Genomic DNA, 121,896 nt, shown 5'->3' with positions numbered 1-121,896 from the left:
ATTAAATGGAGAACTTTAGTATCGGGTACTGGAAAGACTTCTCTTGAACTTCACCGAAGAGATCCAGGATCAAATACAGCTGCATCTACTGGACCAGACAATATATATACAGACATTAAATGACGTTCACCGGGAGACTCTTACCACCTTCCTAAACTACCAAGTGTCCCAAACTCCCAACTGTCGGAGTCCAACCACCACGAAGAGCTTCAGCTGCCTCGTGAGACCCGCGTAACTTTGTCTCAATTACAGTCTGGGTTTTGTAGCAGATTAAACTTGTACCTATCCAGAATCGACCCCGACATACGCAATATATGACTGGCGTGTGAAGATACACCGCACCACCTATTTACTTGCCCTCTTAAACCCACTCAGCTAACATCCCTCTCCCTCTGGCAGCCAGCCTGGCGAAACAGAACTCTTTCTGGGCCTACCATTAGCTGAGCTAGACGATGACAATCGGTGACTACACCGCACTGGCAGGGCCTAGTGAGCTGCTACAACAAGAACAGTTAAAAATAGATGCTTGAAAAAGTTTTGAATTTACTAAGACTTCCTAGTTCTCTCCTGCAAACTCAATCTAATCTTCAAATATCACTTAAAACCAAACCAACAGTTACATATCTTTAAAATTTAATAACAATTATTTTTATTACTTAAAATAAATGCACGCTTTAAGTTTTGTACAATGCATTTAAATTCGTCTAAAGGGGTGTCAACACTTCATATAAATATACTTAAAATACGCATATAATTTACTAATAACAAAATACACCGTTACTACCAAGTACAGTGGGTATTGACCTAGTTTTGTGAATCACATTTTTGTCTCTTATTCCTCCACTTATTATAAAATATTCACAGCGCGAATGCTCGTTTGACTTTTAAAACTAAACTTTCGTTCGTTGTCAATTCCTTATCCTGCTGGTGCAAGTTTTTTTGTTGTTGTAATGGCTGGGAATGCGCTTGCTGCAGCTCATCCACTTCATCTTCATGCATATTCTTTTCCTGAATGTAGGCCAAAAATGTGGTCCAAGCCAAACTACAAATACTAACAAACACCACACGATGCTGCTCAGGAACCATTGAGAAATTTATTGTCTGAATAATTGGCCATACGCAAATTCCAGTCTGCAATATAAAAATGTAGATTAGGAAAACAGTCAATGGAATTAGTTAATTTTGTGTTGTATACTTCAAATGCTTTTGGGAATTTATCTTTGACCTCCTGCACAGCCTCCGAGCGGGTACGGCCCTCTAGCAAACTCATAATGAAAAAGAAACTGGTGCCGGCGAATGGTCCATACGAGATTTGTTCAACGGCAGCCTGGAGGAAGGAAGAAAAAGAAGAATTAGATTTGAAAGCATTTTATCGGCAGTCTTAAAATATATGGGGAATAATATTCTGAAACGCATATTTCTTTAATATGATTTCCATATACCTTCCCGAGGCATCACGCCAGACACTGGAGGCATTTAAGAAAGTCAATTTTTAATTCCTCTAACCTAACCTTACTTAAATTATATTACGAGTTAAATAAAAATGCTTATATGTTTACGTACTTTCACAAGTCCAACCCTCAAATTCATTTGTGGCCACATAACAGAGCTGAGACGTACCCATCCATATAAAGTGGGTGCCACATAAAGAGCGCCAAACAGACTGTAGCGCAGACAACGTATCCAGTCATAGGTCTCTGTATAAAAAAATAAGAAAAAAACATTAGAATTAAATTTAAAATATAAACAAAGTTTAGACAATCAAAAACTTGTATACAGGGCTATCGGGAAAGTCATTATTTAGGGGCATTATTATTTATTTATATTTGAAATGTTAGTTCAAGAGTTCTATCTGTTTTGTTATTTTTTTTAGTTAAGAGGTATGTCAGTTTAAAAAAATTCTCAACAAAATTTGAGCCAACCCCGATGACAGTTAAAAAGCCACAACAGTCGGTTATACGCAACCGGAACGATCCGGATTTATATCCGGTCAAGGACTGTCACTTCAGGAGCATTCCTGTAAATGTATGGGGAATGTTTATTCTGTTACGACAACAACAGTTAAAACCATATAAGCCTCGAAGCTCCCTCAATTACCAGAGGGAGTTTCAATGGTCTCCTATGCTGAGCGTTATTCGATAATGGCGTCCGGCAATGCCATCGATGACTTGTGTTCCAAAGTAAACGTTTATCTCGCGAACCTTTTTCGCTTTATCACTGCGAGCAAACTCCAGCTTTCTCCCACTAAATTCATGGCGACCCTCTTTACCACCTAGACGAAGGAGGTTAAACTGCTGCTAAAGGTGAAAGTCGATGACACACCAATACCAACCGTTAAAAAACCACAAAATTTTGGGTGTCACGTTCGACAATTTGCTCACCTTCTTAGCGCATACAAACGCAATTGTCGCTAAGGTTCAAAACTGCAACAAGGACCTCAAATCGCTAGGCGGTAGCAATTTAAAGTACGTTGCTTCTGCTTTATGCTGCGCCCGTCTGGTCCCCTGGTACTAGTGGCTCGCAGTGGACAAAACTCCAGACCTGTAAAAATACTGTTACCGGGACAGCCACTAGTTGCGGGTGGGCCATATAGCTTTTTGAACCACGTATTTTTTTGAGAATGGTAACACAAATGGCATGTCAAATGTGTTCATAATTTACTTAAAGGTTTGACATTTACGAAATGGGACGCCAAACGTTTGAACAAAATTAGGAAATATTGAAAACCTATTTCCAAAGTGGTGAGTCTTTTACTCAAACTGTGAGAAGTTTGAAAACAAAACAAATCCAAAAAAAAGATTTGCCAACAAGACAGTTTGTGGATCAATTTGTTAATCGTGTTCGTGAAAGTGGATCGTTAATGGATAAAACAGCACGTGGAAGTGCTCCTACAGTGCGTACACCCGAAAACATTGTTGCTGTAGCCGAAAATGTGCGTGAGCATCCAACAACCTCAACTCGTCATCGTTCTCAAGAATTGAACATTTCACGCACTTCTTTGAGGAGAATTTTGCATAAAGACCTCGGTATGAAGGCTTACAAAGTTCAAGTGGTGCAAGAACTGAAGCCTAATGACCATCCAATGCGTTTTCGGTTCGCTCAATCTGCAGAAAATCGTTTGACCGAAGATGAGCATTTTTACCGGAAAATCATCTTTTCTGATTAAGCTCATTTTCACATCGATGGCTACGTCAATAAGCAAAATTGTCGGATTTGGGGCTCAGAAAATCCACACGTTACTGTAGAGAAGCAAAGGCATCCACAACGAGTCACTGTTTGGTGCGGTTTTTGGTCTGGCGGCATCATCTTTCAGTGGATCCTATAAAAAGTACCTTGGTACTTTTCAGTAGGAAACGCAATATGGAAGGTTTGTTACTACCCACCTTGAAAGGAGTAACACTGAAACTGCCTTCTGAGGTCAAATAATAACGTCGAGCAGAAGGTCTCTCGAACACTAAAAGTCTTCTGACAGTGTAAGAGAATCTATAGCAAGACATGGGCTCTAAGACCGGCGATAGTACACTGGTTGTACATCACCCTGATTAGATACATTATCACATACGCCTTCGTAGTCTGGTGGAAGTCTGCCATGGCTAATTCCAGGGTAAAACCCGTAACCAGGCTACAGAGAAGTGTGTGCTTGGGTATCGCAGCTGCTATGAGTACGACATCCGGCGATGCCCTTAATCGCATCCTGAACTGCCAACCTCTAGATCTTCAAATCCGAAAGGAAGCAATGAAGGCGGCGTACAGACTTTAGTCAAACGGAGTCTGGGGAAACGAAGAAAACGATGCCAGCAGAAAATCGGGTGCCTTACGATTGCTTCGGTATGAAATATGACGTTTTGATCCCAGATAGAGATCAATGGCTAAGTTAAGAAAGGAAGCAATGGTAGCTGCATTGAGAGCTCTTGCTATGCCACACTGCTCTTCTAAATTGGTCGGTGAATGTAAGACAAAACTGAACAGTGTTGCAAAACACAACAAAATTTGTCTTATTTGGATGCCTGAACAATGCGGAATTACAGGGAATGAGTTGGCTGATAAACTGGCTAATGAAGGTTCTGGCACACGACTGGGCCCTGAACCCTTCTAGGGGTTAATTCAGCATCGGTTAGATTATGGAACGACGACTTCAAGAGGCTCCAGCAGAGTAGCTAAGTGCTTTGTGAAAGAACCAAACAGGAACTGGCGACCTTTCTTTTAAAACTTAGTAGAAAGGACCTGAGAATACTGGTAGGTGTAATCACAGGGCACAACGCCTGTGGCCAGCATATGGCTACCATGGAAATGTCTGGGGCCCCAATATGCCTATCTTGTTTTGAAAATGAGGACACTGCAGAGCATTTTCTCTGTGGCTGTGCGTCGTTTTCTAGAATCAGACTTATACTGTTTTGGGGTGCGATGTTCTGAGTATGGATAAAGTTCATACTCTCCCTCTTCCGGATCATATAAGATTCACCAATGCATCCGAAAGATTCGCGGCAGAGTGACCTCCAACCAATTCGCCCGTCATACCATCCATACACCGTATCTATCCTGTCTCTCTCCTTCCACTGTACTAACTAAGTGTTTGGATTTGTCCAACCGCTCAAAAATCTAATATAATCTGAGATTTCTGCTTGGAGTTACTGTTGGAATCACCCATGCGGACATGCAGATAAAGTCTGGACCGCCCCCTAGGCTAGTCAGAAGTCTTATCTTCGATTACACCGACGAGATCCAGGAGCAAACACAACTAGAATTACTGGACCGGATAGTATATAGACCGACATTAAGTCACATTCATCGGGATACTCTTACTACCTTCCTAAAGTCCCAACCATCGAATGTCGTTGCCGGAGTCAAACCACCACGAAGAGCTTCAGCTTCCTCGTGAGACCTGCGCTACTTTGGCTAAATTACGGTCTAGGTTTTGTAGCAGGTTAAACTCGTACCTATCCAGAATCGACTCTGACATACTCAATATATGACTGGCTTGTGAAAATACACGGCACCACCTATTTACTTGCACTCTTAACCCCACTCACCTAACATCCCTCTCCCTCTGGCAGCCAGCCTGGCGAAACAGAACTCTTTCTGGGTCTACCGTTGTAAAGGCTAGACGATGACGATCGGTGTCTACACCGCAACGGTAGGGCCTAGTGAACTCCTACAACAGCAACAACAACAGTTAAAAATGTCTGCTTGACAATGTTTTGAATTTACGAAAATTATAAAAAATTTACAATAATGGAACGACATTCTGTGCTACAAATATTGCATAAAAATACAGTAAAGTTATGTGATTACTTACGAAAATTTCTACCCTCAATGGTTTGCTGTATCAAACTACTCGTGGGCCAAATTACAGCGTAGGAAATGCAACCTCTGGCCAGCGGGTGAGCCGTAGCAAAAAGGCGCCATTGTGCTTTTAGAAACTTTAAAGTTAAGGGGACCACCATTTTTTAGAGCTGAAAAGAGAAAATTAAAAAAAGATTAATAAAATTTCATGTAAAATACAAAAAATAATACAGTTTTTTTGAAGAAATTTGTAATTCACAAAAAATTTATCACAGCGACAATGAGTTTCTGTGCCTAAAGCCTCCTATACTGGGCACTAATGCTTTTTTGACTATTTGATATTTGATGATTTTTTCGAATGTTACTGTACCAACGTATTTGCTTGAATGAGGAATGATTTTTTTGCTATCCAAGCAATCACAAAGGCGAAGTGCGTGCATACATTTGAAATAATAACCTCCATTTTCGATTATTATTTCTATTATCCAGTAATTTTAAAGCTTTTAGTTAAAGAACATTAAGGGGTAACAAAGGCTTTCATAGATTTTTTTACTACATAGGTCAAATGAATAATAAAAAAGTCAGTCTTTCGAAACATCATAGATGTCAATGGTGAATAATTCTTCAACGGTACCTTTTTTGTGCTATCTTTGACATTTGTCAAGTAGACAGTTATGCAATTTTACACGAAAGAACAACAAGCTCAAATGATGGAAACTTATTATGAAATTAAATTAAATTTCCGTACAGATGGTTCCAAGCTAGACGATAGGGTTGGCTATAGAGTATTTTCGAAGTGATTAGGACTTGAACTAACCATTCGACTACCAGGCTACTGCAGCTTTTATCAGAAGTTCTAGTTATAACGGAAGTGGTTATGTATCTGAATACGCACTCCGTAACAAAAACTATCAACAATTTTCTATTCTCAGATAGCCAGGCGGCGATTAAATAAAAGGTTGCATAGGAATGCCGGACAGCCTTAAACGATATTAGTGACGTTTCCAAGGTCAGCCTTATTTGGGTTCAAGTGTACAAAGATAGTGAGAGAAATTGAAAAACCGATGAACCGATGAGCCAGGAAAGGTAGTACCCTTCAACTGTTTAGTGTTAGAATTACCATTGGGATACCTATGGCCACGAGCAAACTAATCAATTAAAAACAATTAATCAAAAAACAAGATTAACCAAGAGGCCAATAGGTCATAGAAAGATGAAGGCACATGCATAACAGCTAGGTTACTGTAGCCGTAAATAATTAAGAAAAATAAGAAGGAACTGCTTAGCCTTTCAAGAGAGGATACCTCGAAAGACGTGACCTGTATTGGCTATTTGGCAGACATTCCTTGAGATTAGGAGTTTTCTTCCTTGAATAGTATTGTAGAAGTTGGATGAGGAAGAGGAAAAAACAGTTGAGCACTTCCTTTGTAATTCTCCAGCCTAATCTAAAATCGGAGCAGGTCTTTTAGATAGATATGCACCGTCTATGTCAGAAGAAAATAACCGGTTTTTTTCTTGTAACTTCAAGATACATTTTGTTCTGCTTTTTGTGGCGTAATAGTCCCACTCAAGGGCTACGACGCCAGTGCTAACTCAGGTAAGTGTCCTTCGACACTTTCCCGTAAACGCAACCAAACAAAAATGAGTATGAAGTACGCGAACCGTTTCGAGGCGGTATTTTTATGGAAATAAGAAAATGGCGTCATAGTAATGGACTGGCCTTCCTAGTCCCCAGACGCCAACCCCATTGAAAATGTGTGGGAAATTATGAAAACACATCTTCCCGGAATGCCAGTCCAGGATTTAAAGCAACTCATGCGTCATGTTCGCAAAATCTGGTCCGCTTTGTCGACGAGTCACGTTTCGTCGTTCGATGATGTTGATACTCACATCTATTCCCTTTTTAGCAAGAACTGATCGTGCTTGGTGTAGTCACAAAGAAGGGTCCCGCTTAAAAAGGTGGACGATCTCTTTATGCTGCTTTTTTGTCGTCACTCGCTTCAAGCCGCGCTCGGAAAAGTCATCAACATGTTTGTACATTTTATACCGCAGATTCCACATCACAACAAACTTTTTTGATTTTTTACTTCACTTTTGCAGCTGCGGCGTAAGATAATTTCGGCCCATTTGAATGCGTGCATAAAGATACCGCCTCAAAACGCTTCGCGTACTTCTCACTCATTTTTGTTTGATTGCGTTTACGGGATAGTTTCGAACGACACTAACTTGAGTTAGCACTGGCGTCGTAGGCATTGAATGGGACTTTTACGCAGCAAAAAGCAGAACGAAATATATCTTGAAGTTACAAGCAAAAAACCGGTTCCTTTCTTCTGACACAGACTGTATTTGTGTTTATAATTTTGCAACGGCAGGGAATGAGAAGAAATCGTAGCGGTACGAATTAATAGTGCCTATACCTCAAGTACCTAGACCCTAAATTCGGTGTTTTTAACTTTTTTTTGGAAAACCCGATTCGAGCTATATAAGAAATGATGGAGATCTATTAACCAGTACTTCACAAGAAACACTTTCATGGTGTAGATGAAACAATTTCTGAAAGATGTTTTTTGGATAAAACTTTATTTAGAATAAATACAACTTAACCCCACATACTAGGTTGTTCAATAAGTTTTCGGTTCGATAAGAGAGAGCGTTGCTACTAGCCTAAATTTTTTTTTTTGTTATGTTGGTACACTTTTTATATGAACGTTTGTGAAGTTTCATTTCAATCTTTCAATTCACGTCTCAGTATTTTCTACAATGGAAGGAACGGAAATTTATGAACGAATGTTGAAAGTGTATGTGGACTTTTCGCCATCAATAAGTACAGTAGAAAAATGGGTTGCTGAATTTAAACGAGGTCGTACAAGAATTGAACGGACGTCAAGGACGTCCAAAAAAAAACGTCCGCAACAACACCATAAATCGTAGAATAAATGCATGAAATCGTATTGGAAAATCGTCGAGTGACTAGTAGAAGTTTTAGGCATCTCATTGGGCAGTGTAGGCAATATTTTGCCGGCAAAACTGGGTTTCAGAGGTGCAAAATGGGTGCCGCATTCACTAGCAATGGACCAAAAACTCATTCGAATGCGACTTTCTCGTCAAAATTTAGAGCGTTTTCGAAAGGTAAAAGTGAACTTTGTGCATCGATTTATCACAATGGATGATACGTGTGCCTATCACCATAATCCTAAATCAAAGCAAGAGGCTGAAGATGGGTGTAAACCTGGTTCTTCGGCTCCGCAATGAGTTCGAGCCCAGAAATCGGCCAAAAAGGTATTAGCATCAGTTTTTTGGTATGCGAAAGGAATTTCATTTGTGGAGTGCCTTCAAACTGGCAACACAATAAATTCTGAATAGTATTGTACCCTTTTCGAACAGCTGAAGGAAAAAATTCGTGGAAAAAAAACCCAGTTTGCAAAAGAAAAAAATTCTTTTTTATCATGACAATGCACCGATCGCAAGAGAATGGCTAAAATCCATGAACTAAGATTGAATTGTTGGAGCATCCACAGAATTCATCAGGTTTGGTTCCTAGAGACTTCCATCTGTTTTCAGACCTAAAAAAAATCGTGCGTCAAATGATGACGTCATAACAGCTGTGGAAGCGCATTTTGCAGCGCTTTCAGATTCCCATTTCAAATGTATTGATACTGAATAACGAAGTGTATTTCAAATCGTAAAATTATTTTTTCTTATCTAACCGACAAACTTTTTGAGCGACCTAGTATATACGTATATGACATAAAATTCACCCTCGTTCAACCAATCCAATGGAGCAACGTCATGTCAAATGTCTACATCTGGGTAAATGCCAAAAATAAAAATGGAACTACCTTAGGTTTTGTTCATTAGAACAAAAAGAACGGTTACTACATCAGCAAAATTATCAGCTTTGTTAAGATTTTCGCCACTGCAAATAGATTGTTAAATAATAAAGGGTTTTTCAATAAGGGCGGGTAGATGTTGAAATGGAATAAAATGGCGTTCGCTGTGTGGCACGTAGCGCCGTCCTGCTGGAGCCACATGTCGTCTAGGGCCATATGGTTCAATATGGGCCATAAGAAATTGGAAGGGCCACCACGTCTACCGGAAAAATGGGCGCAATGCGCGCAACGTTTGCGTTAATGAACACTCATTTTGATAATAAAGTTTTATCATTTGAACGTGCTGTTCAATCGTGTAACTTGCCATGATGATTTGGCATAAACAACTGAATAATAAACAAAAGATTTGACAGATGTCACCAAAACAAAATGGCTGCCACAGGGCGCCAAAATCGACCCGCGCCAATTGAAAAACCCTTTAGAAAAATTAGTGCCTCGTATGCTTGTATAATTGCAAAAGTTTGGCAAATCTTCATAAAGTTCTTATAAAAATAAATATATTTATTTAAAAAAGGTCAGTGCCGCCATTCTTTTTAGCGATGTTGTACTGTAAAAAATACCGTTATAAATATTTGGTTGTTTACTTCCTTTTTCGTTGCATTGAAACTTTTTTCATATTGTATTTTTTTGGTTGCGATTGGCAGCGGGAGAAATTTTTGTCTACAGTAAATTAAATTCTATTATTTATTTTTTTTAATAATGGGTGAACAAACTTCGACTGCTGTTAGAGAACTGGTACTAAAGCTTCGCAATGGAGGTAAAATCGGCCAGGTGCAGGCCGTCTAAAAGTTTTAAATGAGACTGAAGTAAGGTCTATAGTGCGTTGTGTGAAGAAAAATCCCTTTAAAAGTGCGGTCAAAATATCACAAGAGCTTTCAACTGCATCAGATACTGGGTTACTCCCACGAAAAAAGCCGCTAATATCGACAGCTAATAAAAAAAAAACGTCTTGATTATGCAAAAAAAATACGAAAATCGGGATATTTCTTTCTGGAATGCTGTCCTATTGAGCGATGAAAGTAAGTTCGAGGTATTTGGGCAGAAAAAACCGCGTAAAGTCTGGAGAACCAAAAATAAAGAGTATGCCGACCAAAATTTGATAACCACAGTTAAACACGGTGGGAGTTCGGTGATGGTGTGGGGATGTATGGCGGCAAACGGAGTTGGCAATTTGGTTTTTATTGAAAGTACCATGAACAAAACAGATTATCTGAATATTTTACAAAATAATTTGCTAACCAGTGTGCAGAAATTAGACTTGCAGGGATCTTGGATCTTTCAACAAGATAATAGTCCCAAGCACACAGCAAAAATAGTAAAAGAATGACTGCTTTATCGCACTCCTAAGACATTGGATCGTCCTCCACAGTCACCGGACTTAAACCCTATTGAACATTTGTGTGAGCATTTAGACCGCCAAATCCGGAAAAGGACAATCACCAATATGGATATGCTGAAACTCATTATAAAGGAAGAGTGGAATACAATTTCATCTGACGTGACAAAAGAACTAGTTGATTTGATGCCCCGAAGACTGTCTTCCGTTATCAAAGCAAAAGGAAAATCAACAAAATATGCACACAATTTTGTTTTTGTTTGAAAACTTTTATTGTTGTAATTTAAGTTTTGTTGTTTTATAGTATTAAGTAGAGAATCAAATACTAATTTAAAAAACATGAAATTAAAATATATTGTTTTGTTATAAAAGACTGAAATAAAATCCATATTATAACAAAATGCTTTGTAAACTTTATTTTGACGCTCACAGTATATATTTTTTCATCCCCGCCGTACCGAAAAAAGTCGTTTCGAGATAAATGAGTTTAAAGTTTGAGGTACAGAGGCGCGCATATCGCTCTCTACCTAGTTAAGGCCGGCGGGCCAATTAGATGTCCTAAATTCAGTAGTTTTCGCGAAGCGTTGTAGGATGAGAAAAAAAACAATTAGTCAAATGAAGGTTTGGGGATAGTTTAATATATATTTGAACTAAAAAAAAAAATGTGTACAATCTCCAACAATATATTGAAAGCCGAGTTATCAATAGATTCCCAGAGCGACTGTATCCAACTTCTGTACAAGATACAACTTTCATCTGAAAACAAAAAAAAAAAGATTATTAATTTTGATGTAATTATCTTCTATGCGAACTAAAAAACATCCAAAAACTTTTTTAAGCGACTTTTTTACCCAGTTGAAGAGTTTTTTTTTTCCTTGAAAAACCACTTTTTTTTCTACCTTCCCCAAAAATTCGAATTTTACGTGTTTCTCCCAATTTTCTTAGTTCACATCGAAGATAATTACATCAAAATTAATAATCTTTTTTTTTTGTTTTCAGATGAAAATTGCAAGTTGTATCTTGTACAGAAGTTGGATACAGGCGCTCTGGGAATCTATTGATAACTCGGCTTACAATATATTATTGGAGATTGTACAAATTTTTTTTTTTTTAGTTCAAATATATATTAAACTATCCCCAAAACTTCATTTGGCTAATTGTTTTTTTTCTCATCCTACAACGCTTCGCGAAAACTACTGAATTTAGGACATCTAATTGGCCCGCCGGCCTTAATGGCCTGTAAAAGCTATAATTTCTAGAATTTCCACCGTTGAAGAATCGTTCAACAAACAGAACGATAGCTCTATAATCACAACCATGCCTCTGAATGCATTTCATCAGCTTCTGTGGGTGCACCAATCGGCATATCTGCGAGAAATGCATCAAAACTTCAACCAGAGAATATCAGGGGGTCAATTCTCGTTCTGTGTAAACGCGAAATGAACAAAAAGTTTTCATTTTCGTTTACACAGATTCTCTGCGACAAGTGTTTTTATACTCGTATGTGTAAGTTTTAATAAGAATTCATTGGGGATTCCAACAGTTGGGGTTTTTATAGAGTATTGAATGCATTTCCCAGGTATTAGTGTGACAAATGTCTAGTTGTGCAATAGCCTTTAACATTCCTATATACTACAGGGTAAGAGCGATGTAGAGCTACTATTAATATACTAACGGCAATACCCCTCTAGTTTGGCAGTGGAGAGACTGTATTTTAGGCACGTGCAAATACATACATACACATCTACATGCGTACGCAAATATTTTTATACATGCAGGTGTGCGTAGGAATTTAAGTGAGAGCGGCATTGCATGAATGAGAGGCATTCAACTTGACATTGAAAGCTTTCGTATAGTAAATAAATAGTTTAAACAAAAACGGGTTGCCAAATGTACTTATTTACGACCTGAATCAGTAGTAGTAATAAAATATATTAATTTTCAGAAATTCAGATTTTTTTTTTGTTTTCACAATTAATTTTTTTTTCTAATGTAAATATATAAGTTTATAAGACATGTCAATTTGTAGTCTGTCATTTTCTTTTATATATGTAAATATAAATAAAATAACCCATTAGTTAAACTCTGCTATCAAATAATTTCCATCTTGAAAAGAAATTAAGCCGGCTCTCAGCGAATTTGACAGAATCAGTCGATGTGTTGACGTAGCAGGAGCTACGAATCAGTTTTTTTACGAATGAACTAAGAGTGTGTTAGTGGTATAGGAAAAAAATTAACACAATGTCACTTCGTTGAACAACTACTGATTGGACGAGTGAGTGAACTCATGTGAAATGATCGTGCAGAATTCGGCTGGCGAATCAGTCCCATGACGTGGCAGCCGAAGTTCCCATCGCAATTGTTTTTTCCATAGTTATTGGTCAAACTAAGTAAGCTATCATCCTTGATAACCAAACCTAATATTTCTGTCCAATTTTCTTTCAATTTCGCTGGCATAGACCTTATTACGCCAGCAAATCAGCTGATGCCTTTAAATTCCAACTAACGGTTTGATGTTGACCACATTTTAGTATTCTGAAAGTTTCCGGGTATTTCCTGTAGCTAAAAGTGGGCATATTTGAAGAGGAGAGGAATCCAACTTTTCAACAGTACAACTTTTTCTCCAAAATCGGAGGTCTGGCTCCATATAGTTTTGCACAACATCTCAAAATTTCAAATTTATATTTCGATGAAAAGTATTAAAAAATGCACCTATGGTTTAAAATTTTCTAATAGTTGGCCACTCTAATCAACAAAACCTATTGCCGGAAACTGTAAATGCGAAGAAAGGGGAATACTTTAAAATTGTTTACTTTTCAATAAAAGCAAATAAAAACTTCAATAAGCAAAAGTACACAGAACGTAATTTCGTATTCGTGCAAGTAATTTCACACTGTAATATACCAAATAACAGAATCACATAAATCAAATGCTTTATATAATTTTCGCATGACAAATGCACGCAAACACACCCACAAACACTTGTTTCGCCCAGTTGACGACGAGCGATGTACGCTACGCACGAGCTGACTGACGTACATATGTACTTTACACCCGGCAGCGCGTCATCATTTGGCGGGTTTGCCAATGCTAATCCACAACAACAAATTTTCCATTCACAAATACATTTGTATATATGTACGTATATAATTTTCACATTACTAACAAAATATGTGCTCAGTTTCTGACATATGACCACTACTCACACAATGATTTAACTGAAGAAAACAGCTGAGTCAGGTATTTAAAAGAACTATTTCGAGATTTATCACTTGACAGAGCATTTATAGGAGAGAAGTTATGAAATGTAAAACTATACCGTTCTTTACTTTCATTTGATTACGTTTCACACAATTTACTTATTTTCTATTTAATCATAATTTATTATCCATGCCAAACACATGTCACGCGTCTTAACAACACTCGCGCTGTTTTTGTACTGTGAGAATGATAAGCTGACTGGTGGTGCGTGGATTTAGCAGTTGTTGCAAATACTCGTCAATAAACGTGGGAGAGTGCACTCTATTCGCCTTGATGTGTATGTGTACTATTGTGAGCGGCTGAGAGAACTTTCTTGGTATAAAAATATACTCATCCACGTGTGTGTGTATGTCAATAAAGTAAAGAATGTTTGTGTGTCGTACAAGTCGTAAAGTCCAACTTGATTGTTTGTATTTAAGCCAAAGTGTAACAAAATCTGCTTTAATGAGTAAATTTAAGTATTTCTCTTATTAAATTAAATTTAAAATATAATACATAAATTGATGTTACTATTAAATTATTACCATTAAATATTGTGCAATAAAACTGATAAGTCAGCAAATATGTTTCCCATGACACACAACCCTACAGTTTGACAGCCAATGTATATTAAACCTACAAAACGTTTAACGGCCACTGCATTTCGAAAGTAAGCAACACAAAAATTTGAAGTTTCCACATAAAATTACTTTTATTTTAATTGAAAACAGTTAAAATCGTAAAATAAAAACTAATCAATATACGAAAATTCACATCGCTTTCGGTGCTGTTATATTTTTGATATTCTTCGCACTCAGAATCGCATTGAATTGTTGTTTGAACACAAAATTCTGATACTCCTTTGCTGTCTCCGCACAGCGTAGGGGCTCACGTGGATTATCGCCGTAACATTTCGTCAGTTTCTGCTTCAATTGCTTCAGATTTTCACCGTTGACATCAGCAAAACGTACTGGCTTGCCCAACTGCGCTTCTAATTTCTCCAAAGTGTTCACATATTGCCTCTCTTGCAGTTCATTCAATCGCATTGCCAACAAGCCGGCCTCTTTGTCTTTGCCCTTGAAGAAGCCACAAGTGCAGCAGCGCGCACAATGAATTTGCTCATCTTTAGTTGGTGACGGTATTGCCGTTTCGGATATCTCTTTTGTGCTGCTCTCCAGCCGACTCAGAACGCTTGGCGTAATATGAATGGAGCTCGCAGCGCGCACCGGATTGATGATGTGCGCCGTTTGTGGTGTGGAATTTCCGGCGCCCATTGGGAAATGGTGGAAATTGGATGGGAACTTAGTTGTTTTGGCTTTTACTTATTTGTTGTTGCTAAGCTTTTCACAGCCGCAAATACATAAAATAATGAACCTGCTTTTGATTTTTCAAGTTCTAAAAATGTAAATGACATAAAAAATGTTGACATCAAACAAAAGGTTCGTACACTGAAAGAATGATATGGGTTTTATTTTTTTTTTTAAATAAATTTTAATTTTAGTTGAATTTGTTTTTGAGAAAATATCAATTCAAAAGATGCACTTGGTAGCACAGCAGCAGCTTTAAACTAAATCCTTTCACAAGACCATAGTGAGTATCGGATGTACACTCGAGCTCACATAATTAACTCACTTTTTCTTTTTACAAAATAGGCAATATTTTTCATGCACAAATTTATTTGTTAGTTTTTTATAAAAATTTAACAAACCATTTTTTATTAAACTTTCAAAATTTTCTTTTGTTAAAAAAAAATATTTTGTTATAAAACTTTAACAAACATTTTTTTTGAAAATTTTATAATGCAATTTATATTTTTTGAAAACTCACCAAAATTTTATAAAAAAATCTTTAATTTACATAAATCTTAATAAATTTTTTTAATATTTAAATTTTTTAAAAATTTTATACAAATTTTTTTTTTTCAAATTTCATAACGCAATTTTTATTTCTTGCAAATTTTTGAATATTTTATAAAAAAAATTTAAATTTTCATAAATCTTTATAAAGTTTTCTTAAATTTTTTTTGAAAATTTGTTTTTAAATTTATAAAAATTAATGAACATTAAAATTTTTTTATAAAAAAAATTTAAAAAAAAAATTTTATAAAACTTTCAAAAAAATTATTTTGTTACAAACATTTTTTTGAAAATTTTTTAAACAAAAGATTTTTGAAAATTTTATAATGCAATTTGTATTTTTTTTAAATTTTACAAAAAAAATTTAAATGTTCATAAATCTTTATAATTTTTTTTTTAATTTAAATTTTTGTTTATAAAACTTTAATACAGTTTCAAAAAATAAAAATTGCATTACAAAATTTTCACACAAATTTTTTTTTATAAAATTTTCAAAGAAATTTTTTTTATAATATAAAATTTTGAAAAAAATTTTTTGTTAAATCTGTATAACAAAATAATTTTTTTTAACAAAAAAATTTTATAAAAAAAAATGTTATACAAATTTAAATTTTATAAAGCTTTCAAAAAAAAATTTTTGTTAAATTTATAAAAAAAAAATGTTATAAACATTTTAATTTTTTTTATAAAATTTTCAAAAAAACTTAAATTCTTACAAAAAGTTAAAAAAAAAATTATAAAAAAACCATAAAAATCACAGTTCCAAATTCTCTATACAATTCACATGAAATTCACTAGTTTTAAAAATTAGCATCAAAATTTTCCAATTTTTAATCAGAATTAGTAACATACTTCAGAACTTATCGGCATGCAGTTTTTTAGCTCATTAGATTTCAGTATAATGAAGATTGAGTTCAAGTTTTAAGTCCCTCAAAAATCACGCTGAGTTTTGATATTTTTTTTTTGCATGCAGTGTTGAGAGATTTTTTCTATATAAATCATATATTCAGAAGTTTTTACGATATATGCGAAATTAAGTTTTCAGCCTAGGGAATTCGCGTTAGAATATCCTTTAGTTCAGATTGGCTGAATTGTACAGATTCGAATCGAATTTATGGTCCGGGATATTTCTTAACTTCTTAACCCTAGATACTAATTTTAGAATCTTCTTGATGGGCGCGATAAACGAATTTGGCCGAATTTAACAAAGCGCGTCAATTGTTTCTTTCTCGTACTAACCGGCGTCAGTTGGACACACCAAGTGAAGCCAAGTCCTTCTCCACCTGATCTTTCCAACGCAGATGATGTCTTCCTCTTCCTCTGCTCTGGTACCAGCTGATACTACATCGAATACTTTCAGCGCTGGAGCTTTCGTATCCATTCGGACAACCTGACCTCGCCAGCGTAGCCGCTGCGCTATGCCTATGTCGTCGTAAAGCGCAGAGAGTTCATTGCTCTACTTGGTGTGGCGAGTAAGTGTGGTTGCTACGTCATAGGAGACTTAACAGCACAATTGTAATCGCTCATTTTATACGTATTCTTAAGGTCTGAATAAGAATTCTTCACCCAACTTCGCATACTTTTAAATAAAAAAATCAGATAAAATTTAATCGAATACATTTTGCATATGTTCATGGTGAGCTATCATCGAGGTATTTCGAAAAATTGTGTATAGGCGCCCAATTGTAATATGAAACAGAAAGCTTGAGAGCTCCTAAGACTCCGTCAATTATGGATTGTAGCAAACATAACAGACCACATTTGAGGTTGCCGTACTTTATGGTCCAATAAGAATCATAAAAATAATAGGGTAATTTGGGTCATCACCTTTTGGCTCTACAGCTCTTTGTAAGCTTTGGCCTGCTGCACGTGGGACCTCCATACGTCTCGAACGCTTGCGACTTTTTTCCAGTTCGTTATCCTAAGTTTCTTAAGGGCGTCGTCGATCCATCTTGTTCTCGGCCTTCCTCTTGCTCTAGTGTTGAATGCTCTGGCTTCTACGATTTTCTTCTGGGGCTTCGGTGGTTGTCACTCATCCACTTATTTTCTTCATACGTCCCGCCAGGTTAATAAGCCATCAAATGATTCGCATTAAGTATCTGTCCCCTCATAATCTTCTCGTATGTGTTCACTGAGGAATTTTCTCACTTGAAGGTGTGTTTAATAGTCATTATTTATAAATGTTTTCTTCAAAATTGGTACTCATACGTGACTGTGACTGACTTGTGGTGTGGCAGACTTCCACTTAGAAGTTGCTGACACATTCGCCGAATAAGACAGATGGCCCTAGAATTCTTTACTCGGCTAGAAATTGCTTGTCTTGCATTGCCTTGCCGAAAGATCTGCTCTAAGACTGAGGATGTTTGGAAAATTCTCAGAGAGGCTTTTTGGTCACAGCAAATATTTTTGATTCAAGCGGAAGTTCAGACTACGTCATTCCACGAGCTAAATCCTAACGTCATTTTAGAGTAAAATGGATGGCAGAAAGGTCTAGAATCCCAATACCATTTATAAGAGTTTTTTTACAGATGGGTTCAAAATGGCGGAAAGAGCTGGAGGGGCTGTCTTCTGTCCGCAATTAGATCTCCAAAAGCCAGACTCCCAAATTACTGTAGTATATTTCAAACTTAAATCTATGCTGCAACAAAAACAGCTGCATTGGCTCCTCTTAATACTGGGACAAATATTTTCAATGATAGCCAAGCGACTATTAAAGCAATTATGGCTCCTTGCACTAACTCAGAATGTGTTCAACAATGCAGATCCGAAATAGATGAACTATGGACACAGGACCAGGACTCAAAGGAATGCAAGGAAATGAAAGAGCTGATGAGCTCACTAAGGCGTTTGCGGAGATGGAGCACGCCAGACATATACCCACCACTCTCCTTTCTGAAAACGGATGTCAATGAGGAACTAGTTTTGGAAATACAGTCGATATGGGAACACGCAGCGTCGTACAAAACTGCCTAAATTATGTTAAGGACTTGGAATACGAGAGCTACAAACTTTATTTTATCACTCTCTAGTAGGAAAGACTGTAAAATATTGGTTGGAGTACTGACGGGACACTGTCTCACCTCACATCATGCAGCCAAAATGGGATTAGTCCAGACCGATGCGTGTAACAACTGAAACGAAGCGAATGCTAGGGGTACTGTGGAACACCTACTCTGCCAGTGCCCTGTTCTCTGTAGGACTCGCCAAATGTGCCTAAGATCAGCATATTTTCATCCTTGAAGGATATTGCTGATAAAAAGCTGAACGTCATATTAAACTTGCGAAAACGTGCATTAAGAACTACATAAAATAACAATTCGACTCGAAATACATAGCACTGGTAGCACAATGGACCCAATGATATCTTTTTACAGATCAGCCAGAAATGCCTAACCTAACACAATTAGTGGTGTTTTATCTGAAATTTCCTAGCAAATATTTGTAAAAAGCCCATATCTGAGCAGGAGTTGATTTGTATAAAATAATTTTTCAATGCCAAGGAACATTTCAGGATTGAAATTATTCCGTAATATCGATCGAATACAGATCTTCGGAATGTCTCGCGCATATACTGAACTCTCACAACTTTGAAAATAATTTAAATAAAAACGCTTCCAAGGAAATTTTTTTATATCATATTTTATATAATATTACAGTGTTTTAAAATTCCACCATCTTAAAGAAACATCTTATTTCATATAAATAATAAGAATAATAAAGGGTGGTTAAATTTCAAGGGCCGATGTTGAATGTAAACCACACCTAAACGTCAAGTTCCTTCTGCATTTCGTTTGACATTTTTGAATTTCAGACTAACTCAATTTGAACCATGGAAAGATACCCAATCGAGCAACGCGTTAAAGTTATTCAGGCTTATTATGAAAACGGGCGTTCAAATCAAAATGCATATCGCGCACTTCGTGAAGAAAATCATCTTCAGTGATGAGGCACATTTTCACCTCAGTGGATTCGTCAATACGCAGAATAGCCGCATTTGGGCGAATGATAATCCAAGAGTGATTGCCGAAAAACCAATGCACCCACAAAGAGTGACTGTTTGGCGCGGTTTATGGGGCGACGGCATCATTGGGCCGTATTTTTTCCAAAATGAGGCCGGCCAGGCAGTTACTGTGAATAGTGTTCGCTATCGTGAGATGATAACGAACTTTTTATGGCCCGAATTGGAAGATATGGGCGTGGACGATATGTGGCTTCAACAGGACGATGCCACTTGTCACACAGCTAACGAAACAATGGCTCTTTTGCGCGAAAAATTTGTTGGCCGAATGATCTCACGTAGCGGCGATGTCAATTGGCCGCCAAGATTATGCCTCAGCGTCATAGAAAATTTGAACCATCGGATGGAGGTGGGCCGCCGAGGCCGCGGCGGCCATTTGGCCGATATTTTATTCCATACGTAATTGAGCCATACCAATATTATCATAATAAAGAGAAATGACAATAATTTCTTAAAAGAATTGTATTTTATTCAAAATCAACACCGGCCCTTAAAACTTAACCACCCTTTATAATAGAATATAATAAGAAACATTTTATACAACAACACATTTCTATTTTGGTTTTTGGTTTGGTAAAATTTCAATAAAAATTAGAAACAATTTATAATTAACGTTTTTCTTTATAAGGATTTCTATTAGGAACTGATCGATGTTGACGGGCTATGACGACTGCGATAAAACTTTATTTTTTAAATGAATTTTTCTTGTGTGTTTTTCTGTGGTTGCAAGTCTATGCCAAAAAGCCCATTGTCATCAAAGCCTACATAACCTAGGCCATTGTTCAAATGCAGTGCTGCTGAGTTGTTGTTGTTGTAGCAGCATAAACATATTTATTTAATTTATTTATTTATTTATTTAATTCAATTAATAGTCTAAAAATACAGTGTTTCTTACAGACTATGAAAACAGATTAATGCTAAATTAATTAATCAAAGTAAACTAAACTTATAATTAACCAGCTTCAATTGTAATGAGTAAAAGAAAAAGATAAAATTTCTTATAACTTACAAAGAGGATTAATCCATGAAGAATAGCAAAAGAGTCTCGTTAATACTTTAAACACAGATTTTTCCATTTTCCATTTCTTATTCCATTTTATTCCATCTGTACACGCCCTCATCGGAAGCCCCTATATGACTACTCGCATATCCCAACTGTACCTCAAACGGTACAAACTCCACATTTCTTCCATCACTACCGCTGGATATTTACTTAATACAATTCTTGTTCACTCAAACATGTTGGATGCAACAAGCAACACGCAACTTGTGTAGCCGCACAATTCGACGCTAATAGCAAAACAAAAACTTGTGCATCAAACAGATCTAAATTTACCATTCGTCGTGAAGGGACTATCGCGCGCGTACGCGTCGTTTTTACACGTCGAATTAAAAAAGTCACACAAAAAATATTTAAAAACTTAAAACACAAAATTTAAGCGCCGTTGAAGGAAACTGTGTTTTTGTGTTTTAGCGTCGCGTGAAAACGAAACGAGTCCTAACAAAATTCGAATAAATTATGAAATAATTCTCTTAAATATTCGAAAATAATTTGCCTTTTTTAAAAGTGTGAAAAAAGTGTTCAATTTATTATGCAAATAAAAGCGAAAAATGTTTTAGTGAAAAAACCACAAGCGAATTAATTGTTTAAATTATTGAAATGTTTGAAATTATAGTAAAAATGCTTTGAAATAAAGCCGTCAGTATGTCATAGATTAAAATAAATTGTAAAAAAGAATTAAAAATACACAGGTGTAATCGCAGTTGAGTTGGTGTGCGTGTTATTATACAACAAGTGGTAAAAAACGATTATTTTATATTGCGGTGTGTTTTTGTTGTTCCATGAGTGTTTTGTTTACAATTGCTTGCAAGTGTGTGTGTGTGTGTGTACACGAAGTTTATAGAGCCCGAGTAGAGAGTATCAATGTCGACGGCGATAAGAGTTCAATAGTGTGAATATATGGAAAGCATGGAAATACACACACAAACCAAGGCACAGCCAATCTACTCATACGTGCATTAGCTTTCGTTTGCCTGCTAATTTTTAGTTGTTTTTTTTGTTTTGTTTTGCTTTGCTGTATGAAGATGGAGAAACGCGCTGACTTATCAGCTGCATCTGATAAGGGCGGCGACGGAGTCCAGGCAGTGTTAGCCAATTAGATTTAAAAGCAAAGACAAACATAATAATAAACAAAAACGAATAGGAGAACTTTAATGCTATTGGAATGTGACACCGGTAAGCCATGCAAATACAAAAACTATAGAATGGAGATAAATTAAATTGCATGAAATGCGATAATTTTAAGGAGTATAATTTAGATAAATTTATGTAAATAAAAAGCAAAATTAAATGTGATGTAATAAAATTCAAAACTAGCAAAGAAAACTAAATTAAATTAATTCAAATCAGAGAGAGAGAGAGAGAGAGAGAGAAGAAATTAATTAAACAAAAAAAATTACAATAAGTAAAACAAATTTTTATAAAAAAAAATAATTAATAGAAAAGAAGCGAAATTCAAGTAAAATAAAACTAAATTATTAAATAAAAATAAAATTTACTTAATAATTAAATAAAAGTACATCAGATTGCATTAAATTGGGGGAAAATTTAGTGGATTTATAATAAAATAAAATAAATAAAAGAAGAATAAAGTGTCATAAAAAATTTATGAAATCAATTCATTAAAATTAAATGAGATAAAATTGGAAAAAAAATATTATTCAATCAATTAATGAAAATTAAATAAAATTAAAAACTAAAAAAATTGGCAAAACTAAATCAGACTAATTAAATTAATTTTAATTATATCCACTCAAATAAGGCAAGGGAAAATAAATAAATAAAATAAAGCAAAATAAATTTAAATAAAACTATAATTGATAAATTATTATAAATTAAAATTAAAATAAAATAAAATATTAGAATGAAAAGTAAAATAGAATAAAATAAAGTAAAAAAAAGGCAGTAAAAAAAAAATAAAGTAAAGTAAAATGGAATAAATTTTAATAATGTAAAATAGAATAAAATTTGATTAGATTAAAAAACAACAAACAAATTAAATTAAATGAAACAATTTGATGGCATTTTAATTAAATAAAATTAGCTCAAATAAAGTAAAATTGAAATATTAAAAAAACAATTAAGTAGAGTTAAAAAAAATTTAAAAAACAATTAAATAAGGTGGGCCATGTAAAATTTGCTTTTTGAATCGGCTATAAAAAAAAACTAATTAATATTTTTGCAAACTTTTTTTTTATTTTGAAGATTGAATATTGTCATTTATGAATGAAAAATAATATCATTCAAATGACTGCCACGACTGGCTTTACAGTAGGCCATTCGATCAACCCAATTTTGAAGCACATTTTCGATTGTTTGGGCTCCAATCTCTTGAATGGCAACTTCGCTTTCGTGTTTTAAAGCATCAATCGTCTCTGGAGGGTTCGCATAGCATTTGTCCTTAACGGCTCCCCACATAAAATAGTTCAACGGGCTTCACCGAAGCTCCTCGCTCTTTTTCGAAAAAAAATGGTCCGATGATGTCGCCAGACCAAAAACCACACCAAACAGTGACTCGTTGTGGATGCATTTGCTTCTCTACAGTAACGTGTGGATTTCTGAGCCCCAAATCCGACAATTTTGCTTATTGACGTAGCCACCGATGTGAAAATCAGAAAAGAAGACTCACCACTTTGGAAATAGGTTTTCAATATTTCCCAATTTTGTTCAAGCGTATAGCGTCCCATTTCGTAAATGTCAAACCTTTAAGTAAATTATGAACACATTTGACATGACATTTGTGTTACCATTCTCAAAATTATCATTATAATTAAATTGACTAAATTAAAATAAAATAAATAAAAATTTTAAAAATTATTCAGTTCAATTAAACTGACATAAAATAAAGTATAATGAAACTAAATGAAATGAAGATTTAAATTAATGTGAAGTAAGAATAAATTAAACGCAATTCCATATATTATATAAGGGGTGGTTAAGTTTCAAGGGCCGGTGTTGATTTTGAATAAAATACAATTTTTTTAGGAAATTATTGTCATTTCTCTTTATTATGATAATATTGGTATGGCTCAATTACGCATGGAATAAAATATTGGCCAAATGGCCGCCGCGGCCTCGACGGCACACCTCCATCCGATGGTCCAAATTTTCGATGACGCTGAGGCATAATTGAGGTTCTATGCCGTTAATGTACCGAATTATCTCATACCTTAGCTCTTGAATTGTTGCTGGCTTCTCGACGTACACCTTTTCTTTCAAATAACCCCAAAGAAAGAAGTCCAACGGTGTCAAATCACATGATCTTGGCGGCCAATTGACATCGCCGCGACGTAAGATTATTCGGCCATCAAATTTTCCACGCAAAAGAGCCATTGTTTCGTTAGCTGTGTGACAAGTGGCACCGTTCACATCCATATCTTCCAATTCGGGTCATAAAAAGTTCGTTATCACCTCACGATAGCGAACACTATTCACAGTAACTGCCTGACCGGCCTCATTTTGAAAAAAATACGGCCCAATGATGCCGCCGGCCCATAAACCGCATCAAACAATCACTCTTTGTGGGTGTATTGGTTTTTCGGCAATCACTCTTGGATTATCATTCGCCCAAATGCGACAATTCTGCTTATTGACGAATCCACTGAGGTGAAAATGTGCCTCAACACTGAAGAGGATTTTCTTCACGAAGTGCGCGATATGCATTTTGATTTGATCGCCCGTTTTCATAATACGCGTGAATAACTTTAACACGTTGCTCGATTGTGTATCTTTCCATGGTTCAAATTGAGTTAGTCTGAAATTGAAATATGTCAAGTGAAATGCAAAAAAAAAACCTGACGTTTAAGTGTGGTTCACATTCAACATCGGCCCTTGAAATTTAACTACCCTTTATATGTTTGCCTTTTTTCGCATGTAATGTAATACAGTCTTATCTTAGAAAATATTTTTTATGTTTCAAATAACAACTGGTTGCTTTTCATTTGTGTGATATTTTTTTCTTATTTAAATAATATTTGCAAGAGTAAAAAGAAATAGCTTCACTAATAGATATCACTCCAATATGTTTTGTCCGACATTGTATGTAGAAATCTATGAAAATTAAGTTAAATAAGAATAAAATTAAATAAAATTGTATAAGCACATAAATAAATTTATAAATAAAATTGAAAAAAATAATTTGATTGTTTTATAAACAAACAAAATAAAACATAATAAAATCAAAAAAGTAAAATTAAATAATTTAGAAAAATTAAAAAATTTAGAAAAATTAAAAAATAAAGTAAAATTAAAAAATAAAATAAAATTAAAAAATAAAGTAAGAAAGAAAATAAATAAGTATTTAAATTTCTCTTTAAATTAGATTTAATTAAATAAACAAGCTCATGCAATAAACCAATTAAACCAAACTAATTAAAATAAGCTTAATTAAATAGAACTTCAAAAATTATAAAAGTTAAATTGAGTTCGTTTTTTTTGTTTGCGGATGAGATGTTTAAACTGGCTAATGCATCATAAAAACTGAAACCGCTTTCGCTTTGCTTCCGGGTGGCGTTCTATCTTCCTCAATACAAGGTCTATGCTTGTGTGCCCGCGTCCAGGTGCAGCTTTTTCATCCGGAGAATTTTTTCCACGAAACCACTGATGATTTCACACGTTTCCTCGCTACTTAGCGTCTTGTCGATTACATTGTCAGTGGTTATGTGAGAGACTGAATTCTCTAGAGCTCGACGTTCTCGTTCCCAACGCTTGCATTGGAAAAAAGTGTGTTCAACGTCATCTGCGGCTGCATCACTTGCATGTTGTTCGTATTTCCCTATTTTGGACATGTATTTCTGGAAATACTTGCGTCCCAAATGCATGTGGGTTGTGTAAAAATTTACTTCACCAAAGTTCCAGCTGCGCCATGTAGTGACGTCTTTGATTAGCCTGACCGTTCAGCTGCTCCGTGTTTCTCCACCGGTCTGGCCATAGCATTTGTGTTTCATCCTTTATTTCGCGCGCTGCAAGTTTGCTAATTCTTTCTTCCATCTTCTCGTTATTTAATGCCCACAAGTTTTATCTCTCAAAGGCTAGTAAATCCATCAACATTGAACCGCTTATCACTTGGATAGCTGGCCCTGATACTGTGCGGTAGGCAGACAAAACTCTCAGAGCTGCCGTTCGTTGTAAATGGTTAATTTTATTGACAATAATTAAATTGGTGTTAATGTAAACTACATTAAATGCAACAACAAAGACAGAAAATATTAACAACTTAATTAAACTGAATTAAATTAAGCTAAATGAAATGAAATGAAGGTTAATAAAATTTAATTAAAAAATCTATTAATTTAAATTACATGAATAATTCAATAAAATTTATATAAATTAAATTAAATTACAATAAGCAAATAATGAAATAAAATATATTGCAAAAAAATTGCCTCAAATTAAATTATCTGTACACTTGCGCAAAAAACTGCGAATAGTAAATATTTGCAAATTTATGAAAGTCTAAGCGAAAAACATGTGCGCAAACATAGAATTACAGGCACTAAACCGAAGCAAAGCAAATAATAATGTAGTAATTATAATCGGAATAAATAACACAACAAAATCATACAAGATTGCTAAGCAACGACACTACCTGTTGCTCAGAAACATGCTCAGAAGTATGTGTGTGTGTGTGTGCATGTATTCCATACATTTGCCAAGGTTAACTGTTCAGCATTGCTGCACATCCAAAGTCACTCATAAACGCATACATACATACATACATGCATAAATCTTTAGTACGAAAAATGGCTAGAGGTGTGCATGCAAGTGTATTTGAATGCTGTTGAGTAGCTCAGCAGAGCGCATTCAATGCGTAGCAGAGCGGTGGTGGTACCTACTCTGAGGATTCGTAGCTGTAAGTTACCACTGAGATTTCAACACCAGTACTGCTCACAAATGTGAACAGGTAGAATGCAAGTGCAAGTGATTGTAATGTACACACACACACACACAAACGCGCGCAATACATACGTATGTATGTATGTATGCAAATACGTAGCGTTCAGATGGTGCAAACTAAATATTCGACTCCGATTAGCGCAGTTATCTACCTTTTCCGATTTGCTTGCTTTGCTTTGTTGTTATAGTTTTTTTTTCCTCCTCTAAGCTGCTCTCTGTTCTACGGTACTACATACAAACTACATACTACGTATGTATGTAACTATGCATAAGAAGTAAAACATAAACAAAGCAAAACATTTCACGGCCAGTGTATTGCCTCTAATTCCAATTCGAAGTCAAATCAAAATCACACCAGCAAAAGTTATGCCATAAATGAGCGTACAAAACTTAAAAATTAAGAATGTACAAAAATTGCTGCCGGTGAAAAAACAAAACAACTTACGAACGTGTACGAATATATGTATGCATGTAGGAACCAAAGCGAATAAGAAAACAAGCGTAAATAAACTAAAAAAAGGTGGAAAACAAAAATAAAAGCGTAAAAAATGTTTCAAGCGGCAAAGCCTAGTAACGCAACGAAAGCAGCAGCAACAGCAGCACTAAACTTACAAAAAAGAAAAAAAACATACTAGAAATAAAGCATTTCAGTGAAAAAAGACCAAAAAAAAAAGGCACAAAAAGCGGAAAAAAGTCAAAAACGTTCACAACGTGACTGCTGACCGGTTTCTTTATCCATTTTGTTGTGTTTTTGTAAGTGCTTTGATGTGCATTGCTATTGCTTTTGTTGCTACATGCACTGCTGTTACTATTTTGATGGCCCTGTAGTGTTAGTGTTTATTGTTTATTTTCCCCGTTGCTCTTTCACTTTGTTTGTGCTTGAGAATTTTAGCTGTTTTGACTTTGAATGTTGGTTTTCGTGCAGTTTTTTGCACTTCGCTTGAGTTTCTAAACTTTTGTTAGTTGCTAATTTGTGTTTTGTTTTGCTTTGCTATTTAGCAATGATTTTGAACCAGAAAAGTAGTTTAATAATAGTTAAATAAAGAAGGAGAAAATTTATTTTATTAAATAATAAAATAAATACATCAAAATAAAATAAAATGAAAAGAAATAAAAGAAAAGAAAAGAAAATAGAATAAAATAAAATAAAATATTGTAAAATAAAATAAAATAAAATGAAATAAAATAAATGAAATGAAATGAAATTAAATGAAATAAAATAAAATAAAATAAAATAAAATAAAATGGAAGGCAAAAACAATACACGGTGCCCATCCCCATGATCTCGAAATGGAATGGATCGACGCACAATCATCCAATTTATGGTTGAAAAAAGGAAAACTATTTTCTGAAACAGAAGGTTTCGCAATCGCTATCCAATACCGAGTTATTCCAACAAGGAATTTCCGAAGGTCGATACATGGCGAGGCAATAGAAGATATGTAGATGCCGAAGGTGCGGCATTTACGGCGAAACAATCGACCATATAATTGCTGGATGTAGCGTACTTGCCCTCCGTGAATATGTCATGAGACATAACAATATAGCAAAGATCCTCCACCAACAACTTGCGATAAAACACGGTCTCTTACAAGCAGAAGTCTTGTATTTTAAATATGAACCAAAGGCAATAATCGAAAATGCAAATTTTAAACTGTACTGGGACAGATTTATATCCACAGATCAAACAGCAGCTGCCAACAAATCTGACATTATCTTGTTCGACAAGACAAATAAAACGATCGAAGTAATCGATATAGCGGTGCCCCTTAATCGCAACATCCAAAGCACATACTCCACCAAGGTATCGAAGTATGCAGCTTTGGCCATAGAGCTGAAACAGATGTACAAAGCGAGGGAAGTGAATATAATTCCAATAATTATATCGTCCACTGGATTAGTGCCTAAGCATTTAATAAAAAACTTGAAGAAGTATGACTGCCAACACCTCTTAGAAGACATGCAGAAGTCGTCCATACTGGACACATGTGCAATAGTTCGTAGATTTTTAAATATTTAAGCAATAGTAATCGCATGGGCGTAGAACTTGGACTACGCTCCACCATCCCTTGAAAATTTTATCCGGGATGTGTAAACTCCGGCAATAGCCGAGATGGATTAAGCTCAAATAAAATAAAATAAAATAAAATAAAATAAAATAAAATAAAATAAAATAAAATAAAATAAAATAAAATAAAATAAAATAAAATAAAATAAAATAAAATAAAATAAAATAAAATAAAATAAAATAAAATAAAATAAAATAAAATAAAATAAAATAAAATAAAATAAAATAAAATAAAATAAAATAAAATAAAATAAAATAAAATAAAAAAAAATAAAATAAAATAAAATAAATAAAATAAAATGAAAAAAAAAATAAATAAATGAATAAAAAAATAAATCTAAATGAAATTAAAAAAAATATATATTAATATACATAAAAACTTAATTCTATTTAAATAAAGCAGAAGAAAAAACAAAATAAAAAATATTATGAAAAACTTGCAAATAATAAGGAGATGAAGGAAAAAATAAATTTAAAAAAAATAAATAGTGAAAATTAAAAACCTAATTCCATTTAAATTAAAAAGAAAAATAAAAAAATAAAATAAAAAACTGCAAATAATTAGGAGTTTAAGGAAAATTTTTAAAATAAATAAAAAAAACTAATATAAATTAAATAGTGTAAACTAAACACTTAGTCCTATTTAAATAAAGAAGAAAAAAAAAATTAAAAAAATCAAAAAAAAAAACTTTCAAATATTTAGGAGCTGAAGGAAAAAATAAAATCTTAATTCTATTTAAATAAAAAAGAAGAAAAAATAAATTAAAATAAAAAATATCAAAAATATATAAAAGATTTGCAAATAACTAGGAGATGAAGGAAAAACTTGTAAAATAAATTTAAAAAAATTAAAAAAAAACAAATACACTCTAATATAATTATATTAAATATGTACGTACACAGTAAAAAATAAAATTATTAATTAAATGCGAATTAATATTTAAACTTATCAAAAAAAAAATATTCAAAATCAAAGCTAAAAAACAAAATTCACATCAAAAAGTTCACATCAGAAATTGGCTTTATAAATGTATCCTGCTTTCTATTAAACATAATTTGAGTGCACAATTTTTGTCCAACCTGAACTCTTCGCAAAAAATAAACACTTTTTTAAATCAAAGTTAAAAAAAAGTTCACATCAAAAACTGGCTTTATAAATGCATCCTGCATTCTATTGAATCATATTAAACATAATTTGGCTTTTCGAATTTATGAGTGCCCAATTTTTTTTCCAACTTTAACCCTAACCTACATTTACTCAGATTGATGCTTACGCTGTAGTCAGAGCTGGCAAAGAAGTGATTTTTCAGCTCGTTTTTCTGCCAAATATTTAAACTTTACTCTGTGAAAACACAAAATTTAAAAAAAGTGTGCTTAATTTTTTTTTAATATACATTTTTCGGCAATCGAGCTGCAGACTTCTATAATCGGTCTACAATTACCGGAAAACAAATCAGTTCAGAAAGTTACTTTCAACTTGCTTGCATTTTTCCACCGAAAAGTGCTACTAAGCCATTTAAAATTGGCATGGGATTTTAATGAAATGCCGAAAATATTTCTACCGGACTTTCTTCTGTAACAAAGTTATTAAATACACTGATTCTATACATTTTTATATGTGATTTGTGCATATTTGGGCAATAATTTTTATATACTCACATTGCTACATCGTCTTTTCTCACCCAGGCGCGGAGAGAGACTCCGATCAGACGCACGATCAGTTAATGTTTTAAATTTTGTATACGTTTTTTTTTGAATAGCAAATTAATGCTTTTCATAGCAGAAAGGCGTTCGATGGTACAATCTCAATTTAATTTCAAATATTACTACGTGATTTTCCTGCTTTCGCAGTATGAATCGCCCAAAAGTAGTTTCAGAAATGCAATTTTCAAGTTAGTTTAGAGAATAAAAATTTACTCTCCAAAAGCGCCTTACACCCATAGTTTTATTGTTTTTGTAATTACTTACACTTTCCAAAACTACTCAGTTTGAGAGGCCTGCTGAAAGCACTTTGCTTGTCACGTTTGACCACTATTTTAGTGCCCATGGAATTCGACCTATATAGAAGAAAATTCCAGAGGAAAAATTTTGCACTAAGAACTCAGAATACTGAAACTCGTTGTATTTGTAAATATTTTATACAAAATTAAAAATAAATAAATAAGTAATTGGCGCCTTCACTTCTGTTAGGTATTTGGCCGAGCTCCCCTTCCTATTTGCGGTGAGCATCTCGATGTTGTTCCACAAATGACGGGATCTACAGTTTTAAGCAGACTCCGAACGGGCAAATGGTTTTTTATAAGGAACTTTTTCATGGCAGGGTGTAAAAAATTTGTTATGCTCTTTTAATTGCTTTTAAATAATTAGTTTTCGTAGTTTTATTTCATGAGCTCAAATTAATTATTGCACTTATTTATTTATCAGCAACACTTGGCTGTGCCTGATCAACTAGGCAAAGTAGAAAAAAGACAATAGTGAAGTATTTCCAAGTTTTCTCTATATTCCATTTTACGTTCATTGAAGTTTCGCATTTTTGGACGAAATCTCGGTTTAACTCACATCCCAACTTTTTCATGGCTTTTTTACTAAAGGGTGGTTAAATTTCAAGGGCCGATGTTGAATGTGAATCACACCTAAACGTCAACGACACTGTTGGACTTCTTTTTTTGGGGTTATTTAAAGGAAAATGTGTACGTCGATAAGTCAGCAACAATTCAAGAGCTAAAGGATAAGATAATTCGGCCATTAACGGCATAGAACCTCAATTATGCCTTATCGTCATCGAAAATTTAGACCATCGGATGGAGGTGTGCCGCCGAGGCCGCGGCGGCTATTTGGCCAATATTTTATTCCATACGTAATTGAACCATACCAATATTATCATAATAAAGAGGAATGATAATAATTTTCTAAAAAAATTGTATTTTATTCAAAATCAACACCGGCCCTTGAAGCTTAACCACCCTTTGTAAAGTAAATCTTGATTTATTTATATAATACAGTTTCTCCTTTCCCAAAATAGTTTATTGAGGCTTCGAAAACATTGTGAATCTGTAATATTTATATAAATGAAATAACATAACTAAAATCGAAAAAATCGAACACGAAAACTGAAGTTCTAGCAAAAAAAAAAAAAAAATAATAATAATAAAACACTAACGGAATCAAACAACACAACTCTCATTCAGTATAATTTAAAGCAAATATAAATATTAAATAAATATCTGTATGGACAGGCAAAATAAGCGTAAAAATTATCCGCTGGACGCTGTTGATCTGAAGCGGAGTGCAGTTGATTTGAAAATTTTCCAACTTGCTTGAATGATAAAATAAGCAAGTCAGAGTTAGTATAAATACAAAAGTAAAATTTAAGTGAAAATAAAACGTCTAAAGTGGCTTTTAAAAGCAACCGTGAAAATTTTGCCTCATTGTGATATCCAGCAGTAACTCAACATGAGCGGCTATATTAAACAACCGCCAATTACATCCAGCAGCAGCACCTCTTCGCTGTCAGGCCTACATACCAAGAGAGCCAATAACACACAAAAGCCAATGGCAGCAGCAATAGCAGCAGAATGCAACACTGCAGTATGTCGCCTATTTTCACTTACAACAAGTCTGCTGCTGTTGTTGCTTAGCCTAAGCTTATCACACATTCCACAAAGTTGTGCCTTCAATCTGGAGAATCGTTTGCCGATTGTCAAATATGGACCACACGCGAACTCATATTTTGGCTATTCGATCGCAACGCATACGGTGGGCGAATACAATTGGCCGAATAATACTAAATGGTGAGTGGTAATGAGAGAAAATTGAAATGATGTAGATATAATAATTTTATTGTGGTATTGAATGGAAGGAAAATAGGCGATTAGTATTAGTGTATACGATATATGCGATATTTTAAAAAGAAAAAAATTGACATAAAAAAAAATTAAGAACAAAAAAAAAACTGTAAAAAGACTGTATGGAATTAAATAAGTGTACTTTTAGAATCATCATGCGGATTCTTGCAGGGCATTGAAGATTAATTCATCATTCACTTTGGCTAGCCTGAGGCTGAAGCGGAGTTTAAACTGCTGCTTTTCGAACGCCTCCAGGGAGTCGTTACTAATCAGCAGCAGAAAGACAGAGCTTTGTTGCTGAAGTTCCTCTACCCTGATGACAGATCCGTCATCCATCGCAACCTCAGGGTTTTGCAATTTAAGACACTGGACAATTTCCGAACGCCCCGCTTCATTTTCAGCAATAAAATTCGAGCTCGTGGTCGTTATGGAATCTCTGAGGCAGGGATGAGTTTGAGCGAAAGATCCTTCCAGGTGTTGCTAAACGTAGCAAGGCTTTTCTCTAGAATCGAAAACTGGCCGGCACATTTTATGACCCGACAACCTCGACATGTTTCACCCGAATCGAAAAGAGGTGCTGGTCCTTTGTTGGCTATGAGGTGTCTGACGACCATGCTAGAAGGCCGTCCCTCAATAGCTCCCCAAGGAGGTGCCACTTAACTTTCACTATTAAATTTAGCGTCCACGAGGACAACTCGGAGATGATCCCTGGCCACCTCGTTGTAAGCCACCCTCGTAACCGCATCTGCCGCACTGCCGCGCTCAACAGCCTAAGTTGAAAAGTTTTTGCTCTTCTTGGCTTCGCGCCTACTCGGGTCCTGTGAACGGATGCGTTTAGCTGAGCTATGTGCGGAACATTTAGGCCGTTGTTGCAGCTGGTTCAGCTTTGTTGCCATGGTGGCCTCGTACTCCTTGATCGTGGCCTCGCACTTAGGACAGTCCTCGATGTCTAGCTCGTGCGCTTTACCGGCTTATTCATTTTTGATAATCTTTGCCAGAATGAATTTGGCTCTTAGGTAAAGTGCCTTGAGCAGGGCGCCGGACAATTTTTTAAATTTCTTTTTGTCGGCCGCCGGGGCATCTTTGCCAGGAGGCCTTACCAGAAGCCGCCTTGGTAATCTTTTGAGGGGCCACCTTGATTACCTTACCAGAGTTCGTCTTGGAGGCTTTACTGAAGTCGGCTTGGTTTGGGAAAACGAGTGCTGTGACATGCATCGTTCGACGTACATGGCTTGACGATCGTGCCCTGGCTGGAAACTAGCAGATCGTCCTCAGTGAGCTTAGTGCTTAGTACACTTTTTTGTTTATTTTCATGTTTGTTATTTATTTCTTCCATCGCTTTTTGGTATCACGAGTAGGAACGGAAGAGGATGGTCTGTCAGGGTAGAGTCGGCATACCGTGGTAAGGCGCTTATTACATCTGATAACTAATCTTACCAGGATATCGGAGGGGACCCTTAGAGACTGGTTATTTAGGCACTACGAGCCATGCAACTCTCGGCACGGATACCTCAACACCTTAGCTTAAAGTGCTGGCAAGCAAAAACTTTGAATGATGAAAACCGGTCCCAATGTCATTAATGAAAACAGGATATTACAACAACAATGCTACTTTGACAACCTCCCGAGGTGGCTTCAGAGGCATTTGTTCACGAAAGATTGTAGTCTCTGTGTGATGGTATTAGAGACCAACCATGTTTCAGATCCGTACAACAACACTGACTTCACAAATGAGCTGAATATTCGCAGTTCAGTGCGCCTGGAGATTAGCGAACTCGTCCATACTATGTGCATTCGCCCGAACTCCGCCCTTGCATTATTTATTTGACTTCTTCATCTGCTCCGCCATTTGTGCAACTCAGTGATGGTGCAGCCAAGGTAGCAAAAGCTTTCGACAAATTCCACAGTGCAACCCTTTATTGTGGTTGACTCTCATAGCCTTCGTCTAGGCGATGTTGATCACCAGTCCGACAGTGTGTGCAGTGCGTGCCACTCTCTCCGCGGAAATGTCCAAAAAGGAATTACGTCACAGAGACGGTTAGCTCATAGGCTGCTAGTTATTTCGTCTGCGAACCTCCGCGCGTCTTAGATCATTGTGGATATATTTTGCATGCGCGCAGATTCGCTTCCAGTTATCGCTCGATTTTAGCATAAAATCTATAATATTTTCTCCGTTTAATAAACCACAAGTTTCGGGAGCATAGCGTGGGCATTGGAACAAGACGTAATCAGCGTCTTCTTCGGTATCCGTGCAGATTGGGCAGTTCGGGGAATTGTAATGGCCGAATCTATGGAGGTATTTTCGAAATACTCCGTGCCCTGAAAGAAATTGGGTTAGGTGGAAGTTTGTTTCCCCATGGCTCCTTTCTAACAACGTCCTAAGAATGGGTATTAGCCCATGCGTTCATCTACCTTTCGGTGATCTGTTCCACCGGTCTTGCCAGTGGGCGATCGAACGACGACTTTCTTCTTCTGCAATAGTTTTACGACTTGCTCTTCCGACGTGTTCAGATAGCCTCTCTTTGCATTTCTTTCGCCAAAATGTCTACGTGGACTAGTCCTGCTATAACGAAAGAAGCATCGTTCGAAATTGCAGATAGTTCGCAAAGCGCTTAGCCGATAGGCGGCTGTCAGTTTTTTGTGAAGCTATTTAAGTTCAGTGCATCAGCCCAGATCGGTGCGGCATACAAAAGAACCGAGCTGACTACCCTGCTATATAGTATACTTTTGCTGTGGCTAGGTCCGCCATTGTTTGGCATGATGCGTGACAGACAGGACTGCGCACTCGATGCCTTCTTCACAGCGTATTCCAAGTACGTTTTGAAGTTCAAATGGCTGTCAACCATCACTCCTAGGTGTAATAGCGGGTTTTGAACTAATGGTTACAGACCCAACATTTACATTTATAGTTTCTACTATCTTCCTGCTGCTTATTGGAACTGCTTCGGTCTTATATATAATATTATATATATATTATATATATATATATAATTGGCGCGTACACTCTTTTGGGTGTTTGGCCGAGCTCCTCCTCCTGTTTGTGGTGTGCATCTTGATGTTGTTCCACCGATGGAGGTACCTACAGTTTCAAGCCGACTCCGAACGGCAGATATTTTTATGAGGAGCTTTTTCATGGCAGAACTACACTCGGAGGTTTGACATTGCCTGCCGAGGAGCGACCGCTATTAGAAAAAACTTTTTATTAATTTTGATCTTCACCGAGAATGGAACCGACGTTCTCTCCCTGAATTCCGAATGGTAGTCACGCACCAACCCATTCGGCTACGGCGGCCGCCAACTAATTCCAGTTTCATAAACCTTAGCCCCAAGTCTTGATCCTGCTTACGGATTAGCGTGACTAGTCTGTCCACCTACGCTCGCTTGTCAGTGAGTTTGTGAGATAGAGGAGGGAGATGCCATCGGCGAAGTCCAAGTTGTCAAGATGTCTGGTGAAACTCCATACATACGATGGCTCTTTTGCGCCTGGTCAATTGGCTTATGACGTCGTCTAGGACCATGGCGAAGAAAAGCGGTAAATGGAGATAATCTTACCTTACGCCTGCGTTGGTGGTGAAGTAGTCGCTGATGTTCCCGTTGTGAAGCACTGCCAGTTCGCAGTTCTTATAAAGCGCCCTGATGAGGTGGATTATTTTAGCGGGAACTCCCGGGTATCTCAATTAATTCCACGCTTTCTTCCCTTCACTTTTTGATATTTTGTACTTAAGCTCCGCGACTGGCCATGAAATGCCGATTTTCAAGCAGCTGATTGTTATTTTGCCATGCTTGCCGCCTCGGCGTTTCGTTACTTGGTGCTTTCGTTGGATTTACAAAAATAAAATATAGGTACAGGGTTTGATTGAAAAGTAATGAGCCTTATTTTTTTTAAGCAGTTTTATTAAACCTTTTGGCTTATACAACTAAGCGTCAATACACCGCTGGTAGCGGTCCTTCCACTGCAGGAAACATTTTTTAAACTCATCCGCCGGAATTTCGTTCAATTCGGTTGTCACAGTTTTTTGGATCGCCTCGATGGAGTCGAAACGTCTCCCCTTCAGCTTTCTTTTCAGGCGCGGGAACAAGAAGAAGTCCGGAGGGGACAGGTCTGAGTTGTAGGGAGGGTGGGGAAGCACCGAAACCCCCATGCAGAGGTGCAGAGGAAGGCGGTGTGCGCCGGCGCATTGTCGTGATGAAGGGTCCAATTGTTGACGAGATCGGGCCGAACCCGGGCGACGCGATTTTTCAGCCGAAGGAGCACTTCTTTGTAAAATGCCGCGTTTACAGCGCTTCCTGGAGGTACAAACTCCTTGTGGACGATGCCTCGAGAGTCGAAAAAGATGATCAGCATGGTTTTGACCTTGGATTTCGACATGCGCGCCTTCTTGGGTCTTGGCGACTGGCTTGTGTGACACTGGGCACTGGACAGAGATTGGTCCTCGTAAGCCTCCCTGAGTAGCCCAATGGTGTCGGTACTCGTTTTGTTTAGCTTTACGCAAAATTTGATCGAGTAACGTTGTTCCAACGATCGCTGCATTTTCGCCACTGCAAAATCCTAACACACTTTTAAAACAGCTTTCACGCGCGGAGCGATGTTGACTGCACCGCTGTTGCCAGCGAACTGGGAGGGGAAGGGGAAGGTCCAACGATCATTTTCCCCCACCAGCTGATTCGGTTGATCGCTTGGCAGACGCTCCGCGCGGGAAGGCTCATTACTTTTCAATCAAACCCTGCAAGATTGCCAAGTAACGAAGCGACGAGCTCAGCGTGAAGACCCCTAATGAAATGTGAGATATTTTATTTGTAACGTACTACCGCCATTAGCTATCATTCAGCATTTTTACTACACTTCTTAGAGGAACCACAAAACTCATTCAAACTAAAAATATTTTCATATTCGACGCATAATTCTTTGATGAACATTTATCCATAGCCAATAACCGGTTTGCCATAGCAAAATACCGCCAACACTCAGTCATACTTACGCACACTACTTCATTCAACATCAATTTTCTCGAACAATTCAATTCATTTATGCAAATGAAGAAGTAAACAACTGATAATTTCATTCAAAATTAATTTCAATGATGCAACAGCAGTTACAGCTGAATAAATTCGTATGAATTCCCCAATTTTTAAAGCAGAAGCCGTGGAGCGAATTGTCTCCTCTAAAATACAAATATGCATTTGACTTTTACAGTTATGCACTCATACATACATAAATGCTTGTAAATATGAATGTGAAACAGCCGTCAGTCAGGCAAACAGCCAGTCATAAAGTCAACAAATCGTTTTGAAATACGCCGTGCAAAAATGCAGATTTCAACGAAAATTTGCTGATTTTTCATTTTATGATTCACCAAAAACAAGAGAAAAAAAGAGAGAAAAAGGGGAAGTGCAACTGTGTGTCTTCTTCCATCGGCTCATCGGCTATTTTTCAAAAGAAATCCGCAATTAACACCGCAGAGTTGCATGCAAACATGTTTCAAATTTGAGCAAATACACACACACATACAAACACATGCAAATACATCCACATTTAAGTCGCCAGAAGAGAAAATAAATGAGTTGAATATGCATTGGAAGATTTGATTTTTGTTGCGAATCGCGTAAAGTGGGAAGCCGATTGAGGAACAAGAATAAGAATAATGAAATGTGTGCGTTATCTGCGTTCTGCTTAACAACCGAAAATCATTTATTTGGCATAAAATCAAATAGTAAATTTGCGCAATATTTTAGCGATACTTTAAGTGCTGAGCAAACTGTAATGTGATCGTGCGAAAAACAAGAGGGGATTTAAGTGTACAAAAACAAAAACGTAAATTAAAAAAAAAATGGTAGTAGTTTATATTGCGCATTAAGGTGCACCCTTCAGTATTGAAGACAAAAAATGAAGTTCCTGCACTCTACATATAAACACTTGGTATTACTATGGATAAATTTCTGGGCTATGTGCGATCTACAGGGTCAACCAAGTCCAGCCTAAGCAGCATTTTAAAATTGTAGTTAAATTGTTGTTTATATAAAATTTTATTAAGGGATTCTATATGTCTCCATTCGCTTGTAAAAGTAAAAGTATGGTATACTAAAAAAATTTATTCAATGTTGAAAAATTTAGTATCGAGTTTTTCAAAGTCAAACCTCTTTGGTACTTTTTCAAGTTTTTATAATTTCTTTTATTTAAATATTAATAAATGAAATGTTATTTTAAAAATAAATTTTTTGGAAAAAAATTATTATAATTTTTTGAAAAAATTGTGTTTTTCTGTTCCAAATTTTTGGGAATTTTCCAATGGATAGATAAATGATCGATTCTATGTCAAGAGATCCAACCATTGGACATGTTTACAAATTTTTCTGAAAGTTAGTTTATTTTTAGGCTTGTAAAAAATAAAAGTCGACATACTAAAAAAATGTTGAAAAATATTTAATATAAATATTTATTGTAGTAATCTTGAAGTTTATTCAAGGTAGAAAATTTGAGTATTGAGGTTTTCAAAGTCAAATATATTTGGTACTCTTCCACGTTTTTATAATTTTTTGTTTACTTTTTACTTTATATACCTTATTTTCTAAATTCTAAAGAAATTGCTCGTTAGTTAATAAAATTTTTCTTTGTAACTAGTCGCAATGTAAAATAATAAAAAAAAAACTTTTTGGAATAAAATATATTTTTAATAGTAGATTTTTTGGACAAAAAAAAAATTATTTGTTGGAAAAATATTGTAAAAATTTTAATGTTTGGAGAAAAACTTGTATAAAAAGAAAAAAATTTAATATATTTTGAAATATAGATTTTTTGGAATAAAAAAATTTAAGATTTTGCAAAAAAATGGTAAAAATGTGTAATTTTTAGAAAAAAAAATTGGTTTTAAAATAAAAATCAAATTAAAATATATTTTTAAAAATAGATTTTTTAGAACCAAAAAAAATTTATTTTTTGGAAAAAAATTATAATTTTTGGATGAAAATTTTGGAAAAATATATTTAAATATGTTTATATTCCAATTAAAAAATTGAAAACATCTGTAATTTTTGGGAAAAAACTTAAAACAAAAAAAATTAAAAAATTTTTTTTTATTAATATTATAAAGATAAATTTTTTAAAAAATAGAAATATTTTTTGGGGAAAAAATTGTAAAATTTGTAAATTGATAAATTTGAAAAAAATAGTAAAATGTATTTATTTATTAGTTTTTTTTAAATGATTTTTTTTTTAAATCAAATATTTTGTTCCAAAAAAATTGATTTTCAAAAATATATTTTATCCCAAACAGTTTTTTTAAAATACGATGGTTTTTCAACAAATCAAATTTTTTTGTTCCAAAAAACCTTTTTTCTAAAATATATTTTATCCCAAATAGTAAACATAAATTTTTTTATATTATAGAATTTTTTTTTTCCAAAAATTACTAGAATTACTAAATTTTTCACAAATATAAATACATTTTTGTTTTTAAAAAAATTAAAAGTTTTCACAAAAAAATTTTTGTGCATGCAATTTTTCAGCTTACTTTAAACAAATTTCTTATTAAAATTTTCACCGCAGAATAAATCTCAAATTTAATAAACAAATTTTTTAGTATTTTTCAGCTAACTTTAAAAAAATTTCCTACTAAGATTTTCGCAATAGAATAAATCTCAAAATTATTAAATTTGTTTTTAATATTTTTCAGCTTACTTTGAAAAAAATTCCTACTAAGATTTTCGCAATAGAATAAATCTCAAAATTATTAAATTTTTTTTAAATATTTTGGAGTTTGCTTTAAAAAAATTTCTTATTAAAATTTTCACCACAGAATAAATCTCAAAATCATTAAATTTTTTTTTTAATATTTTTGGGCTTATTTTAAAAAAATTTCTTATTAAAATATTCATCACAGAATAAATCTCAAAATTATTAATTTTTTTTTAATACAATAGTTTTCAGTTTACTTAAAAAAAAATTCTTATTAAAATTTTCAAAATTATAAAATTTGTTCAATTTTTTTAAACTTACTTTAAAAGAATTTCTTGCGAAAATTTTCGCCATAGAATAAATTTCAAAACTATTAAATATTTTCAAGTTTTTTCCAGCTTCTTATTATACTCAATCTTACAAATAAACCAAGTTTTCAGAAAAATTTAAGACCGCCTCTAATATACTTGGATCACTTGATATGGAATCGCACAAATGCGACCCGGTCTCAGCTGTTTATTCCTCTTTCTTTTAAGGTTGCCACAATTCTGTAACTCGGGTGCCTCGTACTTTTGAACATTTTAGTATTGGATTTTTGCAAACAAAATTGTTTTCTGCAAAGCATAGGGAATCCCCCAAAGAAGGCGAATGTTTTTTCAGTTGCATGATATGGTTTGATAGTTGAGAATGGTAAAATGTGTTGATATTTCTGTTCAGTTAGGGTGGGCAAGTGATAATGAAATGCCATGAAATTATCTACCAAATTAGAATAAAGAAATGCATTCCAAAAATATTTCTGTTTTGTATTATCATTCTAAGTTTTCAAGCTCTTAAAAGAACACCCGACACATATATTGTGAGAAAGATTGCACCTTACGTTTTGCGAGACTGTCAGTACTCTCGTTTAAGGATGATAGATTACTAGGTTTAGCCAATAACTATGGTGAAACACAAAATTGTGAGGGTGATTCGCTAGCCGAAAACTGCACAATAATTTCACACACTCGTTCAATAAGTCGTCGTTCAGATGGCAAGAACGTCACATGAGCGAGACAGTGTCAATTTTTTCGTCTATCAGAGTGCCGGCTAACGGTCTGATATTGGCCATATTAGAAAACATTTTTTATCATGACTCCCGTTGCCTTCAAATCCATAACGCCGCAGAACCTACTACAACTTACTAGGGATTGAGGTTTTTCAATTAGTTTAGGAGAGTCGACTTGTAACTGAACCACATCTGCACAGCATCCTTTTAAATTTGCAATGAAATTTTCTGTACGAATATTTGCTAGTGTTGGGCTAGAAATTTAAGATATTCTGAGAGAAAGTCAAATTACTACTGAGGACTGAAAAATGTTGCTGAAAAATGATTTTTTGGATCTTATCATGAAATTTAATTCTAATTCATGGGCATAATTCTTTCGAATGGAACTCATGACAGTGTTGACTATTTTTGAGTGAAATTTCAAATGTGGCATCGCTGTAAAAATTTTTTTGAGATTAAAAACCATTTTTTATTAAACATTCTATCATTTGATTTTGGAATTGGATTATATTATTTGGAAAATTACTTTATATTAGTTATTCTATTATTTAATTTTGAAATTAAAAATTTATTTTGTGTTGGCTATTGTAGTGTAGTTATTCTATGGTAGAAAGTTTTTTACGCTTCTTAATTATTCTGCAATATTACCAAAAAACAAAGTTTCTCACTTAAGTACCACCCTAGTATATTCATCTTACGAAATCATGCATATTGCGAAAATAATGCATATCAACCCACAAATGTTCTCATTACCAAACTGAAGCGAAAATATTTACCTACTCTTCAAAATATTTATTACTTTGCTTCCAAGTAATTTGAATCTGTTTTCCGTTTTTCCACGAATACTTAAAACTCTTGATAAGACTACGGGCATAGCGATAATCTAATAGTAAATAATTTCGTAATAAATTTCAAATAATTTTTGTTAAATAAAATAAAAAAATAAATGACTTATCTTGAAGGAAAATAAAGATTTTTATCAACTTTTTTTTTCTTTAGCTGAGTTTTCGATGTTTGCTCGGGTGAGCCATTGCTTGTTTAGGTTTCGCCTTGGAATGAATGGAAGTCATTCTTGTGTGTTCAATTGCAACTTTATCAGAGTTGGGTTTCATTGTAAGGGAAAAGTATAAAAAATAAACCGGAAATTAATGATTTTGCGATTATCTTTTATATATTTAATTTAAAAAAAGGAAATAATACAATAATAATAAAAAAATAAGAAAGAAATAATGCAATAATAATAATAAAATAATAGTAATAAAGTGAATAATACTAATAAATATAGTAAATCTTAACATACAGTGAGCCATTTAAGTGAATACTATTGTAAAAAAATACTCTAAAATACTAGGAAATAAAACTATTTATGCATGATTTGACACAGTAACGCGTTTGCTTTGAGCAACACTTGATGAACGTACAGGGTTGCCCATATTCGACGGACCCAGGCAACAATCTTTGCGTCAATTGAATCTTATACGGGAACAAATGCAATGCATATAAATCGTTGTAAAGTGGTCCGAGCAATGCCCAACTGCTGAGAACGGCGGTTTTGGGATGTCCAACGGCGAATCCTTGGTCGGTTTTGATTTGGCCTCTTTGGATTAGAAGGAGCATTACCAGTCGAAAACCTTTCGTACAAACGTTTAATGGTGTTCTTAGAAGGCGCACTTTTCACGTTATTTACGTTGAGTTTTCACAAATGACTTCTTTTGTTGAATGTAAATTTCAACAATTTGGGAGCGCTCGCGTGGCGTGTACTGTTCCATGGTAAAAATCTGCTTGGACTGACGCTTCCAACGCGGTATGTCATTAAGCGATCTGACGTCTCTGTCAAAAGATACAGGGTTGCCAGATGGATCCGTCGAATATTGGCAACCCTGTAGAATATGGAACTTCTTGAGGTGCCACAAGGTGTTCCCATAGCAGTCGGTGTAACCTTTGCAGAATGACTCAGATTTAGATCCGGTCAAAGACCGTCACTTCAGCTGCAGTATTTAAGAGAATTTTTTTCGTTTCCACGGCAGTCGGTTTCACGTTACCGGAACGACTCGGATTTATATCCGATCAAAGACTTTCACTCCAGGTCATTTATGGGAAATGCTTATACTGCTACAACAATAACAACAACAACAAGAAAATCTTTGTTTTGCTGTAATAAAAACAATAATAAGCACGAAAAGGCGAAATTCTAATATTTCTCACGGAAATGCTACCGAAGCAATGGACATATGACCGCCAAATTCCAAGCCTCTTATAACTCTTTCTGTAGAAGCTGTTGGGGGGTGACTTGGGGGGTACACTTCCTGTGTAATTAGTGTCGTAAGATTTATGTGAAACTACTTTTTCGTTCCATCCTGGTTATCGTAAAATATCGGTATGATTTAAGTACTCGCAGGGATTGGAGAATAGGAGATGGAGAAATATTAAAGATTACATCAACCTAACCCAATAAATCGTAATATAGTTATAAGCTGTTAGTTTTTGGTATTTAACTAATTTTAAGGTGATTTTGAAATTTTTTACAAATTGATGTGCACCCCGACAAAATTGCGTTCATCAACATTTTAATCAAATTTTGACTATTTTCCTTTTTTTCAAATGCTTTTATTTTTGTTTAACCAAAACCGTATAAATTCAATTCAAAATTTAAGTCTGAAGTTGCTGAAAAACCCCGATATTTTTTTTTTTAATTTTTTTCCTTACAATCTTCACCATACAGTCTATTCGTTATACAAAAAATAAACAAGACTGAGCTAAAATAGAAACGGCAGGAGCTTTGTTCCGATACCTTCAAGTTTATTTATTCAACACACTGTTTTGCGCGACCAAAAGCTTTTCGAAAGAGTGTTTCAGGTCATTGACCGGAATCCGGAATGTCCTTCAGGATGTCGGTACAAACGTTTTCCATTCCTAAATGCAATTTTCCGAAAAGCTAGAAGTCACATACAGCCATATCAGGCGAATACGCTGAGGGATTGATGGTCAAAATGCGATTTCTAGTCAAAAAATCAGTCACAAGAGTGGATCGATGAGATGGTGCATTTCATGCAATAAGCGGCAGCTTCCTCCTTCCCGGCATTCAGGGCGGATTCGAGGAATGCGATGCAACAAACGTTTCAAAACGGCAAGATAGAAAATTGCATTGACGGTTTGGCTCTTCGTTGGATCGAACTCCTTGCGGACAATTCCCTTGGAATCGTAAAAACAAATGAGCATCGACTGGATTTTTGACTTCTGGATGGAATCTGGATTCTTTTGTTTTCAAATTCCTGGTCTTGCAGGCAGGAGCTTTGTGTGAGATTCTAAATTCTACTTGACACTAAGGCTAGAACTCCACAAAAGTCATTTCAGTCGTTGTGGTTTTCAAAATTGTTCAGGCCTTGCCGGTGTTACAGGAACTAGAAGTAGGCAAACACTATACGATAGGAATTTTCAAGCGTGACAGTTACTCGCAATGTTTACGTTTTGGAACGAACATTTGTGGGCGTTGCAGCAATTTGTTATTTATTGTGATAAATATCTGCACATTTGCCACTTTTTATCTATATTTAATAATAATATTAATTTCGTTTCCAGTCTTTGCGCTTAAATATCAAATAAAATACTGGAGCGTACAAATATCCAAAATGTATCTGTAAGACCACAATTCAAAAGTGTAGCAAATAATTTTCAAACGAGTAATAGATTAAAAAAATATGAATCCGATGAGAATAAAACTCCGTACTTCAAACAGTTGCTTATTGTATTGTAGACCTTCTTCAATTACATAATTTTTTTGCTCATTTGATTGTCTCTGAAAATTCGATTATTAATATGGGGCGGGCGCAAAACCTTCTGAATAATGCATGTATTAAAAACGTAAAGAAGATGTTCCCCATCTTCACTTTCCCAAGAACTATTGACGGTTTTTTCAAACCAATTTCCAATTTTTTCATACATCTAGAAAAATTTTATCATAGGCTTTCGGCTGGTATTGCATTGTGAAATTGGAAATTGGATAAAACTTGCTGCTTGCAGTGCGAGTTGTCGAGTTGATTGAAAATTCGACCACGGGTGGACATAAGCACCGCTCGCATACTTTCAGTTGCAAATTCATTTGGATATTTCGACATGCTTATACATTTTATAATTTCAAGTCTTTCGCCTATGTATGTATGTACCCACAATGTGAGCTTCTTCCATATGCCACTAATATACATACATACATAGAAAAATATCCATATGCTGGCTTAATATCAAACCAAAAATTTATGCACAATAATTTTCTAGACGCCACAATTATATTTCCGCTCAAAACTTGTACACTATTTTTAGCTGTTTTACATTTTCAAAATGTATACCCGCCCATGCCACACACACACACACACTCATACACACATTATTTCACGTGCTTGTGAGAAAATCGCTTAAATATGTAGGCCTTTTTACCCATCATAAAAGCGAATATAATGCGCACATTTCGGACTTTAGTTGCGCCTAATGAAATGAATCCATTTTCAGGCTTCTCCAACAATTTTCAGTTTGCCTCGGCCAGAGCATAATTATGTATGATTTTTGGTGCGAGTATCGACGCAAATTTGTGCGTTTTTAATGTTTGCATAAATTTTGTGTAACAAACGAGAAGCACAATTTTCATACACACACACATACATATGCAAGTAAATACAAGTACTTACCACAGCTAACTATAACATATGTTTGTAGGCTAGTGTGTGTATGTGGAGTAACCCCCCACAAGTCAAATGTATGGGTGCTGCTTTCGGGCTGTTGGAGGCGCCGCGTAGCTGCTGAATAAGCAACGCACTACGTAATTTTTAGGGCGTAGTAGAGTCGTCTGCCGTTTTTTTTTTTTTTTTGGTGCTTTTATCTTGTAGGCTGCGCTGCGCTTTTGTTTTTGGGCAAGTAGCTACGCACATGTGGTAAAAAATGTAAAGCATAAACAAAGCAAATTATATGAATACAAGTTGGTAATGTAGCTCACATCGCGCTATGATGTCATTAGAGCAATTCGATCATTTGCTGGCTTAGCTTGCAAGCTTTGGGTGGTTATGTTGATATTTTGAATTGAATGAATTTAGTAGCAAAAGTTACTTACATATTTACTTTAAAATATCTTCTATGAATTATAAGTACAGAAAGAATACAAAATAAACTTGAATGATAAATAAAAAAGTCAAGCAAAATTATTGGTCTGTTTTTGCCCTTTTTTTATTACATACATTTAAGGTATTTCTATTGGCAGGTGCCTGTTAAGTAAACCGCCTAAGAAAAGTGTTTGTTATGCTTGTGTTGTTGTTATAATTACTCCTTACTGTTCTATTATTTTCAATATGCACCATGGCCACTTAATTTATAGGCAACATGAACTTGAGTGATTGAAAAGTTTATGGTAGGTGTTGTGATAAAAATGTATGTTCTTTTTTGTATTTTTTTGTAATTTTACATTTTTTATTATTATTATTATCACACACCGTGCTGCAAAAATTAATTTTTGTTTAATAAAACTTTGAGTTCTTTCTTGTATTTTATTTTATTTTTTAATTTTTTCATTTTTACTTTTATTTTTGTTTTTTATTAGGTGGTAATAACACCGTGCTGAAAGAACCATGTTTTTTGTCGTTAAAAACTTAAATTCATTTTGTTTTTTAGTTTTTTTCTTATTATTTGATAATAATACCGTGCTGTAAAAATCAGTTTTTTTATAAAAATTAAAGTTCTTTTTTGTGTTTTTGTTATTTTTTACTATTATTATGTGATAATAACACCGTGCAGCAAAAATCGGTTTTTTTTCTTGATACAAATTTAAGTTCTTTTTTACGTTGTGTGTATTTGTTTTGTAATTTTTTATTATGTGATAATAACACCGTGCTACAAAATTTTTTGTTTATTATATACAATTTTTTGATTTTTTTTGTAACTTAATTTTTTTTGTATGATAATAACACCGTGCTGCAAAAATCAGGTTTTTTGTTTTTGATAAAAATTTAAGTTCTTTTTTGTGTTATTTTATTTTTTTTAATTTTTTATTTTTATTTTTTATTATGTGATAATAGCACCGTGCTGCAAAAATCAGGGTTTTTTATACAAATTAAAGTTCTTTTTTGTGTTTTTGCTATTTTTTCAATTTTTTAATTTCATTATGTGAAAATAACACCGTGCTGCAAAAATATTTTTTTCTTAGTTTTTGATATAAATATAAACCCTTGTTTTTTTTTCAATTTAAAAAAAAAAACAAATTATTTTTTATTATGTGATATTAGCACCGTGCTGCAAAACTCGGGTTTTCTTGATTGAGATAAAATTTTAAGTAATTTCTTTTTTTCAGTTTAAAAAAAATTTATTATGTGTTAATAACACCGTGCTTCAAAACTCAGGTTTTGTTTTTGATAAAAATTTAGTTTTTTGTTTGTGTTTTTTTATTTTCTTTTAATTTTTTATTTTTATTATGTATAATAACAACGTGCTGTTAAAATCATTTTTTTTTGTTTCAGATCAAAATTAAAGTCCTTTCTTTATTTTTCAATTTAAAAAAAATGTTTTTTACTTTGTGATAATTGCAATAAATTGTAGAAAAATTTAAGTTCTTTTTTGTATTTTGTTATTTTTTTATTTTTATTATCTGATAATAACACCGTGCTGCAAAAATAATATTTTTGTTTTTGATAAAAATGTTAGTCCTTGTTTTTTTTTTCTTTAATTAAAAACAAATATTTTTTATTGTGATAATAACACCGTGCTGCAAAAGTCAGCTATTTTTTTAATGAAAATTTAAGTTGGGTTTTGTGTATTTTATTGTTCTTAATTTTTATTTTTATTGTGCGATAATAACACCGTGCTTCAAAAATTAGGTTTTTTTTGATAAAAATTTAGGTACTTTTTTACGTTTTTTTTATTTGTTTTGTAATTTTTTATTATGTGATAATTACACCGTGCTGCAAACATTTTTTTTTATAAAAATTTAAGTTTATTGTTTTAATTAAAGTTCTTTTTTTAATTTTATATTTTTTATTATGCTGCAAAAATAATTTTTTTTTTATTAAAAACTAAGTTTTTTTTGTGCCCTTTTTTTAATTTTTTATTTTTTATTGGGTTATAAAAACACCGTGCTAACAAAAATCCATTTTTTTTTGTTATCCAGGAAAAAAATGTATATGCACGTGACACTATAAATTTTATATGGTAATGTTGCGTACACAATTTTTCATTTTCTCGTTTATAAAAGACTTCGAAACTTTGAAGAATTTTCCAATCATTTTTTCAAATATTTGCTATAAATATGCACAATGAGCTGTTGTGTGTGACATTTGTTCGCTTCATTTACATATTCTTCACCAAGTTTGTTCTTCTTATTCTCCTTTGTGCAGTCAAATCTCTCTCTCGCAATTGCACTGTTGCCTAGTTTTATATATGAAAAAGCACTAAAGTGCCCATTTAAAGAGAAGAAAATACCAAATATTTATTGCATTACTAAAAAACTTTGTATGCATGACAAATTCACTATGTGTCTGAACTGTCCAGCTGCAGTTTACAAACAGGCAGACAATGGAGCGCGGAGGGCAAAATAAAAACTTCCATCACTCAAAATAATTTTTTTTTTTATTTAACAAAGAAGTTATGCAAAGACAGAAATGAATGATTAATTTTACGCCACCTTGTATTAATGTCTAGAACATCACTGTGTACATAATTTTAGCTCTGATAGTTTCTAAGCCGACCGTCGTGGCAGAGTAGCTCTATTCGCGACTAAACTATGGATATGACACATCAAATGAGTGAGAAAAAGTTCCCTGTAAAAATACAGTAATCACTTACAACTCCATTAATCCCTTCATTACCTGCTTAACATAATTCGTAATTCAAGCATGATTTTACTGCAAAATCCTCATCAGCCTCTAAACCATGCAATTTAACTGATTCATCAGCCGTTATTATTATGGGTGAGTTAAGAGGTATTTAATTGACGAGTGTTCGTACAGGTTGGCGTTATTGTTGTTGCATTAATTCATCGATTCAATAATTAACCTTCAGCCGAACATCTATTACCCACTCAATTCACGCTCATCAAAATGCCATAAACGTTGCTGGTTTCGTATAATTTTTTTCTTCCTCTTATTTTTGTTTTCGTTTTCCTATAATTTCATCCTCTCAATTCGATTAAAAGTGTATGCAAATAAAATATTTTTATTGGCAGTGATTGCTGTTTGCAGCCAATGTCTGTGGGTATGTTTGTATGTCTGTATGGGCGCATAAAATATTACACACCCCGTAACAAGTAAATAATTTCATTTGCAAACAAATCGTTGTCATGTTGTTGTTTTTGTTGCGTAGAAAAAAATAATAATAAATTGGCAAATGAGATGAGGGAAACAATACAGAAATTAGCAATGCGGAGAGTGTCAGCGATTTATTTCTCATACAATATTAAATTCTGAAATAGAAGAAAAAAAAATTAAAAAATTAATGCTGTAAAAAATGACGCAATAAAAACGCAAAAAATAAAATATTTAAAAAAATGTACAAGCATTTGTTATTTATACTGCTGCTGCTACTACTTAATGATATTGGCACTATTGTTGTAGTTGGTTGGTATTTGTCATTTCTTGCCTTAAGCAATTAATTCCATCTCGAAAAGCGATTGCCAGTCGCACCGATAATCGAGCGCAAGCGTAGCTCTTTGCTTTGTTATTTAATATTTATTTATGTTTGTGTGTGTTAATTTGACTTCGTTAGGCCATGGAGGTCGGTTAAACATTTTTATTTATTTATAATTTTATATGCGTACAAATGTATGTAGATACATACATACGCACGCATGTCTGATTTTATTCATACAGGGTCTTTCCAGCTCGAACTTCTTTTTTAAATTTTAGTCAAACATATGCGTGTATTTGGAATCAGAAATCACTACGGTTTATTTACATACAGTGTTTCACAGAACTCTTCGCCCAACAATGCAAATAAACTTAAGGCATCGTGCAAGAAAAACTGTTCTAAACTGCAAAGCACTGCGCACGCATGACAGTTTGAAAGCGTTTGATATACGAGGTTGTTGTTGTAGCAGCATAAACATTTCCCATACATGGACGGGGAATGCTGCTGGAATGACAGTCCTTAGCCGGATATAAATCCGGGTCGTAGAACCGACTGTCATCGGGACGAGGTCTCGTATGTTAATGAAGCTGAAGTCGATTTATTGGAAGTTCAATTCCTTTCATTTTGATCGTATTTATGCCAGCGATGTATCTATTTTGAAAAGTATTCTTGAAAGCAGCAGCAGTGCTCGATTAAATTCTTTCTTAATTGAGCGCTTTTTGACAATACTATTTGCTGAATGAACTTACTATGGCACCTTGTATGTACATAGAAGAGGATCTACCACTTCTGAATGATATATCATATTTTTCATATATTCCCCGCAAGCTTCCAGCTTTGAATTTCTTTTGCTGGAATGTTATTTGACATTTAGGCATATCTCTATCTCTGTCTCTGCCTCTATGCCTATCTTTATTACTATATCTATCTCTATCTCTACCTCTCTATTTGCCTCTATTAATATCTCTATCTCTATCTCTATCTCTATCTCTATCTCTATCTCTATCTCTATCTCTATCTCTATCTCTATCTCTATCTCTATCTCTATATCTATCTCTATCTCCATCTCTATCTCTATCTCTTTCTCTATCTCTGTCTCTATCCCTATCTCTATCTCTATTTCATCTCTATCTCTATCTTAATCTTCATCTCTATCTCTATCCTTATCTCTATCTCTATCTCTATCTCCAGCTTTATCTCTCTCTCTCTCTCTGTCTCTCTCCATCTTTATCTTTATCTCTATCTCTTCTCAACCTCTATTTCTATTTCTATATCTCTATTTTTTTTTGTGGAGGAGGAAATCATTGAAAGCCTGTAACCATTGTGGCCGTTAATGTGGGACTTCACTCCGCACTAAAACCCACTCTTTTCAGACCAGTTGCTCCTGCCGGAACTTTCCCGTTAGGTAACGCCTCGGGAGGCCGTTATGGAGTATATTAGTCTCTCAGTTAGTCTCTGTCAGTACGAGAATCTGTCCGGTGTTTGTCTTCCAACGACCCTTCAGCATTTCAATCAGCCTGGAGATCAGCCTGTAGTTGGCGCTGATTAGCCTTTCGGACCCATTTTTCATCACGCAGCGTTTTCATTATACGCACTGCTACACCATTTAATGCTCGCCATTTTCCAGGTTTATCGCAAATTTTCATCTTAAGGTTTGCCTATGTGGGATGCTCGCCAAAAATCCTGAAACGGTCTTCTTTTTCGGTATCGAAACGCGGGCACTGAAATAGCATCTGCCTTGCACTTTCTGATTCGTCAGGACAGACCGGGCAAGAGAAGTTGTTTTTCAAATGAAAGCGATGTAGATACTTTTTAAACATCCGTGATCGCTCCGCAGTTGCGTCACGTAGAAGTCAACTTCCTGTGCTTGCTTCGATACCATTCCGCTATGTTTGGTTAAAGTTTGTTCGTCCAACGACTATCTTTATCTCTAGGGTTGCTGATGATCCTCTCCAGTTTACCTTCTGTTGTTTTTGCTGTATTAATTTTTTGCTGCGCGATCCTCACTCAGGATCGCTATCTTCATCCAAGCACCTATTAGCCCCGTAGTTATCTATGCAAAGCAGGGAGGCCAGGCTAGGGTTGATGCAGTACTTCATGAGTACACGCATTCAGAGCCAGACTGGTGTTAATCGAAACAAATTCAACCGAACTTGCACAACCGGATTAGTGACGATGAACGTGTGTTGAACGTATCCTGAGGCTCTGCCAGAGTTTTCTCAAGACGGAGGCAACTGAGGCAGTACCCGGCCAGCCAACGATATGTCATTTTCGCTTGCTAAGGCAGCCGAATACCACAGTTGTCAGTGCGGGATCATCATTGCCAAAAGATTATCGTTATTATCCATCATCGTAGAATACAGCCGGACCATACAAGAGAAACAGACGCTGACGAGGAAGCCTTCTACTATGAGTCCGTCGGGCCTTGGTTTTTGTGTAGTTCACCAAGCCCATGCATACTCGTATACTCGTACATGCTCACATCTACGTTCAGCCACTCATTCTAAGTTAGACACTGACCCAACAGCCGCTTACTATAAGACAGTCGCTGATGGAATTTCGAAACTAAATGCTTACACATTTTGCTTGGTTGGGATAAACCTTCAAGCGGGTATTTGGCTGTTTTGGTCCACGAGTGGTATTTTATTTCCCACCTACCCTACATATCTGCCGAACACTTTCTTATCCGCCACCTGGGGATGCATCCGATGAGAGACAGGCAACTCCACAGTGACAGACAACTCTCAAAATGCAATTTTCACAGTTTTTTTCTCGAGCGAAATCGGACTTATTTTTGCAAATTTTTTGTTTTCTACTTAACGGCTAACCCAAAATACTGCTCCGAAAGAAACTCGAACTCAAAAGACCCTGTATTTAATATTAAGTAGTTTGCATTTTTACTTGACATTAACGCTTTTGAGATATTATTGAACTTGACTTCCGCTATTGAAGTTTTCTATGCGTTTTTTTACTATTCTTGGCAGTTTTGCTTCAATATTCTCGTAATTCTCGTGCATGCCAACCACCTTGACTTTATTTGTTTGCTGACTTTGAGTGAACGGCCCATTTAGTTGCATTATTTAAATCTCAATTGCAAAATTACGTGCTTATTTAATAGAGGCGAGTATGAACAGCTGTAAGCAATGTGGAATGTTCACATTCCTGAAAGTCATTGGAATATTCAAATTTTATAGCCGTAGAAATCACTTAAAGTATGGTTAATGCACTACAGGAAAGCTTTACGGAAATTTTTAAGAGTAAATAGCAAAGTTTCTTTATGCAACCACTTTTTTCTGAGCAAAGATTTTTTAAATTTTGTGCAGGGAGGACTACAAAGGTTAGACTACAAAGGCAGCGAATGGATGAATAGATGATTGGATGAGTAGATGAATCAATAAAATCTATAGTCACCACCATTAGCTATAATGGCTTCATATCTTCGAGTCATATTTTGTGTTAATTTGTGCGCGAGTTGCGGAGATAACCAGCTCCAGATCAGCCTAATTGGCCTTGCTAACTTTTCGATATTTGTTTTCCTTTGAGGTTTTGCTTAACTATTGCTCAGCATTTTCAAGAGAGTTTACATCAGGCGCCTGTGAAAGCCAATCCAACATTTTAATCCCATTTAGCTGTTTCCACTTCGCACACCTTTGGCTTCGATGCTTGGGTTCGTTGCCTTCCTGTAAGTTCCTGGCTAGTTCTTCCAAACATCTGCGCAGCTGGCGATAAAAATTCATTTCGGTATATTGTTTAAGTATTTATTAAAACTGATGTGAATTTATGATTATAGAGCTTTTAAGGCTTTCATTAACTTATCCAATTTCTTCAGCCTTTCAGGCTTTCATTACTTAAGCTTTCATTAAAACCACAAAGGAGTCAAATCAAATAACCAAATCGAATAGTTGAATTTCAGCTAATCGAGAGACTTATTTCTTGGGTTGATTCATCTATAATTTTTAAGTTTTTAAAGCTTTTATTAACTTATTCAATTTCTGTAGCTTTTTACGCTTTCGTTTCTTAAGCCTGTCAGGCTTTCATTACTTAAGCTTTTTAAGCTTTCATTCAAATTACTTCAAAGGAGTCAAATCGCATACGTAAACTGCAGTCAATCCAGAGGTTCATTTCTTGAGTTGAAACATCTAGCATATGTAAGCTTTTAAAGCTTTCATTAACTTGTCCAATTTGTTAAGCTTTTCACGCTTTCATTTCTTAAGCTTGTAACACTTTCAGTTCATAAGCTTTTTAAGCATTTATTTCTTAAGCTTTTTAATGTTTGATTAGAAGTACTCCGAGGGAGTCAAATCACTTAACCAAATTGCAGCCAATCGGGAGGCTCATTTCTTGTGTTGATTCAACTATAATTTTGAAGCCTTTAAAACTTTCATTAACTTATCTAATTTCTTAATCTTTTTACACTTTCGTTTCTTAAGCTTTTCACGCTTTCATTACTTAAGCTTTTGAAGCTTTCATTAAAATTACTCCAAAGGAGTCAAATCACATAACCAAATCGCATAGTCAAATTGCAGCCAATCGAGAGGCCCATTTCTTGAGTTGAAGCATCTACAATTTTTAATTTATCCAATTTCTTAAGCTTTTCAGGCTTTCATTGCTTAAGCTTTTCACGCTTTTATGTCTTAAGCTTTTTAAGCTTTCATTAAAAGCAAGTTTCATGAGTTGAAACATCTATCATATGTAAGCTTTAAAAGCTTTCATTAACTTATCCAATTTCTTTTCAGGCTTTCATTGCTTAAGCTTTTCACGCTCTAATTTTTTAAGCTTTTTGAGTACTCCAAAGTAGTCAAATGACATAACTAAATCGTATAGTCAAATTGCACCCAATCGATAGGGTCATTTATTGAGTTGATTCATCTATCATTTTTAAGCTTTTGAAGCTTTCATTATCTTCTCCGATTTCTTAAGCTGTTCATGCTTTCATTTTTTGAGCTTTCTAAGCTTTCATATTTTAAGCTTTTTGAGCTTTCATTAAAAGTACTCCAAAGAAGACAAGCCACATATCCAAATCGCATAGGCAAATTGTAGCCAATCAGGAGGCTCATTTTTTGAATTCATTCAAACATTTGATTTATCTGCTGTAGTTTAGGTGAAACTGTCCTGTAGCAACCTTTCACCACTTTGACGTATGGAGTTGACGTACAGGAGCCAAAAAGCGATCAGAGCAAATAAAGGCATGTGCCAGCGAGGGTTTCTAGAGGCGTACTCTTACTCGTTATTTGTTAAGATACGCATGAAAGACAGAAATCAACCTCATCACAAACGATAACGATAAGTTGAAAAACCAGTGGTTGTTGCATGCCACAAATGGGTAATGAAAATTTTTCTAAACTAAATCAAAATTCAAACAAACTAAATAAGCAGAGCAAAAGTGTGAGCACTTCCAGGAAAAGTGTGAAGCAAATCAGTTGGTGCGCCTATATGAGAACTCGTAAAAAATTGCCAGCAGGGAATAAAAGACTATTTTAGTGGCGACACTTGACCGAAAAATGTTCTGTACAGGTATTTCAATAGACAGACAAACAGGCAAACAGACAATAAAAAATCACATAAAATAAATACTCACTAAAACGCGGCGTCTACACTAACGACACACAAAAAACAAAAAAAAGAACAATAAATGAGGGCACCTGCATTGTTTTTTTATATTCGCTTGTAATAGCAAAGGAGTGAGAAAGAGGGCGCATAAAAATACAACAACAAAGGGAACAAGTACATGTAAACCTGATGTTTGCGCCACAGATGGACCACTTCGAGTAGCAGCAACAGGCATTGAACTAAAACGTGAAGAACACGCAAACGAATTTCCAAAGTTACGCCAATTAACCCTCAAAACTGGCACTGGGTCGTTGAAACGTACGACTGCTAGATGCGTGTAGATGCATATGTTGCAGCACAGGAAGAGAGAAGAAAGAGAGAGAGATAGGGAGAGAGGGCAAAAAGTCATTAAAGAAATAATAAAATACACAAAAATCACGTGCATTTCCTAAGGCAGCTGCCTGAAGAAGGAAGTAAGCGCAAGAAGTTTCTGAAAGGAGTTTTTAAATAAAAGAATTTGAAAGAAAAGGAACAATCGAGTGCTGGCACATTGCACATCACGTGCAACACGTGCAACGTGGCTATGCAGCATTTGCACGTATTTGCAGTTGTTTATGTTTTTTCATACAAATTCGCTGCAGGCTCACGGAGCTGGGTTGATCTGATGGACTGACTGATTGACTGACTGCAAATGGTTTTTGGAGCCTTTTATGAGCGGCTGAAGAAATTATTTGAAAATTTTTAAGTTCAAAAACTTAGAGTTCATCCCTTTGTTTTTTTTTTGTTTTTGGCGGTGAGGTTGGGTTAAAAATGCCTTCGCACCATACAGTAACCATCGCTACTACTTGGATTTTTCCCTCCACCCCGGGACGGCTTCCGCATTGCTTCGAGGTAGAGGGCCAAGACGGCACTTACTTACTCATTCTGCGTCCAGGGTCGCCTGTTTTGAGAAACTTATGCTCAATGCTCTTCAGCATAACTTTCCATTTCACGCTTCTTTTTTCTTCGTCTATCATCATTTTCTCGATGATTTCTTCAGGTGTAAATACACTAATAGCTCGTTGCAGACCTGTTCCCTCCACGCTCCACCTCTCGCATTTAAAGAAGGTGTGCTCCGTATCATCATACTCAGTATCTTCATATGTATATGCAGTTTGGTAGGCTCACTTTTCCCATTTGCCACAAATACTTGCGAAAGGACACATGTCCGGACAAAAACTGTGTGAGGTAATAGTTAACCTCACCGTGCTTTCTTTCTATCCACTTTTTTAGATTGGGTATTAGTCTCGCTGTCCATATACCGTACCGTTCAGAGTTCTATCTTGCCTGCCAAAGTGTGAGCGTTTGAACTCTAATATCGGAGAGTGCTGGATCATTGTACGCCGACGCTAGGTCCGAGCGGGTCTTTTTCCATTCATATTCCTTCAAGGGAAGAGTGGGCGAGCTGTAACATTCGGAGGCAGGGCACGACAAACATGTTTATGGATAGCTCGAAGTTGTACGGAAGAGATGTTGGAGGAGTATTCTCCGGGGAGCTCCCTTTCAAGCTCACATTTAGACTTCCGGACCACTGTAGTGTTTTCCAAACGGAAGTAGCCACAATCAAAGAAGCAGTGGATTGGTTGCTCGCTTCTGTACTTATTGTAAAGGAGGTAAATATCTACTCCGACAGCCAAGCGGCTCCGAATGGAAAGATGGGCCTCGCCTGAATTCAGCGAGCGCTGGGATAGTGCGCAAACGTGCAAAGCCACGTGATCCTTCTGAAGACGGGTAGATCGGGGACGCTCGAGATAACTTCTAAGGCTAACAAGGTCACAGCTATCGAATTTGGTAGGTATCCTTACCGGACATTATCCGTTAGGTGTCCGTGCGGTGAGGCTTGGGATTGCTTCAAGCCCTTTCTGCAGAAGCTGTCTGGAGGACGAGGGCGGAATCATCTCAGCACCTTCTTCTCAGCTGTTCTGCTCTCGTCGGGCAAGGGCCTACACACCGGCGAATATTGCGTGTTATTTAAATCACACACCGCGGTTTATTTAATTCACACATTTAGTGAAATTCATCAGCAGCTTTAAGCGGCTAGTACGAACGTAAATCGCCAGTGTTGGTCGTCGTCCTCTCATCCAAAGCACCTTCTTGCTTTTTTCACCTCTCTGGTTTCTCCCGCTTCTCCTTTTCCTCTTCTCTCCCCCTGTATGGCATCACAACAGACAAAGTTTAAATTTTTGTACAAGCGGGTCCCTCGCAAGGGCAGCCATTTAACCTAACCCAGGCTCAATTCTACAAAATTTAATTTAATAAATTCTTCAAAATCTTCAAACTCTGAATGATTTACGCTGCTGGCCAATAAATTACATACTTATTCCAATTTGCTCAGCGCATTTCTCAATTTCTCAAATGCGCCGCAATGAAGTTATCGACAGGATGTCAAGATTATAGCTGTCAGATTGTCGCTGAGTGATAAACGAACCACCAGACAGTGGAAAGCGTAAATGGAAGACATTGAAAAAGTCGCTTTCTAATACCTTCGTCCTGTCTTATCGCACCTGACCACAGTGGACATCTGCAGCACGAGCGGCGGCGCTTGCTGCCTGAGTCCCTAATTTACGGCATAGCGCAAACAAAGAAATGAAATGAAATAAAATAAAAAATATGATAGCATAAATTGTATGTCGATACTACCCTCGCTGGCCGTCGCGCCACACTCATTTGCCGTGGCTCTGTGCAGCTCTTGCATTATGAATATGTATGCACACACACACATACATAAATAAATTTTAAAATTACAAAAAAACTGGACGCCGCCTTCAGTGTTGCATTTACTTCATGTTTTTTATCTCTTCCCCTCATCCTCTCCTCGCCTCTTCTCCTCTTCCCTCTTCCCATTTCTTGTTTTTCGCCTTCATGTCCGCTCGTCGTGTATTTTTTTGGTGTACCGGCCTACGTCAATTCGCTGTCAATTCGAAAGTGTTGCAACATTTGTCATTCTTTCACTTTTCCATTTCATTTGACATTTTTCAATGTCGCAACTCATTTGGTATTTGCAGTGCGTTGCTCGCTGCGCTAATGAGACTTTCTCAATTTCTCCTCAATTCGGCGATAAAAGCCTCTTATTGTAGGGAAGAGCGGAAATTCTTTATAATAAAACAACAACAAAAAATGTGAAAAATTAATCTGCCTTTCCGTAGATTATGAGTTATTTATGTGAAGTCAGAAACGATTTGTTTATGTTGACATTTGACATGGGCTCTTTAAATAAAATTGTAATGGCTCTAATGTAAATGTTTTACCGCTAACGGTTTTTCATTAACGTACAAAAGTAGGTAAAACAATGATTAATGATTTGGTGTCTTCAACAAAAAAGAAAAAGAAAGACGTTCGATCAGTCTGCGGATGCATTTGAACTGTAATTAGTATTGTCTTTAATGCATAACTGGTTCAAACAGCTGGAGCTAAAGCTAACGAATACTTAGGAAGGATATAAGGCAGTGCTAACAAGTTTATATTAAAAAACTGGGCTTAAGGGCTTGCATTACTCTCTTTTGGAAAAGTCTTCGGTTTTCATCTTTTGTGACTCACTCTACCACCATTTATCCATTTGGGCCAAGATCAGGAAACCTCGACAAGCAGTCGCTCTTTGTATCATCTACTATTCATAGTAAACGTGGAGTAGGTCTGGAGTCGGAGCACGGGTTTTCTCTAAATCAGTCTTCTTTAAACTGCCGAATCTATTTTCTTTAAACTGCCGAATACTGCTAGTGTTTTTCAAGCAGAAGTCTTTGCGATCCTGCAAGCATGCAAAATGCTTCGAGAGCAAGGGAGATATTAACATTTTCTCCGATAGTCAAGCCGCGATCAACGATCTGACGACGCTCTGGTGTAGATCCAAACTAGTGTCACAAAATCAAACACTTTATTTTCACGAACGGTGTCAGGATATCTTTTTATTAGTTAATTCATAGAATTCAAGTGTTTTTCTATTAACATTTCTTTAACTACAACATTTAGTACAGTTCTCTTAAATGAATATAATAATCCAGTAAAAATATTTCTATAAAGTCCGTTTATGATTCTAACGCGTCTACCCGGCGGAAACGTTGTGTACGAAGTGGCAGGTACTCGATAAGCGGTCCTGTAGTATGCTTTCACCGAATCATCAGTTACTATGGCTTTGCCACAGGAGTAAAATCATGTGACACTATGACGTTGCCACAGTAGTAAAATCATGTGACACTAGTCAACTCCTGTACAGTGTTGCCAATTTAGCGACTTTGTCGCTAGAATTGACGACTTTTGCTTAAGTCTTGGCGACAAAAAAAAAGTTTTGACGACAAAAATGATTTATCGACTTATCTGGCGACTTTTGGAGAGCAAATCAAACTCGTTTTAGGCAATAAATACTTTTCTGTCAACTTGATTACCCGTGAATGCTCTTTACCTTCCATACTCTAGAGTAACAATTTACTGACTATAGGTAAAATAACTACATATCGCTGATAAATTATCGATCTATAATTGAAATTTTAAATTTGTTTTTACTTTAAAATTTTTTATGAAATTAACAAAAATCATACGTTGTATTAAGAAATAATAAAATATATCCAATTCAATTACACCTTGTTTCACACAATTGTAATGAGTAACCAAATTATTTTGCCACTGATCACATAAGAGCAATGCGGTCGGGGAATCCCCGGATTTTACTATGTTCTGTACGTGAAACAATTGAATTGATATCGGCTCAGTTGATTGTTTACTATCCTCTAGCTTACTTACTTTTTAATTCATTTTAAGTAAATATAAAATATTTAAATCTATCTCTCAGAATGAAATTTAGGATCCGCCCCTGATGGAGTTAGCGACTTTTGATATTGGCCCTAGCGACTCAGATTTATTGGCGTTGGCAACACTGCTCCTGTAAGGCGGAGATCAAATCTCTTGGTAACATTTCTCTGATCTGGGTTCCAGGACATAGGAACGTAGAAAGAAATGAAATTGCTTATGAGCTTACCAGGAAGGGGACCGAATTGGCCTCAGAGACCTTCTACCCGGCCATCGGCATCCCCCTAAGAATTTTTAAGGGGGAACTGTACAAATTATATCCTGGGAGAGCACAGAAAAGATGGAGCTCCATATCTTCATGTGCTTTTTCGAAAACCCCTTGGTCCCAATACGATATACGAAGGACTCAGACTCCTTTGGACTCCTCGCCATTCAATTTCCAAACTCGATCGATGATCGGCTCACTCGCGGAAAAGCTAGGGTTACCATATAACTCCCATTTCAGAAGCTGTGGGGTCCTTTCTGAGAAGGAGACCATTGAGCACTTTCTTCGACAGCCTGGGGCAATGCGCCAACCTAAATCCCATCAATCTTCTCTATTATATGAACAGCTTTGGCTGGCAGTAGATATCTGCCTGTTGGAGGTCTAATAATGATGCCAAAACAGCGCTTCCGTGCTACTTGAGAAATACCAGACTGTGCTTAGTATTTTCATTGTGTTTTCAGGTACCCCTGATTCTATTGTACTCCCATGGGTGCCGAATCGAAGGATCTTTTCTTATACTAAGATTTACTTACATATATGGGCTGATCAAGGATTACAACCCGTTATCGGCTACAACAAGTCTCACCAGCCGTCTCTGCTTTGCGCAAACGCTATATGGCCCACCCTGTAGTTTTTCAGTAGTCACGAGTGATCTGTCAAAAAAACCCTGTTGGAAAAAGTACCTCAAATTGATCACCCTTTATATGTATTATTCATATGGCATAGCAGATAATATTTGAGGTTCATTTTAGGTCTCGAGCGAAATCCAGTGAAGCCTCTGTTTGCTATTTTTATAGTTAATTCATACCGTATGTGTGTATGTGTGTGCATACGAACAATAATCTCCCAAAATTATCAAAAAAAAACCCCAAAAATAGCAAATACTGCGTTCCACTTATTCGGTGGAATAACATATTTTTGTTAAAATTAGGATTGCTGATAATCAATTTATCAAAAAGCGATAACAAAAAGCATTTGTCATACCGATTATGTAATAATAAACGATGGCTTGAGTGCAGAACTAATTTATGATAGAGTGACAAAAATTACGTAACGGGGCTGCTAGATTCATATTTAAAGTACTACGGCAAAGTGAAACATTCGGTGATTGATAAAACTGGTGAATATAAAAGTGTTACTGAGGCCATATTGAAAAGCTGCTTACGTATTAAACTTTGCGACTATTTCGATGAGGGAAAATATTTTTTTTTGTATCACTGGTGGCTGTGTTAATAAGTTTATAATCCTTATCTCCATTGCTTTCATAGGTGCGGGACTAAAACAGAATTTGGCGATTTTTACTATGCTTGAATCGATTGGGCTAAAAAGTTGAAATACAATAAAATTTGGTGGCGAAATGAAATTTCTCTTGCAGAAAAATTGAGGATGTTGAAGACTGGCTTTAGTGAGAGACTTTATGGAGGGGGAAAAATCCTTATGAGTGGTCCAAACAATTAACAAAAAAAAAAACAAAAAACTGGCGAAAAATGGGATTTACAATTAGCGGACAACATCAATTATTGATCGCCAAGAAAATCAAGGATTTGGTACACAAGAATTAGAGGCCATATTACTATTTACAGGATCGCATTGCAGTGATTGCATTAGTAGAAGTGTAGTTGTAGTAAAAGTGTAGTTGTAGTAAAAGTGCAAGTAAGATTTACAAATTGCTGAAAAAACCCAACATTTCGAGAATATTTGTTTGTCGCATGATCAATCGTTTTCCCTAAACGTTTGAAGTGACAGACAGAAAAAGAAGTGATCGATCTCGCGTGGTTCGAATCAGAGCAGCCATAAAAGCGGTTCGAGAGAGAATTCGCAGAAATCCCCATAAAAAGCAGAAAATCAAGTCCCGGGAAATGAATTTATCGACATGGATATGGTCAAGACTAATTAGAGATGATCTCCTTCCATGAGATGATCTCCACATGAAAACCTTCCGTCGTCCAACTGGTCATCTTTTTGGCAATGCGCTTGAAGAAAATTAAACTCGATAGATGCAAGCAGCTTCTGCGGTGGCACGTGGTTAACGACACCATGAAAATATTTTTTTTGCAGAGGAGAAAATCTTCACTTTTGAAAAAGTTTTTAATAAGCAAAACGACAAAATCTATGCTAAAACATCTACAAACGCAAAAAATGTTTTTCTAAGAGTTCAGCGTGGTTACCATCCAGCCTCCGTAATGATTAGGTGGTGAGTGTCTGGAAAAGGCGTTACGTCTCTGCGTTTCCGCGAAGAAGAGGTTAAGATCGGGGCAAAAGGGTGACAGGAGGATGTCTTAGAAGGCGTTGTCAAACAGTACTCTCTTCAATGGAGTGCGTTGGATTTTCCACAAGGATTCCGCTTCAGCCCATAAGGCAAAAACCACCCAGCAGTTTCAAAAAAACAATATTCCTGGGTTCATAGCCGCAGAAGATTGCCCGTCTGGAAGTGCCGATCTGAATCCATTGGACTACAGTTGGTGGTTATTTGGAGAAAATGGTCTGTCGGACGCATCACAGAAATTTGGAGAGTCTCAAACAATCTTTGGTTCGAGCAGCGACGTCAAAACCCATGGAAACCGTACGTGCTGCAAGAGCTGAATGTCCTAATCGTTTTGAAGGTTTGTGTAAAAGGAAATGGTGACTATTTAGAATGAAAATCAATTTTTTTTTTAATATTTACATGATTAAATAAAACTAATTTCATTGCAAAAACTTTTATAATTTCTATATCTATAACGGAGCTCGCTCTGCCACTACTCCCTTCTGCAGCCATCAAAACCACGGTTAGCAAACAAGTTACTTTAACCCACAAGCGCGCCTGGCAGGCTGAGATAGACTGCAGATGGGCGAAACTGATATTATCTGTCGTGTGCGACCTACTGTCGCAAACGCTCCAGTCAATAAACAGAATGGACTGTCAATAAGCAGTTCGTTGGACTGATGACGTGCCACTTTCTATGGACGAAACACATGGAAAAGGTTGGTATCTCAGACAGTGCACTCTGCTCAGCATGTGGAGAGGAGGATCAGCCGGCGGACCACTTTTTGTGTGTCTGACCTGCCTGACCTCACTGATGTGTTAAGAAGCGACTATTTTGGCTCTTTAGCACCACAAGATCTACTCAGATTTCTTCGGAGGTCGAGTAGATTTGAAGAAAATTAAAAAGGGAACCCGAGTGCGTAGTACAATGGACTTAATTTTGTCTGAGTGCTGTACTTGCTAGTCTGCCCCGACAAAAAATCTATAACTGACTTAACTGGTAACAGAACTAAGTATTTATATATATGTACATTTCTTTTAAACCTCACCTATCACTTGCCCCGTAAAGAAGTTGGCATCTGAAAATCAGAAGAATACTCGCATCATCTAACCTTTTCTAATGGAGTGCCTGAACTTCACTTCTTTCTATTGTGCTAAGATTTGTATGTATGTATGTACATATGTATGTATGTATGTGTTCACCGGTATGCACAATAGGTAGGTATTTCAAGTGAAATATGACAGAAGAATAATAAAATTAAATAGAAGGAAGTGAAAAACAGAGTCAGCGCTAGCAGAGACAGGTTGTTGCTGAGCTGTTTTTAGGTATTATCATAAAGAAAATGGGAATAGGAATGGAAATAAATATACGGAAATCAGTAAAGTGTCTGCAAGAGTAGTAGAGTCGCACTGCTGCATTTAAAGGTCAAAGACAACACAGCTCCAGAAGAAAGGAAGAAATAAAGAAGATTATTGCGCGAAGGTTGAAGTGTTTCGAAAATATGGTTTGTATGTATGTATGTTTGCACTTAAAACGAAGGCATTTAAATGCAAATGACCTGCTTAGGTGAGGAGCTGCATGGAAGTGCGCCACAATAATTTGTGAGCTTATTGCAGAGTCTAAATCATTTTCGTATTTGACTTTGTATATTTTTTTAGATACATTCTTTCAAAGTAGCTTAAAAAGAAATATTGTGGAGGTGGGACCACTTCTAAGCACTTCTTTTATGTCCAACACGAGCCTAAAAGTCGACACCTCTAGCCATCCCGTCGTGTGATCCTCACTTCAAGTCCAAGAAAGCAGGCATTAAGCGGATAATAAAATTGCATAATAATTTAGTAATAGCAGTAAATCTCATTGATTGACTTTCAACGGCATGAAAGGTACTTTCAAAATCCATTAAATGTAAATACTACTACATAATTTCTTTCTATAACGGCTGCCTATAGATAGACTTTAGACACGCAGAGTTCGTTGACTAACACTCGCCACTTATGTTGTCAATTAACGCCTACTTTACATTTAGGTTACACGACATATGCATATCTATAGAAAAGAAAAGCAACTGCAACAACAAAAAACGTCGATTTGATCGTGACGTAAACTCGGCAAGAGACGAGTTGCCTGCTATGATCAGCTCCCCGCCGAGCGCTCGCAAGTGTGAACGCTTTTTTAAGCAGTTTTACAAATTTATCTAGTAGATGCCTTTTTTCTCTTTTTATTTCAGGAAACTTACATACCTAATCCCATGAAATCGATCAGATATGCCTTTAAGTGCAATCTTTTCAAATAAATTTGGCTAACCCGCAATTAATAGATTTTCCCTTTTTTTTGTTGCTTGATATTTCGTTTTCATTTTCATTTCTATTGATGGCACACCAGCGCAGTAAAAGTGGTGCCTTTATGTAATTTATGGCTATGCCGCATGTGGCCGGTACACTCGGCGGCATTATTAGCGCCACACACCAAACAATACGAAGGTTGCTGCTTTTGGTTGGAGAGAGACAAATAAAAATAAATATTAGTTTGGGAGAAAAAGAAATGCATTATGTTCTCGGTAGATGGCTGTAGTGATCGATATCTCGTAAAGTATCGATCAAACAATTTAAAGTTGTCAAGGTAACATTTCACACTAAAAAATCGCCCAGAAGCTAAAGATCGATCATAAAATAAAGGGTTTTCCAATAAGACGTGTTATTTTGATATTCAAAGAAAAATGAAATTTTTTAATTGAAATGATCGGATGTTTATTTGATTATAAAGAGAAAAGTATGCCGTTAATAGTGCAAAATAACATCAGAAAAATGACCACCACGACCACGCTTACAGGACAATATCCCATTCATGAAATTTTTCATAACCGAATGGCAAAGTGGCTGCCTTATGTCCTCGATAGCCGTCTCTTTCACGTGGCCCCAAAGAAAAAAGTCACAAGGTGTTTAATCACAAGATCTCGGTGGCCAATTGTGATCACCTTTTCGAGAGACAACACCGTCCGGACACTTTTCCCGTAAAAGATCAATGGTTTCGTTGCTTGTGTGGCACGTAGCGCCGTCTTGTTGGAAATAAACGTTTTCCAGATCAATACCACCCAATTCCGGCCATGAAAAATCGTTAACCATCTCTCCTGTTTAACACCTAACACCTGTTATTGGAAAACCCTTGAGTTATTGGAAAACTTTTACACAAAAATAATGGATTTATGTATGATGATAAGTGGCTTTATTGTTTTATAAAATATTAAAAATGAAGAGCAATACATTTTCACGTGCCCCTGCACCAACTTTCGAAACACTTCTTCCACTCCAATTGCGGTAGGTGCCCAAAATTTGTAAAATGAGTGCTTCAGCCGCATCTTCAGGTGACGAAAAACGTTGATCAGCCGTTTAATTTTGGATCCGCAGAAATAGCAAAAAGTCATCGGGCGACGAATAACAACTGTACGGCGGTTGACCCCAGTGTTGCCAACACGTGAGATTTCGCTCAGAATTTGAACTTTTTGCTTAACTTAAAAGGATGCGTGGGATTTTGTTGTCTCATTATGGGAGTTTTAACTAAATACGAAAAAATTGTTTCACCAAATATTCAATAGCTTGCGAAGCAGCTATTAAAATACGTTTCTATTTATGAAAAATAGTTCCCGTGCAGTTTAGATAGGCCGCATTTTAAAATAATTTTTTTTTTTGTTTTGTTCTTTGAAATGAAAATGTATATTTTTTTTAAATAGATTGAATGCCTTCTTTCAATCGACGGTTCTATTAGACGGATCATAAACATTTTAGACGGATCAAAACATTAGCGCTTCCTTCAAAAATAGGTAGGATTTGTGAGAAAACAACTCGTGGATTTTGCACCATAATAACGCACCGTCGCAAAGTGTCATCATTATCCGCGGATTTTTGACTAAGAACCACGAAAAAACTCTTCTCATATGGCTCTCTGCAATTTTTTACCGTTTGATCGAGTAAAAAAACCACTACGGGGAACCCCTTCGGCGTTTTAACAGCCGAAAAGAAATAATAGAAAAATCGAAGCTCACTCTGAGGCTATACCGAAAATAGAGTTCCAGAAATGTTTCGAGAGTCCAGCTCAAAGTGAGTTGCAGTTGATGGGCAGTACTTTGAAGGTGATAATGCCAATTGCGAGGAATAAACTTTTATTTTGAATTTTTGTATTAATTTTTTGAGCATGCAAATAAGTTTCCGGCCTTTCTTAGCCAAAGTTACGAATTATTTAAACAATTAAATAATACATGAGACTCCGAGAAGTATGTGCCATTGGAGGCTACAACTTTACTCCATTTTTCAAGCAGCATACGGATTCCGCTGACGAAAAATTCGAGCTCTTTTGACTTGCTCCATTCATTGAGCCAGTTTGCGATGCCATCGTAAGAAGTGAACCGCTCTCCAATAAGGGCTGACTGCATAGATCGGAATAGATGATACTCCGAGAGTGCAGTGTCTAGGCAATACGGCGGGTGGGGCAAGATTTCGCAATTCAGTCCCTCTAAATGTCCCGCTTTTATTAGAGAGCTCGCATTCGATTCGATCGGATTAGCTGCAGTCTGTAGTCGGTAACGATCGTCAGTGATGGTTTCAGATGGTTTAAGGTGTTCATAATAGATGCCGTTTTCTGATCCCACCAGATGCACAACATATCTTTTGAAGCTAGAATATTTTTTTCGCTGTCGAAGGACCTGGTTCACCTGGCAGGCTCCAACATTTTCGATGTTTAGAGTTATTATAATAAATCCATTTTTCATCGCCAGTGACGATGCGATGCAGAAAACCTTTTCCTTTCTCCCCTTCAAGAAGCATCTCACACATCACCAAACGTCTCTCCATATCCCTCTCCTTCAATTGATGTATCACTCAGTTACTTGCTTTCTGGACCATTCGTATCGCGTGCAAACGTTTACCGACAGTTGATCTGTCAACATCCAACTCTTTAGGGTTCTATCATCAAGGGCTCGACATGCGCCTTCATCCAATAAGTGTTGCAGTTGAATATCTTCGACTCCCGGAAACTTGTTCCCATACTCAATATTTTTTTTAGGCCACATTGGTCGAATCATTAATTTGATGTTTTGAATGCTCAAAAAGTCACTTGTTTGAGTCGATGTGTGGACGCCTGCATTGCCGTGGTGGTCCAGAATAGGCTCGACTTCTGTGATAAGTTTTGCTAACTTCTCCGAATACTTCCAAGAAATCAGTGATGGTAAACAAGTCAGAATTGCTCGCTCTACGTTACTCTAATAGCAGGTGGAGACATATTTAATTATTCCGAAAAAAGGCGGTCATTTGTTTCGTAGTGCCTCGTGGGCGAACAATTTTTGTAAGATTTGGCTGTACTTGAAAGATTCACGCAGCCTATCGTTGTTTGGGTTTAAGTTAAATTGCATAGATTCTCGATTTGTCGGCTGTTATAAACTTATGGACATATTTTATTGCATCGCAAAAGAATTTCAAGCTTTTTTCTGAGCGATTGTCAAGTTAAGCTCAAGCATGCCTCTGATCTGGCATTATGGTCACTTGACGACACACAACAGCTAAGTTTTCATCTACAGCAACAGGAACCCTTAAAGCTGATTTTCCTGGTCTATTTCATAAACCACACATCTCCTATACTTTTTAAGTTCGCGCATGGCTGCATGACATGGAATCAAACTTTTTGTTATACAGGAAAAATTCAATGGTTTCTGGTTCATCGCCCAAAACTTCTATAAAATCTTCGGAAAAATCGAACCGCGACGCTTGTAATGTCGCCGAGTGTACTTGTTGTTGCTGCTGGTATTGTTTCAGTTTTTCATTGAAGTCGACATTGCCTCGAAATTTTCTTAAATGCAATTGCATTAAATTGAAATGAATCGAATGAATGAATGAAAAGCGTTGAAAAGCGCATAAATTACATACTTAAGCAATAATTCAATAGTAGGCACGCAGGCATCCAGGCAGGCAGAGGAATTTACTCATAAAAGTTGGGCGCACTTCCGGGTATCTGTTGCTGTGCGGAGAAACCCTTTTGGCTGTTTGTTGTAGGGGCGAATGTGGTGGCACACGCGCATAGCTCATTAACGAAAAAAGCAACAAAAACAGAAATAAATACAACAACAACAAAAAAACCAGCAACTACAACAACAACAACAACCAGCAGTCTGCTTTTATTGTAGCAAACAGCGAAACGCAGCAGAAAAGGGTTTATTTTTTTAATGAAATCATGAAATGATGAGGGAACGCTTTATCAGCCAATACATACAGACATACATACATATATACATACGAGCTATGAGCTAAAGCAAATTTTTGAAGAATACCAATTAAGTGGCAAAATGCAGGGACTGACTGACCACAATAACGAAAGTGAATTCATGCAGCTCGTGGAAATAAATTATAGAAAAAGTGAAATGGAACGAAAGAAGAAGAAAGAAACGTCGTCATACTTTTAGCAGCGCGTGTTTAAACTAAAACGTGAACATTCTCAGCGAGCAAACATAAATTTGCATATGTGTTCGTGTATGAGCACTAAAATAACTCATCAAAATTATGTGACTGCAGTATCTGACCAGCGAATTAGGAACGATAGGGGAGTATTACAAATTTAAACAAATTTTAACTTCGACTAGAAACAAAACAAAAGTATTGAGTGTACATATGTTACAAGCATTTCATCCTTATATGATTAGAAACATTTTTTAAATGTTAGTTTTTCTGATTTTTTATTTCCACATCTGACCTTTGCTCTTCTACCCAGTAAAGTGAGTGAGAGTATGGCGTTTTTAGGACGTCAAGGCGCGTGCTACAGATTAGAAGCAGAGTTGAGCCCACAAAAAATAGAAGAAAAGTTAGGACAATCATCTACTAAGGGATGGACCCAAAGTAAAGGGTGATCAATTTAGAGGTATCGGATTTTAAATTGTTTAAATAAAATAACGAAAACTCAAATTGATTGGGCAATCTTTATTATTTTTGTGTAGAACCATTCACGAAATTGATTTTTTAGAGATAATCGCCTTTCAAATGTTGGCCGCAAATGCGCCTTATTTCGGCCATCCGTAAACACCAATTTTGAATGACTCGTTGGAGGACTTCGGCACATTTTCTCGTGAATAACTTTAGTAATGTTGGCTTCCAATTCCTCACGCGAAGCTGGTTTATCCACAAAGCATTTTGACTTTACATATCCCCCCAATCCCCAATCTACTGTGCCGAGACGAGAGATAAATTGCTCACCGAAAAGAAAGCGCTGTAAATCCATTGTTTCACGGGATGTATGGCAAGTGTGCTGGTACGTGTGCAAGGAAGCAGAGGTCGCGGTCGACCAAAAAACACTTGGAGAAGGTCGATGCTGCGCGAACTAGCAGATGCCGACATCTCATGGGACGGTGCAAAAACAACAGCATCGAACCGTATATGACGGTCTTGTCGAGGCCCTATGTACCCGAGAGGAGTGAACAAGGGAAAAAAAAGAAAAAAAATGCCAAGTAGCACCGCCTTGTTTGGACCAAAGGTTATGGAAATCAAGGGTTTCAATTTCCAGTATCAAAAAGTCGTTTATCATGGCGCGATAGCGTTCGCCGTTCATTGTAATATTGGCGCCATCCTCGTCTTTGAAGAAATGTGGGCCGATCATTCCTCCAGCTCATAGGCCGCACCAAACGCTTGTTCTTAATGGATGTCATGGCTGTTCTTGAATGGCTTCGGGTTGCTTTTCATCCCAAATACGGCAATTTTACTTATTAACATAGCCATGAAGCTAAAATTGGGCCTCATCGCCGAACACCATAAGTTGGCCTGAGCGCGCGTTAAACAGTATTTACAAGGCGTCGATTTTCGTAATAAAAGTGTACGATTTGTAAACGTTGTTGAGGCGTAAGTCTTTCCACGATGAAATGTCAATGAATACTGAAAAAAATTAAGTATTCAGTTTGACAGTAGTCACGCTTGATCTGCCAAAAAACCGCATTGAAAGAAGTATGTCTAATTTGGTTACACTTTATTATCATTTTAAGTTCTCAAGCTCTTAAAAAATCACCCTATACAAGCATGTAAAGAATACTGAATTTTTTGTTTTTTTATGAATTAATGCCATTTGTGAACTACTTGAAATTTTCACTTTATTATACCAAAATCCAAAGGCAATAAAATGGAAAACTCGAAATATTTTATAAAAACTCTAATTTAAATGAGTGAAATGAACTGCGTACCCAGAACTATTTTTTAATTTTAACTAAAAAGTGTGAACATTTGATGAAAACTTGTTATCAGAAATCAATGGACTCGAAATTTATATATAAATTCTGTCTAAAAATGTTAAAATTTGTAGAATTTTTTGAATTTCGTACAAATTTTCACACTTTAATTCATATGGCTTTTGTTGTAGTATAATATTTTATATTTTTATTCAGAAGTAGAAAACATTGCATCAAAAGTAAATAAATCGTCAAAACATTGCAAAATGTCGCGCTGCTATTATTGTGAACACAGGTGTACATGAATGTGTCACGAAAACAATGAAACTTTCATATGCAATTAATTGTGACGCACTCGCCCAACGCTCAGCCTACTAAAATGTCAAATGTTATTAGTCATCGACTATGCCAAACGTTCTGCCGCGCATAAGGTTTTGGGGGTAATAAACAAATTAAGAAACCCGCATAGGCCGCAGCTCATTCGCATCCAAAGCGCCACGCGCTCCAACTTTTGGCTGACAGCTGGCGCCCATGTGCTCGCACGCACGCCTTCCTATCCTTCCTATACGCGTACATATTCGTGCATATGTGAATGTTTGTGTGCCTAAGTATAAGGGGTAAAGCGCTTACGTCGCAGTCCATCATATTTCTATTAAATGTGCCCCCCGATTCTACCCATTGGCGCGGAATGCCGCGTTTGCTTCTGTTAAAGTAAATTCTATTTCCGGTTTGATAAGATATTTTGTTCTTGTTTGTTTACTCTCCACTTTCAAAAGTATGAGCGGAAAAAATGTTTTTTCATTGATTTGTATTGGCGCTTGAAATGGAATGAGTTGCTATGAGAACGGAAGGAAGTAGCTGATAGTCAGATGTTGCCATATGGAAAAAGGATATATTTAGAATTGTATAAATTAAAGTGGATGGTAGAAAAGAAGCAGGGGTGATATGAGTGGCCATTTTAAACTGAGAAAGCGCATGATTAAATACTTAGCCCTGCCATAAGTTTTGTTTCAAGTTAAAGCTTGTTTGAGAGTCTCCAAATTTCTGTGAGGTCTACGACAGGCCATGTTCTCCAATGCTGACCACAAACTGTAGTCCAATGGATTCTGATCTGCACTTCCAGATCGTCGTTCTTCTGCGGCTATTAACCCAGGAATATTGTTTTTTAGCCACTGCTGGGTGGTTTTTGTGGAATCTTGCTGGAAGATTCAATGTTCTCTATTAAAGAGATTCATGCTCAACTTCTACACCACGCCTTCCAAGACATTCTCCTGGTACACTTGTAATGCCTTTACAGGACACTCCCCACCAAACCATTACAGAGGCTCAATGGTGGCCACGCTGAACCCTTGGATCAACATTTTTTACGTCTTCAGAAGGCTTAGCACAGATTTATCGTTTTGCTTCTTCAACTCTGAAAATTTTCTCATCTGTGAAAAGAATATTTTCTTGACCGTTGACCGCGTGCCACCCACGGAAGAAACTGCTTGCATCTGTCGAGTCTAATTTTCTTTCAAAAAATAGTTATCGACGGAAGGCAAGAAAACGTTCATATCTAATTAGTCTTGGCATGGATCTGATGGATGCACCCATTCATCTGGACATGATTTTCTGCTTTCTCATTTCTGCGAATTCTTTCTCGAACCGCTTTTATGACTGCACGGTTCGAACCACGCGAGGACGATCACTTATTTTTCTGTCTGTCACCTTTAGCACGAATACGCAAGCTCAAACGTCTCAAAAAATTTTGGGCTATAGGCCGTAGTTCGTCTAACGTTATGCGATCACACTCTCGACGCAACGCTTGCTTCAGGGCCTCCATACTTTTGTGGCGTTTTGCACAGGCCCTTGCTTCCAAAATCGACTATACGCTGTAATCTAGCGGATTCAGAGTAGGGTGGCCATTTTTGGGAAGTAATGAAAGAGGGGAAATTAGCTTTGCACCACTCTTGGGTTGTTTTTGCTCTGTGGGCTGGTGCCGAGTCCTGTTGAAACGTCCACTCATCGTCACCAAATTGCTGCTGGGACCAGGGAAAAACAACTGCTACTAATATGTCTTGACGGCAAACTTTTTTATTGATTTTGACTCCTTGATCTATGAAAATCAGAGGAGTCTTGCCACTGGCGCAAATTCCACCCCATACCATGACAGATCGCGGATTTTGACGATGTTCAACAATGGACAAAGGTACAGGGGCTTCTGTAGACCAATTTCTGTCGTTTTGATGATTGTGAGCTTGTTCAACGGTAAACAGCTTCTTGTCCGTAAAGACGATTTTTTCCCAGCCGTACCTGCGACCCGACGTTGGAGCGAGCGACATCCTTCGGGCGTTACTTTCTTGTTTTCATCCGTGAGCAGCTGGCATTTTTGTAGTTTATAAGGCTTAAGTCCAAGTTCTTTTTTCGCTATAAGGCGAACTGATTCACGTTTGATGCCTGTCTCGCGAACAATTTTCCTCAACGAGACCACAGAATTTCGCTGAACTCTTTTTTTGATGATTTTTCGGTTGTTGAAAGTGTTAAAAGTTCATTTTCTTCCTCTTCCAGGACGGTCTTCAAAAAAAAAAAACAAAATTCATTAAAATTATAAATTTCTGTTCACTTTTCTGTTCAATTTCACTTTCTCTTCGGGATCCTGAAAAATTTGAAATATCGATTTAAAAGACTTAATCATTTGTCCAAAAATTTTTGTTTATAATAATAATTTTATATTTATATTATTTTATTTTATTTTTTAACATTTTTCCAATAAAATCCTTCCTATTATCAAGAAACTGGTTTTAATTTACTTATGAAAAATATGCAACTTTATTTGAATCGAAAACTGTACCAATCATATTTACAGATAAATCAATTCATTCTGTCGAACTGAGTGAGCTTTTCTTGTTAACAAATTAAAAAAAAAAAACAAAAAAAACTAAAACAAAGCATTTCTAGTGTGTAAGCTGTGATTTTAACGATACATATGTACTATATATTGTATATTTATATGTACTTATGTATGGGCAACTGCAACTCGCAAAAAAAATACAGCATGTTGAGGTGCTTAGGTGACCAGATTTAACTATTCTTCTTCACTTTTTAATGCCAATTTTTTTTCTAACAGTTGCTACTGTTGTGCCCTTCAGTCGAAAATACCGAAACCCATGTCGTTGCCTTCAGCGGATTCTGATTCCTCCTTTGTGGCTTTGAAAAAGTGTAATTTTATTCGGGGTATTTTTACTTTTGAGGAATTAAATAATACAATTTATTTTACTAAATATTTATTTTAATTATTAATTTATTTATTAAAAATGTGTTATTTAATATAAATTGTTGTTTAAATTTAAAATTTTAAATTAAAATTTATTTTATTTTAATTTAATATTTAATGTCCAACCTTGTACGGGGTTCCTCAAAACGACCTGTGCAGATACTGCGAGGACGAAGATGAGGAAGTATCGAGCAGACAGAGCAGAAGTCGACTCGCTCTTCTAGGCTCCTAACAATTGACAATCTTTCAGTACTCTCGAACCTGAAAATCGAATCTCTCATCAAATTCTCGAAACGAATTAATATCTTTGACCAAAATCTACAATAAAAATCTCGGTTAGGTGGGGAAATCATATAACACAATGAGCTCTAGGGCAACACAATGGACCCAACTTGCGGTATATGTGGCACTCCGATGCGGGGTCACCCTTAAACCAACCAACCAACCAACCTTGTACAAAAACTAGAAAAATTGGAAAAATTTTTATCAACATACAAAGCTTTTTAATAAAATTAAAAAAAAAAAAATGGCTATGCAGTTGTATTGCCCATTCAATTTTAGAACAATAAAGTGTAAGTTTTAAGTTGCTAGAAAATCCCATTTATTTTTCATAATTTTTTCCTCGACGGTGCTGTGTATTTTTTCCATGTAATACAAGATGAAGTCCAAAATAAACAAGTTTGAGCTAAAATATTGTAGAAACGACAGGAGCTTTGATCAGATAACTTTATTTATTCAAAATAGTCCCTTATGACATCGCGACACACTGCTTTGCGCGATGTAAAAGCTTTTCAAAAGAGTGTTTCAGCTCATTGATCGGAATGTCCTTCGGGATGACAAGCCTTTTGGATGGCCTTTACGGATGCAAAACGTTTTCCTTTCATGGCTGAATCCAATTTTCCGAATGGGTAGAAGTCACAGTGAGCCAAATCAGGCGAATACGGTGAGTGATTGATGGTTAAAATGCGATTTCTAGTCAAAAAATCAGTCACAAGAGTGGATCGAAGTTCAAACATTTATTTTCCATCTAAAAATTCCTTTTAGGAACTCGTGCAGCAATAGAATTTTTTATCAAAATTTTTAATTCAACTTAAAATATTTCTCTGCTTCTTCTTCTTTGCTTAGAGCTCATGAGTGGCTATTTGTATATATTCGTAATATACATAAATACATATATGAATTTATCTTTCGAAATAATTCGTAAGATATTTATCCATGTGAGCTCCTTCCCATTCAGAATTAATTTGTATTGGCTCCGCTCAATCATTTCCCCCACTCAGCTCGTGAAACACAATCAAAATGTAATTTCTATAATTGCTCTCAAGTATCCTGCCAATAATGACATTTGTATGTATTTGTATGGGTACATTCTTCATCGATTGCTGAGCAATTCTTGAAACCACTTTTACTGACTCACCCACTAACTCAACGTGAAACAGATGAAGAAAAATACCACTTGAGTTAGTATCCAATTTTTGCTCCACACGAATTACTGACTTAATTTCCGATAATTAAATTCACTTAACACACGTTGGAGTAATAAATTTTGCCAAACCTGTTGAAATTAAAAAGCGCAAAAAAACATATTAAGAAATAATTTACTGCAGGCGACTGCTCATTTATTCTTATTAACTTCATTTTGCTTTAATTCTTAATATAACATTTTTATTCAATTTTTTGCGCTTTAAAACGCAGCAAAATGTGGGCGTATCGAAGCGATGGCATTTCGCTTGAATTAAGTGATTTTTTTATTTAATAAAATTTTTTTTTTTTTAATTTTAAAAAATTTTTTTTTCAACTGTTTTTTTATATTCAATTTCAACTGCTTAATGCAAACCTGTTTGTGAATAATTGATGAAGAAGAATTGCACAAAATATTAACCAGTTTTATGATTTACATAGATACATACATGCATAATTATCTAACAAAATGAGCAACCATTTATATCCACTGTAGTAATAGGCTTTCCGTAGAAGCTCGCCGTCATTCTGGCCGTCATTCGAGCAACCTGTTCCACGCAGCGTAATAATACACCGAATGCGTTGATGATCAATGTTTATTTTGCAGCAGTCAGCTAAACTATTTTTTCCGTTTCGTTTTGTTTTGTTGTTGTACTGCTTGTTTATTGCTTGTTACTTGTAAACAAAAGAGTTTATTGCTCCAGAGAAACACCAACTGACTGATTCATGGCACAAAAACGTTTATTTATCATTCTGTATATGAGATTTGAGCCAGCTACACACAACATACACACTCACATATATACACTGATATGTGTGTATGTATTGAAGGGAGTCTATTGACCGACTCATTGTTTTGGCCAGGTTTATTTTTGCTCTAGGAGCAATGCTACTCACACAATTTACGGAAATTCTTTAGTTTTTCACTGGAAATTCACGAAATGCGTCAAATGTTAAACTTTTTATAGAATCTTAAAGCTTTTAAAATTGGCGGCGCCTATGAGTCACACAGGCAGCATAAGTAGTTGCAGTGGTTGGGGGTGACAACAGAAGCTGTGTGGCTCATGCGGAAAATGCGCAATGCGCGATGCTTCCTTTTTTAATAACATTTCACTTTTATTCCCTTTTTGTGTAGCCTTGAATTTTAAACACGCGTCGCGCCAAGTGGCAAGGCATCGTAACTGTTTGCCATTTTTCATGTACTTTCATTACATTGCGTTTTGTTACTATTTTTGCACCCAACGCAAAAATGAGGAGGACTGTTTTATTTCCTTCAAAACGGAAGGTTCAGCACAAATATTTAGCTTAATAAGAAATTTAGATAACCAAAAGCTCGCACGTCTGCTGAAACTCGCGATAGTTTGCGCACAAGACAAAGGGTAGGTTGAAGGATAAGGATAAGTCACACATTGAGAAAACCAGCAAATAGCATCACTAGAATGGCACTGGACTGGAACCCGCAAGGGAGCAGAGGTCGCGGTCGACCAAAAAACACTTGGAGAAGGTCGATGCTGCGCGAACTAACAGAAGCCGACATCTCATGGGACGGTGCAAAAACAACAAAACAAAACTGTGTACGATGGAAGAGTCTTGTCGAGGTCCTATGCTCGCGAGAGGAGTGAACAAGGGAGAAAAAAATGTTTCTTTAATTTCGTAGGTTCAGTTAGATGCAGAGTCCTTTTATTCATCATCATCATTTCCCTTATCTCCCATAGCATAGCGCCTCAATAAATCATTTCCACCTGATCTTCAATAAAACATTTCTACCTGGTCCTGTTTTGGGTTAGCGATTTTATTGCGTTCCAAGATTTCCCGCATTAATCGACTTCTTTTTGTAGCGAATTTCGCCCTTACATTAACAAATGAACTCCAAAGCTTAGAACTTAATCCTACTAGTACAAAAAAAGGATAAAATACACAAATTATAGAGTGAGAAAGAGAAGAAAAAGAAATGTTGTTAGTAGAGTACATAAATAGTCATAAGGGAATAGAGGGAGAATATCACGCACATAGGTTTATAACTGCCGTTTTGAAGTATCCAGTAGATGTTTTACACATTGGCAGCGAGTTTCAAATTCTAGCAGGATTATATGACCCCGAAATGGAACTGGGTGAAGAGATTCCAAACAACAATAGAAGAAATTTTACCCGTTTTTCTATTGTTGAGGCATGAAAATACGCTTCATGGGCTCAAATACGCTACTGAGGGCTCAAAAATATTGGACGGAGTAGGTGCAGGGACTTATTGCGCAGAGCTAGGCATCACGCAGCCATTTAAGCTCCCTGACTGCTGCAGTATCTTTCAAGCAGAAAATCCATGTAGCGCGAGGTAGCAGATGCCGACATCACAAGGGACGGCGCAAAGCAACAGCTCAGAACCGTATGCATTGGATGAGTCTTATGGCGGCCCTTTGCTTCCAAGCGAGGTGAACAAGGAAAAAACAAAAGCTTAAATTATCGCTACCAATGCGTCCTCACAAATTTAGCTTGCGATGAAAACGATCAAACAGAGAGCAGCCAATGTCCTGGCATATTATGTTAACGTCAGCCTTGAAATCTTACGTAAAATCTCTCTTGCCAACAAGTGCTACTTTGGACTAAGTAGGAAAATTAAACGGTATATCTGAACTTAAAAGTGGGGATATGGACATTTAAAGATCTTAGAAGACTTCCTACATAGTCCCATTCTTCATAGGGATGATATACTATCACCCAAACCAATACTCTTCAGGAACTTCCAAGTTATAATCAATGAACGAACAGACTGGAGAACTAACTCTATCACTTTCAAACCTGGCTCCCAGCTATGGTTTACTGATGGGTCCAAATTGGAAAATGGTAGAACAGGGGCAGGAATCAATGGGCCCAAATTCAAAAAATCGATTCCGATGGGATCCTACCCAACAATATTCCAGACAGAAATACATGCCATTGAAATATGTGTGAGAGAATGCCTTAGAAGGAAAATGAGAGGTACTCACATCTACATACTTTCAGATAGCCAAGCGGCTCTAAAACCCCTTCTATCAACAACTATCACCACTAAATTAGTAAATGATTGCCTGAACCTTCTCAACACGTTAGGAAACCTAAACATAGTAACACTAGGCTGGGTTCCGGGGCATGAAGGACATGAGGGAAATGAAATGGCTGATGAGCTTGCAAAACAACGAGCAAATATGCAACTTACTGGTCCTGAGCCTTTCTGTGGACTCACAAAAGGCCACATTAATGAATTCCTTAGGAAATGGGAAGAAAGAAAATTTGCTGTACACTGGCTAAACTGTGCCGGTCAGCGTCAAGCTAAACTATTCCTAAGTCCCAACAAAGGAATATCTGACAAGCTTCTCCTCACTAAGCAGAGTAGATCTGCGTCTTTTAACAGGATATCTTACAGGTCACTGCAGCCTGAGGTATCATCTAAATAATATTGGTCTATCTGAGACCAATGTCTGCCGCTTTTGCGAAATGGACATAAAAAGCTCAGAACATGTGCTTTGTGAATGTCCTGCGTTGGGCAGACAGAGACTTCATCACCTTGGTGGTATCGTAGTATCTCCATGCAGCCTTTGGAACAACAAACCTAAAATTGGGCTAAAATTTTTAAAAAGCCTAAAACTCTAGGGTTACAAAAATAGGCCTTTCACAATAGATCAGCTCTGGTCGCAGTGCGTAATGCCCTTCTAATAATAATAAGTAGGCAAATGAGTAGTAAACTCCTCTCTCGACGAACAAAAGTAAGACTCTAGATGTATGGTGCAGAAGTATGGACGATGACAATATCCGATGAGTGCTTGAGCGAAAGATTCTGTGGAAGATTTTTGGACCTTTGCACTTTAGTAACGGCCAGAATCGTAGGCGATGGAACGATGAGCTGTATGAGCTTTACAACGGCATAGACCTAAAAGAAAATGAAGAAGTGACACTTTTGTTAGGTGTTTGGTCAGGCTCCTCCTCCTACTTGTGGTGTGCGTCTTGATGTTGTTCCACAGATGGGCATAGTTCGTTGTAACAATGAGCTGTATAGCTGTCGTAAAGCATAGACACAGCGCAATGAATAAAGATCTAGCGGCTACGTGGATACAAACGCTCCGGCTCTGGAAGTATTCGTTGCGGTACCAGCTGGTGGTAGCAGAGGAAGAGGAAGACCTCTTCTACGTTGGAAAGATCAAGCGGAAAAGGACTTGACTTCACTTGGCGCCGATTAGCACGAGAAAGAAACGACTGTAGTCCCTTTGTAAACTGTGCCAAAATCGCTTAAGCGGTTTACGCACCAATCAAGAAGAAGAATGCACTAGTCAAATACAAACGTAACGTTTTCTAAACCTCTCCAGTTCAGGGTCTTAATTGTATTGTCAGCTTAAAATGTGGCTTATTGCTGCATACTTGCATAGTTCAGCGTTGGGTATAAATTGTTTGCTTTTATTGTAATGAATTTTTTTACAAGTGTAAGTGTCTTTTCTTTCCTTGTTTTTTGCAATATTTTCCAGGCAATTGGCAACTTTGTTCGTTGTCTAGACGGGCGCCTCTCCTACCAGTTTGCGGCCGCAATCCCCTTGTAAACAATACTTCTGGTAGTTGATTAAGTTGACTCTTTCACATTTGGAGCAGGAAGTGTTCGCTAACTTTCTCATATGCGGTCATAAATATTTATTTGTCGTCTACACACGGAGTTACAAATATATTTTATTTACAAATAGTCTATTTATATATGATTTTATATGCCACAAATCCATTTTTATTACCCTGGTACGCTTAATAATAATTTTGTTTGTCAAGTGTTTGCAACCATTTGCAGTCTTCCTTAAGGGTTGTTATTCCTTGGCTCACTTCGTCGCGACCATAAAAGAGATCTCATCCCGAATGTTGCAACTCTTTTGAGTTCGCGAGGGTAGCATTTGCTGCTGACTAATAAAATAAATACGCGAGCTATTTAAATGTTTTCACAAGCAAATGGGTGCTACAGATTTTACAGATATGCACACATACATAATACACATATAAGTACATAAGTGTCGGTCTTTACTCACACAAACATACTTAGGTGAGGGGTGTTCATGCTACATTTTCATTTAATTGCTGACATTCAATTGCTTCATTGGCGTATAAGAAATCGAAATTGAATTTTTTAATAAAGTGCTTAAGGTCGTTGATGGCTTTAGATTGAAATTGTTTTTAAAATAATAGTTTATTTACACAGGGTGTTTTTTCAGAGGTTTCTCTTGATAGTAGACAGCTCCGATTCTAGTGATAGTCAATCACACAGGCAACAGCTGCTTTGTGCTCAGTATAATTAGAAATTTCAACATGAAGACCTAAGCCAGAATAAAGCTTGAAAATTGTATTTCGAAAATACTTCCAAGGAAGTATAAGGAGGGCTACGCCCATTATAGGTGGCCTCATATTTATCCAAATGGGCCACTTAAGCAAAAAATATTCCAGATTTGAAGTCCTAAAACCATCTCAATAATGGTCGACGTTACATCCACAAAACGTCACTATCGGTGTGTTTTGTAGACTCATGAAATCTTCTTTTTCTTTCTAATTGGCGCGGTAACCATTTACACGATTTCGGCCGACTTTAACAAAGCGCACCAGTCGTTTCTTTCTCGTGCTAACCGGCGCCTGTTAAACACACCAAGTGAAGCCAAGTCCTTTTCCACCTGATCTTTCCAACGCGTAAGATGCCTTCCTCTTCTTCTACTACCACCAGTTGGTACCACATCGAATACTTTCAGAGCTGGAGCGTTTGTATCCGCTGGAGCGTTTGTAAGCCGCTGGATCTTCATTCATGTCCTTGACGTCTTAAAGCTCATACAGCTGCGATACTCGTCATTACCAACGTTCAAAGGTCCAACAATTTTCCGCAGAATCTTTTTATCGAACACTCCAAGTGACGCTTCTTCGGATATTGTCATCATTCACGCTTCTGCACTATACGTTAAGACGGGCATGATGAGAACCTTGTAGAGTCTTACTTTTGTTCGTCGAGAGACTTTACTATTCCATTCCCTACTTAGTCCAAAGTAGCACTTGTTGGCAAGAGAAGGGCTGATGAAATCAGTGATCCATATTTTCTTCCAACATAATGCGGTTCTGTTACTGCTCATGTACCGCTTTACCGTAGGAAGTACTCGCTTCCAAAGCGAAAGAATCGGTTAGAGCGTGACTCCCATTCGAAAGTGTTCTGGCTCGAATCTCCGTGGTTGAAACACCATAAGGGTGCGACCAGAGTGAGCGCTGAAAGCCGAGCCGAGATTGTCAGTGCGATAAAACTGATTACATACAAGTCAATACAAATAAGCTTGTGTACAACACAGTGAACGCCGACAAGAGCAGAGAGCGGAGCCGATGAGTGCGAGAAAACAGTTTCAAAGCGTTTTGCGCGCTTTTTTGCATTGTTGATGTTTACTTTTTAGAGTGCAGTTGTGTTTTTTAATGGTTTAAAAATAAAAAAAAATGGATATCGATCAAATAATCATTATATAAACGATGAAATTCACCAAATTCATTCCTTTTTAGTGTAATTGGATGTTTTCCAAACTCTTTTGTGTTAATAATTGCATTAATCACACTAGGAGAAGCAAAACACTCTTCATCAGATGAATCCATTACCGTGTACAGCAATTTTATAAACACAAATGAACAACAAAACTAAATGACATAAGAGCAAAACACATGGAATAAACAGAATTTCAGCGCTGATTCTCGCATTCACTATGTTATATACAAATTTTCTTCTCGCATGAAAATAAGCGTCAATAAGCTCGGCTCGGCTCCGCTCGGCATCAGCGCTCACTCTGCTCGCACCCTAAGACAGAAAACAAAAGTTGAAGTATTCATCTGCTCGAATAGCCAAGCAGCTACAAAACCTGCTCGGGTGTACGGGTAAACTAGAAAATTGAGCGCGAGGTCATTACAGATTAAGCGAGGTTCACAGGTGCAATGCATTTGCACTTATGTGGCTCAGAACTTGTTAAAGAAATGGAAAAAACTTCGAGCTCCTTCGGTGTAGAAATTCATTGGTCTGCAGTCAGCTGTCGGCTACACAACATAGCCACGCACTAGACTGCTATTGGACGACTTTTTCACAATAATATAGTTTTAACGTCTTCCGGTAGTCTAATATGCGCTTGGTTGTGGAAGGGCTTAAGTTCTTCTGCATTATGGAAACGTGATATGCGGACTTTTTGTTGTTGTTGCGGACTTTCTTCGGTTAATCACGAGATTCACTATATTCAAGGAGTAGGCACCTCGACTGAATTGAGGTAAGATATTCAATTTTATGAGAAATGTGCCTAAACGATAACGGACCGCATTTAGTTAAGCAACACGGTCCTAAAGAATTTTGATCACATAGAACTCAACCCAACGGACTTTCTTTGTTTTACCAAAGTGAGGCTCGGTCGGGTTGGGCTTCAAATACTTTTGGAATCTTAGGAGAAGTGATTTTTCAATATTTAATCATGGACCAATCTAAACTGTCCAGCTTGCGGTAGGGGATGATTTATATGCTTCATCAGGACGGTCTTCAAAGGCTTCCTTCTCATGGAGCTCAAACCAAAGACTTTTTTTCGTTTCACAAAAGCCAAGTTCGGTCTGGTTGAGCTTCATGGACTGTGGGTTTCTTAAGAGGAGCGATTAGTTAGTGATGTAAATTATGAGTCAACCTGAACGGCCTTCATGGACTCTCTTCTTATGGAGCTCAAAGCACAGATTTTTTATCGTTTTACAAAAGCCAAGTTTGGTCTGGTTGAGCTGCGAGGACTGTGAGTACCTTACCAGTAGTGATTCGTTAGTGATGTAAGTTATAAGTTAATCTGAACTGCCCAGCCTTCGGTAGAAGATGCTTTATATGCTTCAGTAGGCCGGCTTTCATGGACTTCCTTCTCATGAAGCTGGTCTTTTTTCGTTGGGATTACAGGACTTTTTACGTTTTACAAAAGCCAAGTTCGGTCTGATTGAGCTTTAGGAGCTGTGGGTACCTTAAGCGATTGGTCGGTGATGTAAGTTATGATTCAATCTGAAAGGTTGGCCTGACAAGAGGTGCACAGTTCTTGTGACTGTCGCTCTCACCCTCAATATCTATTCCTGGATTAATGCCTGTGTGCTGAAGCTAATACTCTTCGCAGTGCTGGAACAACTGAGTGCCAACATTTATTTCCTGCTGCCGACAAACGCGGTCGTTTTTATTCGGAAAAGTGGTCGAAAGTTGAGCTTCCAGAAGTTTCCAAATTGAACTAGCCACGGCGCTTATGAGCCCTCAATTATTTATATGCACAATTGACACAAAATAAACCTTCCTCCACTTAAGTCAATATCAAAGCCCTTAGCGTCATTTTTAGCGCCATTAGGAGTCGATAGAGGATATCAAAGAGAATGGGACGAAGGAGCTGAAGGTCATCCCTTCGTTAGACTACCAGGGGTACATGGAGGACTGGGTTAAACGTTGTCATATATGTGTTGCTTCAGACGGTTTGAAGAAGATAAAATAAATTTGCCTGAAATTTAACTCTGTTTTGTTTTATTTACACATTGCCGGTACTTTCTGTTCATTATGTTTCTGTATTTCTATTTTATTTAATTTCAAAAATCGATACCCCTAAAAACACCCCTTACTTGTGTACGTATGCATGCATGTGTAATAAGTAGGCTTGCTCGAGTCATAAAATGTAATCAGCAAACCCAACTGACATTAGACCGACTAAAGTTTATCAACATTATTGAAACTTTAATGTTATCATTTTATTATTGTATTTTTATAACCTCCACCTCAACCTCAACGCAACAATTACCCAATTACATGCATTTGTATTTTGTTTTTCCCAAAAATATTGGCCGCCAGGCGTTCTACAAATACCTCGAATTCTCTACTCATCTATGCATCTCCCAATACTCTTTCACTAATCTTTCCTCGCCGACCTTTTCCAATTAATTTATTTTTACGCGTTTTTGGTTTTTTTATTTATTTTAATTTGTTTGTATTTGTGTTCTCTAAACACTCTTAAGGCAGCTTAATGTCGCCTTTAATTTTTTTAAATCTCAGACTTTTGCTGTCAGCGCAACGCGTTTGATAGGATTACAGAGTTGTCAATGGCGCTTATCGCTTCTCCTGTTTTCTCGGCATTCTCTAGGAAAACAAGAAAAACAAAGTACCAGGGAATGTTGAATCTAAGTTCTCTGCTAATACGACTTAACAAATTCTTCCCTATTCCCAAACTATTCCTCTACACGCTTCAATTCCATGTGTCCGCTTTTGTCAATCAAAATGGAACACTAAATTTTTGAGTGTCGTCAGCGAACTTTAAGGCGCTTGCTGGGGATTTCGTAATGAGTCAAAGTAAGCAATTGGGGATTTAGTACATTGAATGGTACAGCAGATTGTGACATATTTGAGATGGAAGAAAATCAATGTGCGCGTAGAATGAATCGTGGAAAAGGTTGAAGAAATGCGCAAACTATAGCGAAGTGAGTCCAAATGGCCGAAATAAACGAATGAAATAATGTTATAGTTTAGCTCTCCGGGCTATTTGCAGTATATAAATTTCCAAGTGCGCCATATCTCCATTTAAACATATTTTTTCTGTGTTCTTTAAGGTTTATGGTATGTTTTTGCCTTTATTAAAAAGTTCGAATTATTTAATACAATTTTTATCCACTTGTACATATTTCCATGTGTTCAATACCTTCATTCAAAACATCACCGAAAAAATAGTTTTTGGTTTTTCGTTAATGTTTACGTTTGCTTTTCATTTTTCCCTTTATTAAAAAGTTCATTGCCAAGAGCATCCCAAATATTCAAATATCAAAACACGAGCGTATTGCATGGCACTACTACTAGGCAATTACTAGTGGGGGAGGAGAGAATGGGTTGAAATGAAAATATACCAAAATTTATTTCATTTTGTAACCAGCTGTAAGGAATTTTGAGGTTCTAAAGAATAAGCGATCGGCGTATTTTTTTACTGTTGAGATGTGCATTAGGCGAGAGCTGTGGTAGTTGATATAGAATGAATAAACTGATGGATAGAATAATAAAAAAATTCGATTTTACAATTATGCCAGTATTGCCTCTAATTTTGTTTATGAATTTGAAAGCTTTTTAGAAGGTGCGTAATCGAGCGTAAAGCGTTTGAAGTTCCAAACGGGAAAGGAAAATGTAAAATAGAAAATTTAAGCGAAACACTAAGGAACACAACCATTTATTTATATATACATATATATGCATATACATATATACATACATACATACACCTGTGTGCACAATAATGGTATAGCGCCATATTGCTAAGTTTGACTATTTATTTATTTTTAATACTGCAGCAAAAACTATATAACTTAAGGTTTGAAACTTTATCTTAAATTGAAAAATATTAAAAAAAAATGTATAAAAGATTACAATTTTTTAATCAGAATCTAACTTTTATCGTTTTAATTTTTTAATCAAAATTAAAGAGAAATTAAAAAATTTTTATCAAATTTAAAAAAAATTAAAAAAATTGTTATCAAATTTTTAATCTAAAATAAAAAAAATGACAAAATTTTGTATCAAATTTTTTAATACGTATTTCAATGTTTTTAGATATTTTAGATTTAAAATTTTCATAAAAATTTCAGATTTTTTTTTTACTTCAATTTTTTTTTTTTAATATCAATTTTTTTTTTAATTTGAAATTTTTCAATCAAAATTTTTATATTAATTTAGAGTGAGCAGTTTATGGCCCTTGATTTTTGATATAATACAGGGTGGAAAACTAAAAATATATTCCAAAAAATTTTCATAAAATATTTCCGTTTTTTTTTAAATTTCGAGTATGTAGTTTTATAGCCAATTTTTATAAAGATATCGGGTATGCCGTTTAACGCCCACTAATTTTTTCTATAAGAAAGTGTGCGAAGCTAAAAAATATACCAACAAACTTTCACAAAATTTTCAAACTTTTTAGATATTTTAGATATAAAATTTTCATTTTTCATTTCACATTAAATTTTTTTTATTTCATGCAGGCATTTTTATAGCCCATTGATTTTTGATATTAGAAAATATGCAAAATTAAAAAATACTCCCAAAAATTTTCATAAAAATTTCAAACATTTTAGATTTTACATAAAATTTGAATCAAATTTTCAAAGTTTTTTTTTTAACTTCAAGTATGCATTTTTCAGCCATTCGATTTTTAGTATAATGAAGTTTAAAATTTGTTTAAAAATTCAAGAAACTTCACATAAATTTTAAACTTTTTGAATACATTAAATATAAAATTTTCATCAAATTTTCAGAGTTTTGTTTGTAATTTCGAGTATGTAGTTTTATTGCCCATTGATGTTTGAGGTTTGAGAGTGTCGAAAATTAAATAATATTCCGAAAAATTTTCATCAAAATTTTTAATCAGAATCAATCAAAAATAAAAAAAATTTGAATATGAAATTTTTTAATCAGAATTTTTGTACAAAATTCTAGTAAGCAATTTTAAACTATGCAAAATTTAAAAATATTCCAAAAAATTTTCACAAAAATTTCAAACTTTTTAAATATTTTAGATATAAAAATTTCAATTTTTTTTAATTTTGAGTGTGCAATTTTATAGCCCATTGATTTTTAATGTAAGAAAATGCGAAAGTTTTGAAATATTCCAAAAAGTTTCAAACTTTTTAAATATAAAATTTTCGTCAAAATAGATATAAAATTTTCATAAAATTTTCAGATTTTTTTTTTTACTTTCGAGTATGCAGTTTCATTCCCCATTTATGTTTGAGATTTGAAGGTGTCAAAAATTCAAAAATATTCCAAAAAATGTTCATCAAAATATTTAATCTGAATTTAACAGAATTAATTAAAAAAGTATTTATCAACATATCAAATTTTTTAATCAGAATTTTTATAAAAATTTCGATTAAACAGTTTTATAGCTCATTGATTGTGATGCAATAAACTATGCTAAATTTAAAAATATTCCAAAAAATGTTCACAAAAATTTCAAACTTTTTAAATATGTTAATACACAATTTTCAAAATATTTAATTTTTTTAATTTCGAGTATGCAGTTTTATAGCCCATTAATTTTTGATATTAGGAAATGTGTAAAATTGACAAATATTCTAAAAAAATTTCGTACAAATTTCAAAATTTGTAATCAAAATTTTTTGAAAAATTCTATGTATGCAGTTTTATAGTCTATTAGTTTTAGTGTAATACTGCGCTAGTTTAAAGTGGCTCAAACATGGAGTCGATTTTTGAAAAAAAAATGTTTGCATAGCCAAACTTGTTCTTTCGGTCGCCGAAGCCGAAACCACAAATCTCCCATTATATTTCTGCCATGCAAAGCTTCTCATGAAAAGACAGTTGCTAGTCGACTTAAAATTGTAAGTGCCTCTATTTGTGGAATAACATGAAGACGCACAGCACAAATATGAGAAGGAGTTCGGCTAAATACCCAATAAAGAGTGTGACTGCCAAGTAAGTAAAAAGTATCTATGTACATATGAAAAAAAAAATGAAAAAAAAGAAAAATGAAATGTCTATGAAAATTTGTTGAATTTTTTCTAATTTTTTTTACAAAGCTCAAAAGTCATCTGATATCGGTATTGGTATTTGACTTATGTGGTATTTGTTGTAGTACGAACTATTTAAAAAAGAAATTCAATTAAATTAAAAATTAAGTAAAAAATTAAATTATTATTTTTTATTTAAATTAAATTTTTTTTTACTCTAAAACTTTTTTTATTTATGTTATTTTATATGTGGTATTTGTGATAGTACAAACTATTAAAAAAAATTGAAATAAAAAATTAAAATTAAAATTACAATTTTTTTTATGAAATTTAAATTTATTTTTTAATATTAAAAACTTTTTTCTTTATGAAAATTTCTTGAATTTTTTTAATTAAATAATTTTTTTTTTAATTTTTTAGAACTTTTTTTGTAATGTTCATGAAAATTTTGTTGAATTTTTAAAAGTGTTTTTTCTAAGTCCAAAAATTATCTGATATCGGTATTGGTATTTGACTTATGTATGTAGTATTTGTTGTAGTACGAACTTTTAAAAAAAATTTTGATTTTAATTTTAAAAATCGGCTCGGGGTTCCTCGAAACGACCTGCGCAGATACTGCGAAGGCGAAGATGAGGAAGTATCGAGCAGACATTTGCTGTGCAGTTGTCCCGGTCTAGCCAGAAGTCGACTTGCTCTTCTAGGCTCTCCAACAATTGACAATCTTTCAGTACTCTCGAACCTGAAAATCGAATCTCTCATCAAATTCTCGAAACGAATTAATATCTTTGACCAAAACCTACAATAAAAATCTCGGTTAGGTGGGGAAATCATATAATATAATGAGCTCTAGGGCAACACAACGGACCCAACTTGCTGTTTATGTGGCACTGCGATGCGGAGTCGCAACCAACCAATTTTAAAAAAGTGGTTTTATTTTCTCCAGTTTTTAAATTTTTTTTTCATTTTTAAATTTTTTTACAAAGCTCAAAAGTCATCTGATATCGGCATTGGTATTTGAGTTATGTGGTATTTGTTGTAGTGCGGACTAATTAAAAAAAAAATGAAATGAAATTAAAAATTAAGTAAAAAATTAAATAATTTTTTTAATTTAAACTACATTTTTTTTTTTTAATTTAAAACTTTTTTATTTGTGATATCGGTTGTAGTACGAACTACTAAAAAAAATTGAAATTTAAAATAAAAATTAAATAAACAAAAATTCAATTTAAAAAACTTAAATCTAAATTTAAAAAATTCAATAAATTGTCATAAAAAAAGATTTTATTTAATTTTAATTTTTTATTTCAATTTTTTTTTGTTTAACTTTTTTGGTAATGTTTATGAAATTTTGCTGAATTTTTAAAATTTTTTTACAAAGCTCGAATGTTATCTGATATCGGTAATTGGTATTAAACTTATATGGTATTTGTTGTAGTACGAACTATTTAAAAAAAAATTTAAAAATAAGAATTTTTATTTAAAATAATAAATTAAAAAACTAAGAATACTAAATATTTTTTAAATTTTTTAAAACTTTTTTTACATATTTTTTTCCAATTAAAAAAAATAAATTTTTAATTTTTTTTTGTTAATTTAGTAAATAGTCAAAACTTTGCCATATAGCGCGCTGCTTTTTTGTGAACACATCTTGCATACAAATACATGCATATGCACATATGCTTCTACTTCTCATTTTTTTTAATATTTTCTTTATATTTTTTTCTATTTTTTACATTTTCTTATATTTTTTCATTGTATGTTTTTTCTTTTTTTATTGATAAATATGATCGCATGCACGCCGTTTATTTGAGCAGCAAAGTCTTATCGCGCAGACCCCTTTCCACACATTTTCACACCGCCGCTCTACGTAAGTACCTTGGCGCGTCTGCAGTCAACGACGGTCGTCTGTTTGCCAACGACTGCAATACAGGAACAAATAGCCGCATTGGTGGCGTGTGGCCAGCTTGGCAGCTTGGCATTGACTTTTCATTGAAATTTTCGTTTTTTAGTTTTTTTTTTCGTTTTTTCGTATTGGTAGCGCTGACAACAATGCCATTAGAAGCAGTTGAATGCACTTTTCGACAGCAGCGCCCTTACTCTTTCACTTCACTTCTTCACTTCTTTGTTGCCAACCGCTTGACTCTCCACTGGCTGCGCTTAACTTTTCCCGACAGCTTCTAGTTTACCGTTTTCTGGGTTTTCTGTTTGCCCATGAAATGTTTTAGCTTTCAGGCAAATGACTTGTATGGCGTCATCGCCTCTTCACGCTTTTCACACACTTCCCGACAGTCCAGCAGACAACAGAATGCAAAACCATTTACTATGTTGGCTTGCTGGCTATTTCCCTATGGAGCCGAATCCATCAGTTGATCTAGCAATCGTACATATGTATATGTGCATGTATGCAAACAAATTCCCGTTCGTTTTCGTTTTGTGATCGCGGGTTTTTAGCGCTTAGTAGATGACATGCGCTGTCATTCACTTGGACATTCAACAAATTATTATGACGTTGTTTGATGAATTTTCCATCATTTTCAGCACAGATGCGGCTGAAATAAAGTATACGCACGCACATTTTCGTTTGGCTTTTGAATACTGCGGGCTGGGTGGTGTTGGGATTGATTCAAAATCGAATCAGCTAAATTGGGGTGTGCTGCGAGCAATTAGCGGCAGTTGACTTAAGCGATCGCTTTTCAATAGCACCAAGGGAAGAGTTCAGGCATTTGTATGTAATAAATTTTATTATTATTCGATTAGTAAATGGGTTGAATGCGCTTAGATTTCAACAAGGCAAAGTAAAAAAAAAATACAATAAAATTAAATGATAAAAAATATTAAATTTACGCAGCTTCTGCATGGACCACTATTTTCTGGGTCTTCTGTCTGCCTACGAAATGTTTTAGCTTTCAGATAAATGACTAACACGGCGTCATCAGCTCTTCTCGCTTTTCACACACTTCCAGAGCGTCCGAGAAATTTATTGCGATAATTTCTCAGATTTTTTCGTGACTTTCCTATTAAATGCGAGCATAGCAGCCATTGTCCATTCATTGACTTTTGTGCTTTTAATTTTACATAAATTGATTAGAAGCAACTTTAGTAAAATTATCTCTTTCCTCTTCTATTCCTGTATCGGTCATATTTTTTATTCTTAAAATATGTAAGTGGCACATGTGGCATGAGAAGTGCATGTGGCATGCTTGTTGTGTGTGAAAATTTCTTTGCTTGCGGTATTGCAAACAATTTTTGAGCTCATTTACATGTCAGTCAGATAAAATACAAATGCCGTAAATAGCCCAACCCATTAATTTATCCTGAGTTTATAGTGTGCGTCTTGATGTTTCTCCACAAATGGAGAGATCTCCAGTTTCAAGTCGACTCCCAACAGCAGATATTTTTTATGAGGAACTTTTTCATGGCAGGAATACATTCGGGGGTTCGCCATTACCTGCCGAAAGGCGAGCGCTGTTAATAAAATTTGTTTCCATTATTTGATGTTCATGAGCGGAGATTTGAGCCTACGCACTCCCGAATGGCAGTCACGCACCAACCCATTCGGTCATGATTCGAAAATATTCCATACGACAGTGTCCAAACTTAAACTCAATTTATTTCAGGCAACGGGGTATTTAGAAAATACCTCCATAGATTTGCCCATGACAGTTCACCAAACTGCTCAGTCTGCACGGAGAGAGAAGAAGATAATGTACACGTCTTGTTCCAATGCTCTCGCTTTGCTGCTTATAGTGTAGATTTAGGTTTGATAGTAAAAGCTTCAGCGATTCTCTTCGATTTTACACGGTTGCCAGGAGTACAAAACTCATTCCGTCTGCCAGGCATTGGAGGTTCTGCTGATCAATAGAATTCTCAAATTAAATATTAAATAAATTAAATACTTGTAACGAGTTCGGTTCTAATTACGCGATTCTGGAAGGAATTAGGCTATTCGCAAACTCAGGATTTGCTGATACAAAGAAGGGACTCGACAAAAACCTGGCGGTCGCCCTCAACGTCTTCGCCACTCTGATAGGAATTAGGCTAACCGAAAACTCAGGATTTGTTTATGTCATGAAGGGATCCGATAAAAACTTGTTGGTATCCTCAAAGTCTTCTTTAGCGGCTGCGGAACGAGGACGAGGCAATCCTAAGGAATCTCCTCCGCGCAAACTCTGAGTTTTGGAAGAGGAGAAAAAAATTCGTGGTGTGAAATTTTGAAACTTACTTAGTTACTTACTGATGCAACAAAGTTTAAGACACCTACGGCCACCACCATTCATCTACTCCATATGAGGAGCTAAGCTAAATTAATGTAGGAGTCATAGCTAAATTGATTCTCGTTGGTTTCAATTGAATTTGTGTACAGTGCAAATTCCTATGTGACTTCTAATTAGACGAATACATCCGTATTGCATCGTATTGTCTCTAAATGTAAGATTTAGGAAACAAGTTAAAATGCTAAGATGTTGAGAGTTTTGAAGTTTAATTTAGTGAGAAAGAAGAAAGTCCATTGCGATAAGATCGAGCGAGCTGGCTGGCCAGGATATGTCACTGAAACGGCTTATCAGTTTATCAGGGAAGTAATCACGCAGTACCGCCATGGTATCTCTGACCGTTCGAGCTTTAATTAGCTTTTGGAAATAATTTCCGTTATATGTTCGAGCTTTAATTATGTGTGTGGCGTAAAGATTTAGTAGAAGCCCTAGACATCTCATCGGCAGTGTAAGTAATATTTCGACCGAAGGATTGGGTTTCAGGAAGCTGTGTGCAAAATGGGTGCTGCATTCGGTAACAATGGAACAAAAACACATTCGAATGCGAATTTCTCAGCAACATTTGGAGTGTTTTCGAAAGGATAAAGTGGATCTTGTGCATTGATTCATAACGACGGATGCGACTTGAGTCTATCGCCAACTATCCTAAATCAAAACAATAGGCTAAGGAGTGGTGTGAAGCTGGTTCTTCGGCTCCGAAACGAGTTCGAGTCTTGAAAGCGGGGAAGTAGATCGGTTAGCATCAGTTTTTTTGGGCTGTGAAAGGAATTTGGTTTGTGGATTACTTGCAAGCTCGAAAAACAATGAATTCCGAATATTATTGCAACCTTTTATACCAGCTGAAGGAAAAAATTCGTGAAAAAAGATCCAGTTTGCAAAAAAACACAAAATTCTTTTTCATCAGGACAATGCACCATTTCACAAGAGCAATGGCTAAAATCCATGAATTAAGATTCGAATTGTTGGAGTATTCACCAAATTCAGCAGATTGGACCTCTAGCCATGCCCATCTGTTTCCAGTCCTAAAAAATTCATGCGTGGAAAGTGTTTTTCATCAAATCATGAGGCCATAACAGCTGTGGAAACGTATTTTGCAGATCTCGCAGATTCTCTCTTCAGGGATGGAGTTCATAAATTGGAATCTCGTTGGTGTAAGGGTATTGATGTTCAGGGATGCTATACTGAAAAATAAATTGTATTTCAAACCATTTTTATTTCTTTTTTTTTTTTTTTGAAACTATAAAATTTTGTTTTTCAGGCAAACTTATTGAACAACCTGGTAGATGAAGTTAGAGCTAATGTTCTCAACAGCAAGGAACGCCTTGGCCAATAGAAAAACTTCTAAGAGGCACCACTGATGGCATTACAGGGTCAATAATATTGTCCATTGTAAGAAGGACTGGTAGATACACTGACAGTTAAATAAAAAATCATTTAGAAACTATTAAATTTACTATGATTCTGAACCAAGGTAATTGGGCAACGTTCGAGCTAAACCTGGAAAACAGTGACAGGCATTTTTTATTTAAAGAAGGAGTTTTTGTACCAGATTTATTATTTACAATAAACCTAGGAGAAAAAAGTGTCAGGCTAAACATGATTAACTAGCGTCATCGTTGTTTACATCGACAGCGAATCGAAATGCCCTTGGTACGAAAGGGATGGACTCTTCATTTGGTAGAATGGAAGCAGTGGCATCCGTTATGAGCTGGTGGAATCGCGGTTTCCATTTAAATTTCCTTTTTTGGTTAAGATCTTACCTCTCTAGCCGTACCTGATATGTAGAAATTGGTAAATCAAATCACACCCCTTCGTTGTTACCTCTGATGTGTTTCAGACTAACATTCTTGGCCCGTTGAATGGAGAAACAAATGGTCGTTTAATATCAGTAATTGTTTGCGTTGAGCTTCGATAAAGTTCTATTTCCTATTGCCGCTACGTATACCATTTCTAATGTTCGTCTTTCCATAGTACCTAAATGAATTTTCGGATCTAGGTTTGTTTTTGAAAATCCGCCATAAAGTCGATTCATGAATGCCTAATTGTTGGAAGCGTCGAGATATCGATGTTTCAGGTTGTTCAGCAACATTTTGCGCTACAGCAGCAAGAATGGCTAGGTTTTGGTCTGCCAGCCCTTCTTCTATCCTCGACATCAAACAGATTCTTGAAAATTTTTACCAACCTGGGAATTGTCAATTAATTTGTACGATTATTTCCACGAAAGAAATAACAAAATTTCGCGATGCCGTCGTTTTTTTATGTACCGTTTTCCAATAATTCCCTACTGATATCTTTACTTTTGAAAGACTTTTTATAAAAGAAAATGATGGTTGCTCAGTGCTTCTACGATGATTCTTTTGTGCGTAAAGTCGAACAAATTGCACTTGAAATTTTTAAATAAAAAAATAAATATTTGGCGCGTACACTTCTGTTGATGTTGTTCCACAAATGGAGGGACCTACAGCTACGGCGACTGCAAGTTGTAGGCCTCACTTTTACAATACCCTTTATTTTAAGCCATCAGCTAACCTCAATTCAATATTTCGTTGTAGCGTCACAAAAAGTGTTACCATTAATATGTACGTGGCTATAAATCTGTATGTTGCTACAAATTAGACAATGTTTATGTTTTTCACAGACGACTGGAGCCACCAAAGCCAAAGCAAAACAAGCATAGAACAAAAACAAAAAAATAACAACCTTGATGGGATTCCAGCAGGCGGTCCAAACGCGCGTTAAGCGCAGGATGTTCGAGAGCTTGTTTTGTGCACAAAAGCTATAAATCTTGAAGATGGGTTTGCTTTTAATTTCTTTTTTTTTTTTGTTTTCTAACAAGTGTTCTATTTCAAGAGAACGGGGTAAAAAGCAAACTAATTCTTTGGAAATTGTATAAAAATGTTGAAACCATTTGAGAATGAAGTTTTGCCTTCCACATGCAAGAGGGAGAGAGAGAAAAATAAGCTGACGATTTACGACTTATTTAATAATACCTTAAATTGTTGGACGCTTGCGGCGGCGAAAAGTCCTTTCATTAAAATATATGCGCTCTTGAGACTTTCGAACCTTTTTCTGTTACTTTCATTTTGTGTTGTTTCATTTGTACATCTTCTGTTAGTTCTTTGCGACCTTTGCATATTTATTGCTCATTCAAATGAAACACCAAAAACAAACAAGCAAACATATTTAAATATAATTTTTATTATCCTTTTATGCTGATTGTGCGCACCGAGTAATTTATCATCGATGAGACAATAGCGAGTAGCGCGACAAACGAATTGTGCTAGGAGTACACATCTTTTGTTTTGCGGAAGGAAGGGGAGTGCTGGCCACACAGGTAAAAACAAAAATACCAAAAAAAAAACGAACATAGTGAAACTATCATCCTGAGTGAACGCGGCGAATATTGGTAGAGTAGTTAGTTAGCTTGCTATGCATAGGGGAATTGTTGAAGAGGGGTTGAAGAGGTTGCATATTAAATAAGGCCACACAAGTGGCTCCGTCGCCGCTTGCTTACTTGGACGGTTCTTTCAATTGCTGCTTCTTGGCTCTTCGTTCGGCCTCGGCTGCGGCTCGATTTCATTCATTCGCCTTGTGATCTGTCGGGATTTGGGTTTCGATTGCGACAGCCGTGATGTGGCGTGCTGGTGGCCGGCCCAGTGACGTTTCGTTTCGTTTCGTTTGTATAAATGCGCAGGTAAAAACGAAGCTGGCTGCCTATAGGCGAGCAAGCAATGAAATGATCATTGAGTATGCAAGAAATTGAGCATGTAAATTATACAAACACACACACACTTAGCTGCGTACATATTATTTCAATGGAATGGAAGGGAGAATCTACACTACTGCTATCTCAAGGCTAGCTGAAAGATACTCACACAATAGGCTCTGTACATCCAAAGAAGAAGTGTGCGTTATGGGTTTCAAAATGCGATTGCTTAAATGCATATCAATTAGTTGGTACACAAAGCAGGAGGAAGCAATGATATTACAATATAACAAAAAAAAAAAACAAATAGTGATTAGAGTGACATTCCAAGGTCCTCACCACTTGCGCTAGCGTCCCAATCTAATTGTTCATAGAAGAAATAATCATTTGAAAATATCTCCATTATTTATTCACGACCTAAGTAAATATCGTAAATGCATGCAAAGGACTTTTCACACTCTTCAGTCTAATTGAGATACAAAACATTCCTGCAATTTGTATGTATTAGAAACGGGTGTGAAATTTTGTAATGCTCTTTCAAGTGTTGTGTCTTTAATGCTCATATTTTATTCATCAGCACTAACTGTAAGGACTACTATGGCCCATACATTTTTCTGTTATTGATTTATAGCAAATAAATATTAATTTTCACACTTTTCTATTAAAAAAAAATATATCGTATGTGAATGGTGTTGTGACTTTTATTGTACTCCACTGCATTTGAATTATTCTTTGATCGTATCTTTGTTGATAATTTGATATTCATTATGACTCTTAACTCAATATGACTCTAAGGGTATTTCCATGCTGTCGAACGTGACATTTGTACCAGGTTACATTTAACTAAGTCGTTTGGAAACGGAAGTGATTTACACAAATTTTCTGATTGTGTCGCGTTTATAGAGACAATTTGTTGCTTTTCAAACCTCGTTTCCGCGAAAATTGGTGGAAAGGAGGTAATATCGGAGGTTTGCCATTGACTGCCGAGGGGCGACCGCTATTAGAAAAATGTTTTTCTTAATTTGGTGTTTCACCGAGATTCGAACCAACATTCTCTCTGTGAATTCCGTGACTACCATACGCACCAACCCATTCGGCTACGGCGGCCGATAGGAGGTGATAAAAATTGGAAATAGGCGAAACCCTACTAATCTTCTGAGGTTTTCCTTTCTCAAATATTCTTTAACTCTAGTCAAATTACAAATCATTACAATCAATTCATATTTTTATGACCTCATCATTTCACGAAAAACTTTTTCCATGCCTGATTTTTATTTAGGTCTGGAAACAGATGGAAGTCGCTAGGGGCCAAATCTCGTGAGTACGCTGGATACTCCAACAATTCGAATCTTAATTCATGGATTTTAGACATTGTCAAAATGCTCTTGTGAAATGGTGCAATGTTCTGATGAAAACATATTTTTTTTCTTTTGCAATACCCCATCTTTTTCACGAATTTTTTTCTTCAGCTGGTCTAAAAGGTTGCAATAATATTCAGAATTCATTGTTTTCCCAGTTTGCAAGTAATCCACAAACAAAATTCATCTCGCATCCCCAAAGAATTTTGCCGCATCATGACGCCTAAGTGGTGCTAAAGGCGGACTTTGAAACCAGGGCGCGCCTAATTCTTGGGACAAAGGAGAGCAGCCTGTAGAACTGATCGAAGATGCCATCATCAATCTGCCTAAGAAAGGTGATCTGTCAGAATGTAAGAACTGGCAAGGAATAACGCTTCTGAGCAAGGTGAACAAAATAATTTATCAAATAATAAACATCCGCATATCGAGCGCTCTGAAGACAAATCTACGAACGGAACAGGCAGGCTTTCGAACTGGACGCTCCTACGTTGATCACGTCAACAGCCTCCGAGTAATAGTAGAGAGCAGTCGGTAGACTGGCGATCTCTTCACTACCTTATCTTCATCGATTTCCAAAAAGCATTCGGTACTCTTCACCATCATGCGATATGGAATATACAGAGATGGAAAGGTGTACCAAAATTCCTAATCGAGCTAATCCTATACACCAACGCCAGCTGTCGAAAATTCAATGCCAATCTTGCAGAAAAGAAACTCAGTGGTCGTCTACCAGTTGCTACTGGAATCCGTCAAGGCTGCGTCCTATCACCTCTACTCTTTAACATTTTTGTTTCGGACGTCGTTATGAGCAAAGCTACACGCGAAACTAAAGGAATAACAAGGGCACTAAAATGACGACTCGAAGATCTTGATTACGCTGACGATATTTGTCTTCTGGCTCACACTTTTGCTGACAGGTAAAAAAAAAACTAACGCTGGTAGATAAAACTGCCGCAGAAGAAGGCCTAAAAATAAACATTGCCAAAATAAAGAAGTAATTCTTTTCATTGCGGGGGATTTTTCAGTGGCGGATCCCAAACCCAGCGCACAACAAGCTGTTCTGGAATGCTTCGCCTTTTCACGTTAGCTCACTGCCGAACGGGTGTACCCTGTGCCCAATTGGCGTCGGTTAGCACGAGAAAGAAACGACTGGCGCGCTTTGTTAAACTCGGCCAAAATCGCGTAAGCGATTATCGCGCCAATTAAGAAGAAGAACAGAAAATAAAGATGACTAACTACACGAGAAAATTCCAAATCAGTAACGTAGAGCCCGAAGACGTGGACTCCTTTTGCTATTATAACTGTTAATGGTGGCTCAAGAGAAGACATCGAAAACCAAATATAAAAAAAGTGAAGCAAGGTTTCGGTGCTCTAAATCCTGCATGGAGTTCCACGATTGTTACAAGGCGCACAAAAGTAAAAATATTTAACTCCAACGTGCAATCCGCTCTTATGTACGGTTGCGAAACTAGGAACCTTGCAGCCTCTGAGCGCCAAACGCTGCAGGTTCTCACCATTCATTGTCTTCACAAAATATTTAGAATTTTCTGACCCGTCACGATCTCAAAGACTGACCTGTGGAATCGTTGTAACCAGATACCAATGCGCCTGGAAATTTTCGAAAAACAAAAAAAATGGACCTGGCTCGGGCACGTGTTAAGAAGATACCAAACCGTCAACACTCACAGCGGAATCCATTGGAACCCTCAAGTCAGGCGTCGTAGAAGCAGACCAGCACTGACCTGGAGGAGGAATCTAGATGCTGACGTATTCAAAACCAACAAAAGATGGAGCGAAATAAAGAGGTCTGCGCATGACAGAGGGAAATGGAGGAATCTTGCCACGGCTCTTTGCTCCTCCGCACCTAGTGGATCAACAGTATGCATTTAAAAACGGCTCAGGGGCCTCACACCCATACGCATTGACGGCTGGTTAAATCGATGAAACCAAATGCAATATTTTCATCAGTTTGATCGTTAAATGACTGTGCGCCCGAACTGCAGGGTACGCCATCTTTTATGTCGGTATGTAAACGCTGAATAACTTTGTCATTTACCAACCGATCGACTTCAACATATGTACATGCTTTCGATACGTCAATTTGAACCATGGATCGCTTTACACCTAAACATCGCGCTGAAATAGTGACGCTATACATCGAAAATAGTCGTTCCATTATTCGAACTCCACTCGCATAGCGAAAAAGTATCGCGGCAAACAGGCACCGTTTGACAATACTTTCCGACGTTGGATGTCGAGTTTTTTTGAGCACGGGACAGTAGAAGATCGTCAACGACCAAGACGTTCCAATGAACTTGTTGAATGAGCAGTGAGGAGAGCGTTGCCCAAGAGCCAACAGTGTCGTGTCGTCGTCGCGCTCAGCATTTTGGCGTCAGTGAAATCACAATGCGGCGCGTTTTAAAGGATGATTTCAATTTGTTTCCGTATAAAGTGCAATTGACACAAAGAATATGGCCGACAGATCATTCACGCCGCTTGGAATACGGCCGAATAGTCGCTCGAATGGTTGACACTGAACCCAGTTTTTGGAAGCAAACTTTAATGACTGACGAGGCACATTTTAAACTCTCTGGCAGCGCGAGAGGAAAGTTGCTTGACCGGAAAGTAACTGTGTGGGCCGGCATTAACGCCAAAACCATCATTGGGCCATATTTTTACCGAGAAAACGAAACGGTCGATGGACTCCGATAGCGGTGGATGTTGGCTCATTATGCCTACCCGCAAATGCGTGAGAAAGGTTTAGACGGTTACTGGTTTCAACAAGACGATGCGCCATGCCACACTGCGAATGCAACAATTGAATTTCTGCAACGAAAATTCCCGGGACGTCTAATGTCAAAAAGAGGCGACATCGACTGCCCGCCCCCCAGATCACCTGACTTATTCCCACCAAATACAAAGCAGTTGTTTTTTTTCAAATCTATTCAATGTTTTCATACCGACCTAAAAGATGGCGCACAAAGTTACTGCTACAACAACAACATGACGCTCCCTGTATAACTTTTCAAAAGTTTTCCATTCAGGAGAAGAAAAAAAAATCCATTGAAGCGCAAAGGCAGCTGTTTTCAGCCAAAAATTGACTCTTAATAACAGCACGCAAATTAAAGTTTTATTCAAAGTCAGTTCGTGATCAATCGCTCGATACCAACGCGCGGAAGAACGCACTTCTATTTGAAAAAATTATAATTTTCTACTCATAAATGCAATAGCATGGCAATCATTTTAATCAAGAACCACTTAAAGACACAGCTTCTTACTCAAGTTCTTCCACTTAAATCTTCCGATTGGCCTTGTAATCATTTGCTTTTAAAAGTCTCACCAATTCACACACACATATACACATAACGGCGCCGAGAAGCAACGTTAACCAACTTAAAACCCGCCAACTCAGATTTGGAAAGGTCGGCTTCCAAAGCGCACAAGCATAGATTTTGAGCAAGAAGAAAACCGAAAAAAAAAATTAAAAAAAAATATTAAATTAAATAAAAATGCAAAAAAAAATATAAAATTAAAAAAAAGAAATACAAAAAAAAAATATAAAATAAAAAAAAAAATAAAAAAAAAAAACTAATATACAACAATTTTTTTTTTTAAATACAAAAAAAGTATACAATTTTTTTTTTTTATTCACAAAGTGTGAATCAAAAACTTTGCATGAAAGCAAACTAAAGCATTTGCTGCATCTACTTAGTCGACCATTTATGGTAGGTTTTTCTTCTTAGCTCTTCCAACTGATAGTGCAACCATCCGTGGCAGCGCATTGAGCGTTTTTTTCTTCTTCTTCTTCTTACCATTGGCTGTGCTGCAAGCGTGTTGGCGCGCTGGAATGTATGGTTTATAATTTTGTGATAAGTTAAAAAGCGTGTTCAACAGCTTTGCTCGAATAACACTTAACCACCAACACAGCACAGATAGAAAAGAAGTCGCGTTGCGCTTGGCTGAATTAACTAAGCGAACAACGGAGCTGCGCATACGCAGTGAAGCCACTAAATGCCTACAACCGCAGAACGGCGGTCAAGCTAATGTACATGAGCGCATACACATACATACACACGAGTAGCACACATACATATATTGTATAATAGTAATTTCGTAAGCGTTTGCCGTTAATCACTTGTGTTATATCGTGCCAGCGGTAGCCAATTGTTGTTAGCTGCAGTTCTGCTCGAGTTTAAATGCAATTTGACCCACCAATTAATCGCGGCAATAGATCGCGCAGGCATGCAATCTTATCTTCGACCGGCGGCGGCGAGCGCAGTAATGGTGGCGACGGTAGCAGTAGCGGTGCTACTGCATACGTTTCCTAGGTGAGCTTTTTTCAAGAAATTTGAGTTTTTTTTGGGTTTTTTTTTAATTTTAAACCTTTTTTCACGTACTAACTTTCCGGGCGCGCAAAATTTTAACGAAAGCACATTTTTATACTCATGCATGCACATCTATGTATGTACATATGTATGTGTGTGTGGTTGTATATTTTGGTCTCCATTCACCTTTCTCGTGGAGTGTTGGCTGGCAAAGCAAAGAAAGTCTGTTGAAAATTATTAAGTGATCCATAAGCCGATTATGTTGTTCACGCTTACTGACTTTTAACGTTACGAAAATGAAATAAAAAGGTAATGGTTATCATAAAAACATGGGAAAGGTTAAACAAGAACATTCGTATGTGCATTAGGGTGGTCGAGAAAAATTGGAATATTTATTATGGGATGACCGGACAATTTTATTTGTATAGAGACAATAAAAATTGGTTGCTTTTTAATGACGCCGCAACACTCCTTAAGTTTTCTATGCATTTAAGTACCAGCGGCCTCGGTAGTCTTGCGTAAGTGCACTAGCCTGCCATCCCAGAGGTTGTGGGTTCGAATCCCACAGAAAGCACGGTTCTCGCACTTTTCCAAACATACCTACTTTCCTAGTTTCTAAAAACAAAAAACAAGAAAAACAAAAAATGTCATCCCTCAACCCCAAAATCTTATACTTCCCATCCGTACTCCCAAACAAAAGCGCATTACTTGCATTTTGGCTGCAAAAAGAAGCAAAAAACAAAGAAAACCTCACAGTTACACATTGTATCAGTGGCGCGGGCAAGAGGAAGCTGGCAATCCCGGCAATAGTGCAGACACACCAAATTTAGCGAAGTTCTCAACCATCTGTGCGATCCTGCTGGCAGAAAAATGTTCAACACAGATGGCGCTCCAAGCAGTAAGAAGGCGTTGTAATATTTTTCTAAGAATTTTTCTTTCAAATCGCTTCAGTTAATGCACGTCATTAGCTTTGAAGAATCGTGGGTTAGAACCAGTCTTATGATAGTTTTGTTCATCTGCAGTTTTTGTTCCTTTCATATCAATGAAGATTTCATAAGTTTGATATGCCCAAAATATGCTTCGTTAGCTGCCTGAATGCGATTTTTTATTATAAGGATAGATTTTGAAAAAATTAATGCTTTACCTTTGTCCCATTTCGTCTGAGAAGACCCCAACTAAAATTTTTCGGAGAATATTTTGTGGAACAATATAGAACAATTTGGGGCGATGCCGTAAAAAATTTTCATATATTTTATACAATTTTTTAACTACATATATTATACTTTTTTTTGGTATGTTGCGGCCCACCCCAATGTACCCACAGCGGTTGCTTAACCCCATTTATTGGCAGCAAATGTTGCTACCGCTTCTACTTTAGCTTCAATGTTATGCTGTTGCTCTGCTGTTTTTTCTGCTTTTTTCAAGTACTCTTAAGAACTACAACAAAGTCGGCATATGCTGGCCTTATTGCAGTCATCGACACATTGAAATTCGCTTGACTTAACTCGACTTTGACGTTGTTACTAGACTTTTGCCTTCTAAGTGCCGCGCGCAACATTGCACTTCCGCCAGTAAATGGCTTTTATCTGCCACCTCATAGCGGGTACCTAAGCTTTTCTATTTTATTTTTTCAACCTTTCAGTGGATGGTAAAAATTGCTCGGCGTTGCGCTTTTATATTTTCAAAGATTTTCTGTGATGGTAGCCTTTTTGGTTTGTTCTCTACTGCTACAAATTCTCTTTTCATTCCTGGAGACAAATGTTGTGATGTAAAATGCAGTATTTGCGTTTATATACAATACAAAAATAATTCATTTTGTTCAGGCTTATAATAAATTGAGTAGAAAATTGTAATTTCAAATTTTTCATACATAAATATTTATAAGCATTTTTAATACATAACCAAAATATTTAAACATTTTGATATCTTCAATTATTCATTAATTCTTTTATTTCTTTCAGGTAAGCAATTTGAAAAATTACTCACATTTTTGGAAAGGAATTTTGGGAACATATTTTATGTAAGTCTATTCTGTAAGTTATGCAAGTCTAAGTTTACTGTTAAAGATATATAATTTATATAGTTATTTTGTGATAGATATGATCTAAAATTGATCGTCATTCAGTAGTCAGTGATTCTAATCTCTAGATAAACAAATGGCCCGCTGAGAACCAGAAAGCATAATGGATGGTGACTTTAGGTTTTACTTCCAAATTGTTTTAAACGGAAAAAAATGATTATGCAATGGATGAATAGAGAAAGCTCACTTCCGTTAAGCCCTTATTTAAGAGTGGCAATAAAAATGACGTTAAAAATTATAGGCCTATTTTAAAGTTATCAACTATTTCCAAAATTTTTGAGTTCGTGGCCGATACGAGGGGTGCCTTTTATATATCGGGATTAGAGAACAAAAACAAATTTTAATCATCGAAAATCACTTTATTGTTTTTCAAAATATTCTCCATGAAGATCTATACACTTTTGCATGCGTTTGAACCAATTGTCGAAGCACTTTTGCCACTCTGAATGAGGTATCTCCGCAACCGCTTCTTCAGGTGTAGAAAAACGTTGACCTCTCAGTTTGTTTTTTACGTACGGGAATAAAAAGAAGTCATTCGGTGCCAAGTCAGGACTATACGGCGGATGACCCATTAATTCGATGTTTTGGGTGCTCAAAAATGCAGTTGTTTGAGCCGATGTGTGAGAGCTCGCATTGTCCTGGTGAAGAGTGATCCGTCTTTGGCGATTGGTTTTCCTAATTTCTTGGAAGACAACTGGCAAACAAATGGTTGTGTAACCACTCATAATTTACTGTTCTGCGTTGTTCTAGTGGTACGGTTGCGACATGTCCAGTTTTTCCGAAAAAACAGGCGACCATTTGCTTGGAAGTGCTTCGTGCGCGAACAACTTTTGTTGGATTTGGCTCATCTTGAAGCACCCATACAGTCGACTGCTGTTTACTTTCGGGCTCATGCGCGTAAATCCATGATTCATCACCTGTCACGATGTCATACACGTGTTTTGAAGCCCCGCGATCGTATTTTTTGAGCATTTCCTTCGACCAATCGACACGAGCCTTTTTTTGAGCGATTGACAAATTGTGTGGGATCCAACGCGAACAAATTTTTTTGACAGTCAAATGTTTATGGAATATTGAATGTATGCTGGTCCCACTAATGCCTAAGATTGTCTCAATCTCACGATAGGTCGCATGACGATCTTGCAATATCAGTTCGCGCACAGCATCAATGGTTTTCGGAACAACAACTGATTTTGGACGACCTTTACGAAATTCGTCTTGGAGTGAACTACGACTACGATTGAATTCACCATACCATCGATAAACACTGGTCCTTGATGGAGCTTCATCGCCAAAAAATGAATTAAGTTCATCCATGCAATGTTGCTGAGTTAATCCACGTCGAAAGTTGTAAAAAATAATCGCACGAAAATGTTCACGATTTAATTCCATTTTTGGACCGAGATGAATCTTTTAAGTTACTGTAAACAACACAAATAGCGCTGGTATTTCAAAACGTTCTGAGTGCGTAAAAGCCAAAAAATGTCAAACTTTGCGATACAGCTGTCAGTTGCCAGATTGCAACACCAAATCCCGAAATATAAAAGGCACCCCTCGTACAAAACCGGGCTGTGCGGTTAAATCTTTAATTTAACCAAATCAGCATGGGTTTGCTGTCAATAGATCTACAATATAATCTAGCTGCTAGTGAATACTGCATTCATTCTTTCTCGGCTGGTTCCAGATTAACTGTATTTGCACTGTCTTTTCGAAAGTTCCTCCCAGACAAAATTTCTCCTAGAATCTTTATTTAAAAATAAGCTCATTTTGGATCTCATTCTGCCTTTCTGCAATGGATAAACACTTATTTGTGCAATAAACGTGTACCGATGGTATGTCATCTACTCCCTTTGTTGCCACCTCTGGTGTTCCACAAGGAAATATTTTCAGACCGCTCTTATTTGTGTTATTTGTGTCCTAAATTATTGCTTTGTGATGATGACTTTATTATCTTATCAGTGATCAAGACTCAAGAAGCTGCGATCAATCTTCAAGGCAATATGGATAAGCTTTGTTATTATTATTCAAATATTTTACTTCAAAACATCTAGCATTGTGTGCACTAAGTACACAATCTTGGTTTTTTATGGAGGAGGGGAAGCATCAAAAGCCTATGGCTGAAGCCGTGGTGTGGGCCTTGAACTTAACTAAACCCCTCTCATGCCCTACGGTATGTCCTCCCGGAATTGCACCGTTATATAGTACATCAGGAGGCCGTTCTGAATATATGTACAGGGTTTGATTGAAAAGTAATGAGCGTTATTTTTTTCTAAGCAGTTTTATGAAACCTTTTGACTTATACAACTAATATTCTTCAAAATATGACCCGTGAGCGTCAATACACCGCTGATAGCGATTCTTCCGCTGCAGGCAACATTTTTTAAACTCAACCGCCGGATTCGCGTTCAATTCGGCTGTCACAGTTTTTTGGATCGCCTGTCTCGATCACTGTTCGTCTTCGACGTCCTCTCGGCCTTCCTTGAACGACTTGTGTCACCATTTTACCTGGGCACTGGACAGAGATTGGTCACCGTAAGCCTCCTTGAGTAGCCCAATGGTTTCGGTACTCGTTTTATTTAGCTTTACGAAAAATTTGATAGAGTAACGTTGTTCCAACGATCGCTGCATTTTCGCCACTGCAAAATCCTAACACACTTTTAAAACAGCTTTCACGCGCGGAGCGATGTTGACTGCACCGCTGTTGCCAGCGAACTGGGACCGATTTCTAGTGGAAGCGGAAGGTCCAACGATCATTTTCCACCAGCCGATTCGGTTGATCGCTTAGCAGACGCTCCGTGCGGGAAGGCTCATGACTTTTCTATCAAACCCTGTATTATTACGCAATCGTCTGTTATTGTAATTCTTTTCGGTTAAGGAGCTCTTTCTAGCAATCTACGAGCATATGCCGCGTATTGAAGGTTCTTCATGAAATTTGTGGGTACTGCACATGCCATTTAACTTTTTCCCCCGTTTTGCTACTTATATGGGATAAGATTTAACTCATTTATGTTTTCACCAAACGCTCTCTCAATAATACAAGAATTTCGCTGACTAATGAACCGCGGGCATTGAAACAAGATATAGCTCGCCGTTTTTTGTTCCTCGGGCCACTGCGGGCAGTATGGGTCGCTCTAAAGATGAAACCTGTGTAGTTTTTAAGCAACCATGTCCACTAAGAAACTGCGTGATACAAATCTCGATTTCTCCGTATTTTTTCTGAATCCCCCTCACAATTTTTGGAATCAGTTCAAAGGTCTACCTACCTTTCTCGGATTGCTTCCACCGTATCTGCTATTATTCAATTGTTCGCAGCCTTTCTTTTTATTTAGCCACGTTCGAAGGTTTCTGCCCAATAGTGTTATGTAACCTATACATCTCAACCGCGAGAAGGTCGATAGACACCATGGATTGCGTCATCTGAGACAGTGCGATAGACACTGACCACTTTCAAGGCGCCAAGTCTATATGTGGCTCGTATGTGTTGGAGGTGCGATGGCTTCGTGTTTGACAGGATTGGTGCTGCATACAGAATCACTGAGCTTGTCACTGTTAATAGGAGTTTCCGTATACTTGCGCGAGGGCTGCCAATACAACGCATTAGTTTAGATAATGCGTCAGTTATTCTTACGGCTTTTTCACTGACTGACTTTAAATGATGATTAAAAGTAATTTTCGAGTCAATGAGTACTCCCACGTATCTGATATATGCGACCTTATGTCATGGTCAGTTAGCGTAATGATTAACTCTTCACATACCCGTCGTGTTGTCAGTTTTTTGAGCTGCAAGCTCTAACTTCACATTTTCAAGCCATCTTCTGATTTTTACAATTGCATAGGTGCTCAAGCTTAAGAATACCGTCATACATAGCATTCCAAAGTGTTGGGCCAAGCACCGAGCCTTGTGGGATACCGCCAGTTACTCTGTATGTCTCTATGCCGTTATACCTAAGTATCATAAAGCAAGAGACTGTTATCAACTGCTATGATTTGTGGCAGGTATTTCGGCAGCGCGAAACCTCTCAGTGCACGCATAATCTGGAGCCAGCTTGCGGAGTTGAACGCATTTTTTATGTCTAAGGTAACAACAGCGCAGTATAGACTCAAATAAATAAAGAAATAAATATTATATATATATTTTATAAAGAAAACAAAATATAATCAAAATTAGTAAAGCTTCACCTTCATCATTGCCCAGCGTGATTGTTAGTGACGTTCCGCATTCGGTTTGGCATAGAAGTGATTCCATTTCAAGTGTTAGTCAAGTTTTAGTTATAGTCTTAAGTATAATACGGAGTATCGTTAAAAATTTGGAGAAAATTGAATTATTTTGAGATTTATTCAAAGTTGAAAATTTTGGTATAGAGTTTTTTAAATATAAAAAATATTTTCGGTTCACTTTGAAATTTTAATTTTAATTTTTTAGGACGAAATATGTTTTCAAATTTTTTTTTTTTTTATTAAATTTTTTGATTCAAAATTTTTGTGGAAAATATTTTTCTTTGTAATTTTTGAAAACCGCCGCCCTTCAGTTGTTTGCTTTTATATTTGAATAGCTGAAACTATGCTAGCCGCTGAAAGCTTCGTAGTGGAACTCCAAAATTTTCCGAATTATATTCAAGTGCGTACAGCGAACCAGTGAGAAGTACCGTGGATGTGCTTAGACGGTGTTCATACAGCGCAAATTTTGTTGCTTCAACTCGTAGCTTGTGGAAGGGTAGGAGACTTGAAAAGGAGAGGGGCGCCGAGACCGGTCGAAGTGCTTTGTGTTGTTGTTCTTCCCAATATTTCTTTTGGCTGCATACTAAAAACTGAAACAATTTTATGCAACGGAGTTACCGTCTGTGAACTCGACGGATAATGCAAAAAGAGAATTCGCAAAAGTTTCCCTCTATGAACACGGCCTTACGAGTACTAATGTTCGTAGCGATACTTCGAACAATTTGACTTCGATCAAAATGAGCGTAATATGTGAATATGCTAGCGCTTTGCTCGAGTGGTATTTTGCTTAGATTTTTCACTCTTTCGCTGAAATTTCGTTTGATCTTGAACGACTAGGAAGCTCTTCCCTGCTTCTCTTCGTTGTACGAAAGACGTTTTCACAGCCGAGGAAAAGATGATGAATGTCGATTTGTTTTTTTAAGGTCTTCTTAGGTATATGAAATTATGGAAAAACTGGGACTATAGTGGATTTGGCAAGACTAAACTCCCTTTGATAAGGTCCACAAAATGATTGAAAGCTTTACGGCTTCACGTCGGAACAGATTACAGAAATTATCGATTAAAAAAGTACAAATTCTACATGTGGGAGTCGACTAAAAATATTTGTATGTATAAAACACAAATGCTTCGCTTTACTATTTTGAGCTAGAAAATGTTTGATTTCTTATCTGATTAATAATGTTACAAAGTACAATATAACACCTACGTTGTGCTTAATAAATAATTCAAATATTTACATTTTCAAAATATCTCCTTGTTTGTATAGACTCTTCTATTCACATCTGGTATTAATTTGGCTACTCGTTGTTTCATCTTCCGCAAATTAGCTGAGCAGATAAATTTTGTCACTAAAATACACCAAAAATGCGAGATAGTCAACATTGAGCGACAAAACGTTGCTGCTAACAAAAACAAAACCATCAAAATATTGTTACGCTGTGTTTAGGCGCAGCCTTCTGACACCGACCAAACTAAACACCAATTAAACAGCCAAGCGAGTCCCCAACTAGTCTGCGAGTCACAAACAACGCATGGCGAGCTCATTAGTAATTCATCCGGCACATAATAAAGAATACAGAATATTCTGCTTTTGGTGGTGTGTGCCCTTCGCAGTTTAGAGTCATAATTAAAATTTATGGGTGTGTTAATGAAAATTTTCATTTAAATTTATGCGGAAATCTGAGGGTATTGCAGAAAGGGAATTTTTAAAGCAAACAATCGAAACGATAGTCCATTTAAATACAACAACAATGCGCCCACATAGCTTTGCATGAGCTCATTGTTCTTGTTGTGATGAGCTGATGAGCTGATAAGCATTTAATTGCATATTTAATGGCGCCTAAACTGCAAAGGCCTGGGTGGAAGTTTTACTTTTGCCAATTTAAAGCAGTTATGGCGATTACAAGTAGTTAATTGCCTCCAAGTGACGATTACGTGCGCTTGTGGGAAAGTTTTGTAGTAGTTTTTTTGTTCGCATGCGAAGTTCTTGATTTTGTAAAGAGCTTTTTTATAAAAATAAGTGTAAAATTTGTGGCTGTAGAAAATGCCATGTGTGCAGGTTTGAAGGAAAATTGGCGGCTAACTTAAAATGGAAACATAACTGAGCAAATAAGGCAGCATAACCAGCTCACGCCTACAAGAATGTGTGTATGTATGCATGTATGTATGTAAATACATATTTATGTAGCACACCGCTGCCTAGCAAACATTCATTTAATTGCCAGAATATCTTATCTAGCAGCTTGTGACTTTATTCAATTGGCATATCTTATCTATTTGGGCTGGCCTAGATTTTATTCGACTTTTGCGGTAAGCTAATTCTGTATCCATGAAGTGGGCTAACCAGATTTCGTGCGTTGGAAATGAAAATAAAAACAGAGCGAATTGTAGCGACGTGAAATAAAATGGAATACAATTTTATTCAATTCAATTAATTAATTAAAAATATATTTAAAACAATAAATGTGAAATAAAATAAAATATATTGAGACGAATTGCAAAATTAAAAATAAAAACAAAAGAAAATAAAATATAAGAGAATAAAAATTAAATGAAATAAATAAAATAAACATAAATGAAATAAAATCAAATAAAAAATGTTGTTTAATAAAATAAAAAATAAATGTTTAAATTAAATTTAAGTTTAAAAAATGAATTGAAAAATTAAAAAAAATAAATAAGTAAGTCTAGTATAAATGAAACTGAAAGGAAGTGAAATAAAATAAATTAAAAATAAATAAAATGGAAATGAGCAAATTGAAATAAAATTAAATAACTGAAAAAGAAATAAAATAAAATAAAGTAGCATAAAATATTAGGTGCGCAAGTATATTTCCGCTGTTTGTCAATAGATGCCGCCAGCAGTGTGTGCTACTCGATTCTAACATAACCTTAACGTCATAAACCAAGCTTAGACATATGGTAAATAAACTGCTTCGACACATTACTGATTTTGTTTTGGTATCTTGGATATACTTTTGGTTTTGTGAAAATGTCTGATTTGCCTGTCTGTGCCGAATAATCACCATTTGCGGGAAGTGTTGATTTTCCTCCTTCATTCGAAGAAAACGACGGCTGAAGCGCATCGAGATCTACAAAAATTTTATGGAGATGCTGCTTTAAGTGAAACAACGTGCCGAGATCGGTTCCGTCGCTTCAAAGACGGTGATTTTAATGTTGACGACCGTCCGCGTGAAGGAAGGCCAAAAACCTTCGAAGACCCTGAATTGGGGGCCGGAGTCATTGCTCAATGAGGATCCGCGGCAAACGCAAGAAGAGCTTGCTTCAGTATTATGAGTTACCCGCCAATCCATTTGCAAGCGATTGCATGCTTGGGAAATGATTCAGAAACAGGGGACTTGGGTTCCTTATGAGTTAAAACCAAGAAATATTGAACGTCGTTTTATCGCCTGAGAAAAGCTGTTCCAGCGGCGTAAAAGGAAGGGTTTTCTTCATCGATCCTGCTTCGCGGTCATGCTTCTACGTCGACGCCTTGGACGAATATTCACGCTACGAAGGTTATGGTATGTATTTGGTGGAAGCCATCACTGGAGATCGGTATCGACTTCAATTGATGGGATAGAGCCGAGCACTGCGCGAGAAGCGGCCGCAATACGCGGAGAGGCATGAAAAAGTGATTCTACAGTATGACAACGCTCGACCTCACGTTGCCAAGCCCGTTAAAACCTACTTGGAAACACTGAAATGAGAAATTACCCGCCATATTGTTCACATATTGCGCCGTCCGATTATCACCTGTCCCAGTCGATGGCACGTGGTCTAGCTGACCAGCACTTCCATTCATATGAAGACATCAAAAAATGGCTTGATCCGTGGATAGCCTCAAAAGATGAACAGTTTTACCGCGATGGTATACGAGATCTACCAGAAAGATGGGAAAAAGTAGTAGCCAGCGATGGGCAATACTTTCAATGAATGATTCACTTTTAACCATTTTTTCAGAATAAAGTTGTAATTTCATAAAAACTTATAACTTATATAATCTGAAATAAATTAAATTAAATAAAAATTAATTAAATAAAAGAAAAAATTATAAATTGAAATAAAACAAAAATTAAACTAAGGAATTAAAAAAAAATTAAGTAAAATCATAATAAAATTAAATGAAATAAATTTAAATAAAATAACATTAAAATTAGATTGAAAATAAATAAATTAATTATTAAAAATAAAGTCAAATAAAACAAAAATGAAATTTAATAAATTAAAACAAAATTTAAGTAAAATAAACAGAATTAAATTAAATTAACTAAAATAAAATAATACTAAAATTAAATTACAAATAAATTAATTCAACAAATAAAAAGAGAAATAAAACAAAATTAAATTGAAATAAATTAAATAAAATTAAAATAAAATGAAAAGAAAAATTATTAAATAAATAAATTAAAAAAATGATATAAAATAAATTAAATAAAATTAAAAATAAATTTATTAAATAAATAAAATATAAATAAAGTCAAATAAAGCAAAATAAATTTTACTTTATCGACTTAAAAATGAATTAACATTCATCCCCATATGTTTCAGTTATTAAGACTTCTTTCTTTTTATGAAGACTTCAAAATCTTTTCTTCAATTTCGAGAAAAATTCTTTCAATCCTCTATTTCTATTAGCAGTTTTCCTTCGCCAAGCTCAACTTTGTGAGTAACTGTATATAGTATGTGATTGCTGTCAAAAATTTGCTATTAAAAACAACATAAAATTAAACAAACAAGTTTCACACTTGTTTCACTTTATTGCCGCCATCGAGGCGAGTTGTTTGGTCAGTCTGTTCTGTGCGATTAATTTTGTGTGTTTTTGACACTTTTTGCTAGACATAAATTAAGCACATAATTTATTTTTATTTTCCTGAACAAATTCTTTGGTTTTCGCCGCCTTAAGCAAGCCGTAACAATTCTAAGCGCATTCGCTGGATTGATTGGCTATATAAATGGCTCGATTCCAGCTACTGTAAAACGCTCGTTACAGTTATTTAAATTTTTTTTGTTCTTGTGGAATTTTTATTTCCTTAGCGTTTGGATATTACGCGCCGCACTAAATTTTGCACTTAATAAACTATAACTGGCAGCAGATCACTGCAGTTAGCGCGAGTTCTCAAAAAGATAGACATTTTTTATATTTCCTTTTTGTATATCTGCTCATATACTCGTAAGTGCAGTAGCGCAGTAGAGTATCATAACTTTGTTTAGCAACGGGTCAACAGTCGAACAGAATCATATGAGAGATGTGTATGTATATATGTGTATGTATGTATGTACAAAAGTAGACCGAGTGGTAAAAGGAATAAATCGAAAAATTGAGTTATGCTCTTTCACTAAATTTCGACTTCCATTGGCTCAAGGTAAGGTGGGGACATCGGAGATTATATCTTAACGATACATTCAAGAAATTTGAAGATACGTGACTTCAATAACTTTTAAAGAAAACTTTCTTAAGGGAAATGATGTAAAAAAATAACTAAGTTTCTCTTAAGATAACTGAAAGTGGACCTAGACCCTCTCATTCTTAAATGAATGCTTTAACCTCTAAATTCGCTTCACCATAATCGACCACTTTTTAATTTTCCAGTTGGTATTAATAAGCATGATTCGGAAAACTATTTAAATCGGACATGAACCACGCCCACTTCTTATAAAGATTTTCATTTGCCGTCTATGTAACGAACAGCTCGCGTAAAAATTATGAAATCTTCATACACTTTATACTCTCATACAGTCTTTGTGATCAGCGGGGAGATATTCGTTCGCATGGCCCGGTAATGAATGAATGCGTCGGACTCCAAGACAAAACACGTCATCACTAGCGTCGCGGAACCGAGATGCCAAACCATGCTGCAGTGGCAAAGCCGATGGGATACTGAACCGAGCGGCAAATGGAAGGCGAAACTCATTCAATCAATAGGCATATTCGGAAAGTACAAAAAAGGAACCTCGTGGTGAGAAGTGAACTACTTCTTAACTAAGTTTCTCTTTCACGAATACTTCCGGAGATACGAGGGAGGGTCAATAAGTCCGTGACTTTTTGTATTTCTGACCTCTTTACAGAAAAAGAAATACTGCTCCTGTCAACAGGCATCTGTCAGTTGACTCCTGTCAAAATGTGAACGTGCTGCGCCAGTTAGTTTGTGTTTTACAGCTACCTTTATCAGACTAATTCACAGTCGACCACGAACGCAATCGTATAACAACTTCACAGGAAGGTTTGGCGTTGTTTAATCGCAATATGGAGAAGTTTTTGCGCCGTTTTGTAACCGTGGACGAAACATGGATCCATCACCACACACCAGAGACCAAACAATAGTCGAAACAGTGGGTTTCTAAGGGTGAATCGGCTTAATAAGCACACGAAATTCAGTTTTTTCCATTTTCTCCTCAAATTACTGGGTATTCTGATAAAGGTAGCTGTAAAACACAAACTAACTGACGCAGCACGTTCAAATTTTGACAGGAGTCAACTGACAGGTGCCTGTTGACAGGAGCAGTATTTCTTTTTCAGTGAAGAGGTCAGAAATACAAAAAGTCACGGACTTATTGACCCGCCCTCGTACCACAGATAGCGCATGGGCAAGGTAAGTGATCCTAAGAGCGTATACTGTGAAGCCCCGAGCGATGACGCTGAGCACACGTTTTTAGTTGTGACCGATGGCTTCCGGAAAGAGATGCTCTGAGGAAGCGAATTGGCGACATCGCGCCGAGCAACATAATCAGAAAAATGCTCGAATGTGAGCACAGCTCGAAGGCGGCAAAGTGATGCATCGAGGACGTACTGCGAGAAAAAGAGATAGACCTCGACCCAGTGCAGCAAAGCGAAGCCACACAGATCGAGACACAAGAAGCCGAGCCTATAGCATGAAAAAATAAATAAAATAAATAATTGGCGCATACACTTCTGTTAAGTTTTTGGTCGAGTTCCTCCTCTTATTTGTGGCGTGTGTCTTGATTTTGTTCCACAAGTGGATTGACCTACAGTTTTAAGCCGACTCCGAACGGCAAATGGTTTTTAAAAGTTTGTGTACCATGAAAGCTGGCTACAAATGCGGTGGACCCAGATGTGCGAGAATAGAATTGGTTCTTTATCGATGCCGTTCTGGGCCCTTCCGAATTAATGCCGAAAGTAGTGCCGGGAAGGGTGTCTCGCCAGAGGAGAAGGGAGGAGGGATTGCTTTAGTGGCCACAGCACTCAACGCAGTAGACGACGGTCGCTGTAAGTGCGAAGACATTTTGAACCCTACCTAAGACTCTACCTAACCAACCAAAAAAAAAACGGAAACTCATATGCACGAGTAATTTGCACTTTAAAATTGGCAAAATCGGTTGATAACCCCGCCCACTTTCCATATAGCAGAAATTTCTAAGATCTCTAAAGGTGCTATTGTTTAATGATGAATAATGACTGAAGGCCGGTAAAAAATTATTTGTATAGACTTATAGACTAAACAGGCGTGGTCGCCCACTTTCATGGCACCCTCTCAAACTTTATATAGCATGCAAGTATAAGAGATTTTGCTTTTCATTGTAAGCAGGCCATTTTACAGAGTTATTTAAGCCTCCCCAAACAGCTGTTCCTAAAATAATCCACTGATCTCAGTAAACAACTCATAATTGCGGTTGCAGGCTTAATAATTTTCAACTGTAAATGGAAATATTTCTGTTTCAACCCACACTCATCATTTTACAGCTCAAAAGTAGTTCATTTGGCGAGTCGACTAACTAGTTTCGCGCCACAAACAACATTGCAGTAATTACACGAAATTGACCGGACACTCGCATGCACATTAGGCTGGGTCGGAAAAAACAAATCTTGCGAAAGTTAGCCACTGTATTTGAAGCTTATGTTAAGAGCGCGCCGGCTACGTAAAACAAATGATTTTTGTGATTCTTCTAAAAACCGCTGAAATTGTTATAAAAATATACCATTATTCTCGTAGAATGAAAAAGGTTCTGGAGCCGGATGCAATTTACACGACAATAATAAGTTTCATGTTTTCATAAGCTATGGGAGGAGTGGAAACTGTTCTCCAAACGGAATGCCATTCTGAAAGTAGCAGAAATGATAATTAAGAGGAGATGGAGCTGAAAACAAACTGGATTCTTTAGTAACAGTCAGGCTGCACTGAAAGCCTTGGAGAACGCAAAGCAAACCTCGAAGATTGTTCAGGAATGTGAAAAGGAGCCTAATTCCATTGCAAGACAGAATAAGCCTTATAGGGGTTCCAGGACACCGTGGCGTTCAAGAAAATAAAATTACCGATGCATTGGCCAACTGTAGATCAGCGGTTCCCCACAGGGATCAGAGACAATAATCGAAATCAGTCCAGCAGGAATCATCAAGAGCAATGAATCTGCTAATGAAGAGCGATGGTCCTGTGTAGCATGCTGCAGAACTGCAAAGTGTTTTGTGACAAGACCGAGCAGGAGACTGTCGAGATTTCTTCTAAAACTTGGTAGAAAAGACGTTCGGTTGATCATCCGGTACTATTATAGAACACAATCCATCATTGGAATCATTGAGGACCCGATTTGCTTGTCTTGCATAGCACTGAATATTTTCTCTGTGAGTGTATTGCCTTTGCTAGAGGAAGGCTATGGATTTTGGTTCCGATGTCATGAGAATGAGTAAAATTCGTTCTCTCAAACTGGAGGATATTTTTTCAGATTCCCAGAATCTGGGAAGTTCTCATAGGTCTAGCTACCTCTATGTCTCAATTCTATCCTATATTTTTCCTTGTGCTACTTCTCTCCTTTCCTCCTTGACTATATACCCTTTCACTTTCCAGAGCTTTAAATACTATGGTCTTTTTAGCCTGAGTGTTTTAGGATATACCACATTTCGCGGTGCTTCTCTTTCAAATTTCTTTTATTCTATAAAGAGTTTTGAGGGAGTTCTAATTTCGTTCGTGTGTCTTTTGAGCTCTAAATTATGTAGTTTTCACATACATTTCTGGACCGGATACATAGAGGTGTACCCCGCTAAGATATCCGTTTTGCTTCATTAAACTCAAGGATTTTAAAATTGAGTAAACTTTTGATCTTGAGCGCTTTTTTCTAAATTTATCAGCAAAAAAGTTAGAACACTTCAAATATTTACAATATCATGCGGACGAATTGAGCCTTAAATTTGCATATTTTTCCTTTTTTCATTCTGAGCTCGAAAAGGATCGAATAATGAAATATAGAACTTTTTGGAGCTCGAAAAGCATCTAAGAGCCTATATATCATTCTCTCAAATCTCTGTTTTGAAGATTAGAAAATTGGCCTACTCTTACTGGATAAAAAATAACCAAGTTATAAAAAAAAGACATTTCGGTGGTTCTTAGAAGAATTAAAAATATGTTTCTTTACTTGGTGCTGAAATCCTCTGAACAAGTTCTTCCTTAGCATGCCAGTCTTCCGGCAACTATCTTCCTCCAGCTTTCTCGATCAGCCCTAAATGCCACCAGTTTTGCACATTCATTTCTTTGTCGGTTGTCGATAACTGCATCTACCCATTCTTCTTTGGTCTGCCTTTAGTTCATTTCCATTACGGTTGTTTTTTGACGGCTCGCTTTGGTGCTCTTTGTTCTGGCATTCTTTATACGGGTCCAAGCCAGCGTCTTCATTGAGCTTTTATGTATTTTGTGATGTTTTGTGCCATCTTCCAGCCTGATTTGATCTATATCCTTGTTCACTCCGCTCGGGAGCATAGGACCTTGACAAGTCTTGCCCATCGTACACGGTTTTGGGCCGTTGTTTTTGCGCCGTTCCAGGCGATGTCGGCATCTGCTAGTTCGCGCAACATTGACCTTCGTCCAGTGATTCTTGGCCGAGCGCAATCTCTGCTCTCTTGCGGATTCCAATTCAGTGTCATGCTCGTGATGCTATCTGGTGGTTTTCTAAGCGTGTGACCTATTCATCATCACTTTCTGCTTTTGATTTGCCATAGGATGGGCTCTTCATTCGTTGATCTCCACAGCGCGTCGTTGCTGATGTCGGTTGGCCAGGATATTCTACAGATGATGCGGAGACATTTGTTGGCGAAAGATTGTAGCCTCTGTGTGATGGTGTTCGAGACCATGAATGTTTTACTTCCAGCCTGATGAAACCATATATTTTTCTAAGTATCTTCTTTTGAACGTTGCTATTTGGCTCACACCCCCTTCAATGTCCACACTTCACAGCCGTATGTTATGATTGGGCGTAATACGTAAGTTTAGGTCTCTCGACAGGAGCTCGGACTTGAATAGCTTTATATGCGCGAGGAATGTCCTATTTCCTGCTTGTAGCCTGCCTTGTATGACAGTTGTTGTGTCGTCGTTGGCGCTAAGCACCACTCCAAGTTTTTGAAATTCTTCTACAGTTTTGAAACGTGCCTTGCCAATATCAAGAACAGGTGGGTTGTTTTTTTATTTGGTCCGTAGCTTATACTCGGTTTTGTCGGGGTTGATTTGTAGTCCAACTTGCAAGGCCATATTTTCTAGTTCTTTGAATGCTTTGCTTTGAGTGTTGTAACATCTCTACGGTTCGGGCTATCAAATGCTTGTTGAAAATCAATCGCAGTCAAAATCAATATTTTATTCCCGAAAATTTTCAGATCAATATTGAATCTGTTACGCCCAAATCCGCTCAACATCAAATGCTTGAAATGTAGGTTTGGACATTTCCAACTTTTTTCTTTTGCACGGCGTCCGACCCGCCCTAATGCATATGAATGTATACTTAAATATAGCATACGTGTTTGTTTAATATCACCTGCAATGCAATAAATGGTTGATACAAAAAAGTGCTGAAACTAATTATTTCGCGTGTGGGTTGAAAGTTATGCCACCACCAATTTCTGGGTTGATTGACTTCAGCAGCCAAAGCAGCCAGCCACCAAATAGGCGGAGGTTAATACACGTATGTTCATTCATATACAAATACCAGTTAAGTGTGTAAATATCATTGCGTAAGTGCCACATTTCTCGTTATTAACATAGAACTAGTCCAATTCGGACCTGTACTAGTCCGCGCTTAATTCAAATACAATTTTTACTTTGACACGGGTAAGGGACTTGGGAATATTTGGATCATTATCATTGCGTAAGTGCGACATGTTTCACTGTTACCACAGAACTAGTCCAATTTGGACCTGTACTAGTCCGACCTTAATTCTAATACAATTTTTACTTTTACACGCAGCGATATTATTATTTTTTTCTATTTTAATAAAAATATAGTTCACACTACATCAAACACCATGCAACTCATAATTACAAAATTTACAGAAAATTAAAAAAAAAATCATGAAAATTTCAAACCGTTTATTCATAATATTTAGAAAAAGCAAGCAAAAAATCAGTGTAACTTATTTTAATATTTTCCAAAAATTTTTTTGGATCCCACTAAATGACATAAATATTTTATAAAAAAAATTGTTAACGTAAAATAAACGTATTTTTCTACTACTGCAAAGACAAAAAATGCAGGGTGAACAATTTACCGAATTATCACCGAAGCTTGCAACAAATGCGGCGACTTAAAACTGCAGACTTAGCGGAAAGTTACAAGCGAATCCGAATAAAATTGACTTAAAGGTTGAACAAAATAAATTAAATAAGACAAATTACCAATAAAAAATATGAAAGTTAATGAAGGAAAATCGAGGTAGCAGCGAATTCAAAGAAAACCGCCTATTTGCCGCAATTTCTAGGCAGGGAAATGTTATTAATAAAAAAAACATCCAGACGTATAATTAAACAAAAAAATATGGCAGTTATTATTAATTGATTAATTTCCTAAATTTGTTATTTTGAATAAAAAGAAAAAAATATAAAAAAATGAAATGAAAAAAAAAAAATTAAATAAAAGAAAAATAAAATTATTGTAATATATATATGTATATATGATATACCTCGATCATCAAACCGATACTCTTCTACGGTGTGGTTGTATGGTGGACAGCACTCGAAAAACGGTGTAGAGTACCACAATTTATCGAGTCCAAAGAACAGCCTGTCTCCTGATAACAGGATGCTTAAGTATATTACAACACCTACTAAGGCTCTAAATACGTTGCTTCACTTGTTCCCTATCGATCTGGCTGGCAAAGCGATTGCAGCGAAAGCAGCGACATGCATGAATGCTATATCGAAATGGAATAAGTATCTCGGCCATTCGGCCATACTGAACAGGAACACTGTTATCTCTTCCGACATAGACTATCATGTAAGTCTTCCATCACCACCCTTGCTATTCTCCTGTTCACTCCCAACTAGGGAAGAAGGGAAGACAAATCTAACCGAAATCGATGGCCCTCTGATTATATATACAGATGGTTCAAAACAAGACGGCAAAGTGGGATTTGGAATCTTTTCCAATTCCCCTCACATCAATCTATCATTTAGATTACCCGACTACTGTAGCGTATTCCAAGCGGAAGTATGCGCTATCTGGTATGCTGCGAAAACTCTCTTAGAAAATAGAATATCACTAGAGGATATCCGCTTTTTCACCGACAGTCAAGCGGCCGTTCGAGCACTCAGCTCCTCTTATACCCACTCAGATGTGGTTCGATCCTGTCTCTTATCTCTTAACGAGATAAGTGTTCAGAATTCTGTCCAAGTTATCTGGATACCGGGTCACAGTGGATTCGAAGGTAACTGCAAAGCTGATGAGCTCGCAAGAGCTGGAGCTGCGCAATCAAATGTTAGTAACTTACCCACAATCCACATTCCGCTCTCAACATGCAAATTGCTCATTGATCGAGAATTTCACAGCATTGCTGATCGGAGGTGGCAAGTGGAAACTACCTGCGTTACGACCAGACAAATCTGGCCATCCTACAATCTGAAACAAACAAAAACCCTTATAAGTCTTTCGAAACACGAACTAAGGCATATAATATCTCTCATCACCGGTCACTGCCTTTTGGGCACTCACGCATGTCGGCTCGGGGTTCCTCAAAACGACCTGTGCAGATACTGCGAGGACGAAGATGAGGAAGTATCGAGCAGACACTTGCTGTGCAGTTGTCCCGGCCTAGCCAGAAGTCGACTCGCTCTTCTTGGCTCTCCAACAATTGGCAATCTTTCAGTACTCTCGAACCTGAAAATCGAATCTCTCATCAAATTCTCGAAACGAATTAATATCTTTGACCAAAATCGACAATAAAAATCTCGGTTAGGTGGGGAAATCATATAACATAATGAGCTCTAGGGCAACACAACGGACCCAACTTGCGGTCTATGTGGCACTCCGATGCGGGGTCACCCTTAAACCAACCAACCAACCAACCAAAATAAAATGAAATTAAATAAAATAAAATAAAACGAAAAAAAACTAAAATTAAACGAAAAAAAATAAAACTAAATTAAACAAAAAAACATAAAATTAAATTTAAAAAACTTATAGAAATAAAATAAAATAAAAAAAAAAACTAAAATTAAATTAAACAAAAAAAAAATAAAATAAACCGAAAAAAAAAATTAAATTAAATTAAAAAAAATTAATAAAATGAAAAATAAATAAAATTAAAAATAAATACAATAAAATTGCAAACAAAATAAAATAAAATTAAAAAAACATAAAATAAAACGAAAGCAAAATTAAATTAAATTAAAAAAAAAATTAAATTAAATAAAAAAATAAATAAAATGAAAAAAAAATAAAATAAAATGAAAGAATAAAAAAAAAAATTAAATAAAAAAAAAAAAAAATTTTATTTATATTAATTAAAAAAAAAATTAAGTAAAATGAAAAAAATAAAATAAAATAAAATGAAAAAAAGAAAAATAAAGTAAAATGAAAAAAATTAAATAAAATAAAAAAAAAGTAAAAAAGTGAATATGCAAATAAAAAAATTAGATTTTCTGGCTCAATGTAATTAACGAATTTTGTGATTTTTCACCTCACAAGCGCCA

The 121,896-nt window shown here is 36.2% G+C and overlaps 2 protein-coding genes and 1 long non-coding RNA gene across 5 annotated transcripts; 1 reads left to right on the top strand and 2 right to left on the bottom strand.

Moving 5' to 3' along the window:
- Window positions 1-621: 621 nt before the first annotated feature.
- On the bottom strand, window positions 622-13,959 carry LOC128857085 (PXMP2/4 family protein 4-like). 3 transcript variants are annotated; one of them, XM_054092653.1, is made up of 5 exons: window positions 13,716-13,959; window positions 5,297-5,453; window positions 1,564-1,697; window positions 1,196-1,327; window positions 622-1,131 (listed from the first exon to the last, which is right to left on the bottom strand). In XM_054092653.1, the coding sequence occupies exons 2-5, from the start codon at window positions 5,442-5,444 to the stop codon at window positions 859-861; spliced, it is 687 nt and encodes a 228-aa protein (XP_053948628.1). In that variant the 5' UTR covers window positions 5,445-5,453; window positions 13,716-13,959; the 3' UTR covers window positions 622-858. The 3 variants fall into 3 exon arrangements, with proteins under 3 accessions (XP_053948628.1, XP_053948629.1, XP_053948630.1); XM_054092654.1 differs by lacking the exon at window positions 13,716-13,959 and adding an exon at window positions 13,482-13,647; XM_054092655.1 differs by lacking the exon at window positions 13,716-13,959 and adding an exon at window positions 5,515-5,533.
- Window positions 13,960-14,413: 454 nt separating this feature from the next.
- LOC128857086 (uncharacterized) lies at window positions 14,414-15,023 on the bottom strand. The gene has a single exon (XM_054092656.1). The coding sequence runs from the start codon at window positions 15,021-15,023 to the stop codon at window positions 14,520-14,522; it is 504 nt and encodes a 167-aa protein (XP_053948631.1). The 3' UTR covers window positions 14,414-14,519.
- A 17,350-nt stretch (window positions 15,024-32,373) lies between these two features.
- Window positions 32,374-110,004, top strand: LOC128857084 (uncharacterized). The gene is made up of 2 exons (XR_008453897.1): window positions 32,374-32,437; window positions 103,659-110,004. It is a non-coding gene; the product is annotated as an uncharacterized LOC128857084 (long non-coding RNA).
- Window positions 110,005-121,896: the final 11,892 nt, after the last annotated feature.

The sequence above is a fragment of the Anastrepha ludens genome, chromosome 3 (genome assembly GCF_028408465.1).
Source record: "Anastrepha ludens isolate Willacy chromosome 3, idAnaLude1.1, whole genome shotgun sequence".
Classification (NCBI taxonomy): domain Eukaryota; kingdom Metazoa; phylum Arthropoda; class Insecta; order Diptera; family Tephritidae; genus Anastrepha; species Anastrepha ludens.
Note: the sequence above shows the minus strand (reverse complement) of the source record. Positions and strands in the feature narration are given on the sequence as shown.

Coding starts and splice junctions, on each gene's coding strand:
- LOC128857086 (XM_054092656.1), bottom strand. CDS start 15,023: ATGGGCGCCGGAAATTCCACACCACAAACGGCGCACATCATCAATCCG.
- LOC128857085 (XM_054092653.1), bottom strand. CDS start 5,444: ATGGTGGTCCCCTTAACTTTAAAGTTTCTAAAAGCACAATGGCGCCTT. Junction 1,698..5,296: donor CATTGAGGGTAGAAATTTTC/GTAAGTAATCAC, acceptor TTTTTTATACAG/AGACCTATGACTGGATACGT. Junction 1,132..1,195: donor AATTCCCAAAAGCATTTGAA/GTATACAACACA, acceptor TTTATATTGCAG/ACTGGAATTTGCGTATGGCC.